The sequence below is a fragment of the Oncorhynchus kisutch genome, linkage group LG11 (assembly GCF_002021735.2).
Source record: "Oncorhynchus kisutch isolate 150728-3 linkage group LG11, Okis_V2, whole genome shotgun sequence".
In the NCBI taxonomy this organism is placed as follows: domain Eukaryota; kingdom Metazoa; phylum Chordata; class Actinopteri; order Salmoniformes; family Salmonidae; genus Oncorhynchus; species Oncorhynchus kisutch.
In genome coordinates this window covers 63,111,098-63,255,276 of record NC_034184.2, presented here as the reverse complement: position 1 = coordinate 63,255,276, position 144,179 = coordinate 63,111,098, and the positions used below count along the sequence as shown (strand labels likewise).

The 144,179-nt window shown below is 41.4% G+C and overlaps 1 protein-coding gene across 1 annotated transcript; it reads left to right on the top strand.

The window, feature by feature from the left end:
- Positions 1-29,461: 29,461 nt before the first annotated feature.
- Positions 29,462-139,127, top strand: LOC109899039 (cadherin-7). The gene is made up of 12 exons (XM_020494090.2): positions 29,462-29,695; positions 38,055-38,655; positions 74,105-74,399; positions 82,048-82,167; positions 94,081-94,248; positions 95,896-96,080; positions 96,735-96,988; positions 98,191-98,327; positions 104,881-105,002; positions 126,853-126,970; positions 132,721-132,972; positions 136,685-139,127. The coding sequence occupies exons 2-12, from the start codon at positions 38,410-38,412 to the stop codon at positions 137,197-137,199; spliced, it is 2,412 nt and encodes an 803-aa protein (XP_020349679.1). The 5' UTR covers positions 29,462-29,695; positions 38,055-38,409; the 3' UTR covers positions 137,200-139,127.
- Positions 139,128-144,179: the final 5,052 nt, after the last annotated feature.

The following is a 144,179-nucleotide window of genomic DNA, read 5'->3' as shown; positions in this document are numbered from 1 at the left end:
TAGTGGGACAAATATTTACGCCAGAGGAAGAACTAATAATGTCCTCATAATGTACATTGCTCACTTGACCCTGTCAATAGAGTATTTTCACCTCTGGTTCTTACATACAGAGTACCATATCCTTAATGGGTGGCTGGCAATTACAATGGACATAACATGATTGGCATAAAGGTCTTATTAGTTGATAATAAACCTGTTTAATGGGGATGTCACACCAATGATTAAGAAGAGTGGCTAAGTGAATACACTGAGGACAGGGGTAATGTCAGTATGCAAACCTTCACCGATCTTACCTCACCTGGGTGATGTCTTTGTAAATCTAAAGGGAAAGAGATGAATAATAGATGAATACTTTTTTTTTCAAAACATAGTAGGGAAACCTGATAAAGGGGATAGGGTGGGCTTAGTTTGGATACTAGCTCCGAAATGGGTCTGACTAGTTTGTGACAGGCTTTTGAAAATGTCACCTTTCACCTTGATATCATTCAACATACAGCTCAGGCACCGGGTCCGTTTGCTGATCTCGACTTGAGCATTAAGAGAGGGAGAACAGTTCATTACCAAGCTATAAGGCTGAAACCCATAGTGCAAAATAGTACAAAGGAACCCCAAACACACTTCTTTTGCCCGGCGACTCAGAGGTTGGGTAATTATGCATCCCTCCCAGTGACATATCGCAGCATAGAGAAACTGCTTAACTAATTCTCAGCCTCCCTCCACAGAAGAAACTGAACGTAAAGGGGACTATGGAAGAGATGTGTTAATTTACAAATGGCTTCAGGAAGACTTCATTAAGACGGCTGCAGGAGTGGAGAAAGTGCTGAGTCCTGGAGACACAAAATATTTATTCATCGGCACATTAATGTTTAATTCCTTTTTTCCTATTTTTAAATGGAGGGAGAATGGAGATAGCTTTGAAATTTGACCCTATATGTAAAAGTATAGGGTGACTATGGAGTGCCTCGGGGAAGTGTCATCATAGTCATAAAAAGTACATTAAGATCTGGCAGGGAAGAGGTGCACCTATGAATAGTTAGAATTATTCTAACCATATTCTCCTCGCCTCCCTATGCACTACTCTGTCTGTTGGAGAAGGCTCAATCTGTTTGCTAATTCAGAAAAACACAAGAACTACCCAGGGATGATGTGGGTATGCCTGTGTACTGTATTTGTCTGTGTGTTTGTGTGCGCGTGCGCGTGCATTGCACGTTTAGTATGTGTGTGTGCGTGTGTGTCCATGTGTGTGGTGATGTAGCTTTGCCATATCACAGATTACTAATGAGCACCAATAAACCTGAGCACCTGACACTGGCCATGAATCAATTCCTTTAATTACTCTTTGACAGTATGAACAGGTAATCACTCTACAACCTGTAGATGACTATTGATACATGGCGGATAGATGACGCTAATGTGGAACTTTTAATACGCAGCAATTCAAATGTATTGTCAGGTCACTATATCATCACTCTCATATGATCCTAGATATTCCTAGTATCTTAAAAAAAATTGAAAGAAAGCCTGCCTGCTTGCCTGCCTGCCTGATAAAAGACTTGGGTTCGTTGTTAGACAACATTGGTGTGTTTGGTAGAGCTCCAGTCTAATTACAGAGCAACAAATGAGTTGCCAATCATGAGAATGTATTGTCGGCTCTTATCTGAGGAACCCATCAAGTCCACCCAATTAAAAGCTGCGACAAGAGAGAGACAGCGGCAATGAACGGGCCTCTCATTCAGTTAATTCATGATTGCCAATTAAAACAGAATACAGCACAAAGTTGTAAAGCTGTCAGAAGGGGCGGGCTAAATTACCCTTTTCCACTTTGAATGATGGATGCTTTCATTTTTTCTCTCCCTTATCTTATTTATGCTCAAGGCAGAAGGGGGAGAACAAAAGTGGGAACAGTTTAAAGTGTGTGTCGCTAATGACGAAGGTGCCGTGTCTTCTTCGACAACACATGACAAAAAAGTGTGACTTGCGTCGCCATCGGTGAAGGTTTGTTTAGCTTGTTTTCTCTCTCAAAACAGTGTAGCTTGCTTAATTAATTCATAGATATCTGTGAGACTTAAACAGACAGAGGACAGGATGCCATAAATTACTTCACTGTTACTTTCACTAACACCATGTAAAAGAGCTAGCTCTGAAAGCCAAATACTGTAACTCATCATCGAGCTGTTGTTGGTATTCCAGACCAATGTATTACAATGTCCTAGAAGATCTGCTTATGACATAAACCATGATCGAATTGTCATATAACATTTCCCGTGTCAGTTTCCCAGACACCGATTAAGCTTACTTCTGGACTAAAAAGCACTTTACATGGAGATTTTCCATTTAATTGAACATGCTTTTATGTCCAGAACTAGGATTAATCTATGTCTGGGAAACCAGCCCTTTGTGTCTTTGTAAGAATCACAATATCAGAAGAATCAGCAAAAAATATCAGGATAGGTCTAACAATAAATCACTAGTATATTGTAATTTGTCAAAAGCATTCATCCAACAGGTTAGATCACATCTCTGGTGTGTGATGTTAGGCCGTAAGTGCCAGCATTAAATGTAATTGTGTGCACAACAGTAGAATAGAAGATGAAAGGGTACCTTATCCTGGCTGGGAGAAACGCCTTGGCGGTGTCTGCTGCACCATTAGCCACTGTTGCCATACTATTGATGGTTTAATTAAAACATGTCAGCCTAAAATATGTCACATTTTTTTAAAGGCTTAAATTGATAGCTAACATTAATATCCACTTTCTCAAAATGACTTTTAATTTCACAGGCCAAATTTGAGCTTGTGTCTACACTGGTTTGCCCTCCCTGTTCTTGCTCCTTAAACAATGTGTCAAACCTGGGTGACAATGACACTGATGCTCTGCACTGTGCCGCCGACTACGCCAAGTATGAACGACAAGTGTGCCTAAGAATATCAGTAAACACAACACCAACTTGTGTTCATTACTGAATAATCATCATATAACCATTAATGTACCGCACATAATAGAGAAGGGAAAAGTAACATGACGTTTAATTACAACCTCCAAACAAAGTGGCTCTAATGCACATCATATCCATTGAAGTACTCAGACTGACCATTACCTGCTAAAGATAATGTTGAGAGTGCAGCTGATGTCCTCTATGAAGTCTGTCTGCCCAGGTATACTCCATTGGGGCCTTTTGTTTCGCCCACTCTTCACTAATCAATATTCTTACGAATGTGATGTCCTGCCTGACCCGGTCTTACAAGGTGTTACCAGCCCCTTGGAGCACTCATGTCACATGACACTTCCCCAGTGGTGGAACAAATACCAATTAACATACTTAGGTAAAAGTAATGATACCTTAATAGAAAATGAATCAAGTACGTACTTTTAAACCTGCATTGCTTGCTGTTTGGGGTTATAGGCTGAGTTTCTGTACAGCACTTTGAGATATCAGCTGATATAAATACATTTGATTTGATATAATTTGTTAAGTTAAAGTAAAAGTCACCCAGTAAAATCCTACTTGAGCAAAAGTGTTGAAATATACTTAAGTATCAAAAGTAAGTGTAATTGCTAAAATATACTCATGTATCAAAAGTAAAAGTATAATTCATTTCAAATTCCTTATATTAAGCAAACCAGAGGCCACCATTCTTGTTTTTTATTTATTTACGGATAGCCAGGGGCACACTCCAACACTACAAACAAAGCATTTTTGTTTAGTGAGTCCGCCAGGTCAGAGGCAGTAGGGATGACCAGGGATGTTCTCTTGATAAGTGCATGAATTGGACCATTATCCTTTCCTGCTAAGCATTCAAAATATAATGAGAACTTTAGGTGCCAGGGAAAATATATGGAGTAAAAAGTACATTATTTTCTTTAGGAATGTAGTGAAGTAAAAGTAAAAGTAGTCAAAAAGACAAATAGTGAATTAAAGTACAGAAATCCCCCCAAAAAACAACTTATGTAGTACTTTAAAGTAGTTTTTACTTAAGTACTTTAAGTCACTGCTCCTCCCTCCATCAGTGTTAAGACACAGCACTGATGTATTTTCTCAAGCTATCAAAGATCTAGGGTGAAATACAATGATTCCCCCGTCACCCCAAATTTCTATAAGTCTACAACATATCCAGAAGATGAGAATAAACTACTCTCATGCATAGAAATCCATAGCCAAACATACAAATAACTGCCAAAATAAAGGAAACACTTGAGTGAATGAGGAATACAATGTTTATTGAAAGCAGGTGCTTTATTTTTTATATATTTTTTTCACCTTTATTTAACCAGGTAGGCTAGTTGAGAACAAGTTCTCATTTGCAACTGCGACCTGGCCAAGATAAAGCATAGAAGTGTGAACAGACAACACAGAGTTACACATGGAGTAAACAATTAACAAGTCAATAACACAGTAGAAAAAAAAGGGGAGTCTATATACATTGTGTGCAAAAGGCATGAGGTGGTACGCGAATAATTACAATTTTGCAGATTAATAACACTGGAGTGATAAATGATCAGATGGTAATGTACAGGTAGAGATATTGGTGTGCAAAAGAGCAGAAAAGTAAATCAATAAAAACAGTATGGGGATGAGGTAGGTAAAAATGGGTGGGCTATTTACCGATAGACTATGTACAGCTGCAGCGATCAGTTAACTGCTCAGATAGCAGATGTTTGAAGTTGGTGAGGGAGATAAAAGTCTCCAACTTCAGCGATTTTTGCAATTCGTTCCAGTCACAGGCAGCAGAGAACTGGAACGAAAGGCGGCCAAATGAGGTGTTGGCTTTAGGGATGATCAGTGAGATACACCTGCTGGAGCGCGTGCTACGGATGGGTGTTGCCATCGTGACCAGTGAACTGAGATAAGGCGGAGCTTTACCTAGCATGGACTTGTAGATGACCTGGAGCCAGTGGGTCTGGCGACGAATGTAGCGAGGGCCAGCCGACTAGAGCATACAAGTCGCAGTGGTGGGTGGTATAAGGTGCTTTAGTGACAAAACGGATGGCACTGTGATAAACTGCATCCAGTTTGCTGAGTAGAGTGTTGGAAGCAATTTTGTAGATGACATCGCCGAAGTCGAGGATCGTGTGGTTCCTCGAGGATCGTGTGGTTCCTGAGATAATTAGACAATCACATCATACTTACACGGAACCCAAACTGACTGTACGCGTGTGCCATTGTGCGCCACCGTGCGCCATTGTGCATTCATTTATTTTGTCACCCCACACCAAACGTGATCACGACACGCAGGTTAAAATATTAAAACAAACTCTGAACCATTAATTTGGGACAGGTTGAAAAGCATTAAACATTTATGGCAATTTAGCTAGCTGGCTTGCACTTCCTAGCTAATTTGTCCTATTTAGCTAGCTTGTTGTTGCTAGCTAATTTTTCCTGGGATATAAACATTGAGTTATTATTTTACCTGAAATGCACAAGGACCCCTACTCCAACAATTAATCTACACATAAAACGGTCAACCGAATCGTTTCTAGTCATCTCTCCTTCTTCCAGGCTTTTTCTTCTCTGGACTTTATATTGCGATTGGCAACTTTCATAAATTAGGTACATTACCACCACTGACCTTGTTCGTCTTTCAGTCACCCACGTGGATATAACCAATGAGGAGATGGCACATGGGTACCTGCTTCTATAACCCATTGAGGAAATGGGAGAGGCAGGACTTTCAGCGCGATCTGCATCAGAAATAGGAATTACTTCTATTTTAGTCATTGGCACATGCTCGTTGGCGCACGTGAGCAGTGTGGGTGCAATAATTGAACAATATAGATTTCTACATTTATTTTGCAACGCTCGCGCACGTGATGTTGTCAGGGTATTAGGGTCACGTATAAATATGCCCAGTCGCCCATTATTTTGGCTATCATGGCTAGAAGAGATCTTTGAAAGAGGGATCTCAAAGGAGCATACAGGTGTAGGATCTACATTTGGTAACTCTTTTGATGCTGAGAACATGTAGTGTATTTACTGTTTAAAAAGTCTTATAACATTTTTTATTTCCACTCTAAAATGTCAGACTTGATTTGCCCTTACAAAAAATGCATCAACCCCTACAAAAAATTTCCATTCATTTCAATCCACATAATAATTCACATTTTCTGTTGCTGCAGGATTATTTTCCTGCTGTAGCAAACTGGCTCAAATTAAGATCTTACATCTGTAAAGGGTTTAAAGTATGTGTGTGTGTGTGTGTGTGTGTGTGTGTGTGTGTGTGTGTGTGTGTGTGTGTGTGTGTGTGTGTGTGTGTGTGTGTGTGTGTGTGTGTGTGTGTGTGTGTGTGTGTGTGTGTGCGTGTGTGTGTGCGCATGTGTGTGTCAGTCACCAGTGGCGCAACTCCATATTAAGTTTTTGTATCCTTTATATACTTTATTCCAACTATTATGTTGGTGTTTCCTTTATTTTGACTGTTACCTGTAGCTTCCGAGGTAGCTTGTTCAAAGTCCTCTTATAGCTTCACCATTATTACCCCCAGAAGAGATTCTCATGGTGCGAATGCAAGAGATAAAGCTATCTTACCTAGACTCCATTGGTGAGATAGTGATTATTCCCATTGTAAGATGTGAAAATCCTTAGACAACGGAGTGAGGATTACCGTGACTGTGTTCTAGTGAAACAGCCAGGAAGGAGAATGGAGAAAACTATATTTTCAATTTCGGCTCCAGTGGCCAGCCATGTATGGATCCACAGGGGAGGAGCTCGGCAGGTCAAGCTCTTTGTAACAGATTAAAAGGGGGTCTCACTAATGTCACCTACCCTGGGAATCAATGATGTGGCCCAGGAAATGAAAGCGGTGACGGACCGACACTAGACAGCCACATCACATCAGGCCCCTGTCACTGTGTCTCACAGTGTCCACCCTGGGCCCTTCGTTTGATCCTGGAGGCTCGGCCAACCCCCAGGGGCCCCCTGTCAGTCTGAGTCAGTGTGGACCCCGTCTGCACACTCCAGAGGCGTGGGAGCCCCAGGGGCACTCTCAGACAGGCTTAGGGCCATATAACACCCGGTCCCTGGCTCAATCAACTCCTTCCAATCTGGACTGCACACTGCTGCACCCCTGGACAAATAAACCTCTCTGCTGTGGATAGAAAAAGAGAGAGCGAGAAGAAAGTGTTGTAAATGGACTTCTTCTTGAATGTAATCACACCTGTGACCTCTTGAGAAATGTAAAGACTTGCGTTTGAAATAGGAGAGAATAAACTGGGATAAAAATAATGGCTTAATACTGAGGGGTTACTCATAGTACTTCAAGTGGTTACTATGAAATATGAGACATGTTTGTCCTTGAGGGAGAATGCACTATTATTCACATTGACAAGCAGCAATGCTAATCTTTTCTGCAATCTTGTTTTTATGCTCTGATTGCCTCCATTCATCAAGGAATGTGCACTAATGATTTGTTGTCACGATCCTCCTTCAGAATATTCTTCAGAGTTGTAACTCTATGTAACTTTATGTAACTTTTTGGCACACACACACACACACACACAAACACATGCACACATACATACATACAAACACACAAACACGCTAACTAATGTGTGAATCTGATATCCAGTACATGAAGCACACGTTGTGTTTTTTTACTTCCCTGCAATACCATCATTCCGTTGGAACTCATTTGGTAGTGGAATGTATATATCAGTATTTTACCTCACCCATTCCATCATTGAACAAAATTGCATTTATTAAATGAATATGGCAAATGGTCCAAAGAGCAAAAGTAATTGAAAATAATAATATTTTTTCAACAATCTTTTCCCATCAAGATGAATACGTTGTTTAAATCCATTATATTGCCTCTGAACAATCATGAAATTACCAACGAGGCATAATTATAATATAAAGAAATCATCTAGATCATGAAAAATGTATCATATATAAACCTGGCCATTATTCCCATTTTGCCCATTTATCTAATCGCTTAGCTTTAATATCTAGGCAAATGATCAATCACTTTCAGGGCATTCTCTGTTGTCTTGCTGATTACTACTTTTGGAAATTGTGATCATATAACCCTTTAAGATGACTAGCTAACCTGGCTAAGTAAACAATAAAAAAAATACTGTATATTGGTAAGTTCTCTCTCTCTCTCTCTCTCTCTCTCTCTCTCTCTCTCTCTCTCTCTCTCTCGCTGATTGACTCAGCAAGCACACTCCCCATTCCAAGAAAAAAACATGTCGATGAAACCAGAAGACCTCAGAGTTAATCAACAGCCATGCTTCATTTGGACGGGCAGAGTGGGACCTAATCTAATGAGTGTGTGTATATGTGTGTATGTGTGTGTTAATTCCTGGTAATTCCTGAAGACCCTATGTTCTCATCCCCGTTTGTTCAAGTTTTGGAATTGGTTAATTGAGCCTATCAGAGTGATATCCCAAACACCTATTCACTTCCGTTCTCCTCTTATTTCAGGGGGTGCTGATTATATTATGACACCCTTCCATGGTGCTGGATCCACGGGTACCACAGGAGGGCATGACTCCTTTTTGACTGTGCCAAATCCCAATTCATACAGGGCTTTTGCAGGAACAACTCCAACTGCGTTGTTAGTAGATGTATTTGCTTTCCTCCTTGTCTCACAGGAAGAATGAGAGGCCTTGTTTCCCTGCTGCATGGTGGCCAGAAACACTCCAATTTGTTCAAGCAAACAGAGCACAGATGCTGGGGAAGCTTTGGGATGAGGAAGGAGGAGCGAGAGGAGAGAAGAGAGGTGGAGGTAAATGAGAGGATGAGGGGGGTAACATGCTCTTTGCCAAGGAGGCAACCACAAGGACCATCCCATGTGAGAGTGAATGCAACAGGCCTCAGCAGTGTTTTCAGCCTGATCACTGGAGCATGTGAACACACACAACTCTTCCCCGTGGTAGAAAAGTCTTTCATTTCAAAGCCAATGCTCCTCTCCAGGAACTGTCTCTCCTTCACTCTCTCTTTTTTTCTCGCTCTCATACGCACACACACACACACACACACACACACGTACACACGCACAGTAATACACAAACATGGAGACACTTTCTGTCTGGTTGACAATGGGAGAGAAAAACTCCTGGAGATGACACAGCCAAGAGGTGCTGTCACAATCTTTTGGAGCATCTGTTACCTTTCTAAGGAATCCTGATTGAGAACCCAATCGCTACATTGACAATGAAAGTCAGACAAAACACAATGGAAGAGAGAATAACACATGATTGTATACTGTTAAATGGAGTCCAACATGCTGATCCACACATTCATCCCAGGTTACACTTTTGTGCCTCAATGTGTACAATATCACAGATCAAAGGGGCTACTAAGCGTGCAGGCTTTTGCTGTGGCCCTCCTCTAACACACCTGATTCTACAAATCAGCTGCTCACCATGCAGGACTTTGATTAGCTGAATCACTTGTGTTAAACGATGGCTAGAGCAGAAGCCTGTACACCCAGTAGCCCTCCGGGAGGAGGGTTGGCCACCCCCATATTATGCTGCATACTCTCTCCCTCTGCAGACTTCATTTCCTTTTTCAAGACAATCACTGTAATTGAGGCAGCTGTGGAACATAGGCTAATACAATATTTGCCCTGGCCCTTATTTTTTCCCCCACTGTACTGTAACCGACATATCAAGTTACACAAGCTGTCATGGCACTTTCTCTCCCTCTGTGTGACACACAGGACAAAGACACTGGTGATCTGGGCTGTCATTAGGATTCGGGTCTCCCGACACAAACAGAGGTGAATGAACATGTCTGTCTTGTCTTTGTCTTTCTCTGGCTGGCAGCGCCCCGTCTGGAAGAAGGCAATTGTCGAGAATGACCCATGCGCCTGTCCACTATTTCAACACACTTGAATCTGAAAATGCCCGTTTATCAAGTATTACGTTCTGTCGGTCTTGTTTTTTGTTGTTGTAATTTCCATATGGAGAGAGAGGTGGTTACCACCAGTCACATGAGGGACTGACTCAGCCGTTTCTTCACAGTCATCTACAAGTCATGTCATCTAGCTGTATGTCCAACATTGATGATGTCACAGAGTAGCAATTCAGGTTGCACAACAATGGTCTTTGGGTGCATCCAGTCTGATGCAGCTCATCTAAAAAGTAGGTTTAATTTTAAGTTGGGGGAAATCAAGTATTCACAGTCGTCTCTATGACCAGCCAACCAGGGCTTACAAAAAATCTTAGCCCTAGGGAACAGGAGAGAGGGAGATTAAATTAGTGTAATCTGAATGAGGATTGCCTGAATATGGTGGTTCAGGGAGTGAGTGATTGTATCCGCCTGTAGCTACTGTCCACAGAAGGTTGGTGGCACCTTAATTGGGGAGAACGGGTTCGTGGTAATGGCTGGAGCAGAATCAGTGAAACTGTATCAAATACATCAAACACATGGTTTGATGCCATTCCATTCACTCCCTTCCTGCAATTATTATGAGTCGTCCTCCCCTCAGCAGCCTCCACTGCTATTGTCTGTGCTCCCATAGAAAATGAGTATATGACCATCCTAATCAATACCCTGAATCCACAGTGATTAGGTTGTTTCTAAGTTTGGGATAATGTAACGCAATTTAATTTCAATCAGTTTTCTGTCTATTTTTGTCACAGCGGCGCATATCTTCTAAAAGGGCGAAGAGTCGCTGGCCTCATCTCTAGAACATCAAGGCCCCGGTTCATTTATGCCTATGAGCTCTGTGCAATTAGAGACGCTAGCGCGCTCAGATAGAGTAACATGAAGTCACAGTGGGCAAGGCCCCTCTGCCGCCTTATTAGCCAGACACAAAGTCTCCTCTGATGTGGCTCTTTCTCAATAAGAAAACAATTAGGCTCATCTGTGCACTGGCCTCTGTGCAATTACAACAGAGAAGGAATTCTTAATGATAACCATGAGATGGCCTTGAGTTGGTGCAGTCAATCACTAGCATGGTGGATGGGAAATGTAATGTTCCCTTTCAGGCGGTACTCTTGGTACAACACAACTATGGGGTGTCGCAGTCTCGCTACTTCGACTGAAGAACTAAAATCAGGTCTGACAAGGCCAATGAAATCTGTGCCTCGCTGGAAGCCCCGCATTCGAACAGGCGATAAGACAAAGACTTGGATTAATTCCTTACATTCTTCCGACAAAGGTTAAGGTTAACAAGCCGGGTTCGAGGTCACAACCATACCAAAATTAATAAAAATGGTCTAGTTGTCTGGCTCCAATCAGTTTGTTTGCGGAACTGACACTGACACGGCTGACACTGTTTCTCTAGTCCACGGCACAGGTTCTCTTGACTGTCGTGTAGCATTCTTGAGTATGTTTTCGAAAGTGACTTCCTCTCCTCTCCCAGGTTCCATACCTCAGCTGAGTCTGAGTTGCAGTACGTGGTGATGAATTGAGTCTTTGGTAAGAGCTAACGTCTTGTCTGCCAGGGCTTGTTGTATGCTCTAGCTGCCTGTTTTCAACCCGGCTCCTTTGCGCTCTGTTGCCGGTAATGGAAGGCTACTCAAAGAGAGAAGTCTGCCAGGTTCGGTGGGTACCACCTGTTTCTCCTCGGTCAAGCACCGCTTGCCTCTCATCCCAGACTTGTCAGTGAAGGGTCTGGTCCCACCTCTGTGATCCAGTCCTACATAGAGTTTCGAGACCAGGCTAGCTAAACAAGCGCTGCATAGCGTGCTAGCCAGATTAGATAACACACCGAGACGAGTTAGCTACTACTAGCTATTCCTGCCTCCCCACAGTGGAGTTGCTTGGGTAGCTCTCTTGTTTAGTAAATGGTACATGTTGCGATCAAAGAGGCTAGCTAGCCTAACTTAGACTAAAAATCCTCCTGCTAATGTTGTCTAGCATGCTTAACTTCTTGGCGGAATGCCCTCGGCTTGACTGCCTCTGAGGAGATTAGCACAATACCGTTTGCGAACTGCAGCAGCTCCCCTAAACTATTTGTTCTCGAGTTTGAGTGTTTGTGTTTGTTTTGGTTCTACAAAGCTGTGTACCATCGATAACATTCGATAAATAAATTAATTGCATTAATTATTGCACCATGCGCTTAATTATGAGTTCTAAGCATATATTGTTCTTGGTCGACGTGTTCAAGCTATTGCATTTCATGCCTTAGAAAGCTATTAAGCATAAGTGCAATTTCATGTCATTTTTTAAAGAGGGGAGTTAGGCTACATGCGCCTATGTATATGTTGTCCACAAATAACATGATCGACATGTTCGTAAAAAATGTGTTGCCTGTTCTAACAGTATTGCAAACATGAACACGACACAGACAGGCAAGGAAGTCTAGCGATGTCATGTTTGTCATAGCTGATGAGTTACATGCAGCTATTTAGGCAGGGCAGATCAAATGCAAGCAAGACACAGACAAGCTGTCAAAATAGCGATTTAATGTTATTTTCTCGTCATCGTTGCAAACATTGGCTAAGCAGAGGCAGACAGGCAGTCAAAGTATCAGTGTTCTTTTTTCAGGAAATCTGGCTAGTGGCTACTACATGACAAAAACTACAATTAAAATGTTTTCAGCGGGGACTCCATTTTTTCAAACACAATTTCTGTGGACAAAATGTTTTTCTCCATACTTTCTCGTGTCACCATCCCAAATATAATGGCACAATCTTAAAGTCACTACATTACAATTTTTACATGAACAAATAACATTCAATATATTAGATTTTCATCTCTTATCAGCATGAAAAGAAATCAATAAATATATTTACTAAATTTTAAAATATATATTATTATCTTTCTCAAAAAAATGGTATGTTGTCGCATGCAATAATCTGTACTCTACATTTTTTGATCCAAAATCAAACAAAACATTTTGTTGAGTGCATTTCGGGTGGCTAGTTTGCATCATCTACCTTCAACATTTTGTTTAGAATCGCTATGTTCGGAATTGTCTGTCTTCAGGCTAGGGAAACAGTTACATTTTTCAGGCTTGACCCTCTTGCCCAAACTCGTGATTTGTTGGGAGAGTTATCGTTTCGGAAGAGGGACATTGACAGGAAAAAAATTGTTCCTCTGAAATGACCAAGACAGTCCGACATCCTCCCCAGACTGAGTGCTGTTGCTCTAGTCTGGGATTTCCGAGACTATTTTCCCAACAGGGAAAAACTACAACATACAACATGGCTCCTAGCCTCCCATGTATAGGCTACTTTCTGTCTCTTATACTAAAACTACAACATACAACATGGCTCCTAGCCTCCCATGTATAGGCTACTTTCTGTCTCTTATACTAAAACTACAACATACAACATGGCTCCTAGCCTCCCATGTATAGGCTACTTTCTGTCTCTTATACTAAAACTACAACATACAACATGGCTCCTAGCCTCCCATGTATAGGCTACTTTCTGTCTCTTATACTAAAACTACAACATACAACATGGCTCCTAGCCTCCCATGTATAGGCTACTTTCTGTCTCTTATACTAAAACTACAACATACAACATGGCTCCTAGCCTCCCATGTATAGGCTACTTTCTGTCTCTTATACTAAAACTACAACATACAACATGGCTCCTAGCCTCCCATGTATAGGCTACTTTCTGTCTCTTATACTAAAACTACAACATACAACATGGCTCCTAGCCTCCCATGTATAGGCTACTTTCTGTCTCTTATACTAAAACTACAACATACAACATGGCTCCTAGCCTCCCATGTATAGGCTACTTTCTGTCTCTTATACTAAAACTACAACATACAACATGGCTCCTAGCCTCCCATGTATAGGCTACTTTCTGTCTCTTATACTAAAACTACAACATACAACATGGCTCCTAGCCTCCCATGTATAGGCTACTTTCTGTCTCTTATACTAAAACTACAACATACAACATGGCTCCTAGCCTCCCATGTATAGGCTACTTTCTGTCTCTTATACTAAAACTACAACATACAACATGGCTCCTAGCCTCCCATGTATAGGCTACTTTCTGTCTCTTATACTAAAACTACATCATATAAAAAAAACTGAAGCTGAATAAAAACGAGTAAATCAAGTCGAAAAACTAATTGTCATGAAACCTTAACATAAACCCTGAAATGAGCTATCTGTCTCCAGCACAACACTTTTCATTCCTGAGAATTAGATTAAATTACAAATTGATTTTATCTGTTAACACAGAAGGGGTCGGTTTTTCAAAGCTGTATGTCCCATTCCCAGCTAGGTTTCAAGGTGTGCGGTCATCAGTACCTATGGACTGGTTGGTAGGGTAACCTACATAATACTATTTTTTTCCATGGGTCTTTTTTTAATGCATATGGTCCAGCTCTGGTTGCCAGCCAGTTACCGGAATGCATCTTACTGCCTAAACTGAGTGAGGCTCGTTGTGACAACAATACCCGCAAGTGACACTGCCAATCGGGGAACGTTACTGATCGCCGGAGCCCTTGTACCCAAAGTGGGCCAGGCTTTAGGCAAACCTTGGCACATGAACACAGTTTTTCAACCAAAGTTATACAGTGTTCATGGGTGTCAAAAGTGTTGTGTTTCCCACATGTGAGTTCAGTGAAAAGTGTCTCTTCTCCAAATTCAGACACACAGTTGTTAAGAGTGGTAGAAATGGAACCAGTCTCTCCCAGTCCACAAGGTGGCTTCTCGCCCCTTCAGATGGCACTTCACGGGAGGCTGGATTATGCGAACTGTGACATCAGGGTACAGTCTGCAATTTGTTGTGCGTCCCACGCGCCTCTGCGGTGTCATCACCTCAACTGTTCCCAAGGCAGTTGTTATGTATACATTGTTGTTTTAACTATAAGTGTAAGATGTATATATTGTGTGTTTTATTGTTCCTGGAGGCTGTTGCCATAGTGATAACCAAAAGATACCCGTGTTGCCTCACTCCCTTCTCCAAAAGCAGGCAATCCGAGTGATTCCTATGTCAGAGAACCAGGATGGCTGGTGCAGATGGCATTTCCTGGTTCCGAAAAGGGTCACGACTTCGAGTCCAATTCTAGACCTACAGTGCATGCCCTCAACAGGCACATCAGAATCTAAACATTCAGAATACTCACGAGCCACCGCTATTACAGTGGATTGGCTGGTGGCATCAGAGTCGAGGGAACAAGCAGTGTTATACACATCCATGCTATTGACCCGTATTCAGTCTCTAGGCTTCATAAGAAAACAGAAAAAGAGCTGTCTGACACCATCTTAGTGCCTTCCACTTCTCGGTCTTGAGCTAGACTCAAGCCTGTATCACACTTTTCTTTCCCTATAGAGGGTGTCTGGGCTCTGCTCAGCCAAATTTTTACTGGGTCTTACAATGCATTTTCGCCAGTGTCTGCGCTTACTGAATGTGATGGCTTCTGTGATAGAAGTCGTTCCCATGAGGCTATTATTGATGCAGCACTGAGGGCTAGCCACTCTGAATGTGTATCGCCTTAACCGGTCGCATCGGGTGTCCCTCTGCTATTGTCACGGGCTCCCATGGGCTGATTTGTATCCTGCAAGATGATCAGGACAGATGCATCCCCCTAGGGTGGACAGTGGTGTGGAGCGAACTGCCCTTTTGTCAGGGCAACTTGTGTTGGTCAGAACCGACAGTGTGTCAGTAGTAGCGTACATAACCCTGGCTCGCTCCCTATTCCTGGGAAGCAGTGCACACATACTCTCGCTTCGGGCCACGCATGTCCCCGGTTGCCTCAAATGGGCCTGGCCCACGAGAGGGCCAATCTGATGGTTACTTCTGAACATTATTGCTACTATTCAGTCCACAAGGGTGCCCTCCATAATAGGGCTGTATAAGTGGCAAGTGTTTGAGCTTTTGTGCCAAGATAAAGGACGTTTTCCTTTTCAGTGCTCTGTAAGGGACATCCTAATGTTCCTAATGGGGGGTTTCGAGCAGTTGGGCATTCACCACTATAAAAGTGTACATGGCCACTATTTCAGCATCTCATGTGGGAATTGACGGAGCCGTTGTGCGGTTCCTGAAAGGTGCGCACTGTCTCAGACCAGTCTTTACACCTATTGCGCCCAAGTGGGATTTGACTCTGGTTTTGGAGGTATTGCGTGCAGCCCCTTTTGAACCTCTGGGGACAGAAGATCTGAATATATTCTCCTAGTGTTCATGGCTTTGGCCTCGGCTAAACGTGTTTGGGAACTCCACGTGTTATCCGTACCTTCAGGGCGAAGGCCACTGTCCTACAGGTTCTGAGCTTTGGAGCTATTTCCCTTTGCCTCCTCCTTTTGCTTCTGAAGAGAAACAGAGCTTACATGCCTTGTGTCCAGTATGAACTTCACGCATGTACATTGAGCGGACCCAAAGTTATGTGACCAGATTTTTGTCTGTTTTACAAATTCAGCTCACAGCAGGGCGTCCTTTAAGCATCGTCTCTCCCACTGGGTTGTGCCATATGGCAGCAAGGTTCAAGGGTTACCTACTGGTGTATGTGTCCACTCCACCAGGGTTCTGGCACCATCTTGGGCAGAATTTAAAAGGTTTACTGTAGGGGATATTTGTGGTGCAGAAAGAAGAAAGATTTCTAAAGACTGGTGACATCCAGTGGAAGCGGTAGTAACTGCAAGCAAGTCCCTTAGAAATCTCGATTCCCAATGAAACCTCATTGAAAAGAGAGTGACCTCAACAATAAAAAAATCTGAATGGTTTGTCCTTGGGGTTTCTCCTGGTACATAAGTTATGTTAAACTGATTCAAACAGTTTTAGAAACTTCAGAGTGTTTTCCATGCAAATATACTAATACTATGCATATCTTATCTTCTGGGGATGAGTAGCAGGCAGTTGAATTTGGGCATGCTTTTCATCCAAAATTCCAAATGCTGCCCCCTATCCTAGAGAAGTTAAGCATCGTCTCTCCCACTGGGTTGTGCCATATGGCAGCAAGGTTCAAGGGTTACCTACTGGTGTATGTGTCCACTCCACCAGGGTTCTGGCACCATCTTGGGCAGAATTTAAAAGGTTTACTGTAGGGGATATTTGTGGTGCAGAAAGAAGGGCATCACACCACCACTTTTGTGAGGTTTTATCGCTTAGATGTCACTTCTCCCAGTGTGCAGTTAGCTTACAATGGGACAGGAGAGGGTCAGGAGAGGGTCATTAGGCAGCACTCAGTGTGCACAATACCCAGACTACCACATCTTGCCATGAGCCATTTCATTTGGTGTCCATTGGGGCCGACTTCGGGAGGGATATCAATTCCCCATATTTGTATTGTACAGAGAGTACCAAATAAAAGGGAACGTAACGTTATGACTACAGATACTTTTTCCAGAAGGAGGAAAATTAGGTACAATACCTGGGCTACGTTCAGTAAGTTTTTACGTTCTGGAACATTCAATTGACATCCGGGATTGTAACATACCCTGTTTCACTGAAACATAGCTCTCTGGGTACATGGTGTCGGAGTCAGTACAGCCACTGCGATTCTTTGTGCGTCGCACCGACAGGAATAAACATCTCTCAGGGAAGAAGAAGGGCGGGGGTGTATGTTTTATGACTAACGACTCATGGTGTAATTGTACCAACCTACAGGAACTCAAGTCCTTCTGTTCACTCAAGTCCTAGAATTCCTCACAATCAAATGCCGCCCACATTATCTCTCAAGAGAATTCTCTTCAGTTATTATCACTGTAGTGTATACCCCCCCCCCCCCCCCAAAGCCGACACCACGACGGCCCTCAAGGAACTCCACTGGACCTTATGCAAACTGGAAACCATATACAGTATCCGGAGGCTGCATTTATTGTAGCTGGGGAGTTGAACAAAGCAAATTTGAGAACAAGGCTACCTAAATTCTATCAGCATATCGATTGTAGTACCTGGGCTGGCAAAACACTGGATCACTGCTACTCTAACTTCTGCGATGCATACAAGACCCTCCCCCACCCTCCGTTCGGCAAATTCGATCACGACTCCATTTTGCTTCTCCCCTGCTATAGGCAGCAACTCAAACAGGATGTTCCCGTGACTAGGACCATTCAATGCTGGTCTGACCAATTGGAATCCACGCTTCAAGATTGTTTTGATCATGCAGACTGGGACATGTTCTGGGTAGCCTCAGATAATAACATAGATTTATACGCTGATTCAGTGAGTGAGTTTATAAAGAAGTGCATAGGAGATGTTGTTCCCACTGTGACTATTAAAACCTACCCTAACCAGAAACCGTGGATAGATGGCGGTATTCAAGCAAAACTGATATCGCGAACCACCGCATTTAACCATGGAAAGATGACCAGGAATATGGCCAAATATAAACAGTGTAGTTATTCCCTCTGTAAGGCAATCAAACAACGTCAGTATAAGGACAAAGTGGAGTCACAATTCAACGGATCAGACACAAGATGTTGTTTTGTCTACAGGCAATCACGGACTACAAAAAGAAAACCAGCAACATCATGGACACCGGCATCTTGCTTCCAAACAAACTAAAGCATTCTTTGCCCGCTTTGAGGATAATACAGTGTTACCGACGTAACAGACCAGCTGGCTGGTGTGTTTACGGACATATTCAATCTCTTCCTATTCCAGTCTACTGTCTCCACATGCTTCAAGTTGGCCACCATTGTTCCTATACCCAAGAAGGCAAAAGTAACTGAAATTAATGACTATCGCCCCGTAGTTCTGACTTCTGTCATCATGAGGTGCTTTAAGAGACAAGTCAAGGATCATATCCCCTCCACCTTACCTGTCACCCTAGACCCACTGCAATTTGCAACCCGCCCCGATAGGTCCACAGACGATGCAATCACCATCACAACACACACTGCCCTAACCTATCTGGACAAGAGGAATACTGTAAGAATGCTGTTCATTGACTACAGCTCAGCATTCAACACCATAGTACCCTCCTAGCTCATCATTAAGCTTGAGGCCCTGGGTCTCAACACCGCCATGTGCGATTGGGTCCTGGACTTCCTTACGGGCTGCCCCCAGGTGGTAAAGGTAGGAAACAACATCTCCACTTCGCTGATTCTCAACACTGGGGCCCCACAAGGCAGGAGAAGACATGGGCGGTTGGAGGCTGCAGGATCCAGGGGGAGCCAATCTGGATGGGAGTGCCGCATCGCCTCTGGTGCCTCCTGACCATTTCTGATTGATTAGGGAGAGCGGACTAGCAGAGCTCCCAATGTCACTCTCCAATTAAATAACTCTCACCACTGAACTGCTGCCGCCTCCTTTCCTGATCAATCTCTCGCGCTCTTCCTCTCTTTCCGACTTGGATTCTCTCTTACTATCAGTACATCCTCCCTCTCTTGCTCTAGCTAACACCTAATTTAACTTTTTAAACATCTGTCTATCCATAATATCTCCCTCAACTATTTCTCCCCATCCCTCTCTTCCACTCAACCTTATTTTCCTGCCTTCCCCTCCCTAATTTCTCTTTTTCCACCACTCGGACCCATACATCCACCCATCCTCTCTCATTTAAAGGTCAAAATCAGGTTTTTCATGAAATCGGATGATATTTGGATGAAACCAGATCCAAGTATGATGACTAAAGTATGAAAAATGACTGTTGTGTCTACATTGATAAAGCTTGATCATAAAGTTACTGGTCCCCTCCCCCATGTCAAACACTTGGATTCAGGAGCAGGATTATTAAAGGGTAGTTAGCCATGTGAGAAAAATACATTTTTCTTTGATTTTCAGCATTTCTATCCCCCCCAAAAATATTATTAGATGGGAATCAGAAAGACTGTTAGGGACATTTATGCTCTCTCACCTGCTTTTCCAGATCTGTCAGAAAGAGGCTGCTCTTTCTATTGGTTTGGGTAACTTCTTCAGCTCTGTGCACTATGGTACATCATAGAGGAGACAAGGATGGAGAGAATACCTAGATTCTACCATGACAATTAAAAAAGAAGCATGCTTGTCAAATAATGCAAGAGGTAAAGAACAGTAAGCACAAAACAAAAGACACAATAATATAATTATCTAAAATGTCCTCTTTCTCAGGTTTCTCTCTCTCAGGATTCTGTCTTCAACTGTTTTTTTTATTTCACCTTTATTTAACCAGGTAAGCTAGTGGAGAACAAGTTCTCATTTGCCACTGTGACCTGGCCAAGATAAAGCGTAGCAATTCGACAACACAGAGTTACACGTGGAATAAACAAAACATACAGTCAATAATACAGTAGAACAAAAGAAAACAAAAAGTCTATATACAGTGAGTGCAAATGAGGTAAGTTAAGGAAATAAATAGGCCATGGTGGCGAAGTAATTACAATCTAGCTATTAAACACTGGAATGGTAGCTCGGCAGAGGGGAACCATCTAGTTGTGCAAGTACATATAACTTTCCATATTCCTTATTAACTTCCTCTCAGTTACAGTATTAGTCTCTAGTTTGGCACTACCAATCCCTAACATGAACATGCTCAGTCCTCCCCTCCCTTAATTGGACATGGCATGTGCGCATATATACATTAGCTGCCCTCTCTGAGAAAGAACAATGTTCTGGTTTTACCCAGCTAATGACATTGTGATATGAAATAACCACCAACCCTGATACACAGACACCATCATGTTGGACTATTAGTCTACATCTGTGGCTTTGATAAGGGTGGTCTCCTATTGTGTGCAAATTGTGTTATTAAACATAGCTTTAATTAGAGTCACTGGGCTACGTCCCAAATGGCACATTGTTCCCTATATAGCACATTGCTTTGACCAGAGCTCTATATAAGGAACAGGGTGCCATTTGGGATGCAACCATATTGTAGCTAAAAAGCTGTGGAACAAATGGGTAATAGCATATTGGTTTGATCCCGAGATCTGTCAACATAGCATAGACAAGCAGCATGACTGTATTGGGTCAGTCTTTTACTACACTCTTTGTTGCCTAAGGAGCCCAGTTAGTGGCTAATTGGATGAAAAACCGAACTTTCTCTAGATGGGAACCGAAATATGTATAGGTTGTCGCGAAAAATGTGGAGGAACGGTAGAACTATCAATTTAAAAGATGTGGAACTTGCACTGCAGGCCAAATTGGAGCAGCAATTAAGGCAAATATTTAAATAATGTAAAAACATATTGCACTGTTATGATTTTTTGGGGCTTACACATTACTGGCAGACAATTCAATATTTCAAGACCATAATTAAAATTCTAATTGAATGGACTATTCTAAATATGATTCCCTTTCCAGTCCAATTATTTATTCATCTTCTGAAACAAACCGAAACCAAATGCTCAATAGCGGGTTCAAAGTGAACCACAAGACTTCTGAAAGCTCATTTAAAAAAAGCATAGACAGAAACATCTAAAAACATAGGCCTCAAAAAAGTACTGACAGACAATCAATGTGAATAGCTACTGTACTGAAGTTTATTAAAAGCTTAAAAGCTATTTGCAAGTTTAGGCCACCTGGATGGCTTGAAATGACATAAATTCCATGAGTCATCATAGCCCTATCTCCCTGTATGTATTTATTTTAAGTTAGCTCAGAGTCCGATCAAAACCACAAACATTTAAAACACTTTAGATGGTGCCATCTGCCGCCACTATAAAACTCAACGTCAACAAAACAAAGGAGATGATTGTGGACTTCAGGAAAAAGCAGAGGGAGCACCCCCCTAACCACATCGATGGGACAGTAGTGGAGAGGGTAGTAAGTTATAAGTTCCTCGGCGTACACATCACGGACAAACTGAATTGGTCCACCCTCACAGACAGCGCCGTGAAGAAGGCGCAGCAGCGCCTCTTCAACCTCAGGAGGCTTGAAGAAATTTGGCTTGTCACCAAAAGCACTCACAAACTTCTACAGATGCACAATCGAGAGCATCCTGTCGGGCTGCATCACCACCTGGTACGGCAACTGCTCCGCCCACAACCGTAAGGCTCTCCAGAGGGTAGTGAGGTCTGCACAACGCATCCCCGAGGGCAAACTACCTGCCCTCCAGGACACCTACACCACCCGATGTCACAGGAAGGTAAAGATCATCAAGGACAACAACCACCCGAGCCACTGCCTGTTCACCCCGCTATCATCCAGAAGGCGAGGTCAGTACAGGTGCATTAAAGCAGGGACCGAGAGACTGAAAAACAGCTTCTATCTCAAGGCCATCAGACTGTTAAACAGCCACCACTAACATTGAGTGGCTCAACTCCAGCCACTTTAATAATGAGAATTGATGGAAATGTATGTAAATATATCACTAGCCACTTTAAACAATATAATATAATGTTTACATACCCTACATTACTCATCTCATATATATATGTATATACTGTACTCTATATCATCTACTGCATCTTTATCTAATACATGTATCACTACCCACTTTAAACTATGCCACTTTTGTTTACATACCCTACATTACTCATCTCATATGCATATACTGTACTCGATACCATCTACTGCATCTTGCCTATGCCGTTTTGTACCATCACTCATTCATATATCTTTGTGTGCATATTCTTTATCCCTTTACACTTGTGTGTATAAGGTAGTAGTTTTGGAATTGTTAGGTTAGATTACTCGTTGGTTATTACTACATTGTCGGAACTAGAAGCACAAGCATTTCGCTACACTCGCATTAACATCTGCTAACCATGTGTATGTGATAAATACATTTGATTTGATTTTGATGGGGTTTACAGTGATCAGCACTGTAAGACTGTTCTGTAATTTCAACAGTAAAACACTGTAGAATGGACAGAGGTCAAGAACAATTCAAATCAGGTTTTTCATTAAATGAGATCATATTTGGAAGAAACCAAATCAAAGTATGATGACCAAAGTGTAACAAATGACTGTTGCATCTACATTGATAAAGTTTAAAGTTACTGGTCCTTTCCCCCATGTCAAACACTTACATTTAGTATGCAGCATTATTAAGCGGATATGATAACATCATCCTAACTCTCATTTTAATACACCAATGGTAACATGATATTCTCTTCCCTAATTTAAAAAAGTACCACCTTGTAACCAACAGTGATAGCCAACAAAGGCGTGCTTGCGGAGGGCCTACTCTACTAGTGCCACAGTTTGACAGTAGGGTTTCAGCAAATACAATTAAAAGTTTACACTTGTCGTGTCTTTGGCTATGCCCGGATTAAGTGATATGACATGCTATTCTATAAAATAATTTCTCCGTAATTAATATTACCCGATTGAACTAATCATGTAAATGTAATTAACTAGAGACTCGGGGCACCACGAAATAATATTTATAGAGCTGTTATCTTCCGAATAAACTCTTAAAGACCTGGTAAAATTTTACATCAATAGCAGTCAATATTAATCGTCACCTTAATTCAGTCTCATCTGAAAGTTGTAAATTCTTGGTTATCTTCACGAACCCTGGCTAACAAGTTGAATTAGCAATACAAAATTGAGTTTAATTATTTATTTACTAAATACCTAACTAATCACACAGAATTACACATACACATAATTAATCATAACTTGATTACAAATTACGTCATAAAGGAAAACGTCCCTAGCGAGCGGAACAGATATGACAAAGAAAAGGGGCTGGGTTTGAGTGAAAGAGCGGGAAGAATGAGTAACAAATGAAGAAGCTGTGCTATCGTAAATACAGTATCTTATGCATTCTAAATTACTGCCCATTTGGAAAAGGAAAATGCAATAAATATTTACTCTGAGCTGCGTTTCGATAGGCTGGTGGTAGATGGAAGGCCGTGTTGCCAAACCGAGTCCTTTGTCCTTTGAAGAATGTCTCTGGTGGTCAATTGAATATGTTGTAGTAACGTCGTTGTGTGATATAGACGGGATACTCTGTCTGTTCCTTCCGAACCCTCGTTTGCAGCTGCTGTTGCTAACTCAAGGGCTAGGAGGTATCACTTCTGTAGTGAATAAGAGGTCAAAGTTCATACCATTCGCAACCAAAGCTCACGCTGTTGTTGGCTTCGTACTGTAGTTATTATCTGAACCATTCTGACATCGGACCATCGTCCTCACATCCTCGGAACAGGAGGTTATATTGTCTTCAAGGCTTTATATAAGAAGGGAGAGGAGGGCGTGTTTGAAAAGTTTTATAACCCATGTCCCTTCACAGGGGCGGGCCACTGATTGAGCAGAGCCCTAACCTTATGAAAACCCAAATCTCACATTTTAGAAGCTAAAATCACATTTCGTCCCATCACAAATAATTTCATTTTCAAACATTTAAATTGAACAACAATTCCATGTGAATCCGATAACTCTGATGTGTAGACTTTCCACTGTAGAGTTTATGTCATCTTACCATTGATGAGAATGTCTCAGATGACAACCGAACTGACATCATATTCATTAAGTACCACCGCATATGTTCAATTGGTCGGCTTACCAGAATATAGTTTATTTCCCCCCACCTTCTGATGTTCCCAGATTCTCTATGTTAACCAAGGGGTTTGCAAATGTAACATCAGTAGGGTAGAGAGAGGAAAAAGGGGGGAAGAGGTATTTATGACTGTCATAAATCTACCCCCAGGCCAATGGCATGACACACTATATATCCAAGGCAAAGATACTCATATGTCTCCCCTTTCCTATGTCTGGTGTTAGCTAGTTACTGGTTAGCTAGGTGTTCAGCCAGCATGAAAGAAAACAGGGGTAATGGTCATTCAAAACTCTGAAGCAGCTGTCAATTCAACACATCTGTCAGTACTCCTGTCAACTGCATCACAAGAGAAATGCCAAATGAGAACTGCATTAAAAAACGGACACCACTAGCTAAGTTTCAATCCAATTTGTGATAGATTTTAACGTGAATATTCTAAAATCTGCATAAAACAACATGCACATTTTCCCACCGAAGATGTTTCCATCAAACAGACTTATTTTGGATAAAAGTCCAAAATACTGCATGAAAAATACAAATGAATGGGTTTCCATTGTATTTTCAATGATGCTGATGGTTTTGCCACAAAAACTGTTGCATTATATAGCACGTGTACCCACTCGGGTCTTGGCACCATAGCCAGAGGGATGTAGTTTGGGGGTGGGGATGGGGGTGCTCTAGCCAAAAGCTTATTGGCATTTCCCCAGTATCTACTTGTAAAGCCTCAACCGGTGTGGTTTTAAATGCACCATCACACATCCTGAGTGCCCACGCTTGCATCCTATCAAGGCGCAACAGCGATGTAAAAGCCGCAGAACCATTTACAAAACACCCATCATCTATGGACAATCTCATTAAAGTACAATAAATATTCAGTAAAGATTGACTATCTGCCCCCTAATCATGCCCAAATATTGTCCTCATAAGATTAAATACTTTCTTAAGTTTAGTGTCAACACATGTAATATTGCGTCTCCATATTTCATCAAACCATAGCCCCAAATACATACATTTTGTTATCCTTTCCATTTGTTCTCCATATAATTGATCACTGACATCTTCCTTAATCTTTTTGTTCGTGAACAACATGTGGCAAGATTTAGATACAGATAACTTGAAACACCATGATAAGAACCATTCCTCTACTGCTACAACAGCACCTTTCATTTTCTCTATTACATAAGGAATACTCCTTCCCCTTTTCCAAATGGCACCTTCATCTGGATTTAAGGCTACCTCTATACCCTTCTGATATCCCCAAAGATATCATCAACATGAATAGGATAGGACTAATAGTACTACCCTGTGGAGTTCCATTTTCCACCTCATTCGCTTGATAACTCCGTTCCCACCCTGACCTGGAAGTTTGGTCAAACAAGAAATCCACAATCAAGTTGTACATTCTCCCACTAATATCCATTCCATTCGTATCAATTCAATTACGTTTAATCAGTAGACCTTTCCTTCACATTCACATATATGCTTTATTGGCGTGTCGCTTGGTTCACAGCAGCACTGTTGAAATGATAACTTTGTCAGAGTTTTGAATGACTCTTCCCACCTTTTGGTTCCATGTTGGCTGAAGACCTACCCAACCAGTAACTAGCTAATACCAGATAGAGATGAAAAGGGAGACATATAAGTATCTTTGCCATAGATGAATAGTGTAAACTTTTAATAATATTTGCTGACACCCTACAGTCAACTTTTGGCACCAGTAGAATAACTATGTAATTATTCATGGATTGCATGTTTCCTCACAATATTGTTTTGAACATTTGTTTTGTACTGATGCCCAAATGAGCATTCTACTCAATGCATCGTCAATGAGCACTGATGAAGATTCAATCAAAAGTGCAGTACAGTGGCTTGGAAATACAATGACTTTCAAAGGGAGGTGGCCGGTAGTATAGTGGTTAGCGTTGGGCCACCAAAAGGTTGCTGGTTCGAATTCCCGAGCCAACTAGGTGAAAAATTGGTTGATGTTCCCTTGAGCAAAGCACGTAACCCCAATTGCTCTGGGAAAGAGCATCTGCAAAATATAAAAGGAGGAAAATAATTTGTTGGAAAACCTTTTGTCATCATTTTGATGTATCCAGATTGACTTTAGATGCAGTACAAAGTTAGCTAGTTAGCTAAGATTGAGGGCAGGTCACCTGATATTAGCTAGCTAACTTTAGCATTGCTAGCTATTTTTGATTAACTTTGCTAGCTAATTACAACATTGCCATCTGCCTAAAGTAAATTTGATGACATGATAATGCTGGCAAAGTTGATTCCTACTAAACATTTGACTGCTTTAGCAATGTCATTGTATCTCTAGGCACTATAGTATAATTTACACTAAACAGTCGTTAGCCTCTGTCCAGAATGACTGGGCTTATCATGACTTTAGGGTACCACTATTGCGCCACCGGTAGAGTGGGGCTTGAGAACGTTCATAACAATGACATGACACGACCGAGTGACGGAGGTGCAACCTATGAATATAAACCACACCCCTCCGTAAAACACATCTTCTCCGATGTTGGTTACAAGGTGGTAATTATTTAAATAAAGTAAGAGAATATCATGTTACCATTGGTGTATTCAAATGATTGTTAGGGTGATGTCACCCTAGCCCCTTAAATGACCCAACACTATGTTTAACAGCAGAGAAAAACCCCAAATTATATTTTTTTAACTTGAAATTTGATGACTTTTCCTAGAGTGACAACATTAGAAAAAGTGAAACATCACCTTTGTTCATATTTGCATGAAAACTGTACACCACCAGGGTACAAAGATTGCCGTAGGGTCATTTTTGACCTGGAAGTTATAAAATAATTTACACACCACACAAAGACACACGCATGCACGTGCACGCACGCACACACACACACACACACACACACACACACACACACACACACACACACACACACACACACACACACACACACACACACACACACACACACACAGACACACACACAGACACACACACACACACACACAATGAGAAATTGAGATTATGTGTGCTACTGATTAAACTCAGCCAGTAGCACCTGAAGAGGAAGATCACCATGGTTGGCACAGTCAGAAAGAACAAGCCTGAGCTCCCCCCTGCACTCCTCACAAAAGGGGGAGAGAGGCCTTCTCATCAAAGTTTGCCTTCACCCCCACCACCACTCTAGTTTGTTACCTTCCAAAGAGGAACAGGAATGTGGTCGTCCTGAACACACTGCACAAAACGGCTGAGGTAAGTGATCGTGAGGAGAGAAAGCCAGCCATCATCCTAGACTATAATCACAACAAAGGAGGCATGAACAACCTGAACAAGGTGATTGGAACTTACAGCTGCAGGAGGATGACTGCCCGCTGGCCCCTGGTCATCTTCCATAACATCATTGATGTGTCCTCATACAATGCCTTTGTGATATGGAACAAGATCAAGATCATTTTAGGGGTTTAGTGAAGGCGGGTCATTTTTTACCCTTAGGACAAGGGGAGTATACAGAATGTTAAGACTACACAAGGGTTAATAATCCCACATCTTGAATCCAAGTGTTTGACTTGGGAGAGGGGACCAGTAACTTTATGATCAAACTGTATCAATGTAGAAGCAATCATAATTTGATCTGGTTTCATCCAAATATCATCAAATTGAATGAAAAACCAGATTTCGACTGTTCATGACCTTTAACTGATATGTGGTAGTGGTTCCCTAACAATGTAATTTATATAGAGTGCAGATCAGAGTGGCAGCAAGTCCCAAACCTTTATTGTCTTTTTTCCCCCTGGAGTCACTGTCAGTTTAGAAGCCTTTGTTAAGGCCTAAAATGGAAGTGATATAAACACCAAATATCAGTTAGTATACTGTAATGTATAATGACATATTCACTATTTGCAATTGCTGACTTGTTTTTTCCCCCATTACAATTCAACAATGAGGTACTCTTTTGCTGCATATTCACTGCAGCATACTGCAAATTGTAGAAATTGTGGTATCACTGGCTCATAAACATTTACAAATGAAATGTATATAGGAAACATCTCAGATTGGTAGCAGGTCTTAAACCTTTAATTGTTGAATATTTAACCATGTCCATTTAATCTGATTTCTCCTGTAATCACGGACAGTTTGGAAGCTTTTGTTTAGGCCTCTAGAAGTACAAGTGATATAAAATACCTAGTATTCATTAATAATCTGTTATGTACACATGCCTAGCAGCCAATCCCTTGTAAAAACAAACTATTACTGCTTAATAGTCACTTTTACAGTCTTGTACTGTGCTTCATTGCATTTAAATGATTGTAATTTATCGGAAGCTGTCATCAAAATACTGGGGATATCTCAGTAAGGTACTGGCATTATCCAGAGATAGTCAGAGAAACAGTATACCATAAGATATCTTGTTGTAATTAGAATTGTTTTGAAGACCAGTGTATGCTTAACTACAACAACATGTTCAGCAGGCTAATGGGTACAGAAACGTTTTACTTGCTATGGCTGTTTTTTTTATCAACCTTGGTTGAATGCATCAACTAGTAAGTTGCACCCTCTAAATTACACAAATGTAGGCCTAAATGTAAATATCAAAATTAAAACTTGCAAAGAACACTAAGTAATATGTCACTGGATAATTAAAGTAAAATGCTGTAATTGTAATTGGTACAGTAAATTAGGTTACACTAACTGACTTGGTACTGTATATAAGACCACAGTAACAGTTTGGTACCATGACATGATTACAGTCGCTGTACTGTAAATCATTTTGTTTGGTCTGGTAGTCTTGCCCCAGTTCACGCCTGGCATTGTACCTTGCGCCTGTTTGTGGGAGTACCCAAAACCCTACGCAGCTGGCTGGGGAATCTCCAACTGAGCCAGCTCTGGTGCAGCCAGAGAGAAGGAGAGGACCATCTGAAGTGTGTGTGTGTGTGTGTGTGTGTGTGTGTGTGTGTGTGTGTGTGTGTGTGTGTGTGTGTGTGTGTGTGTGTGTGTGTGTGTGTGTGTGTGTGTGTGTGTGTGTGTGTGTGTGTGTGAGAGAGAGAGAGAGAGAGAGAGAGAGAGAGAGAGAGAGAGAGGAGAGAGAGAGAGAGAGAGAGGGGAGAGGAGAGGAGAGGGGAAGAGAGAGAGAGGGAGGGAGAGCAGAGGGAAAGAGAGAGAGAGAGGGAGGGAGAGGAGAGGGAAAGAGAGAGAGGGAGGGAGAGGAGAGGGAAAGAGAGAGAGAGGGAGGGAGAGGAGAGGGAAAGAGAGAGGGAGATGGAGATGGAAAGGGAGGGGATTCGGGGATCGGAGTTCCTGCGCTGCATCTCTTCTACGGTTCACGAATGCGCGTTGTGGTAGAGTTATTCTATTCACCTGTGCACGATCAGGAATACGTTTGTAATTACAAACTTTTCATATATTTTTTGTCATCATCACCTCTAGTGGTAGCCAACACGGAAAGAGCTAAACTTTTATAACTTACGACCTAACCAATACGAGGTAAGTTTTATCGAATAATTTAAGTGAGTAAATTCAAACCTATGTTACGTGCATTTCCACCAGAGTTGTTGCTTGCAGCAGTTGAGAACGATTCCACTGGGACACGAAGTTGGCGTATGGTTAATTCATGACATTAAATTATATTTCGCTAATTCTGTCATCAGTATGCAGTGGACATAGCTTTCCTGCAGCGGCTGTTCACTGATATGTTTGTTGACCAAGGGTTTTGTGGTGAATGGTGCGTCATGGACATTTTAATGCCAAACATTTTTAACATTCGATTGAGATATCTCGCTTCCCCCGTTGCTGTCTCATTTCTCTCAACACAGTTGGAGGTGAGCGCTATAAGTGTCAGACCTATTTATGATATGCTATGGGATGTTCTTAGTCTCTAGCCTTCAGTTCAATGTGGCTTAATGTAGCTATGAATGATGCGACGCTCCATTTTGGCACCGATTTTGGAACATGCATGCGCGTTGTTGTTTCAAAATAACTTTATTTGTGTAGACTATTGTATGTGCACATTTAGCAGATTCATGTTCGGATTTGTTTTGTGAACGTATTGTCTTTGAATATGAATAGCATGCCAGGAACTACGGTATGTATACCGTGGTCACTTATGGGGTATTTGACGGAATGTACATTATAATAGAAAAGGTAATACCAAAGTTCTAACAATTAAAGCTATCAACCTGCTTTTCTTGGCAGTGTCTGGAATGAGAAATAAACACGTGATGCATTAAAACTTATCAAGCATGAAATGCATCCTACTAATTCATCAAATTAAAAGTTATGATTGGCATGCATACCATGATGACAACAACGTATTGGTCGTTTGTCACTGCACAGTCGATACACCGACGTATGGTACTTTATAAAATGGTAGATGGGATACGCAGAGCAAACTGCATAACGCACGGACGATTCTGCCAGACTTCTCCTAGACCTTGCTAAGGTGGGGACTGATTGGGGTTATTTTTATGGTGTGTGTTCCACATGATATTCATACTTTAGATGTCATATTCATCTATATTCTTTTCAGGTTCTCCACACTGTAATTTAGGAAATTCTCATTCAATACAGGAGCGAATTAATAAGCAATGCTTTCATCATTTGAAAATGAATTTCAATTATTAATGTTGCTTGAGATTGGATTTGTTTTATTGCTATGAATCAGCCATTTTCTTGCACAACACAAATCAATCAGCTAATTTTAATTGGAGTGATGCAATTAATCAATTTGCTCTCTAATCAAATTGACTTTTGAAAAGTTTGTCTGCTGTTGCAGGTTGATACATTTTGCTATTCAGAAGACTGATTCATTCATTCCAGCCTCTAATTAGGTCTGCGGAGATAGTTTTCACAAAACAAGCCTATGCTTTCTTAGGTTTGTGGCCCCTCCCCATCTCAGACAGTAATACTAATTTGGACTCCTTACAGTGTGTCTACCCCACTATGGAGAAGTACTCTTACACTCTCCTTCTGTGATAGTACATATTACAAACCTATAACCCACCCCATTAGATGGATTGCTTTGGCTATACTAAGGCTAAGAGGTGTGGAGCGAAGCAATTGGAGGCTGATGCTTCGTAAAACCCATAGAGATTTGAAAGGCTATCTGCTCTCAGCCACTGGCAGGCTTACATCAATGAAAAGTCCTTACATTTCCTAGAAAAACACTTTTATGTGACCAAGTCACTGAATAACCTACATACAGTATCACGATTGTCCCATATGAGACCTATATTATGGGTATTTTTTAGGTACAGCCTCCTTTTCTAATAATGTTGACAACTATCCTGTATTAAATCAAAGATAGTTGGGAACAGATTTTCAATGTTTCAATACCATGGCATTGGGTTTATGAAATGATATACAAAACAACAATTGATGCATCAAATCATTCTTTACAATTTAAGCTATTATATGAAATTCTCGCTACAAAAATAGTGCTCAGTGTTTGGGGTATTGAACAGTCAGACCGGTGCAGACTCTGCCACGAGGAAACAGAATCATTAGAGGATCTCTTTTGGTACTGTCCATTAGTGGATTGTTTTTGGAGTCAAGTCCAGGAATGGTTGTTATGCTATAATATCAGGGTGTGGTTGGACCTGCAAACAGTATTGCTGGGGGATTTGAAGGACCACAGTCATTCAATAGTAAATATCATTGTACTCTTGGGTTAACATTTTATTTTCCAGGCAATTTCGGCAGAAATGTTGCAGATGGGGAGGTTCAAGTCCTTAGTGAGACACCATGGGAGAATGGAAGGATGTATTGTGAGAGGAAATTGTAGAATGATTATTTACTGGGAAGATGGAAGATCTGTGGCTGTCTGAAGTAAATATATACACAAACGTACAGTATAAATGTTTGAGGTCCTCCAATCAAGGGTGAGGGTGGGGATGGGATTATTGTATGTTTTGCGTTTCGCTATTCATACTGACCAAAATATAAAAGCAACATGCAACAATTTCAAAGATTTTACTGAGTTACAGGTCATATGAGGAAATCAGTAAATTGAAAAAAATAATTACGCCTTAATCTATGTATTTCACATGACTGGGAATACAGATATGCATCTTTTTGTCACAGATACCTTAAATATAATGAGCCTCACAATGGGCCTCAGGATCTTGTCACGGTATTTTTGTGCATTCAAATTACTATCGATAAAATGCAGTTGTGTTCGTTGTCCGTAGCTGATGCCTGCCCATACCGCAATCCCACCGCCACCATGGGGTATTCTGTTTACAACGGTGACATCAACAAACCGCTCACCCACAAGACGCCAGGCACATGGTCTGCTGTTGCGAGGCCGGTTGGATGTTCTGTCAAATTCTCTAAAACCCCATTGGAGGCAGCTTATGGTAGAGAAATTAACATTGAATTGACAGGAAACAGCTCTGGTGGATATTCTTGCAGTCAACATGCCAATTGCACGCTCCCTCAAAACCTTTCACATCTGTGGCATTGTGTTATGTGACAGAACTGCACATTTTAGAGTGGCCTTTTATTGTCCCCAGCGCAAGGTGTACCTGTGTAATGATCATGCTGTTGAATCAGCTTCTTGATATGCCACACCTGTTAGGTGGATGGATTATCTTGGCAAAGGACAAATGCTTACTAATAGGGATGTAAACAAATTTGTACACTAAATGTAAGAGAAATAAGCTTTACATGTTGTGTTTATATTTGTGTTCAGTGTATGTTTTGGTTTCATGCTGTGAGCAGGGTGTGTGCTGGACCTGGTAGTTATGGGTGAGCTCGCTTCCATAGGGGCTTGGTTCTTCCCGCCCTTGGAAAATCCCTTTGGCCCAGGGCATTGCCAGCGTCTCGGGGCCTGTAATCAAACCCACAAATGCTGATGCTCCAGGTACTCAAATAGTCGAAAGAAAGACAGTTTTATTGCTTCTTTAATCAGAACACAGTTTTCAGCTGTGCTAACATAATTGCAAAAGAGTTTTCTAATGATCAATTAGCCTTATAAAATGATAAACTTGAATTAGCTAACACAACGTGCCAATGGAACACAGCAGTGATGGTTGCTGATAATGGGCCTCTGTACGCCTATGTAGCTATTCCATAAAAAATCTGCCGTTTCCAGCTACAATAGTCATTTACAACATTAACAATGTCTACACTGTATTTTTGATAAATTTTATGTTATTTTGATGGACAAAAAATTAGCTTTTCTTTCATAAACAAGGACATTTCTAAGTGGTCCCAAACTTTTGAACGGTAGTGTATATAGATGGTCCAAATGGTCCTCCACACTGAACCCTTTCTTTGGGTTGTCCCACTTGGTTACACTCTTAGAAAAAAAGATTAATTGAGGAGGGGTAGGATTCTACCAATAACCTATAGATGGGTCTGTTATGCAGTGTTTATCACTAGACCCTTACAGTCCATTCTATGGTAATACGTGATTGTGATTTGCCATTGGGTGATCGGAGTGCTGCAGTGTCACTTGTTCCCTCAGAATTCACAGTGACTTGGTTGAATATTGCTCCAAATCAGCTATAGAAAAACAAGTATCTCTACTGTACTCCTTAGGGCTCTTGCGTTTTCAGTAAAAGATCAGGATTATAAGATTCTGTTATTCCGTGAATAGGGAGTTGTCTCAGTGGTTTCTTTGAACCCCCTCTCTCTGTTTGCATATCAGAAAGCCAGTGCCCATACTAACCTTACTGAGCTTATACGAGCCCATAGCAATCAGACAAGGGGTCCAAGACGGAGTAGTGAAATGCAAGTGTTTACAGATTAGAACTAACACAGACAACTGGCCAGTATTGACTTTTCAGTGTTACATTTCTAGTGTTGATTCAGGAGTTAATTTCACTGTAAGAGTGAAATTAACACTTAGTGGTGTAAAAGAAGCCTGTGTTGGTGTTAATGAGCATAGTTATTGTTTTACACTGTGGTGAGTAAAACAGTCCCATCAAAACCACGAGCATCACTATCATGTTTCCCAGAATGCTCTACTAATAGGTTATTATTTTTATTTTTCTAAACTAATCCAATCAGTTAGTTCGATTTATTGCACCTGTTACCGAAATTGTTGTTCCAGATTAAGTGGTTTAGGTAGTCTCCATTTTCAATTTCCATTGTCCTGACAGTCATTCTGAATGCAGATGAGTAAAAATGCAAACTGTTGGCAATCCTAAATCTGTCTGATTCCAATCGGAATTATGCATTCATTTGCAAGTTAGCATAATGTGACATTCAGGTCAGATGTGGTCTATAAACCAGGACATTCCTGACACCGCTGTGTTAAGGGACACCAAAATAAGACCTTGTAATATGTAACGTATATTGTCATAGTTTTAAAAAAGTATAACATTTGCCTAAGGACTCGCTTGGTGAAGTACAGTCATGGTTGGTAACTCTATTATGGTCAGTGCAATCCAGATCCTTGGGGCGTCCCTACTCTTAACCCCAACCTTAACTCCTACCCTTACCCTTAAAGTTACCTTAACCATAACCTTAACCATTTTACATTTTAACTTCAATGGGGTAGGGAAGTCCCAAGGATTCCGGATAGCACGGACCACTCTAAAAGTCACAAACATTTTTAAAGGACCCTGGGAAATATGCAAATGAGGCTTTACACTATACACCATTTCATTATATTTCACTCCATTGTAGATAGAAATTGTGTGATTTTTTTACCCCAGAGTAGAGCAAGTGCTTTTTATATTTAATTCCAGATCAGAGTAAAATACTAATTAGTTCACTCCAGTGCATGGTGAAATGCCTATTGCTTTACTCCAGTTTATAGTGAAATCCTTAATATTTCACTCCTGTGTATTGTGAATTTCACACAGCCAGTGTACATTTTCTACTCAGTATAGGGTTACAGAAACACTGTCTAAATGTTAACATTTTAACACTTTTGAAAGTGTTAAATTCACTCTGTTAAGAGTGGATGCATACTGCATACACACAGCAAAAGTGTTAGAATTAACACTACAGGGAGTAAGTTTAACACTTCCAATTTTGCTGTGTATTTGTTGTGCCCCGGTAGACACTGTGAAATCTACAAGCTATACGAAAGGGTGGAAATTAGTGATTGGTTACTAAGCACTCTTAATCCCATTGTGAGGCGGGCAAATGGGATTAGAGACCTCAGAGAGAGAGAGAAAGAGAGAGAGAGAGAGAGAGACCGAGACCCTTGGTACATCATGCAGATGAATATTTACTTCTCACTGTATAAACTCTAATTTCTCCCTTTTACTACTGGTATTTTAAAGCAGCTAAACACCTTCCAAGTCAGCGATGTGTAAGGTGATGCTTTTTATTATATCCTTTTGTTATATCCTCAAGTGCAAATGGTGGAAGGACAACTTCATTCTTCAAGCAAAACAAAACAGATATTTCTCCTGTACACTGAAGGTTGTAAACATCTGCTCTTCCTCTCTCCATCCCTCTCTCTCTTGCTCCTTCTGTTTCTTATTGATGCATATAGCATCAGCGAGCTCTTGACTCTCACTACAATTCATTCCCAGTTCCGTTCTGTGGGGCTCTGGGTTAAGCACAATAAGAAGCATTAATTTGTCTGCTCGCCTCAGCCTGACCCTGCACTGGGCAGATCCTCTCCAACACAATACCACAGTCTCAACCTGCCTGCCTCTGCCTCTACGGCTCTCTTGGTTCTCTCTGCCCTCCAGCCAGATCTGTTCCACTTTCTACCACTACCTGCCATTAAATCGGATGCAGGAACTTTGCATTTACTTTCTCCCTGTGTGTGTGTGTGTGTGTGTGCGTGTGCGTGTGCGTGTGCGTGTGCGTGTGTATTCCATTCCGTACATCATTAGGCTTTTCACATTCAGGACACAAACAGGTCACCTTGAGATGTTTGTCTGTTGGCGGGTCAAGTGGGACCCAGGGGATCCTGAGTGGTGCGGCAGTCTAAGGCACTGCATCGCAGTGCTAGAGGTGTCACAACAGACCTGGGTTCAATCCCAGGCTGTATCACGACCAGCTGTGACCAGGAGTCCCATAGGGCAGTACACAATTGGCCCAGTGTTGTCTGGGGTAGGCTGTCATTGTAAATAAGAATTTGTACTTAACTTACTTAAAAAAGGGGTTCTTGGGAGTTTCTTAGAAGTGAGCAATGGTTCTATTGAGCACCATTTCTACTCAAAGATTCCTTTCTCTTGGAAAGGGTTCTTTGCAGTCTGAATGGTTGCAAAGAACCTTCTTGCTAGAGGATCTCTCCACTGAAACAACCATTAATGTCGCTAAATATGAGTTGGCAGCAATTTCATCTAATTCATCTTCTCCTTCTATTCTTTATCTCAGTTTATACCAGTTTTGCGCAGGACTAGCATAACCGTGTGAAGGTGGAAACAGGCTGATTTAAATTCTGTGAAGTGTAACTGCTCTTTTTGCCTCCTGAAATAAAGCCGCAGCTATGTAATGAAAACACTTCTGAAGCAGTGCATGATACCATCATTTATCTCTATGTGTTAATTACCAGCACTTGATAATGACTTCGTTAAGGCACGAGTGGAGCGGAGCAAATGACTTCCAACAGGATGTGGTGTTAGCTGTTTTTATTTAGCTCCCGGGGAGGAAGAGGAGAAAACACAATGAGTGCTAGAGACTGTGTGGGAAGAGAGAGGACATTGCATGCCAAGGTAATTATCTCCATTGGCCAAGACATCTGCCTATAGTCTATAGGAGGAGAGAAAAAGACAGGTCAGAGAGGAAACAGATGTATGCATGGTCAAGAGTCTCGGTTTCTGTTTCTTAAGAGCTCGCTTTCAGTTTCAGTAGTCCTCTTGGGAGTTTTCTTCTGGCTGACTTGAATCGGTAAGTCAAGTGATATTTGGTCATGTACCTAGTGAATGGATTGACTTTTGAGTGTTTTCACACTGTCATTACATTATTTTATGGCTAAGCCTGCTCAGCTCTCAACTAGATAACAAGTCACAGTATACTGCTCAGGTAATTTTCCAATGGTGGTGTCGCTGGGATGTGGTGTGATATATGCTTAGACAACAGTCGATCATAATAAGCCTATTTCACTACTTCCACTAGTTCCTAATGGCACGTCGTTGGTAGTCAATCCCATGCAGCAGCATGGTGGTGGCTGAGTGACTGAGGCAGAGATCGCATTGCATGCTCATATGGCGCTCCGTAGTCCTCACACACACAAACTGCTGGGAGTAGAGGTCAGAACACGAACCGGTCCGTCATGTTGCTGACAGCTCAGATTTATTTTTAATCTTGTGGATGAGGGCTTGCCAAACAGATCAGGTGCCTTGTTAGTGTTGTGTGGAGAGCCATAGCGGTATTACTTTGTGCCCTTCTACAAAGAAAATGTGACAAAATAACGACCTTGGGAAAAGGTAAATCTGCAGTAATGTGAATTCAGCACGAAAGAAGGCTGAACGACACTTAATTGTTATTCCTACCGCCCACAATTTTTATCCCTGTATGTGGAAATCACTTTTCTTGTGTACATAGATAAGCCAGGTCATTTTGCTCCAATATTCTTGTTAACATTTGACCTCTCACAATCTGGGTTTAGTTGGGAATGGGAATACACAGGGTAGGTTAGTACGTAGAACTTTATGGGCCCTTGAAGGATACTATGTTAATTGTATTTACCATATTTACTGTCTATTCATTTTTGTTCGATTTCTTTATCAGTGGTTGAAAAATGTAATTATCATTGCATCAGCAAGCACATTACTTAGTGTCTAAAGTGACTGCGGTCACTGAGGCAATTTCGCTGATGGCAGTTTCTCTCTCTCTCTCTCTCTCTCTCTCTCTCTCTCTCTCTCTCTCTCTCTCTCTCTCTCTCTCTCTCTCTCTCTCTCTCGCTCTCCTCATCCCTTTGTTCTGATAGGTGCCAATTACTCCACCCCTGTGGTGAAGAAGCAAGCTTCCCCGTCGCCATTGACCCTCAATCTACCCCCAATGTCAACCCTCTATCTCCAAAGTGGAGGGAATTACCACAGCTTTTGTCTACAATCAAGACCAATGAACAGCAGCACCACTCCAATACCCAGAGCTTGACTTTTTCCTTTTTCTTCAATCCAAGTACTCTCTTCTTCAGGGTTGTATCCACGGTCTTCTTCTTTTTCTTTTTGGCAAAACATTGGGTCAGGAGGACAGTGGGATTAGGCCCTGAGGGTTTTATCATTTCTCTGCTGTGTGATTTTTCTCTCTCCTGGGCTTGTTGCTTGTTGGAGGGGTCCTAAATGAGGTGGTGTGGCTCAGGAAGTGTGTGGAGAGCAGGTGCTCTCCTGGCTCTGCTGCTTCCCCTCTGGGAGCTGGGCTGCTGGGGGTTGATCTCCGCCTCTGGGGCCTCTGGGACACAGAACCGGGCCCAGCACACTGCTGGAGGCCCATGGGAGCTGCTTCGCAGGCACAAACGCAGCTGGGTATGGAACCAATTCTTTGTCCTGGAGGAGTACACAGGTGAAGAACCGCTGTATGTTGGCAAGGTAAGTGTTTGCAGTTCATGTGTATTTATATAGCAGTTTGAATGAGAAACAAACAATAGATATTGTTTAGCTGCACCATCTTTTTAGAGAATAAGAATTTACAAGATTTCATCACTCTGATCACTAGGAAAACATGTATAGTACGTCAAAATAAGTCACTCTAATTGCTTATATGTTTTGTTAAACACATCCATATCTATCTATTGTCATTTTAAGCTCATGTTTCAGTCATGTGTTGCTTGTCTCAAGTTTATTTAATTCCACACAGGTTGAAAAAAATAAACATCATTTTTTCAATAATTAGAGTAAGTGATCATTTGAACCATTAATCACACAGTGCTGTTTTTTAAACGTTTTAATTATATATTGACTCTCTCTTTTAAACTGTATTAGAGTATCAGCAACTCACAACAGTTGCCAGTAACCACAGCTCATTTCAGCACCACATTTAAGCAGACAGCTCCCTCTCAGTGAGGGCCTGAGCTCAAATTGGGCAGATGGGCCTCATTTGCATTTCCTCGATTTCTGTTTTCTTGAGGAATTTCGTGGTCTTATAATCAAATCAGGTTTCAGCTTTCCGCTCATCTGCAGGATAATTGCTCAGGTCTGCATGTGTTTGCAGGCTCTGCACTCACAAACACACTTCCTGACAGTCTCTGAACTAGATAAGTGGTTCCAGCAGCAGGAATTAGGATAGTTGTGACTCTCCCATTATCTCCCATTGAGTGCTGGAGTAATGCTATGGATAGGAAGCCAAATTACAATGTGTATCCTTAGTGTCAGTGAAACCTTTATGTAGTATACTGCGTATACTGGCCTCAGTGATTATGTGTATTTACTATGGTTGTGGTATGCATTTTATTGTTCTTTATTTGTAGTCTTTGTTAGTCATTTTATTGGTTTCTTTGTACAATGTTGACCTTTTAAAGGTGGAATGAGAGCGGTGCGGAGGTCAATCTGGGCCACTGAGTTGAACCTGAGATTTGTGTACGTGAAGTCAAAGTTCCTTCTCTGACTCGTACAACTCCAGTACGATAAAGTTAAGTGGATAAAAGCACCTTTTTCATTGCCCTCCAAGCACTCGGTCAGGCTTGTAGACTGTAGAAATAGTAGCATCAAAACACAAAAAACTGTCACTCATACAATCAAGTGGTTAAGAAATACAAATGGTTTTTAGCCTAAATAATGATTGAGGATAAGGGCCTATGGAGAATATTTTTTTGTGGAATTACACTTTATGCTTTGTTTAGACAGAAACAGAAACAGGAGGAGACAGAGGAGTCAAAGTGGGACAGGCAGAAGCGGGAATTGAACCCCTGACTTCCGGGGCAGTAAAATGGTATATTTCATTGTAGTCTCATTGGAATATTACCCACTCAACCTTTAACCTTTAATTAACTAGTCAAGTCAGTTAAGGAGAAGTTATTATTTACAATGATGGCCTACGCCGGCCAAACCCGGACGACGCTGGGCCAATTGTGCGCCCCCCTATGGGACTCCCAATTACGGCCTACTGTGATACAGCCTGGAATCGAACCAGTGTGTATGTAGTGATGCCTCTAGCACTGAGATGTAGTGCCTTAGACCTCTGCACCACTCAGGAGCACAACAAACTGTTAATTTAATTCCTTTTCCGTTAATGCTCCCAGTTCCTGGTAAGGTGTTACACACTTAAGTATTGTTACAACACACCATGTAATGTTTCAAATCATCTCAGGATGATGTGTTTCAGTACTCCAGCAAGAAGGTTTTGTCTCCTTCGCAATGGTGGCAGTTCAGTTGCTACCAGTTTTGGTTTTACGAAACACTTCATTTTAACACTACAGTGTCAACGGAGACAAGGTCCACAGCTTTTAATAGGAAGCTTTTGTAGGTATTTAAGAAGAATGGGCAATTATTCATCCATTTTAGTCATCTTTCAGGATACAAGAGGATCTGAGATTTTTGCCTTATGCCTGGTAGCCTCCCAAACCTTAACTTCTCACCCCCTCGCATGGCAGACCAATCAGATCTGTTGATTCCTAGAGGTGATGCATGTTGCCCAGGAGCAAAAGGGACTGTCACGTTAGGTGTCATGACACTGTTTCTGACATGACAGGAAGTTCTAACCTCGTGGCTGAGGTCATTTGTTTTTTAGTTTTATGGACTTCAAGTGAGAACCTAAGTGAATTATCATAAAACATGTATATATTTAATGCAATATCATAGGTATTTCATAAGGCCTTAGTTTGAGTGCCTAGTTTTCCCCTAATATAGGGGCCTGAAACCCATACACGTCACTTTGAACCAAAACCAAGCCTGTCATTATCATATTTCTGCAGGTTGATTTCTATCTTTTTTTAATGTGTTTTTGCTTGTACATTGATTGATACATCTTATGCTAAACAAGATAAATAACATACATTTTTCTAAACTAATCCAATCTGTTAGTTAGATATTTTTTTGATCCGTTACTGAAATGGTTGTTCCAGTTTGAATGGTTTATGTAGCATCCTCACAAAGTTCATAACTCTGGCAGGCATTCTGAATTCAAGTTGTAGGTGAAGAAGAGCTTCAACTGTTTGAGAGCCAACTCTGGGTGGATTCCAATAGGATTTACACATCACTTTGCAAGCCAGCAAAATATGACTTGCAGGTAGGGTTGCAAAATTCTGGGACCTTTCCTGAAATTCCCAGGTTTCCCAGAACTCCCAGGTGGAAGATATCTTGAGTCCTTCAACCAGGATATCTGGGTATTTTGGATAAGTTACTGGAATTTTGCAAACTTTACTTGATGTGGCCTGTAAATAATCAGTGTGAGATATTGTCATACATTTAATTTTAACCTCTTGAGTGTAGGGGGCAGTATTTTGATGTTTGGATGAAAAACGTACCCAAATGAAACGGCCTATTTCTCAGGCCCAGAATCTAGAATATGCATATAATCAGATTAGGATAGAAAACACTCTAAAGTTTCCAAAACTGTCAAAATATTGTCTGTGAGTATAACAGAACTGATATTGCAGGCGAAACCCTGAGGAAAATTCAACCCGGAAGTGTTGTTTTTCCTGAAATCTCTCTGTTCCATAGCCTGCCTTCACTCCATTTAAAGGGATATAAAAAATTATCTTTATGGAACAAAAGGAACATTTATTGTGTAACTGGGAGTCTCGTGAGTGCAAACATCCGAAGATCATCAAAGGTAAGCGATAAATTTTATTGCTATTCTGACTTTCGTGACCAATCTACTTGGCTGCTAGCTGTTTGTAATATTTTGTCTACTGAGAGAGATGTCCTTACATAAACGCTTGGTATGCTTTCGCCGAAAAGCTTTATTGAAATCTGGATTAACAACAAGCTAAACTGTGTTTTGCTATATTTCACTTGTGATTTCATGAAAATTAAATATTTTTTGTCATTTAATTTGAATTTGGCGCTCTGCAATTCAGCGGATGTTGACGAAAATGATCCCACTAACGGGATGGGTGCATCAAGAAGTAACATTCACAAAGAAACTCACTTTTTGAAGGCCACAGGATTGGAAAGGAATGAATTCAGCAACCATGTATCTGTCACAAAAATTATAGTTATGGTTGGTAACTCTAGAATTCACTCAAAAAGCAAGGCACTGTGGGAAATATTTGAATAGGTTTTACACTAAGTAGTGTATTAAGTTAACACTGGTTCCAGTGTGTATATGGTCCCACTCTTTCAGTATTGATTCAGCACTCTGTGTTAATTTAATTTAAGACTGGTTCCAGTGTGTATATTGACCACTCTTTCAGTGTTGATTTAACACTCTCAGTGTTCATTTAATACTGGAGAATTTGCTGTGATAGTCCTCCTATTTATGTTATGAAGAAGAACTTACTGTGTCTCCATAATGATATGTATGCTCGCACTCAAAGAAACAAAGTGGCCACTACTAGATGCAACATATTTTGATTGATTGGTGGAATTGCATTTTATAAGTCTTTATGTGAATTTCCAAAATGAATAACAGTGATAATCCCCAAATAATGTAGTGTGATTTCTTGTACATAATCATCTTAATAATCATCATTTTGGACATTTCTGTACATGCAATACTTGAGTCAGAATATCTCAACACTGGTCGGCTGTTGGTTATTACACAGTATGTCCCTCTCAATAATGATGTATACTGAGTCAATAGTGCCACTGTGCCAGCCATGGATAGCCATAATTTGGCATCTGTGTGCAAACAATCCGACAGACCCCCCTAGTTGGATCTGGTCATTTGTCTAAGCAGAAGCAGGGGGATATATGATATAATGTGGGGGAAATGGGAAGTCATCACTTTGGCCTGGCTGATCCCGCCGCTGCTGCATCTGCAGCCCTGCTTGGCTTTAATGGATTCTGTCAGATTGTGAAATTCAGAACCAAATGTCTCATTATGCCTTGGCACTGTGCCTGGGGTAAGTGCACTGGCCTAGAATCAGCTGCAGTCACAGCAAGCCGGCGAAAACATACATTAAAGACTCAAAACTACACAGTGTCGACTGAAAATTGGTGACGCATATTTAAGCAAGTGGGAATGGCGTTGTCGGAGTAGTGCTTACACTTAACAGATGCTCGGCGGTAAACATGACATAATTGCAGTGATTATGTGCGGTGATTATCGTTTTGTGCACAGGGTGTTCGAGTTACTAAATATTTGCAAGTACCAGTGTGGAGTCTGGGCTGAATTAGTGATCTAAGTAGGCATGCAATTCGGTATCACTTTTATTCCTAATTAGTTGAGTCAACTTTTATCTCTAAGCTTTCATTTTGTGTCTTGTCTGTGTTCACCAGAACGTGTACAGAAATCACAGTTTCTGAGCAATTTTACAAACTTCTGAAAAACATTATACTGACTTTGTTGATGAGCTCCTACCATGGTAGTGTCCTCCTTTCCCATAGGTCTGTTCACGTTTCAGTGGCTACAGTGCTTTGCCCATCAACCCTCAGGGCAAGCAGAGCGCCCGTTCACGTCAAAGGGACCATCGTAGGGCACAACAGACAGGACCCTTGTGCTGCGTCTAGCTTATTTTTAGAGCCTGTTTCCAGAAACTGAAAGCCTGAATAACCGTCCAATTAATGGATGGACTTATTTCCCTTTTCTTCCTTTAATGGCTGCTTTCAGGGCAGTATTATGAAGCCTTTTCCCTGCCAAACACACAACTATGGGCCTTTGTCCATGTGAATGGAGAAGCCCCAGGATAGGCAGGAGATCGGTAAACATCTGTGGATGAGCAGCTGGAAATTTGAGCTAAAGCAGACTTGTACTGAGTTCATGAAGTACAAAGTACACATGCTCTATCAACATGTAGTCTGTAACTTGAAAACAAGTGTATCTGCAACTTGGGTTTTACTGATCACCACCAATTGCGATGTGAGATGTTTTCCCCTCTTTAGTTCTTGGCTGAATCATTCCTACTCTGGTGGCAAATAAACTTCAATAACTAAGCCTATAGCGAAAGTCATTACATTTTTTAAGAAAACACGCACGCACGCACGCACACACACACGCACACACACACAGGATGATACCCATGCTAGCTCCCTCATTAGCATTCTGTTAGAGGTTCCCTTTCAAATGGATTAGTGTCATAGAGCCCGGCGTGCTATGCCATGCCTCCACTGAGGGGTCAGTCCCAATCTTATCTAATCACTATCTCCACTCATTTACCACAAACAGGGAGGCAAAGCTGGCTAGTGGAAGGGGCCGCATGCGCTAGCTAAAGAGGCGGGAAGATGAGAGAATTTGAGCTGACGGGGGGGGGGGTCATCATATCCTAGGAACTACCCCAGGGAGAGGGTATGGGAGTGGGGGAGCTCTTCATGGAGCCTGGGGCTTCTGGGAATGTTGTGGTAGTGGGGGTTTGGAAGCAACACTATGCTATGATCCAGGGAATGAAAATAGATGATGATAGTGGTGTACCTTCTAAAGGACTAGTTGTGGCAGAAAAATAATATTCTGTTAGTACAGATAGTCTTTTCTCCATAATACAGTATAAAATGCAGACACTTTCACTTCACCCTTTATTTGTGACTGATGTGTCAGTGTACACACTATAAGAAACTATTTAACTTCTCTTTGTCTTGAGAGATGGGGCAGAAGACATCGGGGCTTTAGGGGGCTGAGGCAGGTATGTCCCATGGGGCCTGAAAGTGCAAGGTATAGAGCAGAGGATCACTGTTGACCTATCACCTTGCCATGAGAAGCATCCTTTGGGCTTGATTTTCCCACTTTATGGTACCCAGCTGGTAGGGTTGCTAAGAAACAGAGGTAGAGAGAAGAGCTAAATCATTGCTGACTAGTTCCATTCTAGTTTGTTTGATGCCCCCTAGTAAAACTGTATCTTGCTCATATGAAGGGAGCCCAAGAGGGGTGGATGGTGTGTCTTGGGAATTGTTTGTTTATCATAGGTTATATTATGGTTTGAGGTAGGGGATTGAGTTGTTGAAATTGTTGAAGTTCTATATTGACTTTTAGGGATCCAAACTAGTAAGACCTTGAATTTTTGATAAGGTGTCCTCAGCCTTTTGTTGAAAGTATTATACACACACACACACACACACACACACACACACACACACACACACACACACACACACACACACACACACACACACACACACACACGCACACACACACACACACACGCACACACATACTGTGCCTTGTACATGGTCTTGCCTGTTATCTTCCGAAAAAATGACAATGTTGTCTCGGGGGAGACTTTGGATCAATCATCTTATAATTTTTTCCATAGCTGTTGGGCCTCAAGAAAATAAGTTATTTGAATTATTAAAATACACAAAATTGTGACAGACAGGCTTGATTTGGTCTTATGTAGCAACATTTTAAATTGTGTTTTTTTACTTTCGATAAAACTAGAGCTAGGAAATGGTATATCATACACTATAGAACAATGAGAAAGTAATTCTGATTTGAAAGTTGATAAACTTGTAACCCCATTTTGAGAAAATGTCCCTTGAATGTTTTAATACACCTACTGGAGAGCTCTTCTTTGTTTACACCCAACCAATCTCTGTAAGGATTCACATGTGAGGCCATGTGCTAAACAGAGTGAGTACGGTAGTGTACTAAACAACCAAAGATATCAAGACTAAAGGCTGGTTTATACTAGGTCTATTGACATGTTTGTATACAGAAGTCACAGTGACATCATGAACATTCTATAGTCATCCGACATCAAACTTGTCGTTGTCGTTTAAGAAAAATATAAACACAAAAACAACAAATCAAATCAAAAGTATTTATATAGCCCTTCTTACAGCAGCTGATATATCAAAGTGGCTGCATGACATCAGCAGCCTGGTGGTCCAAAATAGCATAACTGGTGTATTTTAACACCAGTAAACCATCTGTTTAAAAATGTATGTAGTATTTGTAAATCTAGCAAACCAGGCAACTAAAAGCCACTTTCTAAACAATGTGTTGGTTAGTTTCTAGCTTATTAGGTAGCTAGCTAGCTAACGTTAAATTAGCTGACTAGCCAGTTCAAATAATGACCATGTCATATAGCTGACAACGTCTTAACATGAGCTAATTTGTATTCATTATTACAGGAAAATAAACTCAAAACAAGATAATTATTTACAGTTTAATGGCAAGCTAATTACAGAAAATAGCTTACGGTTGTGAGTGTGACGAAATAAAAGCAGGGTTGGTCTAACGGGGCGGCAGGGTAGCCTAGTGGTTATAGCGTTCAAACCCCCTAGCTGACAAGGTACAAATCTGTTGTTCTGCCCCTGAACAGGCAGTTAACCCACTGTTCCCAGCCCGTCATTGAAAATAAGAATGTGTTCTTAACTGACTTGCCTGGTTAAATAAAGGTTAAAAAAATTATTATAAAAAATAAAAAAACGTTATATCCTTATTTGACTATGGTGCAGGCCATGTTGTTCTTCACATTAACATCTCTAGTGAACACACACTATATCAAATAAAATCTACATTTATTTGTCACATTCACAGGATACAGAAGGTGTAGGCAGTACAGTGAAATGTTTACTTGCATAGTGGAATCTTTTGTTTAGACATTTAGCTAGCTAAACAATGAACCATAATCCTAACTCATAATGTTACTACCCTGCATGAATCTACAGGTAGCTAAAGCTAACCAACTAGGTTCAATGTTAGCTAGCTAGCTAACATTAGGCTATTACTAGCAATGCAAATGGCTCTGAGATATGAATAATATTACTACGCAAATCATACATGTAATGTTAGCTAGCGAACCAGCCCGCTAACATTAGCTAGCTAACTTGCAATGATAATTACTTTCTGACAAAATGAGAAAAGTATGATATTTGAAAATGTAGCTAGCGAGACTCTCTTACGCGTGTATAGGGATGAACACTTCTCCCTCCTTGTCATGGATACCTTGGTTGCCCTTAGTTTGAAGATGTAATCTGGAGACAGGTGTTTTATACAACAGCCTTCTGTGTGTTCTCTTTTCGATTCTCTCCACATATTTACAATCAAACGCCTGAATTTTCTCCACCTCCTTAGCTATCATACTCTGCTTCCACTGGTCATTCCACTGATTTCAGTGGTCCTCCAGAAAGTGGAGAGCATTAGCAACACTTTTGCAGTTATTTGTAATATTGTTCAAAAAAGCTGCATTGGAAAGGATTACCTACACATATTGAGCAGCTCATGTCATAGACAGAAGCATGCTACATGGCAGACCAATCCGAACTCATCTCTCGGTCATGCCCAGCCCATCCATTATCTCAGCCATGGCTAGCGGGAAAGTTCCTCACCTTTTCTGTGGCAATTGTATTTGTATTTACAAATTGCATACGTTTGTTATTAAAGCACATGTAAGTTCACATGTTACAGAAGGCATTTCTGCCCCCCAAAAAACGTTTTTAATTTTAAAACAAAACGTTTACGTTCAAATGCCTCTCCTGTGAAGTAGTGACGCTCGACATAAGCCTCGTTTCCTGAAACGAGTCCCAATTACACTATAGCTTGAGATGGATAGGAGTCAATTTGCCCTGTCATTAGCTTTTTTCCCTCTAAATAGAATTAGACAATGAATGCGAGGCGTCATTTTTCATGGAATGACTAATCAGATTACGGTATCAACATTAATTTTCAGACAAGTGTCTGTTTGTAATTAAACAAGTTTAAACTGGGTGTATCAAATACCGGACCAGGAAGCCATGTTGTATAATGCACTATTAAATAGAAACCATTTTGGAAATTGATCCACATCGTCAGTGAGTCTTTCAGGTATATGCTGGCAGCCTGTTACATAATATATGATCTCTTTAAAAATCACAAGTTGTGAATACTTTGCTATGGTATCGACAGTTCAGTGTTGTCTTGCTTTGATATTGCGTTGATATAAGGTCAGACTATTTCTTTCATTTCACTGTCAATACTGTAGGTGTTATTCTTGCCTCTTCAGCTTGAATTAAGTTGTGTCTTGAAGTGGTTTGTTGGAAAGAGTTTGTGTGAAGTCATCCTATTCTTGGAATGAGGCCCATTCATTTTCAGTGGGGGAGATGAGTCCATTGTCTGGCAGCGGTAAATTGTGCCCTTGGCTGCAGGAAGCTATGCAAAGCAAAGACTTTGGGATGATTCAGAAATGGATTGGGCTATGATCTAAGGTTCCTGTTGAGTTCTGTGTGACTGTTCCTGATATCCCACAGAAGGAATGTTTAAGTCGATAGAATGATTTACTGGGTTTCTTCGGCAGGGGATAAATGCATTCACTTCTGCAGGGAATGTGTGTACACATCAAATGTGTTCCCTCCCAAAGGCCAAGGCTGTCTCATGTTGAGGTTTTAAAGGTATCGTATTGTTTGAAGTGGTACTGCTTGTTTGAGTTGGTTATTATCCCCTTGGATTGTAGTGGTATGGAAGACTATGTAAATGAGAATTAAATTATTCTCCCCTATGTTCTCTTTCAGTCACAGGTATCACGTTTCCCTCACACATTTATTTTGTAACATTGAGAGTGAGTCACAGAAGTCATATTCACTTTAATGCCTGAGCTATCCACATCCACAGACAATATTACTCAGGTCTTTTGTGTTTGCTGAATGAGTCCTTGAGCCCTATTCAATTGAAACAGGTAACTGAGATAAAAAAAAAATACCATTCTTCCAACAGCGAGAAGCAAGTTTGAATTTAAATGCATTCTACTTGTTTCACTCTGCCATTCTTCTGTTGAGGACATTATTCCAAACATGCACTCTTGAACCCCAAGAAATATAGTGTTTTTGACATATGCTTGCGTTCAGTATATGGGGATAGATTTCTGCCATGTGTACATTATGTTTTGGCAAGTATCTACCTCCATACAGCTTGATTAAATAAGGACCATTGTTTTCATTATTTCTTATCTTATTATTTTTTAAATGTACATTGTACATTGCTCACAGTTATTCACATAGTGTTTACTCCCTGGGTTAACCCTATGGGTAATGTATTGGCTTCTCTGTGACACTTCAGTATATCCAGCCACACCGACAAATCAATAAGTTATTTAATTTTCTATTTCATCAATTAGCAGACAAATTAATCTAATCATATACTGAAGCTAAAATTAGAAGATACTTCAAGAGCATACAATCTAAGAAGGAACTAGTACCACGGGAGATGCGGCGACATTTACGATTTTTACTAAAGGCCACATTCAACAATGTCAGCCACCAAACGTTGGCAAACGGGTTGAGCGCTGATCAAATTTCAGTGGGTGATATACATATTAAAGGGAAATTTCACCCTGGCTCTGCCATGGCATATAGTAAATTCTACATAAAAAAAACAGTTTTTTTTCACCATAAACAATTATCTAAACCACAAGCTAGAAATAGCACATTTTAATTTCACTGGTAGAATCAGGATGTTTCGACTCCCTGTGTATTTGTGAACCACAAAGTGAACCACAAAGTCCCGTATTCATAGCGAATGCTGATAGCGCCAGCTAGGTAGAGGTAATGTGCCCACAAACTTAAATAATGGCATTGTTAACTTCGAACGACCAACACACAGGTATTTCAGGATTTTTCTAGGCAATATTTTTTGTTTGTTTTACACTGGTTAACATCATGCCCGTGTGATTCAGCCAGTGGTTTGCGGCTATTAAGAATGATGCGGTCACCAAAGATTATCAGAGGGATTTTCAGGCTGAACTGATGAGGAATACATTTCAAAGACAGCTGAGAAGTGATGCGATACCATCGTGTTCATCTTCCTTCACAACAAAATGGAAGAATATCAATTAGAGGTAACCTAACATTAGCTACCTTGATAGCCTAGCTGGGTAATTTAGCTAGCTAGCGTTACGGTCCTGTACTGAACTCTGAAAGCCATCAGCTAAGTCATATAGCTAGCTATCTTTTGGGATACACACAGTCAATCAATTTCGACCATGCCATGGTAGTCACTGCATGACTGGTCACTGCCTTTAGCAGAGTTAACATGTTTGTTTGTTTGTTCGTTCTATCTTTGACTGACGTTAGCTAATGTAAGCTGGCTAATGTTACCAAATAAGAGTATCTACATTTAGTAGCCATCTATTCCACCCTTGTCTGGAAAACAATCTGTTAGTAAAAATAGAATTGTCGATATAGCAAACTCACTCTCTGTTTGTGTGTTGGTAGCAATGATGAATGTGTATAAATCGTCTGGTTGGTTAGTTGGTTCTCAGCCAGTCCCAACTGGCTAGCGATCTTGCTTCCAATTTAGACACTAGTTAACAGCAAGCTGACAATATTGAAATGTCCATGTTAGGTATGCTTAACTAGCCCGTCTAATAGAGATCAAAACAATTAATTGAGTGGTTAAATTGTGTATTGTTGTATATTTTGTTGTATGTGGTATAGAATCTGATTCCACCAACATGCGCTCCCAACACCTAGCTCTGCACAAGCTGAATGTAAGTTGGCCAAAATATTTTAAGCTGACGGCTAAGATAGCTCAATTTCCATTAAGCATGGTATAAACATGAATTGGATACTGTTTGTATGGTTTGGGTTTGTGTTATGGGGTTACAGGTGGTTTGAGGTAGCCTGAGGACCACAGAGTATCTTCCAGACGATGTCATCAATTTAGTCTACCCCTCTTCTCATTTGACCTTTTTTTTGTAAAACTCAGGTTATCTGGAGTGATTCCACAGTGCCTTGCTGAAAAATAGTCCAAAGCGGGGGCATTTCGGGTAAACAAGCATAAGGGAGCGGACACACCTTGTGGTTATGGAACACACCAAGATGGTGAGACAGAAACCAGGAAGGGACACTGACAGTAATGATACAACCACCTCATTCTTCTCTGCAGATTTTTAAAACACAATGCAAAGACATGTCTACAAAATTCCCCTGCAAAGGGCTACTATTGACAAGAATGATCTGTCAAAGTCAATGGGCTGGAGGAGGTTTACAGATAGTACATTGAGTTGAGGAGTTGTACAGGGTTGTGCTTAGACAGTAAATGTATTGTGTATGAGTGCGATTGAGGTGCCTTTTCTCCTCATGGCACCTCATGGTCCCTTCCACCAAAAGAGTAAAATGCTAACACCACAACCATGCCTTTCCAGGAGACATGCAGTACCCACAAATCTTCTGCACGAGAACTGAACAGTTGGTGGTTAAGAAGCCCTACACCACTTTCGGCAGTCTTATCCAGTTGGCCGTTTTCCGCAGACAGGTCAAGCCCATCACCATAAGCACAAAGAATCTCACCTTCCCCAGCCCACCATTGCCAGTGTACCGAAGTCTGATAAAGGAGTATGGCTGCGTTTACACAGGCAGCCTAATTCTGATATTTTTTTCACTAATCAGATCAGTTCTGAAAAAGACCTGAAGTGATTAAGACCAGTTAGTGGAAAAAAGGTAAGAATTGGGCTGCCTGTGTAAACACAGCCAGTATGGCTCAGCATAAGACCATGTAGAACAGGGGCCTCTAACCCTGTTGCTGTGGAGCTTCCCTCCTGTAGGTTTTCACTCCAAACCCAATTGCAACTAACCTGGTTCAGCTTATCAACTAGCTGATAATTAGAATCAGGTGTGCTAGATTAGGGTTGGAGTGAAAACCTGCAGGATGGTAGCTCTCCAGCAGCAGGGTTGGAGAGCCCAAAATAAATACCCTAAATAAATATGGATAATTTCGATCAATTTTCAAAATGTGTCTGCCCTTATGTATTCACAGAAGATATGTATATAAGCTGTATAGGGCTCTGTAGCATCAAACAGATGCTAGACATTCAGATATTCAAAGAATGCTTGTTTATTTATAAAAATCTAAAATACCAGAGAGTGTAAACAATTTAATGCTAACTCAAGAGTACTGGGTATTCAACAACAATGTTATATGTTAAAAGTAATTTTTTGGGTATGAACAGTGTAGTACAGTTCCGTGTGTCCAAATGTGTCTCAGCTTTAGAGACACACAACTGCAAAGAACTGTAGTTACAGATTGTTACACCAGATAATGTGATTTACCCAAAGATTTTTGCTGAAATCTTGTCTATTTCAAGTTCTCTCATTGATTGAGACAGATGGGTGTCCATCCCAAAGTGCTGCATGCCATGATGACAGAGATTTGACTCGATCAGACAGTGAGAAGACACTAGACAAGATGGCAGTGCATATATTGTTGGATTACTTTATGGAGAAAAGAAGTATAACAGAGCATTTTCTAAATTCAAACTGACCCCCTGCAACTGGACACTGACATTTTATGAGACTCCTGTTTCCCCTAATCAAAGACAGCATCGCTAAGGTTGGTCGAAAATTCTCTGTGCTACACCAAACAGTTCCTATCCTGTAACTCCCAGTCATGGATACCAAAAATATTTGGTTAAATCACATTATCTGGTGTAACAATCTGTAGCTAAGAGAACTGGTTATCAGCAGATGATGAGATAGGTGGTCATGATGAAATTGCCATTCCGAAGAAACATGCAGTAAGTATGTAAGTGTTGTCATGATCAAACTGCCATCTGCTTGAAATCCAGCATAATGTCTAATCCCTTGAGAGGGATACAGTTCACAGGATACAGTTCTGCTACAATGAAACACGGAGGCGAAGGAAGTCTCTTTCTGTACCTAGAATCCAGGTACAGAAAGAAGAAGCCCAGGCACCACATGATATTGTCTGTAAGGCGAAAACAAAAAGACTATACAGTTTGAACAACAGTTGAACCGAGACAGCATAACAGCAAGATTAGGGCAGACTAGTTGAACATGCATACATATGCACAAGTACAGATATTACATGTAAAACAATATCTAGCCAAATAGAAATAAATATGGCATAACCCTCAGCTTTTGCACACTGACCAGACTGCACAAATGAGCCTAGGTAGGTAGACAGTATCTACCTTCAGCCATGTCTATCAGGTATGCTTAGGCACATTTTTTAAATAGTAAAAGCAGCTTCAGTTTTAGAGATTTACAACAGTAAATTGTTGTATTATTGTTTCTCCTCACTGTTTTCTAGTAGTCTAAAACTTTGCACATACACTGATGCCATTTAGTGGCCAAGATCTAAATTGCACCTGGGCTGGAATAATACATTATGGCCTTTCTCTTGCATTTCAAAAATGATGGTACAAAAAAATACAAAATAATGATTTTTTTTTCTTTGTATTATCTTTTGCCAGATCTATTGTGTTATATTCTACTACATTCCTTTCACATTTCCATAAACTTCAAAGTGTTCCCTGTCAAATGGTACCAATAATATGCATATCCTTGCTTCAGGGCCTGAGCTACAGGCAGTTAGACTTGGGTATGTCATTTTAGGTGAAAATAAAAAAAAAGGGGCTAATCATTAAGAGTTTAACAAGAGTTCTGTCCGTGGTGCTGAATGAACAGTGTACTTTTCCCTCTGTGTTGTTCATTGCATGTTTAATAATGAAAATACCTACCAAAAGGAGAACATGGATATGGTTTATTCTGTGCATGTTAAAAAAGTAACATAAGTAGCATATCTGGATGTGATTTACAATAGATATATCTGTCAACACCCATGTATAATCCTGTAATATGATTCTGGCCCACAGTGGCAAAAATATATTCTAATGTGGCCCTCCATTGAAAATAATTACCCAGGCCTGCAATAGCCCATAATGACAAAGCAGAAACAGATTTTTAGACATTTTTGCAAATGTATGAAAAAATAAAAAACTGAAATATTACATTTACATATATGTATTCAGACACTTTACTCAGTACTTTGTTGAAGCACCTTTGGCAGTGACTACAGCCTTGAGTCTTCTTGGGCTCCCTGGTGGCGCAGTGGTCTAAGGCACTTTATCTCAGTGCTAGAGGCGTCACTACAGACCCTGGTTTAATTACAGGCTGTATCACAACCGGCCGTGATTGGGAGTCCCATGGGACGGTGCACAATTGACCCAATGTCGTCCAGGTTAGGGTTTGGCTGGCGTAGTCCGTCATTGAAAATAAGAATTTATTCTTAACTGACTTGCCTAGTTAAATCAAAATTAAATAAATTACGCTACAACCTCGGCACACCTTTATTTGGGGAGTTTCTCCCATTCTTTTCTGCAGATCCTCTCAAGCTCTGTCAGGTTGGATGGGTAGCATTGCTACACAGCTAATTTCAGGTCTCTCCAAAGATGTTCGATCGGGTTCAAGTCCGGGCTCTGGCTGGGCCACTCAAGGACATTCAGTGAGGGATGGGGGCCAGAGCACGAAGCACCACCCAACACAAGTTGTAGTCTTTCAAAGGCTGGAAGACGTCCATCGCTGTCATCCATCGCTGTTGTCCATCGCTGTCGTCCATCGCTGAAAGACGTCCAATGGCACTACACTAACATGTATAGTGCGATCAGTATAAGATAGTCTTCGGAAAATTCCACAAAGCAGGACTACATGTATTTTTAGATCTCGCTCCCCCCATCAATACAACGTAAGTCATCATAGGGTGTATCATTCAGAGCCCAAAGTCTTGACCTGCCTTCCTCCTGGGCAATTATATGTGAAACACATCTCACTGTCCTAGAAATGCCTCAGACATGATGAAAGCAAGCCCAGATTCCCCCAGGGTGAAATTCCCCTTTAAGGTTACCGTTCCTCTAGAATTACCAAATGGGCTGATTTGGAAGGTGTTTCAAACAAACAGAGTGTATCCCCAATGACCCCATATGTTTATTCACTAGTTTGTTGTAGTTGAGATTTCTGTCTTGGGTTGTGCGATCATTTCTGCCCAGCAAGTGTGTGATAATGTGTGTACTGCGTAGATCTGACTTCATGATGAATTCCAGTATGATCAATCAATTATGATATTGCTGTGTTGTAGTCTGAACTTTGAGACTCCATGTCAGTGACTGAATGGGTATGTTTTGTCACTACCTACCTCAACTCAACTGAGGCTGTCTTAATATGGACACCGTACAGATGGCCTGTTTACCTACCTTGTGATAAGTCACAGTGCTTATTTTCCATCCTTTGACTGGAATGCATCAGGCTTTATGGCAGCTGCAGTCACATCACTGGGGATCCTCTAGTCATAGCCTTCTCAACTAAACAAATAGAGAGACTTAGCTCCACACACTTCTGCACTGTTAGCATAGTCTTATAGGTTTCCGTTGTGGTGGGCTCTTGGCGGTGGTGGAGTGTGTGTGGATTTACATGTGGACAGTAGAACTGTATCATAATTCAAGACTGTCTGTTGTAAGAGGTTATTTGTCTCTTTCAATCTCTGACTCAGGTTGTGTCCCAAATGGCACCTTATTCCAGGGCTGGCTCTAGGCTTTTGGGGGCCCTAAGCGATAGCTGAGTGAGCGTGACAAACAAAATCAATGGAGGTCAGGGCCCCTGGGCACGTGCCTTGCGTGCCTGATTCGGCCATGATTACAATGAGTTTAGATACCTGGCTAGACTAACTTACAAATCTAAAAATGTTTAGCTGGCATGGCTAATTGAGTGACTGACGTAACGAGCGAAAAACTGCTGATGCACAACCAAACTTCGAAGTTGCACCCTGTGTATTCTACTATTCTAACTCTCAACAGTAAGTTGAGACCCCAACTGAGTTCCAAAAAATGAAAAAAATGTAATGTTGCAGTTTTAACTTTGACACGTACCAACAAGGGGGTGTGATCATTCTACAGTTGTCCCTGGAGCATACGCTCAAACCAGTGTGATTCGAACGCTTATTTAGAACGTCCGGTTTCGATTGACGCAACAGTCAGCGTTTGAGCTTGCCACACTGTTTTTTTTCCCAGAAACAGTTTGCACAAACAAAGTACTTACAAAGTTATGTCCTGATTGTGACCAGTTTATTTTTGGATGCAATGTTCAGACATTCACAGAAGTAGCGACAGCATAACACAATCATCCAAACCGGAAAATATAGGCTACATTAGTCCTAGAGCTAACTGAGGAAAGATTGACGTACACATACGGTCATATTTAGCTAACTCTGACAGAAAACACAATGTGAATTAGCTAATAGCAATTACTATTTACAATTCATCACATCACAGGTGAACTCACCATTGATCGAAATAATTGAGTAAAACACTTTCTAAAAATAAAAGTAATCCAACGATGGGTAGTTTGTGGGCACCACAATGTTTGTCTTTTCGCGTCAACCAAAGATAAGAAGAGGAGACAAGATGAGATAGGTATGTTTGTACTGTAGCATGCATGTTAAAGGCGTGAGTTGTCTATGATCGTTCACTTCCGGAAGTTTACTTGAAAGATGAGTGAACCATTCCTTCACCTCATTATAACCTATTTGGTCTGACAGATGTTTATGTGACACCCAGAATGCATTGTATAATGTCAAAAAACATGGCGCCACACATATCTGGCAAATTGCTTAGCATTAGCTCGTCATGACCAGTACAACCTTCAAGAAAGTATTGTAGGTGTCCATTACAATCTACGCAATAATCAGAATGCAGTATTTGTCACCAGTACTTGAAAACATGTGAATAAAACTGTAAATACATTATGCTCCATATATACATACATACATACATACATACATACATACATACATACATACATACATACATACATACATACATACATACATACATACATACATACATACATACATACATACATACAGTTGAAGTCGGAAGTTTACATACACTTAGGTTGGAGTCATTAAAACTCATGTTTCTACCACTCCTCAAATGTCTTGTTAACAAACTATAGTTTTGGCAAGTCGGTTAGGATATCTACTTTGTGCATGACACAAGTCATTTTTCCAACAATTGTTTACAGACAGATTATTTAACTTGTTATGGCTGCAATCCCGATATCGGGATAAGTGTCATCAACAACCGCTGAATAGCATAGCGCTACATACAATAAATATTACTATAAATATTTATATTCATGACATCACAAGTGCAATATAGGAAAACTCAGTTTAGCCTTTTGTTAATCCACCTGTCGTTTCAGATTTTAGAATTATGCTTTACAGCGAAAGCAATCCAAGCGTTTGTGTAAGTTTATCGATCGCACGATAAAACATTAAGTACACTTAGCATCAGGTAGCTCGGTCACGAAAATCAGAAAAGCAATCAAATTAATTGTTTACCTTTGATGACCTTTGGATGTTTTCACTCACGAGACTCCCAGTTACACAACAAATGTTCCTTTTGTTCCATAAAGATTATTTTTACATCCAAAATACCTCTGTTTGTCTGTCGCGTTATGTTCAGAAATCCACAGGAAAGAGCGGTCACGACAACGCAGAAAAATTCCAAATAGTTTCCATAATGTCCACAGAAACATGTCAAATGTTTTTTATAATCAATCCTCAGGTTGTTTTTAAAATATATAATCGATAATATATCAACTGCAAATGTCTTTCACAGTAGGAGAGGGAAAAGCAATACCTATCCAAACTTTGTTGTGCGAGCAAAACTCATGTGACCACTTGACACAATGTTATCGTTCTGGCTAATTTTTCGAAATAAAAGCCTGAAACTATGTCTGAAGACTGTTGACACCTTGAGGAAGCGATAGGAAAAGGAATCTGGTTCATATCCCTTTAAATGGAGTAAAGGGAGGCTATGGAACATGGAGTTTTCCAAATAGAAGCCACTTCCTGCTTTGATTTTCCTCAGGGTTTCGCCTGCTATATCAGTTCTGTTATACTCACAGACAATATTTTGACAGTTTTGGAAACTTTAGAGTGTTTTCTATCTAATACTAATAATACTATGCATATATTAGCAACTGAGACTGAGGAGCTGGCCGTTTACAATGGGCACCTTTTCATCCAAGCTACTCAATACTGCCCCTGCAGCCATAAAAAGTTAACTTATAATTCACTGTATCACAATTCCAGTGGGTCAGAACGCGTCTTACTTACTTGTGTCATGCACAAACTCGATGTCCTAACCAACTTGCCAAAACTATAGTTTGTTAACAAGAACTTTTTGGAGTGGTTGAAAAAAAGTTTTAATGACTCCAACCTAAGTGTATGTAAACTTCCGACTTCAACTGTACGTTTTCTGCAGTTCTGCACATTTTTGCCATGGGGTGGAGAAAAAAGGTTATATTTGTATAACAAATTTCCTTAAATTCTACCCATTTTTGCGATTGGGTGATCAGGACCCTCTGTAATTTGGAGGTCAGGGCCCTGCGTGACTGGTCGGTATTCGGCTATAATTACTACAAGTTTAGCTAGCTGGCTAGACTAATATACCAATTAAAAAAGTGGTAACTGACATGGCTAATTGAGTGATGTCAGTGACTGACATAACAAAATAAAAATTGCAGATGCACAACCAAATTTCGAACTTGCACCTTGTGTATTCTACTATTCTAATTCTCACAACATTAAGTTGAAACCCCAACTGAGTTCCTTTTGGAATGTGGGGCCCTATGTGACAGCTTATGTCGCTCATGTCTGCAGCCGGCCTTGCCCTATTCCCTATGTATATGGTTCCTGGTCAAACATAATGCACTATATAGGAAAAAGGGTGCCAGTTAGGATGGTGACCCAGTTTTCTGCTGACCTCTCTCACCAGGACCTCTTTGACAGTCTCCATCCATGTATATGTAGTGAATACGGCCTAAGACCTATTGATATCATCTTTGTGGAGTGGCCACATGAAAGTGCTTGAAGTGATAAGCACCCTTAAACCAACAGCTTTTTAATCAAAATAATGTGTGTCAAGCTCTACTATTTAAACACTTTAGTTTTCGAGAGGGCTCGAGTGTGTTTGTGACAACAAGTGTAAACAAACTTGAGCAATAATATTTTTCCAGTTTAACCCCTAGTAGACCCGTGGGATGTATATTCATATCACATTTATTTATGACAATAACATATTTATTTAAATCACAATGACTTTAGAACAGATTCATCAACAATCAATAATGACAATCAATAATCAACAATCAATAATCAATAATATACACACAATATTTAGAGAGCTTGGGGTGGCAGGGTAGCCTAGTGGTTAGAGCATTTGACTAGTAACCGGAAGGTTGCAAGTTCAAACTCCTGAGCTGACAAGGTACAAATCTGTTGTTCTTTCCCTGAACAGGCACTTAACCCACTGTTCCTAGGCCATCATTGGAAATAAGAATTTGTTCTTAATTAACTGACTTGCTTAGTTAAATAAAGGTAAAATAAAAATAGTTATTTGTTCTCTACCTATATAGTACTCTAAGTACCCCAATTCATGTGGTTAAGTTCAAAAGAATACTTGTTTGTGTGTACCTAGTGCAGTCCCCTCTATATTGCTCGTCCAACAACCTTCAAATACAGAAATTACATTTAATCAAATTGCTCATGTTATTCACTTTGGCATCATCAGGCTCTCTTTGGAGTCGCCCTTGACATGTGTTTGTTAATTAAAGACATGCAGGAGTACCTCCCAGGCCTTTTAATCTAGTGCCCCCCCGTTTTGTCAGTCTTGCCACCGTGGCAATTTGTCATCGACTCAGATGAAAGTCATCAAGCTGGTAATCAGGACAGCCTTTTCGCTTTTCTCTTTTATCCCCCCCCACCACCACCACCCCCCCCCACCCGACCCAACCCAGAGATGCATAGCACACAGAATGGTAGCATGAATAGGCATCCCCCTTTCAAAGAATTATGGGGGAGGGAATCAAAGCTCTTTTCCCCACTAACAGGCTCCTTAGATACAATCTCTGGGTGACCTTTTTTTCCTCTGGGAAGTAATACAGCCCACCACTGACAGCTCACAGCTCACTGACAGTCACTTTGTACTAAAAGAAACCCTCCAATGACATGCATTTTCCATGAGTCGGAAATACAATACAAGAAGACAGAATTTGCATTCATGTAATTTCCTTACATTGACTAGCCTCCATGCTAGCCCCAACAGCAGCAGTGTGGTGTCATAGAGTTGAAGTGCATTAGGTAGAACTGAGTTGAGCCAAACAGTGAGCTTGACACATACATCACCAGAAATCCAACCAACCATTCATACTAATGAGATTAACAGCTAGACCTGGTGACATATGGCTAATTCAAAACCCTGGGCTTTGTTTTTATGCAGTAATTTCTGTCGCAAAATATTTGGCTGATTCATATGGTGTTGTTGGCTAATCCTCTGGCCTTTGGGTAAGTGGGCAACTCTTCTCATATACTACCGATGCTTTTAATCATGCTAATGTTAATGGGTTGGTAGAGTAAGATGCCGGCGCTCTAATTAAGGTGGAGAATATTCTAGTTGTTCCCATCCAATTTTCTTCCACTGTGGTAATTGGGATTGCTTTCTGAGGCATTAGGATGACTTGGCGGGCAGGTGCAGATATGAAGTCTCCCTGACGTTGAAGAAAGGCAGAATTCCGAAACTCATTTCTGACTTTGATAGAAAGATGATTCGCTCATGTGCGCAGCCAGAGAGCAGTGAGGCTTGCTTTATCCTCGCCGAGTCTGTCTCTGTGTAATTTTTTAAATTGGGCTGAATCTAAAAAGGGAAACATTATCTCCTATACACCCTTACAACCAAGCAAGAGACACTCTCCTAGATCCTTTACAAAGCTTTCAATATTTCTCTCCTCACACTAAGTCATTTGATTTGAGAGTCAAATCAGTATTTGCCACCGTTCAGTCATGATAGGGGAAACAGACAGATTAGCTGGAAATTAGTTGGAAATTAAACCACCTGCTCATATCCTGTAGTGTTTCGGCGGCAGACATGGCTTCAAATACTGTTTCACATTTTTGGTTCAGTTGCGCCAGGCAAGCTCAATCAAGCCCAGATACAGTATTTGAAATGGTTTCAAATATTATTTGAACCCCCTATTTAGTTAGTGACCGCCTCAAAGAGCTCAAGACAAACGACACGTCTCTGAAACAGCGACCTAATAGCACTTTCGTTCATTTGCTTTATATATCACAGGGCAATGTGTTCCCCATGATAACCTTGATGTTACCACAGTGATGGATATGGCCAGCACCTGGCCGCACCATTCTGGCACATTGTGACATCTCCTATAACCTTACCTGATTGTCTCCTATGACATGTCACTTTATTATGGTATTAAGCTAATTTACCATGAGATTCTATAGGATGATCAGTCAACATTAGAGAGAAAGCCCACGTTGCTCACTGTCACCCAGATATTGATGTGTAAATACCAGGGGGGAACGACTGCCCCCTCTCATCGAAAACAGGATGATGGCGTGCAGTGGCTCTTGACCAATTCTGCTATTTTGTGTTAGTTTTTTTACACAGATCTTAAAATGTTTTGTACATAATGTCTCCGCCATCATTTCCTATATCTAACTAACCTTGATCTGTACGAAAATGTCCTCTTCATCGAGTCGGCAGCTCTGGAAGTTCTGCTTACTCTGGACTAGGCCCTAATCTCCTGGTTTCAAAAGAGGAAGTGACGGCAAAATAGAGGCAGGTGAGGCGGCCTCCTGACGAGACTACGTCGATAAGCAAATAGACCGCCATTGCCCTCTGTTCTATTGGCGAACCTGCAATAGCTGGAGAAAAAACTGAATGAGCTATCCTATCAACGGGACCTGAAAAACTGTAATATCCTATGTTTCTCAGAGTTGTGGCTGAACGATGACATGGATATACTGTACATCTCGCTGATATTTATATGCATCTTCAAGACAAAGGGGAGGGTTGTGTCTCTTTGTTAACAACAGCTGGTGCGCGATCTCTAATGTTAAGGAATTGTATGAAGTTTCTGCTTGCCTGAGTTAGAATAACTCATGATAAGCTGCAGACAATCCTATTTATCATCTACATTTTTCATAGCTATCTATTTACCTCAGACAATCTGCACCTGCAGGATTGTCTGAGACCAGCCACCCGGACAGCTGATGAAACTGTGGGTTCGCACAACCAAAGAATTTCGGCACAAACTGTCAGAAACCATTTCAGGGAAGCTCATCAACTGTAGATGCTCGCTGTCCTTACCAGGGTCTTGACCTGACTGCAGTTTGGCGTCGTAACCGACTTCAGTGGGAAAATGCTCACCTTCGATGGCCACTAGCATGCTGGAGAAGAGTTCTCTTCACAGATGAATCCTGGTTTCAACTATACAGGGTAGATGGCGCCGTGTGGGCTGGCGGTTTGCTGATGTCAAAGTTGAGAACAGAGTGCACCATGGTTGCGGTGGGGTTATGGTATGGGCAGGCATAAGCTACAGACAACGGCAATGGCAATTTGAATGCACAGAGATATAATGATGAGATCCACCGCCATGTTTCAGGATGATAATACATAGCCCCATGTCGCCATGATCTGTACACAACTCCTAAAAGCTGAAAATGTCCTCCTTTTTTCCATGGCCTGCATACTCACCAGACATGTCGCCCATTGAGCATGTTTGGGATGCTCTGGATAGACGTGTAGGACAGCGTGTTCCAGTTCCCGCCAATATCCAGTAACTTCACAAAGCCATTAAAGGGGAGTTGGACAACATTCCACAGGCCACAGTCAACACTGATCAACTCTATGTGAAGGAGATGTGTCACGATACATGAGGAAATTAGTGCTCACACCAGATACTAACTGTTTTTTTGATCCCCGCCCATACCCTTCTTTTAAGGTATTTGTGACCAACGGATGCATATCTGTGATGTGATATCATGTGATATAATTTAGTCTGACTGATTCCCTTATCTGAACTATAACTCTGTAAAACGTTGAAATTGTTGCATTTTGCGTTTATATTTTTGTTCAGTGTATTATGATCACTCTATGGTAAGGGGAGACTCTCTCGAACACAATGGTGTTCTCCGTTTTGCTCTACGACCTCCACAAATATGTCAAGAGACTCCTCTGAAGTCGGTACTGTCGATGTGTCAACTTCTGTTTGGTAGCGTCTAAACCATTTGGGCTGCAAACATTTGGAAAGTATGAAAGTAGATTTGTGCCCACTCAAAAAAAGAGGTAAATATGTGAAAAAAATATACATTTTTTTATATCTCCTTGATTTAGGACAGACACTTCAAAACCTTGTTTCTTATGATATATTTTTTGACTGTCCTTTTTGCCATTTATGAATGAGTTATTGAATGTGTTTCTATGGGCTTTAGTAGTAAAGGCCAAATATATATATATATATATATATATATTTTTTTTTTTTTTTTGTATACCTAAAGGTGTTCTAAATTTTTTATCAAATAGCTAAATGATCCATAGTATGACCATACAATGGATCATCAATATGATCTAAAAACCTTCTACAGTATGCTTACTTCGAGGCAAGCAACACTGAACCATATATGAGAGCACCTGCTGTTCCAGACTCTGTGTAATCTGTCTTCCAGTAGCCAATGTGAGTAATATCTTTAATTAAACAGGTTAACATTCGCAACAGAAGGAATACCAGGATGCTTACTCAGGGCATGCCTTGACCAGTTGGCAAGTGTCTTCTTTGACATTTTCAACCTATCCCTGACCCGGTCTGTAATACAAACTTGTTTCAAGCAAACCACTATAGTCCCCGTGCCCAAGAACTCCAAAATAACCTGCCTAAATGACTATCGCCCTGTAACTGTAACATCTATAACCATGAAATACTTTGAAAGGCTGGTCATGGCTCACATCAACACAGACTCCCTGGATCTACTTCAATTCACAAACCGCCCCAACAGAATCACAGATGATGCAATCTCTATTGCACTCCACACTGCCCTCACCCACCTGGACAAAAGGAATACCTATGTAATAATGATGTTCATTGACTACAGATCAGCATTCAACACCATAGTCCCATCCAAGCTCATCACCAAGCTCGGGACTGAACACCTCCCTCTGCAACTGTATCCTGGATTTCCTGGACTTCTTGATGAGACGCCCCCAAGCCATGAGGGTAGGCAACAACACATCCGCCCACACTGACCATCAACACGGAGGCCTCTCAGTGGTGTGTGCTTAGTCCTCTCCTCTACTCCTTGTTCACCCACGACTGAATGACTGCGCATGACTCCAACACCATCAAGTTTGTTGACGACACAATGGTGGTAGGACTGATCACTGATAACAATGAGACAGCCTATAGGGAAGAGTTCAGAGACCTGGCAGTGTGGTGCCAGTACAACAACCTCAACATCAGCAAGATAAAGGAGCTGATCGTGGACTACGGGAGACAGAGGGGCGAGCACACCCCCCTCTACATCGTTGGGGCCATAGTGGAGTGGGTCGAGAGCTTTATGTTCCTCTGAGTCCACATCAATAAGGAATTAACATGGTCCACACATGCCCACACAGTTGTGAAGAGGGCATGACAGCTCCTCTTCCCCATAAGGAGGCTGAAAACATTTGGCATGGGCCCTCAGATCCTGAAAAGGTTCTACAGCTGCACAATTGAGAGCATCTTGACTGGCTTCATCACTTCTTGATACAGCAATTGCAAGGCACCCGGCCGCCATCAAGGACCTCTATACCAGGCGGTGTCAAAGGAAGGCAAACATTTTTTGTCAAAGACTCCAGTCACCCAAGCCATTGACTGTTCTCTCTGCTACCGCATGGCAAGCTGTACCAGTGCACCAGTTCTGGAACCAACAGGACCCTGAACATCTTCTACCCCCAAGCCATAACACTGCTAAACAAGACTGCTAAATAGCTAAAAAAATGGCTACCCAGACTACCTGCATTGACCTTACTTTTGCACTAACTATCTTGCGCTTGCTCCATGCACACACACTGGACTCTACTCACACACACATACTTACACTGGCACCCCAACACGCACATACACACTCACACACACACCACACGCTGCTGCTACAGTCTATTATCTAACCTGTTGCCTAGTCACCACTATACCTACAGTATATGTACACTACCGGTCAAAGTTTTAGAACACCTACACATTTTGTCTTTATTTATACGATTTTTTACATTGCAGAATAATAGTGAAGACGTCAAAACTATGAAATAACACAGACTGTATGGAATCATGTAGTAACCAAAAAAGTGTTAAACAAATCAAAATGTATTTTATATTGAGATTCTTCAAAGAGCCACCCTTTGCCTTGATGACAGATTTACACACTCTTGGCATTCTCTCAACCAGCTTCATGAGGTAGTAACCTGTAATGCATTTCAATTAACAGGTGTGCCTTGTTAAAAGTTCATTTGCGGAATTTATTTCCTTCTTAATGCGTTTGAGCATTTCAAGAACTTGAACATTTCATCAAGTGCAGTCGCAAAAACCAACAAGCGCTATGATGAAACTGGCTCCCATGAGGACCGCCACAGGAATGGAAGACCCAGACTCTGCTGCAGAGGATAAGTTAATTGGAGTTACCAGCCTCAGAAATTGCAGCCCAAATAGATGCTTCACAGAGTTCAAGTAACAGACAACATCAACTGTTCAGAGGAGACTGTGTGAATCAGGCCTTCATGGTCAAATTGCTGCAAAGAAACCACTACTAAATGACACCAATAAGAAGAAGAGACTTGCTTGGGCCAAGACACGAGCAATGGACATTAGACTGGTCGAAATCTATCCTTTGGTCTGGAGTCCAAATTGGAGATTTTTGGTTCCAACCGCCGTGTCTTTGTGAGACGGGTGAACAGATGATCTCTGCATGTGTGGTTCCCACCATAAAGCATGGAGGAGGAGGTTTTATGGTGTGGGCGTGCTTTGCTGCTGACACTGTAAGTGATTAATTTAGAATTCAAGGCACACTTAATCAGCATGGCTACCACAGTATTCTGCAGCGATATGCCATCCCATCTGGTTTGCGCTTAGTGGGACTATCATTTGTTTTTCAACAGGACAATAACCCAACACACCTGCATTTTTACCAAGAAGGAGAGGGATGGAGTGCTGCATCAGATGACCTGGTCTTCTCAATCCGTCGACCTCAACCAACTTGAGATGTTTTTTGATGAGTCGGACCACAGAGTGAAGGAAAAGCAGTCAACAAGTGCTCAGCATATGTGTGAACTCCTTCAAGACTGTTGGAAAAGCATTCCAGGTGATGCTGGTTGAGAGAATGCCAAGAGTGTGCAAAGCTGTTGTTTTTGACCGGTAGTGTACATCTACCTTAATTACCTCTTACCCCTGCACAATGACTCAATACTGGTACTCCCTGTATATACAGTGCCTTCAGAAAGTATTCATACCCATTGACTTATTCCTCATTTTGTTTTGTTACAAACTGTATTGAAAATGGATCAAACTTTTTTTATCACCCATCTACACACAATACCTCAAAATGACAAGGTAAAAACATGTTTTTAAAAATGGCAACACATTTACAGAAATACACTACATATACGAAAGTATGTGGAAACCCCTTCTAATTAGTGGATTCCTCTATTTCAGCCACATCCGTTGCTGACAGGTGTATACAATTGAGTACACAGCCCTGCAATCTCCATTGACAAACATTATTGGCAGTATAATAGCTTTACTGAAGAACTCAGTGACTTTCAATGTGACACCGTCATAGGATACCACCTTTTCAACAAGTCAGTTCGTAAAATGTATGCCCCGTTAGCGCTGCCCCGGTCAACTGCAAGGGATGTTATTGTGAAGTTGAAATGTCTAGGAGCAACAATGGGTCAGCCGCGAAGTGGTAGGCCACACAAGCTCACAATGCAACCTCCAAGTGCTGAAGCACTCTGCGAGTAAAAATTGCATTCTCTGGAGTGATGAATCATGCTTCACCATCTGCCATTCCGACGGACAAATCTGGTTTTGGAGGATGCCTGGAAAATGATACCATCCCTAATGCATAGTGCCAACTGTAAAGTTTGGTGGTGGAGGAATAATGGTCTGGGGCTGTTTTTCATGGTTCAGGCTCGGCACCTTAGTTCCAGTGAAGGGAAAGATTAATGCTACATTATACAATGACATTCCAGATGATTCTGTGCTTCCATCTTTGTGGGAACAATTTTGGGAATTCCCTTTCCTGTTTCAGCATGACAATGCCCCTTGTGCACAAAGCGAGGTCCATACAGAAATGGTTTGTTGCGATCGGTGTGGAAGAACTTGACTGGCCAGCACAGAGCCCTGATCTCAACCCCATCAAACACCTTTGGGAGGAATTGGAACGACGACTGCGAGCCAGGCCTAATCAAACAACATCAGTACCTGACCTCACTAATGCACTTGTGGCTGAATAGAAGCAAGTCACCACCGCAATGTTCCAACATCTAGTGCAAAGCCTTCCCAGAAGAGTGGAGACTGTTATAGCAGCAAAGGGGTGACCAACTCCATATTAATGCCTATGATTTTAGAATAAGATGTTTGATGAGCAGGTGTCCATATACTTTTGGTCATGTAGTGTATCTCATTTACAGTTGAAGTCGGAAGATTACATACACTTAGATTGGAGTTATTAAAACTTGTTTTTCAACCACTCCACAAATGTACAAACAATAGTATGCAAGTATAAACACCATGGGATCGCGCTGCCATCATACCGCTCAGGAAGGAGACACCTTCTCTCTCCTAGAGATGAACGTGCTTGGGTGCGAAAAGTGCAAATCAATCCCAACACAACAGCAAAGGACCTCGTGAAGATGCTGGAGGAAACAGGTACACAAGTATCTATATCCAGAGTAAAACGAGTCCTATATCGACATAACCTGAAAGGCCGCTCAGCAAGGCAGAAGCCACTGCTCCAAAACCGCCATAAAAAAGCCAGACTACGGTTTGCAACTGCATGTGGGGACAAAAATCGTACTTTTTGGAGAAATATCCCCTGGTCTGATGAAACAAAAATAGAACTGTTTGGCCATAATGACCATTGTTATGTTTGGAGGAAAAATGGGGAGGCTTGCAAGCCGAAGAACACCATCCCAACCTGAAGCACGGGGGTGGCAGCATCATGTTGTGGGGGTGGCAGCATCATGTTGTGGGGGTGCTTTGCTGCAGGAAGGACTGGTGCACTTCACAAAATAGATGGCATCATGAGGACGGAAAATTATGTGGATATATTGAAGCAGCATCTCAAGACATCCGTCAGGAAGTTAAAGCTTGGTTGCAAATAGGTCTTCCAAATGGACAATGACCCCAAGCATACTTCCAAAGTTGTGGAAAAATGGCTTAAGAACAACAAAGTCAAGATATTGGAGTGGCCGTCACAAAGCCCTGACCTCAATCCTATAGAACATTTGTGGGCAGAACTGAAAAAGCTTGTGCGAGCAAGGTGCCCTGCAAACCTGACTCAGTTACACCAGCACATTCAGGAGGAATGGGCCAAAATTCACCCAACTTATTGTGGGAAGCTTGTGGAAGAACCCGAAACGTTTGACCCAAGTTAAACAATTTATAGGCAATGCTACCAAATACTAATTGAGTGTATGTAACTTCTGACCTGCTGGGAATGTGATGAAATATATAAAAGATTGGATAAATCAATCTCTTTACTTTTATTCTGACATTTCACATTCTTAAAATAAAGTGACCTAAGGCAGGGAATGTGGATTAAATGTCAGGAATTGTGAAAACCTGAGTTTAAATGTATTTGGCTAGGTGTATGTAAACTTGTATGTAAGCTTCAACCGTACATAATTATTCACACCCCTGAGTCAATAGTTTGTAGCAGTACCTTTGGCAGCGACCACAGCTGTCAGTCTTTCTGGGTAATTCTCTAAGAGCTTTCCACACCTGGATTGTGCAACATTTGCCTGTTATTCTTTTCAAAATTCTTCAAGCTTTATCAAGTTGATTATTACTAGAAAACATTTTCAGGTCTTGCCATAGATTTTCAAATAGATTTAAGTCAAACTGTAACCAACCACTCAGGAACATTCACTATCTTCTTGGTAAACAACTTCAGTGTCGATTTGGCCTTGTGTTTTATGTTATTGTCTTGCTGAAAGGTAAATTAATCTCCCAGTTTCTGGTGGAAAGCAGACTGCAGCAGGTTTTCCTATGGGCTTTGCCTGTGCTTAGCTCCAGTCCTTAACGATTACAAGCATACCACCACAATGCTTGAAAATATGGAAAGTGGTACTCAATAATGTGTTCTTTTGTATTTGTCCCAAACATAACACTTTCTATTCAGGACAAAAAGTGAATTGCTTTCCACATTTTTTGCAGAATTACTTTAGTGCCATGTTGAAAACATGATGCATGTTTTGGAATGTGTTAATTCTGTACAGGCTTCCTTCTTTTTAATCTTTCAATTAGGTTAGTATTGTGAAGTACCTACAATGTGGTTGATCCATCTTCAGTTTTCTCGTATCACAGCCATTAAACTCAGTAACTGTTTTAATTTCACCATTGGCCTCATGGTGAATTCCCTGGCTGAATTTCCTTCCTCTCCGGCAACTGAGTTAGGAAGGACCCCTGTCACTTTATTGTGACTGTGTGTTGATACACCATCCAAAGTGTAATTAATAACAACACCATGCTTGAAGGGATATTCAATGTCTGCTTTTACATTTTTTACCCACCTACCAATAGGTGCCCTTCTTTGCGAGGCATTGGAAAACCTCCCTGGTCTTCGATGTTGAATCTGTGTCTGAAATTCACTTCTGCGAGTGAGGGACTTTACAGATAATTGTACGTCTGGGGTACAGAGATGAGGTAGTCATTCACAAATCAATCATGTTAACCATTATTATTGCACAGATAGTGAGTCCACCAATTATGTGAGTTGGTATGCAAATTTTAACTCCTGAACTTATTTCGGCTTGCCATAGCGAAGGGGTTGAATACTTATTGGCTCAAGACATTTCAGCATATCATTTAAAAAAACTGAATTTCATTTTGACATTATGGGGTATTGTATATAGCCCAGTGACAAAAACATCTCAATTTACTTGATTTTAAATTCAGGCTGTAACACAACCAAATGTGGAAAAAGTCAAGGAGTGTGAATACCTTCTGAAGGCACTGTAGCATGGTATGTTTTACTTGTTATTGTAATTCGTTACTGTATATTTATTCCTCTTGTTACTTTTTAAATATTTAATTACATTTATTTTTCTTTAACCCTGCATTGTTGGAAAATGACCTATAAGTAGGCATTTCACTGTTAGTCTACACCTGATGTTTACGAAGGAAGTTGATTTGATTTGAATTTGATTTGAATGATGCCACGGAAGTTCAAGGCCGACCGTCGTACTGCAGGCATTGTTAGCAGAAAACAGGATCCCCATTATAGTGAATGGAAAAATGGCAATCTTCAGGGTCAATCTTCGTGTAAACGGAACATTTTTGAAGTCAATTAATTATTGCTTCTAATACACCAGATATATGCCCTTGAACCAATTATTTTTAAATTGCACACAGAACAAGTTCTAAGAATAATTGAGTTGCCAATGGCAGCCTACAGTAGCCTGGTCTGCCTTCAACTTGAATGACTCAATGAGAGGGGGAAGCACTGAGAGCTTACAGCGTCACTTCCTGGAGTAGCTCAAACTGCGCATGTTATGTCTCCATGAGACGCCAACTTACCCGAATCCATTTGGCTTCAATGTACTGTTGAGTCTTCACATAGGAATGAATGGTGTCACATGATAGATGGCTTGATCCAAGGCTTTGTCCATTCATACAGTATATACAGTCATTGATACATACAGTCGCACAAACACCTTGGTATGCTCCATGCTGTTTAGTTACAATTTACACGAGCTTGCTGTTGTTCGAAGATGCTGTAGCAACCTTTTACCCCTGGTAGATTGCTTTCTTTTTCTAGGGTTTTTGGGTGGTTGATAGTTGCTTTTCATATTATTATTTTTTTTAAACATGGTTCAACCTAATCGGAGACACAAATGAACAAACAATGCAATGAGTGCCTATAAATGAATTCCAATTACATCTAAGATTTTGGCACTTACAGAGTAAATAGGAAATTATAATGAAACACTAATTCCAGTATCAGCTCCCCTTTTCCCAGAGCTTATTGGTGCTCCCAGTGCTCCTTCATTACACATACAAGTCTAAGGACCCAGAATGGTACCTAAATGAATGCACCGTCTAGCTTTTACATGACATGTTTCTGGTAATTACCGTCCATATACCAGTTCTTCACTGGCTGTTTCCTTTATGTGTATCTACTTACTGTATATACAGGTACATTGCTAATGAAGCAGATGTTGGCTGTGAAATGATTGTAATGAGATTGTTCATGCAGTAATGATCTGTTTTTCAACATGTATGTGATTTTTCTTTTTTACAGGTGTACGTGTGGCGCGAGTGTGTGCTTTTCTAAGCAGAGGCATGGTAACTACATAGCTACTCCCGAACAAAGGCAAAGGGAACTAGAGAGGATCATGGTCTCTAATGCTCCCCCCCCCCCCCCCCTGATTTGAGGGGAGGTAGGGCGGGGGGTGAACACACTGAGGCCTTCTCAGAGCAGAGGCAGGGATCACCATGGCTACTCACCAGAACCAGGGGTGAAGTGAATAAATGAAAAGCTCAGCACAGCAAGAGCTGGAGTGTGCATTGACGCTCTCTCGCCTGCATTTTTAGCTCCTTTTGTGGTGCAAAGGGACCTCTCTCCCTTTCCTTTACACTTCACAGTTTTTCTTCACCCTGAGTATTGTGTTTGGTAGTATAACATGTTGTACTTCACAATCAAACCCCTGTTGGGCTTCATATATTGTTTTAGGCATTGCACCGGCAGAAGCAGTTGCATTATTGTTGCAATAAATGCATTGACAAAATAAGCATAGACCATAGTACTGCACTCAATAACATCTTCCTTGTACTGTACATTCCTACCAATGTAAGAAAACAATGTTGTAAGGACTGTCCCCTGATAATTATACACTTTTGATACATTTCAGTACCTAGTTTGATTTGGTAGCCTACAACTAAGGCAGCATTTTTTTTTTTTACAGCGTAAACTTCCTTCTTTACTTCCTCACAACATAACGAAGTGTTTTACAGTAGCCCACAAGCATAAAACACAGCCAGATCAACCAATGTTGTTTCTTTACAGGTTTTATTTTGGTCTATTTGTGAACCATGATACTGCCCTCGTGGAAACCCCATTAAACTCAACCGTTCAAACCGAGGCGCTCCTTAGCAGCAGCAGTAGCCAATAGGCTGTTTCGGTGTACCAGAGCCAGTGTTGCTTCTGGGTATGTATTTGCGCCTGACTCAGAACTGTGTGTACACAGTCCGTTAAATAGAATAAAACTCTCTCTCTCTCTCCTCCTGAGAGAGAGAGGGGGAAATACAAAGCTTGAAACATGTATCTGGGATTTCATTTATTTATTTATAAAAAATAAAAAAAAACGTATTTTATTCTTCCAAGGCTTCCAGTCGTCTTTGTCGTTTTCTACAAAGTACGCCAGTCAAACAGGGAGGAAGAAAAGAGACATGGCCAGTGCAATAATAACAGTGCTAACACACTGTGACTGAACAATACAGCAAAGATTAAAACCCCATTAAGCAGCACCAGAACCATTCAAAACCAAACAGCCTCTTAGCGATTGTGATGGAAATGTGCCATACATCGTAATGTGTATAATAACAGGTGAGATATGGCCATGGGGACACAGTTTTTTTCTAAAAGTTTGGCCAATTGCAGTCTTTTTAACGCTCCAAGGTAAACAAGTAAACACAAAGCAAACGTGATTGCCCCAGGAGGACTGTCTGCATACAAAGTGGCGATAAGTGTCAGCATTGATTTCACTGGAGTTTTTCTGCTCTGTTCCACTCACCCTATCGTACTCTTGCTGTGTCGCTGCCGGCGGTGTGTTTTTAAGTTACACTGCTGTACTGGGCTGTGGAGCATACTGGGTTCTGTTCATCCCAAGGGAGGTAAAGATAGGATGTTTATGTACATTTTTGCAAGAGAAGCAACTATGGTGCTCGATTTAAAGTTCTACATAATAACAGTAGAAGTTTGAAATAGCACCTGAAAATGAGCAAAGACAGTTAAAAAACAGGTTAGATTAAAGGAAGGAAGTGGTATTCTACAGGGATACACTTTTTAATAGGACCTACTGTGGCATACATATTTTATGTAATATACTCATTCTGAATAGATTCAAAGTGGAACACTTGAAGCCCATTGCAAAAAAAAGCCAAGCGTAGAGCTAACAACCCAGTTTTGAGAGCGACTACATGCCGCAGTCAGTTGACCCCTGACCTTCAGTTACATGCTTTGTGGGCTGTCAGCTTTGTCCTCCCTGTCTGTGGTATTTTCCCGGAACACACTGCCATCGACGGCTTGCTCAAGATTAAATGTTGACTCTCCACTGCAGTTGACAATTTACCTCAAGTTTGCTCCTGACAGCAGGGGATGGTGAATAAACAAACGGCTTCCCTATTGGAGTGTCAAGAGGCGCATGCTGAGGCATGCCCATGCAACCAATACCATCATTATGCCCCAGACATGCCATTCATCAACAGCCTGATGGAATCCATTAATAAAATACATTTGGTGTCCGTCTGAGGCTCTATTGGATATATAAAACATACATTAAGCCTGCAGCGATATCCAGGCAATCATTTGATACACCTATTGACTTGGAAACAAAAATGATACTGCCAGACGCCCGCTGGGATACAACATGGATCTGTAAAACCTTTGTTGCATCCCAAATGACACCCTATTCCCTACATTGTCCACTACTTTTGACCAGAACCCTATGGGTCCTGGTCAAATGAAGTTGTTGTTGTTGTTTTCTTGAAGTGAAGTGCTTGGGAAATAACCCTGTTTCAAATGTAACTACACTGTAATCCCTGGGAAGGTCTGGGCTTCTTATCCTACAGAATTGTGCTAACACTATGCAACACTCTCCATATTCCCACCAGACTGCTTATTAGAATGCATTTATATTGCATACAGCCATACTCACAGAGCTTTGAGACTTCTGGTATCCTGTTTTATAAACAATGTGCACTTTGTTCACTTATTTTTTTTGTTGGTGTGTGTTTATTCAGCACAATGTTTCTGCCCAGGAAAAACGTTGAACCTATTTGAAATTACACACATGTACATAATGGATCGATCATAATGGCATATCATTGGATTTGTTTTTACAAGTCACCAATCCTTTTGAACATCTCCTTTCTACTGACTGACATTATCTCTGGTCTCCAATTACAGCTCCACTCGGATGTAGACAAAGGGGATGGCAAAGTGAAGTACGTGCTCTCCGGGGAGGGCTCCACCTCCATCTTCACCATCGACGAGAACACGGGGGACATCCACGCCACTAAGCGTCTGGACCGGGAGGAGCAGGCCTATTACACCCTGCAGGCCCAGGCCGTGGACCGGCTCACTAACATCCCTGTGGAGCCCAGGTCAGAGTTTGTTGTCAAGGTCCAGGACATCAATGACAATGAGCCCAAGTTTCTGGACGGACCCTACATGGCAGGGGTACCAGAGATGTCAGCACTGGGTAAGCCTCTTTCTCAGCCTCTCTCTCTCTCTGTTTGTTTGTCCCCAGTCCTCTGTCCTCGTCTCTGTCTGTCTATCTGTCAGTCTGTATGTGATTTTGATATTGATGTCTGTATGTCTGCCTGTAATCTGCCTCTGATTCTCTCTCTCTCTACCTCTTTCTCGCTCTCTCTCTCTATTTCTGTCTGTCTCTGTCTCTCTGTCTCTCCCTCTATCACATTTACCCACCACTATCTGCAATATCCTACATTTATCTCTCTCTGTCTCTCATCTCTCTTGCTTCATCTATGTTAATAAACACAGTCTACGCTTTATTATAAACATGGAACTGAATCTGTGGCATTCATTTGTCTGTCAAACTGTGCATGATTGTCATAGCCACAACTGAAGAGGGTCCTTTTCCACACACACAGAGGTTTTCTTTCTAGTGTTTTCATTAACTGTTGCAGTTTCAAAACACTGTGGTTTTAAAAGCTCCAAAATCTAATCTGACCCTTTACAAAGTGATTACTACAACTGGCTGGTTCCTTTAAGTGGCTCCCATTGTTCCACATTGTACATGGTTTAGATGCGGTTTTATACCTAAAATAGTGAACAACCTCATGAGGCCCCCCAAAAAGATCATTGCTAGTTTGAACGATGAAAGCGGTGAAATATCTGCTTATACAAACAGACCCCGATGTTGAGCAATGAATCTAGCGAGTTCAGAGATGGCAGATTATTCAAATCCAACAGGACATGTAACGGAACACCTCGCGAGGTGCTTCGCCACGGAAACAAAAGCTTACCGCACAGTGCCTGGGGACACCGTGAGCCAATCCTGTCGGAATGGGAAATGTGGATTAAGCCTCCATTTAAAATTCATGTGACAATCTGCCAGGGAGAGGAATAAGAGGCTCCACACGCCAAGTGGCAGACAATGTCTCCCAATCTTCAGGGTTAAGTGATATGACAGGCACAAACACACCAACCTCAATATTCTTATCATGTAGACCCAGAGACAGCAGAACATTGCATCTACGTGTTGTATCTTCCTCAGGCTGATAGGCAGAGATGCCAACAAGTGGATACATGGAGAGACTGTTTGGTGTAAAGTCAAAATGGAGCCTATGCTAGGCATTTACTGGCAGTGATAGGAGTATTTTCCAGGCCAATGCAGTGCTTTGCTCATAACATTTATGTCATAGGCACTGAGATCTTATAAGGATTAAGCAGCCCAGAGTCAACGGGGGGGTAAAGGTGGGGTCTGGCTTAAGGAACTAGAGGATTCCACTACAAGGGCTAGGTGGCTCGTGTCCAACGGGAGATAAGAGAGGTAGAGCAACTGAGCACTTCATCTGCAGTAAAGGAAGCACTCCGAACACCAATAGGCCGGGTCACACTCTCTGGCTTATTTACATCGCCATGGTCTTCATCTGAAGTTGTTAGAACAGCATGTGAATTATACATCCCGCTCTTTGTAAATATCTGCTCAGGGCAATTTATAGTACAGGAGTGGGCCAGGCACCTCTTGTCCTCCATAACTCCTTCATAGATGTGTTTAAATCATTAATGGGTGTAGACCGGCTACCTGTAATGAATTGGTTCAATTTAGAGGAAATCATGAATTTAATTAATTAAAGCAATTAGATGGTAGTTGCTTGTCTCATACACATGGTAGCCCTTATGGCCCGGGGATCTAGGAATACTTTGTCTTAATCACGCCTCGGGATGTCAAATGATAGACAAGAGGGGCTTGAAGACATTTGGCTGTGTGACAACCTCTGAGCAGCCAAGGCACAGGTCTCAGGTCTACACGTCAGACAGACGAGCTGATGGAGGGCTTAGGGAATGTAATATCAGGCCAAGGCCACCGCCTCATAGAAATGTACCACCCACCACTCCTTTATCCACCTGTCATTGTTCTTGTCTAATTCATGGATGGAATAGTCAGTTAATTCTAGAATAGAAAACGAAAGGGGTGCTTCGGTTTCAGGTGACATGGATAAAAACTCGGAAGACAGTTCATTTCAAATGATTATTTCCCTGTGATTTGAGATTTGGGGAAAGCCAAAGGAAATGTAAGATGGCATTATGGAGCCCATTGATTACAGTACCAGTGTGACTAAGTGAGATTGTAAGGATCAGAGCATTGGCACCCACCTATAGGCATATCCTGGGCACAGCAGGACCATTACGGGTTTGTCTTTCTTCGGATTTTGTCATTCATTTTCACACGCCAATTACAAATAAAGTTGAACTAGTCTCCGTGCAACAATCCCTGCTTATCTCAAGCGGACGGGAGCAGGTGTGAACGTGCAGGAATATAATCAACTTAATCATGGGCACCAATGTTGAATACTCATCAAGGAGCTGCAAAGTTGGTGAGCTTAAACTGCAGGTTTTGAATACTGCTTTTGTAATATCTAATCATCAGTCACACCCACACTCAAATCCGTTTTGTACTAGAGAGGAACAGAGTTGCTACTAACATTTCTTACCTCTCTCACCCTTTGCTGATGATGTGACCTTTGTCAGCATGTTGCACTAATGTACAGTACGCTTACCTTTTGAACTTCTTAAGCCTTGCTGGTGAAAGTTTGACTCTAATGGTAATTCTTTAGTATATGTTACGTTAAGTAGAAGAGAAGTCAATTCTTATCTTCTGTCTCATACACATTTTGTTCAACTAAGTATAAAAAGCCATAACGATGCAAAACATATAGCTTACAGTTTTGGATACTTGGATCATGTTTACTTGGAGATGAGTATTTATGGTGGCAGTTGGATCCAGTCTTGTGTCTGTAAAGCTTTGATGAATACCTGTCGGCCATTCAAATTAGACATGCTGGTACATTTATTTTCATTACTGTCAGCTGACAATCGCTCACCCTGAGATGCAGACTTGATTAGGAACCCCTGTTTTGTCCCGATTCACTGGGGAAAAAATGAAAATATGAGAAATTTATCAATCACACAAATGAAGACAGACAAAAAGTGAAGTGACACAGACAGGCACATGACAGCTGCATCGAGAGGAACCGTGTAATATATTCTGATGTGAGGATGTTTATCCGTTTTGGACAACCACTCTTGAAGGCTGGCTATTCTTATTCGTGACCTTGACTGCTATAAATATTACAGTGTTTCACAACCAATTTCCTCTAGCCTGGGTATCAGTACAGATACACCACAGAAAACACAAAATAGACATCTGAAAGAACCACATCAGAACCATTATTGAGGGATAACCTAAATTAGTTTTAGCTTACTGCAACTGTGTAGTGATAAGAATTGTGAATACCATAGCACAGCTCTCTAACATAGTGGCATTGATTGACCTTGTTTAAAAAAAAAAATGTTGTAATATAACCTGCCACGACTAAGACGTGATGATATAATCTTGGGAGTCCACATAAAACTAGCTTGATGATAACTTCTCGGTGTCCACCCAGACATTTTTGTATTATATTGCTCAAATTCAGGACCAGCGCCTGTTAATTCTGGTTTATGACTGGAAATACACCGACCTAATCTTCCATTTTCAAAATCACGTCATTCTGTAAGAGTACGTAAAATATGGCTCATGCAAGAAAGTGTTTTTTATACAAGGGTGTTTGATGCAAAATAAAATATAACCTACTTTGTAAGACAGGCCCATACTGTAACGCATAAAGGAAAGTGCCTAAGACACCAGCAGAGATGCATGGCTATTAAAGTGAAATATACAAACATAAAGCAGCCTATTCATCTGACCATGCTCAACAGAAAATGGCACACTTGTGGGAAACATTGTTTTTATTCCAAGGTTACGTCTCCTATGTCAATGGTTGATAATTGCATCTTTGTCAAATCAGAAATGGGCCTCAGCTTCAAAATCACCAATAACGCAAATTCTGAGACTTACTTTCCTTGATGGACTAGTACATCCTCACACAATTTTTGTTTTAATGTAACATCCCAGCAAATATAATAGTCTTTTGTGATAAATTCACCCTAGAATGGCACTGGCTCTCCTAGTAGCTCTCTATTGAGGTCCAGTTGTTTTGCATGGCAGATTACTGGCTCAGTACACTTGGTTCTGTTATGTTACAGATAAAATGCTGGTCTCCGTCAGGGGCCAGACCATAGTTCACAACAGAACAATAGATGTAAATTGTCTGATTAGCGGTGATTACTGGACCTTTGTGCATTCGGTCCCTTGACCAAAGCAGTCCTTCCAACAAGCTTGTTAATCCATGTTTCTGAAATGTCAAATTTCAATGTTGTTCCAAACGTCTGATTTCAAAACGCTTAAGGTTAAGTTTAGGCATTAACTCCACATTTTTTAAGGTTTGGGATAGGCTTAAAACAAAACATAAAAAATTACTCTCTATCACTGGATTCAAACATGCCACATTTACCACCAGGGGCAGATGCTTATGCCCATCCCTCATCCCCATCCCCATCCACCATCCCCCACACCCTAGCTAAACCGAAACCTACTTGAAGGTAACAGCGCTCACCATTGGCCCTAGTGTCCTGTTTCCACGTCGTCTCCCGACGTGCTCAGAGATGGCTAAGGTCCAGCTGTGTAGAGGCAAACTGCTTTAGGAAATATGGAATCTCAACATGCTAAAAGTGTCATTAACCATCACTTTAAAATCAAATTAAATTGTGTTAGTTCTAAGAACGGTTATACATTTTTCAACCTCTATTGCAAGTTTCCAAACAACTGGGGGAAATCACAGTACCTAGCATTATTCATAGTCACCACAGTACATTTTCAGTAATAGCCATGCGTTTTAATTCACGGTAACAGCTCTGCTGTTTCTAACCAATACCGTACACAGGTTTCTACAGACCAAAGTTGCACCTTAATTATAATCAACTAAACTGATTACAATTAGCAACCATAATATGATGTAGAATGGTAACAGTGTATGGTATCCATAGGTGAGAGTGTTCATTGTGCAGCAGTGTCTGTGTGTTCTAAGCTGACATATGGAATTGTTTTAAGAAGGTCATAACATGGCTCATTTAGCTATTTGATTTTGGATTTTAGGACCCCTTTAGGTATACAAAAAACAGTACCTGTCAAAAGTTTGGACACTCCTACTCATTCAAGGGTTTTTCTTTAGTTGTAGTATTTTCTACATTGTAGAATAATAGTGAAGACATTAAAACGATGAAATAATACATATGGAATCATGTAATAACTAGGGCCGCCACACCGCCGGTCACGAGTCATGAAGGCAGTCAAATTCCACATTCCACATTCCACATTAGGCTTTTCCAAGCTCTGCTGCTGCTGCTGCTGGTCATTATTAGCCTACCAAATTTGCTAACTGCCTGGTACTCAGCAGTCTATTTTCCTTCTAATCACTTTGACATCAATGCAAATGTAATCGAAAATCGAATCAAACACTTCATGACAGCCTAGGAGCTCATGATGTGTAACATTTCTATAGGCTATGCAATTGCGGGTGAAAACAGTGTAATGGCCGCTAATGAAAAGAGGAGGATCCCATGAGCTTTCTATAGGCTCGGTCTAAAATATTTATTTCTCAACTTTCTTAATATTAAGCATATTGCTTATATTTACAATGGGAGTATAGCCTACCTGGCTGGCATGAAAATAAACCACAGGGAAAAGCATTCTCCATTCGCTATTGAAGTACATACACTACCTGTCTAAAGTTTTAGAACACCTACTCATTCAAGGGATTTTCATATTTTTTTTACTATTTTCTACATTATAGAATAATGGTGAAGACACCAAACTATGAAATAACACATATGGAATCATATAGTAACCAAACAAGTGTTAAACAAATCTAAATATATTTTATATTTGAGTTTCTTCAAATAGCCACCCTTTGCCTTGATGACAGCTTTGCACACTCTTGGCATTCTCTCAACCAGCTTCACCTGGAATGCTTTTCCAACAGTCTTGAAGGAGTTCCCACATATGCTGAGCACTTGTTGGTGACTTTTCCTTCACTCTGCTGTCCAACCCATCCCAAACCATCTCAGTTGGGTTGAGATCGGGTGATTGTGGAGGTCAGATCATCTGGTGCACCACCCCATCACTCTCCTTCTTGATCATATAGCCCTTCCACAGCCTGTATTGGGTTATTGTCCTGTTGAAAAACAAATTATAGTCTCACAGACAGTGTCACCAGCAAAGCACCATCACACCTTCTCCTCCATGCTTCACGGTGGGAACCACACATGCGGAGATCATCCGTTCACCTACTCTGCGTCTCACAAAGGCAAGATGATTGGAACCAAAAATTGCAAAGTTGGACTCATCAGACCAAAGGACAGATTTTCACCGGTCTAATGTCCATTGCTCGTGTTTCTTGGCCAAAGCAAGTCTCTTCTTCTTATTGGTGTCCTTTAGTAGTGATTTCTTTGCAGCAATTTGACCATGAAGGCCTGATTCACACAGTCTCTTCTGAACAGTTGATGTTGAGATGTGTCTGTTACTTGAACTCTGTGAAGAAATAATTTGGGCTACAAATTCTGAGGCTGGTAACTCCAATAAACATACCTTCTTCAGCAGAGGTAACTCTAGGTCTTCTTTTCCTGTAGCGTTACTCATAAGAGCCAGTTTCATCATAGCGCTTGATGGTTTTTGCGACTGCACTTGAAGAAACTTTAAAAGTTATGTACATTTTCCGTATTGACTGACCTTCATGTCTTAAAGTAAGGATGGACTGTCGTTTCTCTTAGCTTATTTGAACTGTTCTTGCCATAATACGGATTGGTCTTTTACCAAATAGGGCTGTCTTCTGTATACCACCCTTACCTTGTCACAATACAAATGATTGGCTCAAACGCCAATCAAGAAGGAAATACATTCCACAAATGAACTTTTAACAAGGCACACCTGTTAATTGAAATGCATTTCAGGGGACTACCTCATGAAGCTGGTTGAGAGAATGCCAAGAGTGTGCAAAGCTGTCATCAAAGCAAAGAGTGGCTACTTTGAAGAATCTCAAATAAAAAATATATATGTTTAACACTATTTTGGTTACTACAGGATTCCATACGTGGAATAAGATTTTGAAGGGTCTTTCCTTTATCTTGGAGATATAAGAAAGCTCAGGAAATATATATATATATACATTTTTACACATATTTACAGTATTTTTTTGGTTAGGCACAAAACTTCCTCCATACTTCCAGATTCTTTTTAATCTGGTACTGATTACCTTCAGAGGAGTCCGGTGACACTTGTGGGGGTCGTAGAGCAAAACGGAGAAGACCATCATGTTCGTGAGAGTCCATAGAGAGGGCGAAACCATTCAGACGCGACAGACATTTTTCTTGAGAAGACCGATTTTTGGGATTTCCCATGGTCTGACCGCTTTAGCGATGTTTGTCAGCTTAAACTGACAGATTTTGATGGGGATTTCAAAAATTGTTTTTACTTAGACTGATGCACCAGTGATTAAAATGTTATTGTACACCAGGGAAGTAGTAGCAAGTAGTATGTTTACCCTGCACTACAGTACATTCCTGATTGTAGCCTATGTAGAATAAGGTGTGATTTATACTGAATATATAACATTAGATATTTGTAAGCTTGTAGAAATGCTGTCACACATGCTGTTGATGTGAGAGCTGTGTATCTACAGTTGGCTGATGTTGTCTTAATACCTAATTGGATGCTGTCTGTGCAGGAACAACGGTGGTCCAAGTGGCGGCCACAGATGCAGATGACCCCACATATGGGAACAGTGCCAGGGTGGTCTACAGCATCATCAGCGGACAGCCTTACTTCTCAGTCGACCCAAAAACAGGTAGGCGGGCTGACTGTTGGGAATAAGAGTTGGCCGTGCATTCTGGACCCTAGACATACTGTATCACTAAATGTTATTCATTGAATTGTTGAAGATATTTGTTCAAGATAGCATCAAACTGTAGCGGTTTCCATACTTTGCCAAAGTTACGTAGTTCACATTGTAGCAGGTACAACATGAACTAAACTAGCCACCCAACTCTTCATATTTTGGTGCAACTGTAGACAAAAGAAACCGTATGCTATCATACATTTTCTCTAAACACAATAATAGTTTTTTGAGCATTCAACAAATATAAAGCAAAGGATCTGCCAAACAATGTTGGGATGTGAGGTGGTTGTTCTTGCTCATTAGCCACTGCCCCGCTGTGGGGAACGCTGGCCTCATGCAAAGCACTGGGAAGAAAAAAGACAATTGCAGGTAGTTCCATCATGTTTGGCTTAACACCATCTTTTTCTCCCAGTAACACATCCAGGGGATATCTGCTTACATGCTGAGGTTTTATAAGTTTGTCTTTGAGTAAACTCACTGACTTGTTAAAATCAATGGAAACTTTTTCCTATACAATCTCAGGCGTAAAGGTGCCTGGAATAAACTTTTGGGTTGCCACGACGGTGGAACCTTTCCAGTGAAAAAAAGTTCCTTGAGGAACCCCTATGTAAAGGTTCAAGCCGGAACCTTTTTAATAACATATTGTAGAGGTTTGACCACCCATTAGCGTAAATATTTATGCATATTCTAATATAATATCAATACTATTAACATTGCTGTCTACATATTGTAATAAAGTGGTAACTTTTCCCACTTTGGTATTTGCATAAGCACTTAAGGAACTCAGACACCTGTGATCAACATTAACATGTAATGTAATGACACTACAACAGATGAACAGGAATGACATTTACTCTAACAGGTGGCCCCCACAAAAACGTCTTAAAGCCACGCCCCTGCTGAGCCACACCTCTACTCCAGGCTTCCTCCAGGAACCTGTTAATACATTGAACCATTAAAGGTTCAACCAAGAACTCCTCAACTAAGTGAAGGTGCAAATATGAACCCTTGACTAGCAATGGTTCCTTGAGGAACTCCAGGGGTTCTTTGGGGAACTCCAGGGGTTCCTTGAGGATCTTCAGGGTTCCTTGAGTCACAACTAATTTGAAACGTGCACTTTGGATAAAATTGACTTAAATGTCTTGAATAACAGAGTCCATGACACTGGGTGGGCAAATAGCAACCAGCCAGTCCTCTGATTCAAAACGATATGTGTTTCAGGAAGTGCTTTCAAACTAGTAGACATTTGCAGCATTGTCAAGTCAAGCCATGCTGTGAAGCCTGGCACATTAGCCTGTGTGGGGAACAAGATTGATAGAGATTTGATTACTTGAATACGTCCTCACAATGATCTTTAACAAAGTTAACGAAACCACTTCAACTCAGCATTAAGTCTCAAGTCGGAATTCGTGACATCAATACCAATCAGAGCGAGAGCCGACATTTGCTTAAGTAATGTTTAAGCAGCACGTCTGCCCATTACTCCGTCTGCATAGTTATTTCATAAGACTCCTCCAGTTCAAAGAATGGAGCCCACATGCTAATAGCAGCAAACTATAATGCGTGTTTCATTAGCTAAGTAGGCTCTTTAAATCTTTAAATGTGATCTTTCATATTGTTTTAAAGAGGTTCTGATTACTGAAGAGGTCACTGAAAGAAAAGTACTATTCAGGAGGTCCAATGGTGCTCTTACTTCCTGGAAAGCCAGATGCACTATGTGAAGGTCTTATGAAGAAAAACTTCCAAAAGGACTAATTCGAGGCAGAAAGGAGTTGGAGCATTCAACAAAAAAGGTAGAGAATTATTTATGTTAGCATTAATCCATTGTTAATCCATTTCGACGTCAAGCTGAAGTTTTCCTCAGAGTTGATTTTTGTTGTTGTTCCTTTGTTTGCTGAAGCGCGAAGGCCCACCTGAATGCCAGACAAATCAAATCAAATCAAACTGTATTTGCCACATGCGCCGAATACAACAAGTGTAGACTTTACCGTGAAATGTTTACTTACAAGCCCTTAACCAACAGTGCAGTTCAAGAAGATATAAATATTTACCAAGTAGTCAAAAATAAAAAGTAATAATAAAATGCAACACAATAAGAATTACAATAACAAGGCTATATACAGGAGGAACCAGCACTATCAGTGTACAGGGGTACAGGCTAGTTGAGGTGAACAGCGAGTAGCAGCAGTGTAGAAGAGGACCATCCAGGACCTATTGTACAGGTCCTGGATGGCAGGAAGTTTGGCCCCAGTGATGTACTGGGCCGTTCGCACTACCCTCTGTAAGCACCTTACGGTCAGATGCCGAGCAGTTGCTGTCAGGATGCTCTCGATGGTGCAGCTGTAGAACCTTTTGAGGATCTGGGGACCCATGCCAAATCTTTTCAGTCTCCTGAGGGGAAAAGGTTTTGAGGCGGACTATGTGTCATCTTTTTGCATGATTTTGCGGTGAAGTTTTCTGTGAGAGAACTCCACAGGAGCATTCTCTTTCTTGGAAATATTCATAAACCAAGTTGTTTACCAGGCTGGTCAATACTGTTATCAGTAATTGTAAGAAGTTTTGAAATGGTACATTCTGTATAGCTTGGTGGTGCAGTCTCTTGCAATCAGTGTAGTGATATCACAAATGTCTTTTGAGGGACACCTTAACGTTAGCATATTTTAACCGAATTTGTATGCACTTTACATTTGCAGACACGACATGGAGGAATACATACGGCAAAGCTGAATCATACACATTGTGTCTGGCGCAGGGGAAAATAAAATGGGCTTACATGCCAGGTTAAGAAAGAACATATGGAATAACTGGACATGTTCTTAGTTTGACAAGAATATGAATCCATTTAAATGCAGCTACCTGTGACAAAAAAAGGCCAAAGGTGAATCCTGTTTCTATGTCTCTGTAAACCACTAATCACACTCATTTGTTGAAAAAGACTGTGCCTTAGTGAAAGGGTGACTTTGACAAAGTGCTTGAGCTGAAAGGCACTCATTAATCTCTAGCTACACAGCAACACTGCACCACCAGCGATTAAGGGGCTGAGGGGTAGTGGGCAGGGAGGTGGACAACGTCACGTGTGACCTGGACTTGGAGGGTTTGCATCCTGGCTCACTTTTGTCCAGCAAGTCCCTTTACTTGGCATCTTAATCCCAAATTGAATCCTCAAGGTGCCCTTGGGGGAAAAAAAGTGGTTAACCCTGAATAGCTCCAATAACTTCCAAGCTGTAAATGTAATGTATAATGTGGGCAAAATACATACTTTGCTGTGGGTGAGGGTGGCTTATTAAACATCAATTTTGTAATGTAGCTCAGGAAATAGCACACTTGAGTTTGAAGGTGAAAATCGAAAGGCGGGGCACTGCAATGCGTTAAGGGTGAGTGTTAATTGATGAAAGACTCAATGAATAAATGTAGCTATGAATGAGTGTCTGGTCTGTCTACTGTTTGTTATGATACTCATTATGCATTTTTGAATGGCATTAGTAGAAATGGACCATGACTAACAACGATTAATAATGCACTCCTCCCTGCACAACACTCACACGCAAGTACACACACTCACACACACACACACACACACACACACATACACACACACACACACACACACACACACACACACACACACACACACACACACACACACACACACACACACACACACACACACACACACACACACACACACACACACACACATAGTTGCATACACCTTAGAGGCAGATATGGGCACTCGAGCACATCAGCGATGCCAGCCATGTCTGCTTGCTTCAGACCTCCGTGTCCTCACTACGGGAGAGAGCGGAAAGGCCAGGCGTCTACGCGAGGATTAATTATGTTTAAAGGGGATATTTAAGACGGGCCTGCGTGCATTTCAATTTGACGTAGGCGCTACTTCTGCGATGACAGCGTTTAGAGCTTCACCGTCATCTCTTTCAGCTCCTCCGGTCATGAGGAAGGAGATAATTTCATTAAATGTAAAATGCTCAAATAAAGAAAAAGGCCAATGCCAGTCTAGCTGCTCTCCACCTGTTCTTTCATCTCATTCTATGTCAGGGCTAAGATACCAGATACTGAGCCTGAGAGATGGTTCCGAAACCCGGTAATCCTGTTCTGATTAAGATATTGGCCTGGCCTTTTGGGAGCTTTCTACTGTGGGTGTTCTCTAATCTGTTCGAATCATGACACCCACACACGCACACGCAGACACACACACATACAGAATTGTGCATCACCTCAGGGAGATTGTTGTACTATCCACTCCAGTGACTGGAGGACATTACAGCTCAGCGTAGATATAAATCTGGCCTCCCACCATTCTGCCAGGTAATGTACAATACAACCTGGCTCTATCTTTGGTATAATACTCAGAAAGAGATACCCTTGGCAAAAATCCTTTATCTCACCCCTGCACAGCAAAATTCGATTGGTAAATTGAACACTGTGGGTTTTCAATTTAACACTTTTGAAGTGTGTATATGACAACCAGCAAAAAGTGTTGAATTGACACTTTTCAAAGTGTTGCCCTTTTAACACAGATACTTTCCAACACCAGTGGCATTAAAATGTTACACAAACTCTGTGTTAAAGGTAATGGTGTTCACTGATACCTTGTATTTAACACTTGTATTGCATTTTTACACTAGGTCAGTGTTAAAGGTGCGCTGGTATGGTGTTCACTGATACCTTCTCCAGTGTTAAAGCAACACTGAGATTGTTCAATTTAACACTGGTCAAATGTCTATATGGATCCACACTTTCAGTGTTAAATGAACACATTGCTTAGTGTACAGCGTTATTTGCATATTTAAAATCAAAATCAAATCAAGCTTTATTTTTACAGCACATTTCAGACATGGAATGCAACACAATGTGCTTCACAGGAAAAACTAAGAAAATTAAGAGAATAAAAACGTAAATATTTACTACACAACAAACATAAGAGGATAAAAAACAAAAGAATAACAATAAAACTGAACGACTAAAAAAGGAGTCTCTTATAAATATGTCCACAGTTTCGGCCCCCCTCAGGTTCAGTGGCAGGCTATATCAGAGGCATAGTAACAATGGCTGCCTCTCCATACCTCTTGTTTCTAGGCTTTGGGATGGTTAAAAGGCCAGTTCCAGAAGACCTGAGGGACCTACTGGGTACATAACTTAAAAGCATGTCTGACATGTATTGGGGAGCACAATCGTGGATTGATTTAAAAACCAATAGAAGAATCTTAAAATGTATTCTAAAACTCACAGGCAGCCAGTGCAGAGACATTAAAACCGGTGTAATATGTGCTCTCCTTCTGGTCTTGGTCAGTACCCATGCTGCAGCATTCTGTATGTTTTGCAGTAGACCAGTGGCTTTCTTGTGTAGACGAGACAGGAGAGCATTACAGTAGTCAAGCCTAATTATAATAAAAGCATGGATGAGTCTCTCTGTATCAGCCTGAGAGAGAAATGGCCACACCTTGGTAATGTTCCTCAGCTGGTAAAAAGATATATTGGTCACATTCCTAATGTGTGATTCGAAATGGAGTTCAGAATCTAAAATAACACCTAGGTTTTTTACCTGGTGTTTTATCTTTATTGCCGTGAATTAAAATGTGAGGCCAGATTCTCTTTCTGTGTTTTGACTCCAACAATAAATACCTCGGTCTTGCCTTGATTTAGCTGGAGGAAGTTGCAAGCCATCCAAGTTTTTAAATCAATAATACAATAATACAGTAAACTAATAATTTATCCGTGGAGCTTAAATCCTCTGGTGACACAGAGATGTAAAGATGTGTATTGGCTGCGTAGCAGTGAAAATCATTGCTGTGCTTTCCCATAATGCCTTTGGAGTAAATTGTAGAGTCACAACCCATTACCCTATTTGTTAGTGACAGAGACTTGGTTGTTGTATTCATAAATGTTCAGTCCTGTGGCCTTCATAAAGTGAGCTCCGAAGCAAATATGTTATAAAAAAAGTATAATATAACACAAAATATAAAGCCTTAGTATGAGAGCCTAGTTTTAACATAATTCAGTGGACTGAAGCGCGTAGTTTACAAGCAAAATCAGGCTTTCAATTTATTTTACATTTAACTAGGCAAGTCAGTTAAGAACACATTTTTATCTACAATAACAGCCTACACAGGCCAAACCCGGATGACGCTGGGCCAATTGTGCTCTGCCCTTCAGGACTCCCAATCACAGCTGGATACAGCCTGGATTTGAACCAGTTACGCCTCTTGCACTGAGATGCAGTGCCTTAAACCGCTGCGCTGAGATGCAGTGCCTTAGACTGCTGAACCACTCAGAAGTCCAAAGTCACATAATTATTTCAAGTCACATTATGCTGGCTTACAAAGTGATGTGAAAATATGCAGGGAAATATGATATTGAGGGGCTTGGTTTTGATATAACACTGGTTATTAACACCAACAATGGGGTTATTTTACACCATTGAGTGTTAATTTAAAACTTACAGAGTTAGTTTAGCACCTGAATCAACACTAGAAATGTTGCACTGAAACACTAGGTGAAACTGGCAACACTAGCTGCCATTCACTCCATTCATAAAGTAACACCACAACAAACACCAAAACTGCTTACACCAGGATATGAACACTGGCGATTTTGCTGTGTGAGATGTCTGGAGCATTTGACATGTATGACATTTCTCATATACAGTAGCACCCCCCCCCCCCCCCAAAAAAAAGATTTTATATATATATATATATATATATATATATATATATTTTTTTTTTTTTACAATGTAACAGTAATATTACTGAAGATGAGTCACAGTTATCTACATCTCGTAATGTTACATAATTGTTTAATGTTATACCACACAGACCACCAAGATATGGGAAATTTACAGTATCACGTATAGTCAAGGTGGAGAATGATGCCCAGGAAACCTCAGCCGATAGCAGTTCAATCTGTGTATCTTTCACAGTTTGAGTGAGATAAATTGTTATTGAAATACGTATCTGTGCTCTGGATTGGAATCTTTCAAAAGATAAGTTGGATGTAGAGAATATTTGTAAGGTGGCTTTTCATGAACAAACTAAAAGGCAACAACCTCTCTATGAGGTTGTGCTATTCCCAGTGTATATGGTCTTTTTCCCCTCTTGCATCTTACATGGATCAATTGGGTGTAGGTGGACCCCCGGAGGTTGAGGAAATCACACCACTCTTATTTAAGTTTCCATCGCCTTCATCATTACCTTTCATAGCCACACGGATGGTAGGCCAGAGGGTTTCCTATCCTAGCAAAGTGCTCCAGTCCCCACACTTTTATTTCCTCCTCCCAAGACGAATGTCAAGGATCCCTGTCTTTTTGCAGGGAGAGTGGCCTACCCCTCTGCCTCCAGCACTGGGGAGAGGGAGACAGCGAGATAAATGTGCGGCGGCTACAATGCGTCTGCTTCGGCAGCACCGGAGGCGGAGGGAGTCACGGTGCGATGCCGATGTGGGGCCATGCCGCGATAGCGACAGAAGGATTTTAATCATCGCCTCTCCCCAGGAATGACACGGGTGCAGCACAACAGAGATATAGAGCGAGGGGGGCTGGCACCCAGCAGACAAACAACAGCCTGGCGACATAGCCGTGCGGATTAGCACTGTCGCTCTGTGAGAAATATGTGTGCTGCTGGCCAGGCGGGCGGCAGGCGTCGGGAGGAGAAAACACATTGCAATTTTTTTTTACCCCCACATGCTGGAATAAGGATTCATGGCATCATTAACCACAGCCTATATCTCTTGGGCACCAATGCACAGAGCTGATATTAAATAAGTATATCAATTGTATGTGAAGCCTATCTTTGTTTAGTGAGATTATTCACTTGGTTTACCGCTGGCTGCACACACTTAACATATTTTCTTACGGGCTACATTTCAAGTTTTTGGGGTAAGCCATTGTTGTTGTTGTAGCTGTTGTTGTTGTTTGAATGTAGCCATTAGCCAACTTTTTCGAACAGACAACTTCTTCTTTTCCAGAATTCTTTAAGACGGTTTTGTTCTTTCAAGTTAGAACTTTATTGTTTTCTGTCTCTGTGGTGGTAGTGATAGAGTTGAGAGAACAGGGAAAGTTTTGTTTGTTTTGTACCTAGCCTGGTTTGAGGGACCTCTGTTGGATTGAAGGCTTGAAGCAAGCTCTCTGATGCATGTCAGCAAACAGGGTTCACAGGTGTCACAACAGCTGACACTGGGGCACTGTTGATGCTCTTTAATTGGCTACAAGGTTACACAGTGGGGGAAACTAGCAGCAAACCCGATGAATCTATGAATAGATGGATGGATGAATGGATGGAGGAAAGGGGGATACAGCTAGGAACAGGAGAAGATGGATGTATCCAATCCACACATCCACACATACAGTAGCTCCATAGACAGATGCTTTGACAAACATGAAGGCATCAGGCGTTAAAAATAAACCAGCTTCTCGACTGACATGTTCTGACTCCTCATCTTAAACTGGGAACCAAAGCATTGACTAAGAGGCAGCTGTGGTTTTCTCCCAGTAGGAAAACTTCACCCACTATTCATTAGTTTGTGCTACTACTTGACTTTATTGACCGTCATTATGTTGTGGCGAGAGCATGGCAGAGGCCTCAGATAAAGAGGTGGACGGCGTCGTAAAATGTTGCTAATTGAGTCACTTACTTCGACTGGGCCAATAACAGACTATCTGATTTGTAAGTATAACAAATGTTCAGGCAGTTGGTTTAAATACCTTGAAACACTGTTTTTCCTCGGCGAACCCAGGCTTCATTTGTGAGATGTATGCATCTTTTTGTCAAGTCTTCAGGCTGCGTTCACTATGTTGCTGTGAGAGTGTGTATGATTGTGGGTGGTCATCAGGTGTAGGGGTGGATACACAGGTACATTCCAAAGACAATAGCAATAACGTCCTATTCTTTACAATAGAGTCCAATGGACCTCTCTATGCAATATCTGGATTTTTAGGAAAGCGTCTTCAAACCAATGCATATGTAATTACTCGACTTAACCTGAATTTGGAGGGAAAGATAGAGAAAGTTTCGTTTCCCACTACAAATTTATTTGCACGATTTAACCAAATCAATGCATGTGAAATGCATGTGAAAAAGGTAATTCAAATAACCAAATTCAACCTAGCTAATTTCCGATTTATACGAAATTGTATGACTACAGAGGTAGCAAAACTGTACTTCAAATCTATGATACTCCCCCACTTAACATACTGCTTGACTAGTTGGGCACAAGCTTGCTGTACAACATAAAGACCTATTCAGTCTGTCTACAAACAGGCTCTCAAAGTGCTTGATAGGAAGCCCAATAGCCATCATCACTGTTACATCCTCAGAAAGCATGAGCTCCTGAGTTGGGATAATCTTGTGCAATACACCGATGCATGTCTTGTATTCAAGATCCTAAATGGCCTGCCCCCCCCACTCAGTATTTTGTTAAACAGAAAACCCCAACATATGGCAGCAGATTCACAAGGTCTGCCATGAGAGGTGACTGTATAGTTCCCTTAAGGAAAAGCACCTTTAGTAAATCCGTTTTCTCTGTGAAAGCTTCCCATGTCTGGAATACACTGCCATCAGACACACATAATTGCACCACATATCACACTTTCACAAAATGCTTGAAGACATGGCTAAAGGTCAATCAGATTTGTGAACATGGTCCCTAGCTGTGTGTTGTCGCTTTCCATGTTATCTGTTGTCTGTAGCTTGTGAGGTGTGGAAACACTTTGTTGCATTTATGAATTTTGTCTTGCTGCTTTTTGTCCTATGTTGCTCTGTCTGTATGCTATGTCTTGCTTGTCATATGTTGCTATTGTGTATATTGTAATTGTTTTTAACAACCTGCCTAGAGACTGCGGTTGAAAATTGGCCGGCTGGCTAAAACCGGCACTTTTACTGAAATGTTGATTAATGTGCACTGTCCCTGTAAAAATAAAATAAACTCAAACTCAAACTCGATGTTTGGATCATACATGGCAAGAATATGTGCCTAGTTCTTGAGTAGTTATGATCAAATTTTGTCCAGAACACACAGATACCGTTTTTTCAACATTGTCATCCTCTGGTCTTCTATTTTATTAAGGTCTCTTAAGGTCAAGTCCCCTGAGATGTGCTTGTGTGAATTATAAATGTCTCGCATATCCCATTGATATCAATGTTTGATTAAGTGGGAGTTTGATTCAGCCCCATAACCACTCTGTTTGATTATTTAATATTCACCATAGTCTAATTAAAAACTCATATTTCGGGAATGAAAACTGAAGAGGGGTTGAAAAGGCTACCCAGTTTTTCTTATTTTTTGTAAGAGTCACAGTGTATCACACTTACATGACAAATGCAATGTATCTTGACTTAACAGATTGCAATAAACCAAACTTAACTCAGACTGACTTCATCCCCAAGATTATTTGATTAGTTAATTCTGTATCAAGCTCAAAGAGAGAGACTTAGGGGCTATTCTCATTGACAAACATTTAAGGAGACGCAGCGTGACGATATTTCAATTGACATACAGTATGTACATACACTTTTCAATTTACATTACATACTTGCCTTACTGTACCTTTCGTTGTGGATGGAAATGTGACATTCTTGCTCTGCAGCTCCAAATTTACTGTAAATATCAGCATCACAGTAGCCAATGACTAGTCAGTAAGCTTGAAAAATTCAAATGAAACCTTTCCACTAAAACATATTAGCTAGATGTTAGGTTTATGTTCTCGATCATACACGCATTAAGTGTAGCTTGCATGACAAAAACACAGCTAGCTAGCTATGCCAGCTAATAACACGAGCATATCAAACATGAAAGTTTACCCCTCTCATAGAAAGTTTACCCCTCTCAAGACGTGACAAATACGTATGTTTACATTACAGTAATATCTCTCAAGAATCGATACCTCTCGAGAATTAATACCTCTCGAGAATCTCTCAAAATTCTCCTTAATTCTCATTAATGAAAAAAAAACTTAGAGAGAGCAAGCAAACCTACGTGATCCAAACTGTTTTTCTCGGCTTCCTGAGCTAGCTACTTAATGAGTAATCTTCCATGTTCCGTAGGAATCCCCAATAAGTGCCTTTTAATTTTTTATTCTGAGCTGTAAGTCATTAACCATGAATGCAACAGTAATTGCCTTATAATGATTAGGACTTTTTGCCATTAAAGATTTGTGGTAATTTTGTGGGATTATTACGATTTTCATCTTTAGAGTCAGGAGATAAAATGCTGATTTCCATTTCATAAGTTGGTGTATTCTTTCAAAAGCAATTACCATTAAGCAACTGCATAGGGCCACAGGCCTTTGCTATAGATAACATTTTTCTCAGCACCTACAGAGAGATAGTGTATAAAGTTGACCATAGAAGTGTTTTCACTTTAGTGTTCGGATTGGACACAAAAGGTTAAGATTGTTTGACACTTTAAGTCCATGTTTCTTCTCACAAAAGGGAACCATCAACAGGTGCAGCAGTGCCAATAACCCAGATAAACAAGTGCATAACAACTTATTTTCAAGCAAGAGTTAGGCATCTTTGGAGGCATTTGCTTTTTTTCTCTGCTCCTGTCATCCCTCTCTCCCTCTCCTCACCTGTCATCTCTCTCTCTCTCTCTCTCTCTCTCTCTCTCTCTCTCTCTCTCTCTCTCTCATCAAGCTTTCTTTCTCGATTACTCTCTACTCCTGTTATCCCTCAATCTCCTCTCATGTCCCGCCTCTCTATCCACTCTTGTCATCCCTTGCAATCTATCTATCTCTCTCTCTCCTCTCCCATCATCCCCTCTCCCTTTTCACTCTTATCTTCTACTCTTATCATCCCTTTCTCTTCTTTCCTGTCATCCCTTTCTCTCTCTCTCCCTCTTTCTCATCTCCAGGCGTCGTCCGGACGGCACTGCCCAACATGGACCGAGAGGTGAAGGACCAGTACGTGTTAGTCATCCAGGCTAAAGACATGGTGGGCCAGATGGGCGGCCTCTCCGGCACCACCTCTGTCACGGTCACCCTCACTGATGTCAATGACAACCCGCCACGCTTCTCTCGTAGTAAGAGTCCTATATGCTTTGTTCGTCACTAAATCTGACGACATGCCCTCTATCTATTTCCCTCAGACAAAGCCCTAAACCCCTCCATTCACTGTCATTGCAGTCTCACTATGGTGGAGGTTTGACATAAATCTCTGCAATCACTCTCGTTCACAATGGCAGACGCGTACAGTAGGGGAGAAAGCTTTGGGTGAAAATGTAGTCTATGCTTGATATTGCAGATTCATTCAACTACAGTACCCCTTTCAAGCGTATGCGTGATTTTGCTGTTCGTCGTGGGTTCACTGCCCCTTTCTGACTAATGGTCAAAGGCTTCAAATGCAGTTTGCCCTAGAAGGTATACACCTTTCTCCCGCTCCCCTCACTCCACATCAGAGTTGAGGGATTTCTGCAAACATGGATACCAGGATCAATCAGGCTCCATTTTTTGTTGTCATCAGCCTATTTCACGGCGCGCTAATGGGTTCCTGGCCAGGCGTTGGGATTCAAAGGCATGAGGTGCTTCTCATGATAATCTGTGGCCCTGGCAATTGCTTTATCGCTGATAGTCCCTCCGACCACCGCTGCCTAGGCTGTTACACTCACTGCTGGACTGCCATGAAGTCAAGTCAATTTGCTGGAACCCGGAGGGGTGGGGGGCAGGTTCAAGTTTGCACAACAAATCGGCAATGCCGCTTTAACCCAGCACTGTTTTGCTGCGTGTGCTGGGAAGAAAGATGCTTTGGGACCAGGTTGGGTGTGAAGTCACCCCCCACCCCCACCCCATCTGTATCCCCCCCACCTCCCACCCAAGGTCATGGGTCAGAATCAATAGAGTATGACAGAGCACCACAGCTGATAGTCTAGAAGCACTAGCCCTTGGAGGAGAGAAGAGGAGGGAAGTGAAGGCTGGAGGCACAAGGACAGAGAGGAGGGGCGGTTACCAGGGGGCAAAGAGGGGCATACACAGTACGAAGGGAGGGGAAGAAATGCATTTTTGGGGGTCTTCCACAGCGAATTAAAAAGCCATTACAAAGATTACACAGCGGCAAACAATGTCAAGCAGATTAGCATTTGGAGCGCGATGTCGGGAACCACTGGGGTGAGAAACACGGAAAGATCTGGTAATGAGCTCCGTCATGGTGATTGGGGAGATTATGATTATTTATATGATTCCCTCCTTTTTTTCTTATGAGAGTGCTTTATGTCAGGGAGGTGCAGACAAAGACACCGGGAGCACAATGGAAGAGTTTGCTTGTAATAGAATCTTCCAGTGAACATTTCATCCCACCGAAGCATATTCCGCAGGTTCTCCCATTCACTTTGGTCAAGAGATATTCTGTTTCATGTAGAGTAGAGTGGTCAGAATACGTAATACGTTTTCATATGAATACAAACAACTCCATTGTTATAAAAATGTTAAGGTTCAATAAAAAATATATTTGCCCTCTCCACCATAAATGTCTTGAATGTAAAACTAGTAATTTAATATTATTGTCACTATTTCCTCATATATTTGGATAAAACTCATCCTGGACCATTACTTTGTAGTGTGACCACTCATTGTGAGAGAGGGAACTCAAAGGCAGCTGTAGTGCACTATGAATCTGAGCGGCTAAGGAGTAAGAAAACCACCTCATCTCTAACTACTACTTCTCTTTCCTCCAGAGAACTATCAGTACATGGTGCTGGAGTCCTTGCCCGTGGCGTCCGTGGTGGCCAGGGTCAAGGCTCTGGACAATGACATAGGCCCCAATGCAGAGATGGAGTATAGGATCATGGAGGACGGACCTGGGGTGTTCAACATCACTACAGACGAGGACACGCAAGAGGGCATCATCATCCTTCAAAAGGTACACATGCTGTTTCCTTATAGGCTGTGGCCTCAAGCCAGGTTTGTCACAGGGTCCAATCTGATCTTTTGTTTGTTTTCGCCGTCACCGATCATAGACGAGTGCCACAGAGTGGAAAGTCATGCAGACAATAAACACAGACAATAAATGTGTCACATCAATGGCCCTCCTATATTATAGGGCTACAACTGTGCGCCCAATAAGCCAAACAGATGACAACATATCTTCCAAACACTATTATTTAGAAATGCCTTTCACTGTGATGTGTTGTGTGCCTTTTCTCACAATCAATAGTTTGCTTTCACACTACACAGTAAGTCAATATAAAACGTCTGGATGAAAAATATATTTGTGATAGAGAGTCTGATTATGTGCAAGATTGCATAGGGTCGTTGGACTCTAGCGCCAGCATTTCTTCAATCTACTGGTGTAGCGCAAGGCCATGTTGCCATGAGCGATGCACATACAAATATCTTTATGGCTTTGCCCTCACCATTTACAGCAAATGTGGCCAGTGCAGTGTGCTTAGAATCCAGCCAATTAGGATGGGCTCCACCTTGACCGGAAGGTTACTGTCAATTTCATTTTGAAGAAATGTGAAATAGCTTTTAATTTCAATTTTTGTTTTGTCTGTTTACTTTATGTTTGTCTCAGCCTTTAGACTTTGAGACCAAGAACAGCTTTAACCTGCGAATCGAAGCCACCAATCGGAATATCGACCCTGCGTTTGTGCACCTGGGTTCGTTCAGCGACACCACGTCGGTCAAGGTGACGGTGGAAGACGTGAACGAGCCGCCTGTGTTCCCCACACAGCTTAACAAGATGGTGGTCTCCGAGGACGCCAGAGTGGGCATCTCCATCGGGAGGGTCTCCGCTCACGACCCTGACTCCTCCAACAGTGCCATCAGGTAGAACCCAGCTCTCCAGTTATTATATGCCATTACAGGCAGTTCCTCTGTTGTCCCAGCCATTTTCTCAAGTGGCCCCTTTTTCTTAAAATAACTTCGCCCCCATGCAACAGAGTGGCGAATTCAAGCCATATAACCCATTTCTTTCAGCATGTTGCCACAGCAGGTTGACAGGAGGACCAAACACCTTTTGATCAGTACTGTAAATACACGTTCACGTTCCAGTGCCTCAATAGCACCTCACTGACAGAGTTCTAAACTCCCTCTGTGACTGTGCGACATGCACTGAAGCCAGATGTCGTGCGTTCGAGGGACTGCAACATTTGTAAAAGTGAAATGCCATCTAAAAATGAGCAAAGGGCATTCCCCCAGGAGGGTCAACAGTTTGTACCAGCTCCATTGCATTTATAACACAACACAACCACTCAGAAAGGCAATCTGCCCCATGTCACTCATGAGACTCCCTCTCATTACGCATTAATTGAAAATAAAAGTGTTGTGTGGTAGTATTCATGCTCGGGGCGTTAGGATTGTTAGTAATCTTAATCAGAAAATCTAATTACACCGCCATTGTGGGTGTAAATTGCCTCTTTTTGCTGCTGTGGAGGCTTTCAGCGCCTGCAATAATATGGCCCTACCTCTGTTGAAATTAGAATTATTGTGGAACTAATGCAGCCACAAGAGTCAAATTACATTGAATAATACCCTTTGGATACCAGCTAATTGAAGTTGTCTTTTTTTCCAGAAATATAAGCTGCTGTATAGAAATTGATAGTGTTTGTTCTGTGTTCAGCATTAATGTATTGCTGTCCAATTTCACATTTCTACCTTAAAAACTTTGATTGAGAGCAGTTCTCGTCAAAATCTAAAGGTTGCAGAAACCTCTCATTCATAGTTCAACATCATGATCATTTAATCTAGCGTTAAAAATTGATAAGAAAATGGCAAAATTGCACTTGTTGACACTCAATAATGTTCTATGCCAATGTACTGAAACCAGAAGCACTTTAAAATAGTTAATTTGACAACGTTGGAAGGTGGAAAGTTCTTATTCCTTCAGAAATGTTTAAAGACAGAAATGATTACATGTAAAATCCTTAGAACTTTCTTCAAAAGGAAAATACCTCATCATAGCTACGTGTCTGACTGTGTGTCTGTCATTCTGCCTGTCTGCCTGCCTGCCTCTGTCTGTCTGTCTCCAGGTACTCCATAGACAGAAACACAGACCTGGAGCGTTTCTTCAACGTGGATGCTCTGAGTGGGGTCATAAGCACAGCCAAACCCCTGGATCGAGAGGTCAACTCTGTCCACAACCTCACTATCCTTGCCATGGAAAGCCGTAAGTACATGTGCGCGCACACACACACACACACGTCTGCCAGTCTGACTAGTTCGTTTTATGAAGGCCCTGCATAAAGTATTGTTGTCCTTTCTATCTTGTCATGTAGCCAACCCTCCCCCATATTCAACACCCCACAATGCCACTGCTTCGTCATGACTGCATTAACGTGACGAAGCGTGTGGGACGCGGCGGGGTTGTCAGGGGAATCTTAATTCTGACGTAAGGTGGGAGCTTTCGACCTCTGGGTCTCCGTGAGTCGCGGCGTGTGAGTGGCAAGCTGCTAACTAAGGGCAGGCGCAGGTGAATTATGCTCATGTGATGTGGGGGAGAAGAGGAGAGAAAAGAGAGGTGCCGGAGTGCCTTTGAGACGTCCTTCCATGGCTTTAAGGACAAAGAGGCCCTCGCATTCCCCCCCTTACGTGTCTTTTTGTTGAGCAAAACTTTTTGTGGAAGGTACTACGCAGCGCACAGACTCCATCGGGCGCTCAATGTCGTCAAGATACTGTACGTCGAGTTTCCTGGTAGGCCTATTTGGTGGGGAAACTGTGAAGCCAGCTCTTTAGCCTATTGCCTGTTTCTGTTTGAGACTTTTATTAATGCCCCAGGGTAGTGATTGGGGACACTGCCCTGTGTAGGGTGCCGTCTTTCGGATGGGACGTTAAACGGGTGTCCTGACTCTCTAAGGTCATTAAAGATCCCATGGCACTTATCGTAAGAGTAGGGGTGTTAACCCCGGTGTCCTGGCTAAATTCCCAGTTTGGCCCTCAAATTCCCAGTCTGGCCCTCAAACCATCATGGTCACCTAATAATCCCCAGTTTACAATTGGCTCATTCATCCCCCTCCTCTCCCCTGTAACTATTACCCAGGTCGTTGCTGTAAATGAGAACGTGTTCTCAGTCAATTTACCTGGTAAAATAACGGATAAATTCAATTAAATTAAAGAGTGTGAAACAATGTTGAATCTGTTTGCTGCTTTTCATTAATTTATGCATAGTTGTTCTTTATATGCCCTTAAAAAACTGTTTTCCTATGGCCAGAATATTATCTATAAGCAATTGCATATTGAATTTTTATCAGTTATAAAAATAGATCTAAATGGATCTGGTAAAATACAGACATTTGGACGTTTCAATTAAACAAATACTTTTTCACCTGATTATAGAAACTGAAACATTGTGATTTTAGAGACACAAAGTAACAGCCTATGATTAAAGGGTTAGTATATACTGGGCTCTCACCATCATCATCATTATTCACATCATTCCAGTTCAATCATGTCACAATTATCAGATTTGGTATTGACATGAGTGAGCAGGCTTTCCGAGTGAGTAGACACATGGGCAGGCCTACCAACGGAAAACGTCTGAAAACAAAAATGATTATGATATTTGGACCACAGAAATCCCATGTTGATATAAAGTGTCTGCCTTTTTTGCCTACATTTATATAGAACAACATCACAAAATCCATTTGGCCTACGTCTTTTTTATTTTTGTCTCAATATGTTGCAGAAAATGTTGGTTATTTCAAATTTCAATATTTTGAATTGACTGTTTATAGGCTATTATAGTACAGATCTATCCAAGGTTCAACTTTAAGACAAGGGCATCTTGAAAACAATCTGTATTTGTCCATTTCTCCCATAGTTCCTATTTTCAATGAAGCAATTGTATACAGTGTATTCATGACAGATTCACAAGACTATAATATTTAAATCATACATGGCCTTAAGTACATTTAAATCATTTTCACCTCTTTTTTTTCTTTTTTCTTTTTATATATATTTTTTAATTTGACCCCTTTTTCTCCCCAATTTCATGGTTTCTCCCCAATAGCTACTATCTTGTCTCATCGCTACAACTCCCGTACAGGCTCGGGAGAGATGAAGGTTGAAAGTCATGCGTCCTCCAATACACAACCCAACCAAGCCGCACTGCTTCTTAACACAGTGCGCATCCAACCCAGAAGCCAGCCGCACCAATGTGTCGGAGGAAACACCGTGCACCTGGCAACCTTGGTTAGCGCACACTGCACCCGGCCAACCACAGGAGTCGCTGGTGCGCGATGAGACAAGGACATCCCTACTGCCCCTCCCTAACCCGGACGACGCTAGGCCAATTGTGCGTCGCCCCACGGACCTCCCGGTTGCGGCTGGTTACGACAGAGTCTGGGCGCGAACCCAGAGTCTCTGATGGCACAGCTGGCACTGCAGTACAGCGCCCTTAAACAATGCGCCACCCGGGAGGCCCCCATTTTCAACATTGGAATGTGATAACATTGGAATGTGGTAAAGTGCTGCCCTACCTAGCTGGTGAGGACACTCAGGTGAAGCCATTGAATAAAATAAATTACAATGAAATAAAGCTTTTTAGCTTTTGAACCTGTTTTAAAAATAAAAATGTATAATCGCCACTATCCTTTTTTTAATGTATGTGTCACGCCCTGGCCATAGAGAGGTTTTTATTCTCTATTTTGGTTAGGCCAGGGTAAGACTAGGGTGGGCATTCTAGTTTCTTTATTTCTATGTTTTGGCCGGGTATGGTTCTCAATCAGGGACAGCTGTCGATCGTTGTCTCTGATTGGGAATCATACTTAGGCAGCCTTTTTCCCACCTGTGTTTTGTGGGTAGTTGTTTTCTGTATAGTTTATGCACCTTACAGAACTGTTTCGGGTTTTCCACTTTGTTATTTTGTTCAAGTGTTTTGACTAATAAAGAATCATGAACACTTACCACGCTGCGTTTTGGTCCGATCCTCATTACGGCGAGAGCCGTGACAGTATGAGACATCAAAACATTCCAGATAAACCTCTCCTGCTATCAGAACAGCTGTTCACTTTACTGTCATTTGGAAAATAATTTGAAAAATCAGCTGATGATTGTTGAAACAGGGTTCAAGTTCAATGTCAGTTCCCACTTGCTTCAAGATGTTAACAATTGTTCCTGTACACCAGAAAACGTAACTAACTGAACTAAACTAAACTATCGCATCGTATCACTCACTTCTGTCATCAGGAAGAAGTTTGAGAGGCTAATAAAGGATCATATCACCTCCATCTTACCTGAAACCCTAGATCCACTACAATTGGAATACCGCCCCATCAGATCCACGGATGACGCAATCGCCATCGCACCGCACACTGTCCTATCCCATCTGGACAAGAAGAATACCCATGTAAGAATGCTGTTCATTGACTATAGCTCAGCCTTCAACACCATACTGCCCTCCAAGCTCATTACTAAGTTTGGGGCCCTGGGTCTGAACCCCATCCTGTGCAACTGGATCCTGGACTTCCTGACTGGCTGACCCCAAGTGGTAAAGCCCTCTACTGTACTCCCTGATCACAGATGACTGTGTGGCCACGCATGTCTCCAACTCAATATTCAAGTTTACAAACAATACAACATTACCATCAACATGAGACAGCCTACGTGGAGGAGGTGAGGGCCCTGGCAGTGTGGTTCCAGGAAAATAACCTCTCCCTCAAAGTCCACAAAATTAAGGTGCTGATAGTGGACTTCAGGAGACAGCAGGAGGAAGCATGCATCCATGCACATCGACGGGACCGCAGTGTAGAAGGTGAAAAGCTTCAAGTTTCTCGGCGTGCACATCACTGACAACCTGAAATGGTCCACAAAGACTATTCAACCTCAGAAGGTTGAAGAAATTCAGCTTGATCCCTAAGACCTCCAAGACCTCCCAAGTGGTGCAGCGGTCTAAGGCACTGCAACTCCATGCTAGAGGCGTCACTAGAGACCCTGGTTAGATTCCAGGCTGTATCACAACCGGCCATGATTGGGAGCCCCATAGGATGATCCAGCGTCATCCAAGTTAGTGTTTTCCTGGCGTAGGCCATCATTGTAAATAAGAATGTGTTCTTAACTGGCTTGCCTAGTTAAATCAAGGTTAAATAAATAAAAATAAAAGACCCTCACAATCTTCTACCGTTGCACCATTGAGAGCATCCTACTGGGCTGTATCACCGCCTGGTTCAGGAACTGCACTGGTCGAAACCGCAGGGCTCTCCAGAGGATAGTGTGGTCAGTCCAACGCATCACTGGGGGCACACCGCCTGCCCTGCAGGACATCTACAGCACCCAGTGTCACAGGAAGGACAAGAAGATCATCAAGGACTTCAGCAACCCGAACCACGGCCTGTTCACCCCGCTACCATCTAGAAGGCGGAGACAGTTCAGGTGCATCAAATTTGGGACCGAAAAACAGCTCCAAGCCATCAGACTGTTAAATAGTCACCACTAGCTGGCCTCTGCCCAGTGCCCTGCCCTCAACTTTAGTCGTTGTTACTAGCCGGCACACTGTACTCAACCCTGCACCTTAGAGAGTCATTGAACACTGGTCACTTTAATAATGTTTACATACTGCTTTACCCACTTCATATGTATTTACTGAATTCTAGTCAAGGCTCATCCTATACTTTATAACTACTGCTGTTCACACGTTGTATATTCATATACTGTCCATAATGTCTATTAACACCATCATTTACAGTTGAAGTCGGAAGTTTACATACACCTTTGTCAAATACATTTAAACTCAGTTTTTCACACTTCCTGACATATAATCCTAGTAAAGATTCCCTGTTTTAGGTCAGTTAGGATCACCACTTTATTTTAAGAATGTGAAATGTTCAAAACTATGGTTTGTTCACAAGAAATGTGTGGAGTGGTTGAAAAGTCAAAAGTTTGGACACCCATACTCATTCAAGGGTTTTCCTTTATTTGTACTATTTTCTACATTGTACATTAATACTGAAGACATCACAACTATGAAATAACACATATGGAATCATGTAGTAACCAAAAACGTGAGGATCTGGGGCCCATGCCAAATCTTTTCAGCCTCTTAAGGGGGAAGAGGTGTTGTCTTGCCCTCTTCACAACTGTGTTGGTGTGTGTGGATCATGATAGATCCTTAGTGATGTGGACACAGAAAACTTGAAGCTCTCGACCCGCTCAACTACCGCTCTGTCGATGTGAATGGATGTGTACCCTCCATTTCCTGTAGTCCACGATTTGCTCCTTTGTCTTGCTGACATTGAGGGAGAGATTGTTCTGGCACCCCACTGACAGGTCTCTCTGACCTCCTCCCTATAGGCTGTCTCATCGTTGTCGGTGATCAGGCCTACTACCGTCACCAATGATGGTGTTGAAGTCGCTTGCAACCATGCAGTGGTGGGTGAACAGAGAGTACAGGGGGGGGAGTAAGCACGCACCCCTGAGGGGCTTTCTTGTTGATGGTCAATTTGGCAGATGTGTTGTTACTTACCCTCGTCACCTATGTTGAACGCTGAGCTGTAGTCATTGAACAGCAATCTCACATGGGTGATCCTTTTTTCCAGAGGGGAAAGGGCAGTATGGAGTGCAATAGAGATTGCACCATCAGTGGGTCTGCTGGGGCGATATGCGAATCAGTCTTCTCCTCGATGCACAAATAGTCACGAAACCAAACATGGTAATCACCATCCCTCAAGTAAATGCCTTGTTATTCAACCATAAATATAGGCGTAAGACGAATGTTCAAATAATACTTCTTCCTCTTGTCTCGATATAGTAACACATAGGGAGTAAACATCTTTAATAATAACTGTACTAAATGTCATAACAGCCCTTCACTGAGGAGTCGTTGGCCTCTGACACAGTCAGACTTCTATTCTCTTCACAGCGGAAAGTGGCAGCTGTAGAATCAGGCGTCCAAACAGTCTCTCTCAGAGCCCAGGACGCCTTTTTACACTATTTATAGTAAATGGGCTTTTTGTGACAAAAGTTGGCAGAGGAGCACTACTTCTAGCTAAGGGATCTTGTTCATTTGAGACGTGGTCGGTCAGCGCTCACATTTCATCCGCACTCTGACTCTGCTCCGAACATGCCAATGACAACAAATCTGTGCCCGGGGGTACCACACGTCCTATTCACTACTGTCAAATCAGCCGCTCCCGAATGTCAGCCAGCGCGCCATCTCTCCTGTCAGCGTGGCTGCTGACGCCAGGCTAAATCATCGTCCATCCAGGCTCTCAGGAGCCAGCCGTTTATATTCAGTGCCACATTGGTGTCAGAGAGGGGAGCCAGTGGTGGAGCCTGTGGTGCCGGATGCTCTGTACTACAACTACACAGTCACCTGCATCTGAAATGGCATCCTATTCGCTATATACTGCAGTGCTTTCAGCAGAGCTGGGTTCTATATAGTGCACTATATAGGGTATAGGATGCCATTTATTTAGCATCCCTAGCCTTTACCACCACAGCTTTAGCTCCACTCCAATCATAATCAGCTGCTTGATCATGTTGGCTGATCCCCATCAGAGCAACTAAGGATGCCAGTTCACAGAGAAAGCCTTGTATATTATATTAGAACGGGCACTTTTGGCCACAATTTGCTAATTTTGCTCGACCTTTGTGATTCATTAAAAAGACATGCGAAAGCTCGATAGTAGGGAAAGTGGAGGAGGGTGACAAAGTTAAGACAGGGTAAAGTATTGAAAGTTATAGCTGGAGTCAAACTGTGATATAAACTCTTTCTCTCTGTCTTTCAGATGATCCAACCCAGGTTGGAAAAGGTTTTGCTGTCATTACGGTGCTGGACATCAATGACAACCCTCCGGTATTTGCCATTGAGTATGAGACCCTCTTGTGTGAGAATGCCGCACCTGGACAGGTGAGAAACTGAAGATAATGTACGTTTTCTGATGGGGAAGGAAATGATATACATTGCTTATATACTTTTAAAATGTCAGATATTTAATAATTTAGTGTGTTCCTCACACACTGTTTGATTACCATTGGTTGGCATCATGCGGCCTTTGGAAACCAATGTTCCCAATAGAACTTGAATCGGTCCCAGACTGCATGGATCATCCCCTTTCAAAGCTTGAGGTAATTTCAGGGAGACACTTTTAGATCAAATTGCAGGTATTGTTGGTGTTTGTATCCTTAATTAGCAATGTTACAGTCATTTCTGCTGCTGCTGCCAGCTGAATTAATGACAGTGTTTGAATTTCCCGTGGCTCTACAATGATATCATAGAGTAACATGATATTTCATGCTGGGGTGGAGTGGGTGTTGCCCGGGTCTGATTCCTCATTCGGAGTGTGTGTGTGCGTGCGTGTGCATGTGTGTGTGTATAATTAGAGGATCAGTGTGGCGGGCACTGGAGCGGAAAATGCATCACAACATTATGCAAATGAAACAGGGGAAGGCTGGAATTTAGTTTCAGAAAGGCGTGTCAGGCGCTTTAGCCGTGCAATACATTCTCTCTGTGTTTAGCATTTGGCCTCATTGTCGCCAAATGACTGCTGCAATGGCAATTCGTCTACTCTTGGCATTTGGAAAACACAATCAGAGGGGGGAAAAGGCAAGCATGTAGAACTGAATAAGTACGATTGATCAAAATGATGCATTGATTTGGGAATGGCTATTAGTAGGCCTGTTTAAATATGTTATTTACATTCCCCTTGATCACAGTGGGGTGTACAAGAATAACAAAATGATTTGATTTGGAAAATGAAAGCAGTTTTACGTAGCCTACACATTCGTCTTGTAGCCACAGTATGATATAAATCCGTTCTGCCATGGGAGCCAGTTAAACTCTTTGGTTTGGGGACAATTTGCCTTCAAGTCTGTAGGATCGTTAAAAGGCTATTGGTAGTTTGGTAGTCCATTTGACGCAAAACTGAATGAACAGCTTAACCTCTGTTGCCCGCCTATCCCATCAAGTAGATTGTTTGGTCGATTAAGAGTTTCAATGTGTTGACATTTCTTGTTCTCACATATTTAATGGTCTCACTCCACAAATGAGTCATTACCTTGGAGTGAAATTATAATTTTCTTGATTGAGGTGTTTGAAAATATTACATCATTGTGTTGAAATGTTGGACCATATTGTGTAGCATGCCATCTCCTGTCCATGCCCTTTGAATAGCATTATTTTTAGGACTTTGCTTTTTCTCTTTCAATAAAAAGCTCTCTGCTGCACTTTAAGCTAGCCTATACATCACATGCATTTGTCCTTGTCACACCATGATACATGAGGAAATTGCTTTACCTTTACGTGCCATCACCTTCCTTACCTTGTTCTCATACACTACAGTTGTGTGTCAGAGGCAGCCCAGGGTTTGACTCAGAGTAGGAGTGCTGATCTAGGATCGTGTCTCCCCTGTCTGTGTAATCTTATTCAAACTGATCCTAGAGGAGCAGTGCTTGAATTGTTTTCTTTCAAATCCTTGATTGAGCTTGCCTGGCAAAATCAGACTAATTGAATACTCCCAAATCTTCAAACCACCAGTCTCTCTGGCTCTCCAGGCTGGATCAATCAAACACTTAAAATATTTAAAAGTAAACACTATTTGAACACAGGTCTGGTCAACGCACTGGTCTAATTATTCTTTTATTTTTTTTTATTTTTTTATTTCACCTTTATTTAACCAGGTAGGCAAGTTGAGAACAAGTTCTCATTTACAATTGCGACCTGGCCAAGATAAAGCAAAGCAGTTCGACAGATAAAACGACACAGAGTTACACATGGAGTAAAAACAAACATACAGTCAATAATGCAGTATAAACAAGTCTATATACAATGTGAGCAAATGAGGTGAGAAGGGAGGTAAAGGCAAAAAAGGCCATGATGGCAAAGTAAATACAATATAGCAAGTAAAATACTGGAATGGTAGTTTTGCAATGGAAGAATGTGCAAAGTAGAAATAAAAATAATGGGGTGCAAAGGAGCAAAATAAATAAATAAATAAAAATTAAATACAGTTGGGAAAGAGGTAGTTGTTTGGGCTAAATTATAGGTGGGCTATGTACAGGTGCAGTAATCTGTGAGCTGCTCTGACAGTTGGTGCTTAAAGCTAGTGAGGGAGATAAGTGTTTCCAGTTTCAGAGATTTTTGTAGTTCGTTCCAGTCATTGGCAGCAGAGAACTGGAAGGAGAGGCGGCCAAAGAAAGAATTGGTTTTGGGGGTGACTAGAGAGATATACCTGCTGGAGCGTGTGCTACAGGTGGGAGATGCTATGGTGACCAGCGAGCTGAGATAAGGGGGGACTTTACCTAGCAGGGTCTTGTAGATGACATGGAGCCAGTGGGTTTGGCGACGAGTATGAAGCGAGGGCCAGCCAACGAGAGCGTACAGGTCACAATGGTGGGTAGTATATGGGGCTTTGGTGATAAAACGGATTGCACTGTGATAGACTGCATCCAATTTGTTGAGTAGGGTATTGGAGGCTATTTTGTAAATGACATCGCCAAAGTCGAGGATTGGTAGGATGGTCAGTTTTACAAGGGTATGTTTGGCAGCATGAGTGAAGGATGCTTTGTTGCGAAATAGGAAGCCAATTCTAGATTTAACTTTGGATTGGAGATGTTTGATATGGGTCTGGAAGGAGAGTTTACAGTCTAACCAGACACCTAAGTATTTGTAGTTGTCCACGTATTCTAAGTCAGAGCCGTCCAGAGTAGTGATGTTGGACAGGCGGGTAGGTGCAGGTAGCGATCGGTTGAAGAGCATGCATTTAGTTTTACTTGTATTTAAGAGCAATTGGAGGCCACGGAAGGAGAGTTGTATGGCATTGAAGCTTGCCTGGAGGGTTGTTAACACAGTGTCCAAAGAAGGGCCGGAAGTATACAGAATTATTGCTTCCCTCATACCTGTAAAAGTGCCAGGCCAATGTGTCATGGTTGACCTGTTTAACCATATGTACCACACATGCATTTAGTTTTAAGAGCATGCATTTAGTTTTACTTGTATTTAAGAGCAATTGGAGGCCACGGAAGGAGAGTTGTATGGCATTGAAGCTTGCCTGGAGGGTTGTTAACACAGTGTCCAAAGAAGGGCCGGAAGTATACAGAATTATTGCTTCCCTCATACCTGTAAAAGTGCCAGGCCAATGTGTAATGGTTGACCTGTTTAACCATATGTACCACACATGTTTTCTTTAGACAGAACTCGTTCAACAGCACCACTTTTCCCCCTTTTTTTGAAGAGAATGGTGCTGCAGGCGATGGCTGCCGTTTTACGTGCTCCAACTGTGCTATTTTGTTAATTTTTTCAGGTTGTTTGTAACTTGTTTTTTAAAACTTATTTTGTACATAATGTTGCTGCTACCATCACTTATGGTATCACTCACTTCTGGACATCAGAACAGGGATAATTCACCTCGAACTGTACAGAGATTTTTCTTTAATGAGTCTGACGTGATGGATGTACTGCTTTCTTGGAAACGGGCCCTAATCCCCGTAATATGCACAAAGAAAAGACGGAGAAAAAGGGGGCGGAGGTCGGGCTGCCTTCCTAGAATTCATAGTCGAGTGTGTAAACCCCCTTTACCATCAGTCCTATTAGCCAACGTGCAATCATTGGATAACAAAATGGATGAGCTCCAATCAAGGATATCCTACCAACGGGACATTAAAAACTGCAATATCTTATGTTTCACTGAGTTGTGGCTAAACGACAGCAGGCAGGGTTTTCGACGCATCTTCAAGATAGAACAGCTGCCTCCGGTCATACAAGGGGTGGCAGTCTGAGTCTATTTATAAATAACAGCTGGTGCACAAAGTCTCTACATTTTGCTCACCTGAGGTAGAGTATCTCATGATAAGCTGTAGACCACACTAGTTACCAATAAAGTTTTCATCTATAATTTTTGTAGCTGTCTATTTATCACCACAAACCGATGCTGGCACTTAGACAGGACTCATCAAGCTGTATCGGGTCATAAGCAAACAGGAAAATGCTCATCCAGAGGCGGCGCTGCTAGTGGCTGGGGACTTTCATGCAGGGATACTTAAATCCATTTACCTAATTTCTACCAGCATGTTATATGTACAACCAGAGGAGAAAAAAACACTAGACCGCCTTTACTCCACACACAGAGACATGTACAAAGTTCTTCCTCGCCCTCCATTTGGCAAATCTGACCATAACTCTATCCTCCTGATTCCTGCTTACAAGCGAAAACTAAAGCAGAAAGTACCAGTGACTTGCTCAATACAGAAGTGATCAGAGGACGCAAATGCTAAGCTACAGGACTGTTTTGCTAGCACCTATTTGAGAATGCTATTAATTGACTACAGCTTGGCATTCAACACCATAGTGCCCTCATAGCTCATCACTAAGGGAAGGACCCTGGGACTAAACACCTCCGACTGCAACTGGATCCAGGACTTCCTGACTGGCTGCCCCCAGGAGGTAAGGGTAGGTAACAACACATCTGCCACACTGATCCTCAGCACAGGGGCCCCTCAGGGGTGTATGCTCAGTCCCCTCCTGTACTCTGCATGGCCAAGCACGACTCCAACGCCATCACTAAGTTTGCCGATGACACAACAGTGGTAGGCCTGATCACCAACAACAGTGAGACAGCCTATAGGGAGGAGGTCAGAGACATGGCAGTGTGGTGGCAGGATAACAATCTCTCCTTCAACGTGATCAAGACAAAGGAGATTATTGTGGACTACAGAATATGATTGTGGACTGAGCACACGCCCATTCTCATGGATTGGGATGTGTGGAGCAGGTTGAGTGTCCACATCACCAACAGACTATCATGGTCCAAACAAACCAAGACAGTCGTGAAGAGGGCAAGATTTGACATGGATCCTCAGATCCTCAAAAAGTTATTCAGCTGCATCATCGAGACTGGTTGCATCACTGCCTGGTATGGCAACTGCTCGGCCTACGGCCACAAGGCACTACAGAGGGTAGTGCGTACAGCCCAGTACATCATTGGGGCCAATCTTCCTGCCATCCAGGACCTCTATACCAGTCGGTGTCAGAGGAAGGCACTAAAGATTGCCAAGGACTGCAGCCACCCTAGTCATAGACTGTTCACTCTAAGGTCTACCTACACCTGTTGTATTCGGTGCATGTGACAAATCAAATTTGATTTGATTTTTTAATTTCTACACTGAAAAATTATGAGGTTAAAAAGAACCCAGCGCTGGTTAAATAGTGGACAGGACACACACATTGGGTTTCACTTAGCCTCGTCACAAACCAGGCTTCTCTAAAACGGGAAACCTGGGGAAGTTCCATAGCAGAAATTAGCTAAAGAGGGGTCGGAAACCTGGTGTAAATCAGTGACGCCTAGCAACACGACAAATCTTGCTTGGGGGGAGCTCCAAAGATGCTCACCAGATTAGTGCAGTAGGAGCATCTGTCAACAAAACAAGCATGGGTGACAAAACATTTTAGAATGTTTGCAGCATGCAGCATTTCTCTTTTATTTCGAGGTGAGCTAAAGTTCCAGGAAGAGGGTAGAAATGGTCTACAATGCTGGCCAAATCAATATTTTTAATTCTGATGTTTCTAATGTGATAATTGTCTGTAAAGGCTAGCATGAGGGGAAAGAAGTAGCTAGCCACAATGAGGTTAATTTTTACCTTGTCAGCTACCTACTGTAGGTATAACTAACTAGCTAGCTACTTGCTAGTTAAATATCTCTCAAGATTATAAAGCCAATAAAATGTTAAGAAAAACTGCATATTAGTGACCTAAAAGGTTAGCAGCTTATCTAAGGTCAGTGATACATACAGCAACCATGCACTGTCTATGGGACCAACTGCAATCATGTTGCAAGCAACATTGATAAAATGAACTAAATAAAATCAAATGAACCTCATACAATGTTACCTGTAATGCTCATCTTCTGTAACCTAATAGTCATCTCCTTATTTTCATACAGTACTGAACCCCCTCCCCTCTTTATTGCAGGATTGTGATGGATGATTAATCTACATTGACACTAGTTCATTTTAAACAATAGTTTACCAATTAAAATAAGTTTAAAAACTTCACTTCAAAGAATCAACAATTCATCACTTCAAAATGTACAAATAACTAATATGGAAAGATTAGACATCTTAATCTAAACAACAGTAGATAATTGAGTAGTAACAAGTAGGCTAATATTGCTAAAGCATGATTTCAGGTGAGAAGAAAGAAACGACATACCAGTGGTGGCGAACATTGCTCCACTGATCCCTGATCTACTGGGTGAGCAGACTTATTTTATTCCTGCTTTGCAATAGCACACTTGATTATCAACTCATTAGATTTGCTAAGTTGAGTCAGGAGTGTTATTTCTGGGCTGAAACAGAACCCTGCACACTCAGCAAATCTCCAGTAGGGTTGGCCTGCTCCAAATGTAGTAGGTTTATACATTGTGTGTGACCTTTAACTGTATTTTTGTTTACTTTTGATAACATAGGTCATAACATACTGTATAACCCATGTCATATAGGATATACCCTTAGTCTCTTGGGACATGCAAACAGGCTTTCACAGTTTAACATATCTGAGGACAAAAAAACATCACAAACAAACAGGCTTCATTATACTCAAATTTGACAGCACTGAAAAATATGTTGCTATTATCTCTCTGTCCTCAAACTCCTCCCCTCTAGGGACTTGAACTGGATAATCTTTTCATAATGCCCTCCCACGAAATGACCTGCCCTATTAGTAGCCTACACTGTCCCTTTACTGACAGCTGGAACGGAAATGTCAACCTATTCAATGGCTGTTATCTACAAATGTATTTGAAGACTGAGTTTTAATTTACAATGATTTGATTAAGATAGCTGGCTAATAGAACGTTAGCTAGCTGATGACGTTTAATTGACTTTGCTAAACAGTATGTAAAGTTAGCTAGCTAGCAGCTCTGTTTGCCTACAAAGTGGCCTACTGTAGCCAGCTAGCTAGCTAGCTAATAATACTGTTATGCTCGTCGTCGGATGATAAATGACCGGACCAAGGTGCAGCGTGGTAGGTGTACATTCTCTCTTTATTTGATAACGTAACACCGTGATTTTTAAAAAACACAAACCGAACGTAAAGCTAGTCGTGCATAAAGCAACAAACAAAGACAAGATCCCACAAAATCCAAAATAGACAGAAAAGCTGCCTCCGATTGGGAAACAAACACACCAACATAGAAATAGAAAACCTAGAATGCCCACCCTAATCACACCCTGACCTAACCAAATAGAGAAATAAAAAGGCTCTCTAAGGTCAGGGCGTGACAAATACATGGTTTTTTACCATTAAAAAAATGATTTACTTAAATCAATAAGTTCTCCCACTGCCTGTTTTTGGGGTCCTTACAGAAACAAAGTAATGGGCATTTTTCATGATATTTTAGGTGGGGTGGTAGAAAAGCTCAGCCAGCAGCCATGTGGACGAATAGACACACGTAATAAAGTCTGTCAACAGAGCAGTTAAGAACATGTTGACTTTACCAGCGTAATCCATTTCCAATTTCAATAAATATAACTTGATTACTTGAAAACTAGCACTTGAAACTAGCATAGGCAACAACTACCCGGATTGACAACTGTGTCACACATAACACACAGCACCCCTTCTACGGCTGTGTTGGGGGATGGTTCTTGAAATGTAACATACTGTAGTATAGTATTCTACAATATATTAAAACATTTTATAGTAAGCACAACAGGATCGAGGGATACTACAGTGTATAGTATAATATTCTATGGTATAAGTTTACTACATAATTCTATTGTAAGTACTGTAGTATTCTGTAGTAAACTGTAGTATTTTTTCATGTGGGTATGCCCCTACTAAGCCACGCCTCCAGTCTTACCATCTGACCTGGTGGACCCTAGCTCAATAACTCAGCATCAACAACCCAACTTAAAGAAAACAATGGGTTGTTTGTGACCCAACTGGCTAGGTCAAAATAACCCAATGTGTGTTATGTCCAATATTGACCAAAATTGGGTTGTTTTTAACACATCATTTTATAGAATGCACTGCCTGTGGCATTATGCAAATATAAAAAAATATAGAGATATAATAAAAAAATATATAAAAAGAAGGGGGAAAAGTTTACATTTGAGCTGGATAAAAACCCTATTTGAATAACAAGGAGCCATCAAGCTGTCTGTTTTATATCAGGATGGGTGGACTTGTTAGCCTTGCAGCTGTACAATGCAAAGCAGAGCCTCCCTATCTTTTTAATTAACATGTATCTCTCTATACGTCCACCCTCGGGAATGGAACAGCAGAGAGCACACAAACAAACTCCTATAGACTCTATCTGCACATGGGCAGCCGCCTTCCCACTTCCCAACAAGCTTAGTTAAAACCTACAGCTGCCCACTGGAGAACTTCTCCCCCATTGGCCTGTAAGATTAAAACATAATGTTTGCCGTTCGGCTCAGGCTGTGTGGCTCTGTAGCACAGATTAGCCGGGAGCGCGGTGGTTGGAATAACCTGCCATCATTCAGGCCTAATTAGGGGCCGTCTCGTGGCACTGGCTCTCTCCAGAGACGCTACTTGTTACGGATCATCGGTGTGTCTGTCTTCTGCCATAATATTAATTTATATTACAACGGAGAGGAGGGGGGGAAGAGGGAGAGAGCAGAGGTCACACGCTTACAATCATTTCCATCAGTGTAGCTATTACATAAATGAGTGGGCTTTCTTGGCATTCTGCTGCCCCAATCTGCCACCCTGTGCCCCACCCCACCCCTCCCCTCTTACCCAACACACAGCCCCCGATAGACCTTGTCCCATCAAGTGCCCCCTTACTTTGTTTTGTTTGTTTTTGTTTTCCATTGGGCTCCTCTATTGATTGAAGAAGGAAAACTAACAGAAGTTAATCATAGCTACCAAAGTGAGGTTGATATATTTTCTTCATTATTTAAATCTGTTGTAAATATTTGTTCTATTAAAATAATATGTGTTTTTTCACATATTGTACTTCTTCTTCCTGTTCCAATTAAGATTCATTATAGGTGTTTCTTGAAGATGATAGTCAGAAACAAAACATTTCATTGAAGGGGGGAGTTGGAAAAACAACGTCATGGCACATGTGTCAGGAGAGAGAAAAAGAGGGACAGTTCAGTTGAATCTGTAAAAAGGGTGTAACACGATTCAAAATAGTGTATATGGTGACCCTCAACAGCATCTTAGCTCAGGTATTCAGTGTTCTCAGACAGACAGGTAGCTTCAGGTACACAGAGTCTCTCTCTTTTGAAAAACACTTTCCTATAACCTCTCACAGAGACCCGGGTCTCTTTTTCAAATGATCCCCGCAATATACAGTACCAGTCAACAGCTTGGATACCTCTACTCATTCAAGGGTTTTTCTTTATTTTAACTATTTGCTACATTGTAAAATAATAGTGAAGACATCAAAACTATGAAAAAATGGTAACCAAAAAAGTGTTCAAAAATGCTAATATATTTTATATTTAATATTCTTCAAAGTAACCACCCTTTGCTGTGCCGGTCCTCATGAGAGCCAGTTTCATCATAGCGCTTGATGGCTGTTGCGACTGCACTTGAAGAAATGTCAAAGTTCTTGAAATGTTTCGGATTGACTCACCTTCATGTCTTGAAGTAATGATGAACTGTCGTTTCTCTTTGCTTATTTGAGCTGTTCTGGCCATAATATGGACTTGGTATTTTACCAAAAATACCACGACTGGAAAGACGTACTCTCATGGGTTGCCAAAAATAACTATCTAAAAGCAACGCCACTACTAAGCCACGCCTCCAGTCTTCTCATCTGATCTGGTGGATCATAGCTCAATAACCCAGCATCAATAACCCAATTTAAAGCAAACTATGGGTTGTTTGTGACCCAACTGGCTGGGTTCAAATAACATGTGTTCTGTCCAATATTTACCCAAATTGGGTTGTTTTTAACCCAGCATTTTTTTGTGTATCCACATACATCCAGTATACTATGGTATAAATACTATAGTATTCACCGTAGTGTTTTTGCAGACTAAAATCTGCAAAAACACTATGGTGAATACTGCAGTATTTACTATAGTGTTCTACAGTATATTACAACATGTTATAGTAAGTAATACACGATCAAGGGATACTACAGTGTGTAGTATAATATTCTATGGTATACTAAAGTTTACTACATAATTCTATAGTAAGTACTGTGGGTACACTGGAGTTCAATCCATATCTGCTTTGTCTATGTCTCTTGGCTGGACGAGACTATTTTGACACACAACAGTCCTGAGTTGAGCTGGCTGACTTATATAAATGAACAGAGATTGAAACAATGGTGTTTGTTGACCATTGTGAGTATTGATTACAATCAAACTCCAGAGTATGTCAGAATTAGGGCCTCAGTGGGGGTATTAGCGGTGGGTGAATGTTTAGGAAGCGTGGGGGGCGTGAGGTCTTGTTGATTTGGGGGAAATTATGTTATGTTTGATGCTGCGTGTGTCGAAATCGCTAAGCAGTTTACTTCGAAGCAGTGTCCCGATGCTTGTATCACTTTATCAGAAGAACATGATCAATGACGTCCGAAGATTTTGTTTCATCGAAAAACCACCTGATTGGTTTGATAGAAGACAAAAAAGGCTTTTCATCACAATTGGCAAAATACAACAACTCTATGCTACAGGAGGCTTCAATCCCCATCACTAATTCGGGGCAAGCTGTATGTCACTGTGTGTCACTGATGTGGGTGTTGTTTTCGGTGTTGATGCCGCGGTGGGGGCAGGAGTGAAACTGCGAGAAGCAAGGGGTGTGAAAACCATGGACCCTGCCCCCTCCCAGTGTCAACACCACCCCATGATGACATCCAGCCATCTACCCACCCCCCATCTCCCGTAGCCATGGTAACAGTCCGTGTATATTTGAACTCTGGATTCAACTTTCAATACCACCCGTTATCTTGTGTGGAAAAAGATCCTCATCATCTGTATATGGACAGCCTGACTGATGTAAATGATAAACTTGGGCCAATCAAATTAATGAGCCGGATTGTCTGTCCATGCTGACGTGTTGAGTGCTGCAAACGTGTAATTTCACCTATGCATGATGAAACCTTTGACAGTGTTCGTTATGCCAGCTCTAGAGACAAGTGATGATAATTCAATCACGACTAGAGTTAGGTGTCAAGTTGCTGTACGGCCGTTATAAAGAGAGGCAGCAATCACGGTTGTTGTCGCAGTCAAAAAACAAATGGTAAGATATAAAATCGAGATCTCGTTCTACAGCCCTGTCTAAACCCAGACACTTTGAAAGTGATCATTTGTAAGGTTTTCTTTTGCCTTATCTTGATTTAGCTCAGACAAGTTAGGAGGCCACCTAACTTTATAGAGGGGCAATTTATCTGTAATTTATCTCTAATCCGGTTGTGGAGCAGTAGGATCGGGCAAGGACGGAGGTGTGTGTGTGCACGTTACTTTGAATGAGCAAACATTCCCTGCCTTCCTCTGTGTTTATCCGGTGCCGACGTAAAGGCACAAATGAAGACATGGTGGCCCTTTTATGTCTATTTGATCTGAGACCCAGCCGTGAGTAAACTCAAAATCCCTCTACTTCTGTGATTTATTTGACTCCTCAGTCTTGCCTTTGACAGGCACCGTTCAACTGTTAATGTCTCTCTGTGTGAATTTATGTCTACATCCGTGTCTTTTCCCTTCCGTGTCCTACTCGAACCATTAGAGGATTGGCCGCCGAAGAGCTTACGAAATGGTTTGCATCACCGCCTTGCTAATGAAAGGCATTAGACGTGTACCTTCCCTCTCACTGCAAGTCATGAATTAAATTGATACCTTCCTCAAGATGAGTTTATTGCAATATTCATAGAACATCAAATAGGTCCCATATCCTTCATTATTAGGGGTTAAGTCATGCCACATATGTAGAGGGATGTCTGTATTTGTATTGAAATGTGTATTTCACTGCACATGCATGTCATATGAAATAATAAATATATATTGTACCATGTGAAGAAATGATGTATTTCATGTTGCGCAGATGTGCATACAGTGCTTCCATGTTCAGGCTATAATGTCATGTATTGTAGCAGTTGCTCACTGTATCTACCATGATACACACGTCTAAACCAATGAGTGAATTTGAGATTTCTGGCAATAGATCACTTTTTTTTTGTCTAAATTTAATCTCAGCACCAGGGAGTAGTGCACATGCAATATTCATGAAATCACACATGATGATAAAATCTCCCTGGGTCTGTCTGTCCTAATTGGCAGGGTGTCTTTCTCCACCTCCTCTAGTTTCTAATACCTGACAGCTTGTAGCTACAAGCATTTAATCAAAGATGACAACTGATAATCCATGTCTCAGCCATGGGGATCGTTGGCTGCCTTTGTGTTACATTGTGTTTCTGTCTGAGGTTACTTTAAATGTATTCCTCAATATGGTGGGTAGTAAGTGATAATTTAGCATGAAGTGTTTTTAACCTTTTACAGAAGTGGGCTAAATCAGCGTCACACAGAGTGTGTTTGGTAGTCTTAAACTACCAATGACAGTTTACAATCTAGTGTTGCTCCAAGCAGTTTAGTCATCTCAACTTTCTCAATTTCCACATTATTTAGTACAATATTTAGTTGAGGTTTAGGGTTTAGTGAGTGTTTTGTTCCAAATACAATGCTTTTAGTTTTAGAAATAATTAGGGATAACTTATTCCTTGCCACCAGCTCTGAAACTAACTGCAGCACTTTGTTGAGTGTTGCAGTCATTTCAGTCGCTGTAGTAACAGACATGTATAGCGTTGAGTCATCCACGTACATAGAAACTCTGGCTTTACTCAAAGTCAGTGGCATGTCGTTAGTAAAAATTGAAAAAAGCAAGGGGCCTACCCTGGGGAATTCCTAATTCTAACTGGATTATATTTGATAGGCTTCCATTAAAGAACACCCTCTGTGTTCTGTTAAACAAGTAACTCTTCTTTTTTTTTACCCCTTTTTCAGGTTTTCCAATTGTTGTAGTAGCTACTATCTTGTCTCATCGCTACAACTCCCGCACGGGCTCTGGAGAGACGAAGGTTGAAAGTCATGCGTCCTCCGATACACAACCAAACCTAGCCGCACTGCTTCTTAACACAGCGCGCATCCAACCCGGAAGCCAGCCGCACCAATGTGTCGGAGGAAACACCGTGCACCTGGCAACCTTGGTTAGCGAGCACTGCGCCGGTCCACCACAGGAGTCGCTGGTGCGCGATGAGACAAGGACATCCCTACCGACCAAGCCCTCCCTAACCCGGGCGACGCTAGGCCAATTGTGCCTCGCCCCATGGACCTCCCGGTTGTGGCCGGTTACGACAGAGCCTGGGCACGAACCCAGAGTCTCTGATGGCACAGCGCCCTTAACCACTGCGACACCCGGGAGGCCTAACAAGTAACTCTTTATCCACATTATAGCAGGTGGTGTAAAGCCATAACAGATACTTTTTTCCAGCAGCAGACTATGATCAATAATGTCAAAAGCTGCACTGGAGTCTAACAAGACAGCCCCCAAAATCATTTTATCATCAATTTCTCTCAGCCAATCATCAGTCATTTGTGTATGTGCTGTGCTTGTTGAGTGTCCTTCCCTATAAGCATGCTGAAATTCTGCTGTAAATTTGTTTACTGTAAATTAGCATTGTATCTGGTCAGAAGTTTACTAAGGGTTGGTAACAGGCTGGTTGGTCAGCTATTTGAGAAGGAAAAGGGGGCTTTACTCTTCTTAAGTAGCGGAATGACTTTAGCTTCCCTCCAGGCCCGAGGGCACACGCTCTCTAGTAGGTTTAAATTGAAGATGTGGCAAATAGGAGTGGCAATATCGTCTGCTATTATCCTCAGTAATTTTCCATCTAGATTGTCAGACCCTGGTGTCTTGTCATTATTGACAGACAACAATATTTTTTTTCACCTCTTCCGTATATTATATTTGTCTGCATAGGTTCTAAGCATACCTCTACCTGTTCAAATGTAATTTTAATGAGGGTGTCATTCTGACTGTTGTAAATCACACATCTCAATATACTGCACTACATTCAAATTACAACACAGTCAGGGTCATAGCTACATATGAGGGCACAGAGGTCCGGACCTCGGTCATTTTTTTGCAATCAAAAAAATCTACAAAAACTCAGGAACTCAGTCAGGAACTCAACTAACTGTTGAGATTTAGAATAGTAGAATACATAAGGTGTAATTTCAAAACTTGGTTGTGCATCAGCAGTTTTCCTCTTGTTATGTGTCTCACTGACAGTCACTCACTTAGCAGTCAATTAACATTTTAGATTGGTAAATTAATCTACTTAGTCTAGCCAGCTATCTAAACTTTTAGTAATCATGGCTGAATTACCGACCAGCCACGCAGGGCAAGTGCTCAGGGGCCCTGTCCTCCAGGGAGGGGGGGGGGGGGCATTGATTTAGTTAATCACTATTCTTTTTTTCAAATAAAGTATTTTTTATTATCTTTTTTAATACAATTACACATACAAAACATTTTTAAAAAGGGAATGGGTATCAGTGATTTGTGGAAACAAGTAAGTGTTTCCACAAATCATAAGCGACCAACTGTACAAAAACGAATAGAAAATGAACAAAAGAGAGAATTACAGACTAGGACAAAGACAGTTTTAGTCCTGTTAATAACCCCCCCAATGTTCTTTTTATCAAGATTTTTTTTTATAACGTTTTTTTTTTAAAGATAATTCCTTAGCTCTTAATACCAAGTAGTAGATCTTGTCCAATATACAAATTAATTTAACCAAAAGGTTAGAGTTGATTTCAGGTTAATTGCTATACATTTTCTTGTTAGTCACTCTCACTCAGATATCATATTAACATGGCATAAGTCATGGCAAATTGTGTAGAAATGCAGAAAATTTGCTTTTAAAACTGCAAAAAATCTCTCCCCATACCATGGCATAATGTGTAGAATTTCAGGAAAGTAGCTATAAAACACAGTACATGGGATTCTAACACATATCATAAATACAGGCACATTTCATGGCATCATAATTAATAAAAACAACATGATATTATCCTAAGGTGCCAGATTACATTTAAACTAGTGATGCACCGATATGACATTTTTGGTCGATACCGATAACCAATATTGAAAATTTTAGCGGCCTTTTAAGCATTCTAGTACAGTTAAATAGTTAACACACACACATGAATGCAGCGGTCTAAGGCACGGCATCTCAGTGCAAGATGCGTCACTACAGCCCCGTTTGAATCCAGGCTGTATCACATCCGGCTGTGATTGGGAGCTCCATACAGTGGTGCAGAATTGGCCCAGCGTCATCCAGGTTTGACCGGGGTATGCCGTCATTGTAAATAAGAATTTGTTCTTAACTGACTTGCCTAGTTAACTAAAGGTTACACACATACACACACCACACTGATCAAAAAGTTATTTTGTTGGCATTTACATATGTCCCCATTATCAGTCAAATATAATCAAAACCTGTTTTTTTCACTTACTTGCTGTGCTGTTTCGTTGTTTATTTGTTCAGTCGTTTTATTCTCAACCAGTATTTCTATGGAATGCCGTTTGAGTCTTTGCTATGGAACACCGTTTAGATCTTTGCTATGGAACACCGTTTGGGTCTTTGGGTGTCAAAAAAGAAAACAAGGAACAGTAGATATATGACTGCACGTCACATAATAATTTAACGCGTTCATAATTTTTTAAATGTAGTTATTACACATTGATTACACTATCACTTGCATTACATGTCACAACGATTCATCAATACATATGCTATGATGCTGGTAAAGTTCTCTCGCACACCTACAGTGCTGGTCGTTTGTTTGGATGCAAACAATGTTCTTCCCCAAAAACATAGCAAAACAACATAATCTGTTTCAGTAGCTATATAGTTAGCTAGCTAACTATATAGCTAGGTGTTATCATCTAAAATAACCCTCAAATTTATTAGACAGTTTTTATTTGATTCATGGTGGGCGGACTCATCTATGTGAAGCTAGCCACAATAAGGATTAGCCACAATAGTGGATTTTGGGGTTAGCTTTCAAAATAAAAGTACCGCACAATTATACTATTTGTATTGATTTGCATCAATGTCAATTATAAACTTTTATTTTGAAGGCAAATTCCACTATTGTGCCTAATCCTTATTGTGGCTGGCTTCACAACACATAACCATGCTTCTACACTTGCATTGCTTGCTGTTTGGGGTTTTAGGCTGGGTTTCTGTACAGCACTTTGTGACATTAGCTGATGTAAGAAGGGCTTTATAAATACATTTGATTGATTTGATTGATAACTAAGCCCAGTCGAGCCTCACTAGCCAGATGAAGCTATTTGGCTGCTCATAATATTAGCTTTGGGCAACAGGGTTAAGTAGCTGGCTAGCTATTTATTTTCATGAACTGAAGTTCAATTTCAATAGGCGAACAACAAGTGTCAACCTAGCTAATACTTACTCACAAGGATTGCTAAGAATAATGAAATTGACTGCAGTTTCTACTGGTAATTGTTTTCAGGCTGGTTGTATTGGTGCTAGCTAGGTACCAAGCTAAAGCTAGCAACCCCAGAAGTTGCGGTTGAACAAATGATGCTTTATTACCAATGCGGTATTGTAAACACATTGTTCTTGGCCGGTGTTTGTTTGTTTGCAGACTTTTTTTTGTACAGCTTTGATGGTGCTACTGTATCTTTTTTTACATGCAAGACCCAAACGGTGTTCCATAGTATTTATGTCCGTAGGAAAACATCTGAAAAATAGAGCACTTGGTAGTATATACTGGTGCTCGACCTGTCGGTGAAAGCCAACATCACCCACCACAGAGAACTGTTGATTGTCAAGGGCAATGCATTCCACTATCTTGGCTTAAATGGATTTCACCTTTTGAGTTGTCTCGCTGAAATTTTCTTACTCTTTCAATTGACTGCTCGACTTGCTGACTGCTCGATCCACACAGCAGACATTGTGGGCTAGGTTATGAATGCTTTGTTGCATGTGTAGTGCAACATTTTACATGGCGTCATTACGGCATGTACCTAGGTGATATAAGTATGCATGTCAGCTTTGACATCGGTTTTGCACATCGGCGTTGAACTAGACATTGGTCGATACCGATGTTGGCATTTTTAGCTAATATCGACTTATTCCGAAATGTTCACCGATATATTGTGCAGCCCTAATTTAAACCAAGTATTGTTCTGCATATCTAAGCATAACTCTTGAGCTGTCTGTTTCCTCCTGATGGGTGGTTCTTTTTTTAAAGAAACAAAATATGCTTCTCTGCATCTCTGCTAAAATCTGGGTAAAAGACTGAAAGGAATGTATCTTATTCAGTACATTTAGTAATTGCTTGCAGTAATTAATTGCAGGCATAACAGCTAAGATAGTTAGACAAGCTACTCTAACTTGATTGATAGACTGAAATGGCTTGGTAAACTCTTAGAAAAAAGGGCTCCAAAAAGGTTCTCTGCGGAGAGATAGGATTCTACCAAGAACTGTTTTGATCAGAAGAACCCCTTTTGGATAACAAGGGTTCTTTGTAAGGTGAGGGGTTCTACCTAGAACCTATACATTCCTAAGAAATGTTTTTGGAAGAAATTTGGAAGAAATATCATTTTTGGAAGAAAAGTATTTGATGATTCTTTGGAAGGCAATAAGAATGATTTGGAATCCAAGAAGGGTTCTACATAGAAGCGTATATAAAATTTCCCAGCGTGCTCTATTTCAGGGAGATTTTCAAAAGTGTTTGTTTTACTGTAATAATTAAAACTATGTTTTTGCATGTACATTGCTTATTTGATAAATTTTATGCTACACAAAGATAAATAACATACAGTTGTCTAAACAAATTATATCTGTTAATAATTAGATTTATTGTACCGATTACTAAGATGGTTTTTCCAGTTTAGATGATTGAGGTAGTCTCTGTATTCAGTCTTCCTTACCATGGAAGTCATTCTGAATGTAGGTGATAAAAAATATTGTAACTCTGGTTGGACTCTAATAGGAATTACACATCAATTTGCAAGCAAGCATAATTTGACTTACAGGCCTGATGTAGCCTGTAAACCAGGTGAATTCTAACACCACTGTGTTAGGGCATAATTAAGCTCTCAAATAAAGGCCTTATGGTATATGTCATTGTCATTGTCATTTAATTTTAAAGGCTGATAAGGCTGATTGAGCTGTTCATAGAGGGTTCTTGGAAGAACCCTCCAAAGATAAAAGGGTTATTGGTAGAACTCTTCACAGATCATTATAGGAACGTTGAAAGTCACTGAGCTCTTCAGTAAGGCCATTCTACTGCCAATGTTTGTCAATGGAGATTGCATGGCTATGTGCTCAATTTTATACACCTGTTTACAAAACATACTTCCTGCCATTCCTGCTTATTACCGGCAGCTAAAATCAAATCAAATGCTGTCTGTCACTACACTCTCTCTCTCCTCCTCCACTGATGATACTGTCTGCATGCACTAGACTAGAGCATCTAGTGTCTTGCCTCGTATTCCTTTGCTCTGTGGTGCACCTTTGAAGGAACCACTTACTAGCGAGAATAAAGGGGGGGGGGGGGGGTACTCCTTGCCTGGTCCAGTCAGTGTGCCGTCTCCGCAAAATGGAGCTGACAGATCTTTTATAAATAATGAGCAAATAAAATGTTATTTGTCACATGCTTTGGAAACAATAGGTGTGGAATAATGGTGAAATGCTTCGATTCTTCTCAGCAATACAGAGAGAAAGATAATAGAGAAATAATAGAAAAGTAAAACACGTAATAATAAAAGTAATAATAGATACACAATGAGTAACTGTAACAGTAGCAGCAGCGTGTGTGATGGGTCAAAAAAACAGTTTGTGGAAAAAGTGTCTATGCAGATAGTCCGAGTAGCTATTTGATTAACTATTTACCTAACTACTGTATTTAGCAGACTTAAGGCTTGGGGATAGAAACTGTTCAGGGTCCTGTTGGTTCCAGACTTGGTGTATAGGTACCGCTTGCCATGTGATAGCAGAGAGAACAGCCTATGACTTGGGTGGCTGGAGTCTTTGACAATTTTTAGGGCCTTCCTCTGACACTGCCTGGTATAGATGGCAGGGACCTCGGTCCCAGTGATGTGCTGGGCCGTCCTCACTACCCTCTGTAGCGCCTTGCAGTCGGATGTCAAGCAGTTGCCATAACAAGCGGTGATGCAGCCAGTCAAGATGCTCTCAATGGTGCAGCTGTATAACCTTTTGAAGATCTGAGGACCCATGCCAAATCTTTTCAGTTTCCATTTTCATGGCCTCTTTACAACTGTGTTGGTGTGTTTGAACCATGACAGATCCTTAGTGCTGTGGATACCGAGGAACTTGAAGCTCTCGACCCGTTTCACTACAGCCCCGTCGATGTGAATAGGGGCATGCTTGGCCCTCTATTTCTTGTAGTTTACGATCAGCTCCGTTGTCTTGCTGACTTTGAGGTTGTTGTCCTGGCACCACACTGCCAGGTCTCGGACCTCCTCCCTACAGGTTGCCTCATCATTGTTGGTGATCAGGCCTACCATTGTTTGTCTCATCAGCAAACTTAATGATAGTGTTGGAGTTGTGCATGGCCAGGCAGTTGTGGGTGAACAGGGAGTACAGTAGGGTACTAAGCACGCACCTCTGAGGGGCTCCCGTGTTAAGGATCAGCGTGGCAGATGTGTTGCTGCACCCGGAGTGGCCAGTCAGGAAATCCAGGATAAAGTTGCAGAGGGAGGTGTTCATTCCCAGGGTCCTTAGCTTCATGATAAGCTTGTTGAACTCTAAGCTTTAGTGAATGAACATCATTCTCACATAGGTATTCCTTTTGTCCCGGTGGGAAATGGTAGCGTGGAGTGCAATAGAGATTGCATCGTCTGTGGCTCTTTTGGGGCAAAATGTGAATTGGAGTGGGTCCAGGGTGTCTGGGATGATGGTGTTAATGAGAGCCATGACCAGCCTTTCAAAGCATTTCATGGCTACAGATGTGATAGTCATTCAGACAGTTTATCTTTGTATTCTTGGGCACAGGGACTTTGGTGGTCTGCTTGAAACATGTAGGTATTACAGACTGGGTGAGGGATAGGCTGAACATGTCAGTGAAGACAAGATGATAAACGTTGGCTTAAAAAGTTTAGTAATTAATGTAACATGTGAAGAAAAAAACAGTACAAATCTGAGGGGGCATGAAGCCTCAGACTATATTGGGAATAGGGTGCCGTTTGGATGTATCCTAGCTCTCACAGAGCAGTTGGATCTCCTACTGCAACTGGACATGGGGATGTGTCCACTTAGAGAAGCACCACACATAGACTGCTACATAATGCTGGTGTTGACACAAGTCTGTGTCGAGTTTGTTAAGCTAAATGTTAGTTCATTGTACTTAGATATAAGCACAGCCACTTGAAGCAGGGGTGCTGCAACACCCCCTGAAAAATCTAAATAAACAAATAAACTAAAAACATTTATTTAAAAATAATAATAATTCACAAAAGTAGTGCACTGGGCCTTTACTAGTCCTGTATTAGCGGACCGATATAGCCGTCTGCACCCTCACCCCCAACAGCACCCCCACCCCAATTCTTCACACGACTATGGATATAAGCAGACATTTTACATGTTAAATGTTGGTTTATGAGGAGTTATGCTAGTGGATATAGGTTTAAGTGGCAATGTGTTTTTCTTTATTGACATTATTTTTTTTATTTTTCCTTTATTTAACTAGGCAAGTCAGTTAAGAACACATTCTTATTTTCAATGACGGCCTGGGAACAGTGGGTTAACTGCCTGTTCAGGGGCAGAACGACAGATTTGTACCTTGTCAGCTCGGGGGTTTTTGAACTCGCAACTTCCGGTTACTAGTCCAACGCTCTAACCACTAGGCTACGCTGCCGCCCCGAGTTCAGTATCTGGTACAACAGATAATAACACATTTTTCCTCCATCCTCTTTAGCTAAAGCTGTTTTTATTCACAATGAAAAAGAGGAGGGTAAAAGATTTAATTTTTGTGTAATGAGTTTGTTTTCCGCCAAAATGTATTTTCTTCCAAAAATGTAACATATATATCAAACATCCAGCCCGTAAGGATGTCCAATCTGGCACGCAAGTGTTTTGAGTAAAACAGTTGAATAATATAATAATATATATTATATTATTCAGCTGTTTTACTCAAAACACCTGCGTACCAGATTGGTCCTCCTCACGGGCTGAATGTTTGATACGCCTGGCATTGGCATTGCGAAGTTGTCCCTACATTGTAACCTAAGAAGAAAACAGACTATGTTTTGCTGAGAAAATCGATTCCGGAGCTTTTTTCTCATCCCTAAAAAGCTGCATTAGGCTCCTCTTGCCAAATAAGCACTTACTGCAAGTGATAAGTGATGTAAAACCATAGCCAACATCATAAAATAAACATTTCATAAATCAAAATCAAGTTTATTTGTACCAATTTACTCACTCTATTGCCTTGGCCTTGTGTTAAAAGAAATGTATGTATGCTAGTTTGTAAATTAATCAAAACATGTGAAGGCATAGCAGTTCACCATGTTCAACCAGCACTGTTAATTTTTACCGATATTCCTGAATAAAACAAAGAAACTGTGGCTATGGACTAATGACCCATTAGCCCAAACCAATTAATACTTTTCATTAATCAATCAATCAATCAGCTTCACAATTTGGGGTTGTCATTAGGGGTCCAACCAATCAGAGTGGTTGTGTGTTCCATGTGTTCCGAGTACCATACAGTCAGAGTGGTTATGTGTTGCACAGGTCATCCAGACTATCAGCGCTGTGGACAAGGATGAGCCTCCCAGTGGTCATCGCTTTTACTTTGCCCTGCCTCCATCTGTGGCCAGCAACTCCAACTTCACTCTCCGAGACAACAAAGGTAGGTGTTTTCTCCTCGTCAAAGTACATCAATTAACAGTCCATTACTGACAACAGAGAAGAATGTGAGGAAAACGTTAAATCAAAAGGGATTAGAGTTTGTAAGGACTATAAATCCAGGGTCAACTATGGCCATAACAGTCCTGCAAGTATGGATTGAGAAGTCTTTCTTGTCCATGTTTGATTTTTCAAACATGAGATATTTCAAGACCTTTTTGATTGATAGTAGTTGCTGAAACAAACTTTCTGAGGATGATTCTGACGGCTTATTCATGTCTGCTTCACCTTTAAATCAATTTTATGGATAGGAATATCCACGAATGTTAATTGCAGGTTTAGATGTGTGGAGGCAAAAACAGGTTTTGAAATGTAATGACTAAATTTGAAAGTATAATTTAATCTCTAATGGTATCATGCCCATTTGCTCAAAATATTTTCCTCCTCTGTAAATATTGTCTGGTCTTCTATTCCTCACTTGTTATGATTCATATGTCACTGCTGGTCAAGTACATTTGGAAATCAAACCAACAATGTAATTTCTCAACGGGTGGCATAGTAGAGAATGGAGTATCTCTGATATCTTACATTATATGAATTATTGGCTCCATTTGTTGATTTTCTTGTATTCTCTTTGTTATTGAAAAGAGAACATAATGGCACGTACAACAAACTCCAAAGCTAGTCGCTGGTGCTGTACCATATGTATTCCTGCAAATGACCAATAGACTACGTGATCTGTGAGATACAGCATTTCATATATACTGAACAGAAAATATAAACACAACATGCAACAATTTCAAAGATTTTACTGAGTTACCGTTCACAGGAGGAAATCAGTCAATTGAAATAAATAAATTAGGCCCTAATCTATGGATGTCATATGACTGGGCAGGGGCGCAGCCATGGGTGGATCTGGGAGGGCATAGGCCCACCCACTCTGTAGCCAGGTCCCACGATCCTGCAGGTTAAGAAGCTGGATGTGGTGGTTCTGGGCTTGCATGGTTAAACGTGGTCTGCGGTTGTGAGGCCGGCTGGACATAGGGCTGTTATGGTGAATGTATTACTGCCACACCGGTTGTCATGAGTCATGACAGCAGTCAAATTCCACGTGAGTGTTTAGTCAAGGTAGTTGATGCTGCTGATGGTCATTAGTAGCCTACCAAACATGATAACTGCCTGGTACTCAGCACTCTATTGTCTATCTAATCTCTCTGACATCAATGCAAATGTATTTGAACATCTAATCAAACACTTCATGAGAGTCCATGAGCTCAAGTTGTGCAACATTTCTATAGGCTAACAATTGCATGAGAAAACAGAGTGGTGGCCTCTATTAAAAAGAGGAGGATCCCATCAGCTTTCTATAGACTACTACCTACTATATTTATATTTCATCTTTCCTAATATTAAGCACATTGCTTCTCTTTACAACAGGAGTATAGTCTACCTGTCTGGCATGGAAATGAATCACCTGTTTCGAGACAGGTGCACAGTAATGGTCCATTCTAAATCAAAACAAATTTGAAACATATATTATTTAGTCTATGTAATGACAAGATTAAATCAAGAATCGTGTGATAGGTGACAATATTAGCCTATCACTTGTGAATGATGTATTATCACTTGTGAATGATGTATTATCACTTGTGAATGATGTATTATCACTTGTGAATGATTTATTATCACTTGTGAATGATATATTATCACTTGTGAATGACATATTATCACTTGTGACTGATATATTATCACTTGTGTACGATCCCCAGCTGTTACGCATGCTTTTTTTTGGTGACTTTTTCAAATCATAGTCGCACACCTCATATAGCCTAGCCCATAGGCCTATATGTTTTGATAAGGTTTGTATCACAACTAAAGTAGCCAAAAAACGCCTTAAAATTACGCACATTAATCCACTTTACAACTGGTGTAGAGCCTACATGGCATACATACACAGCGAATGAGTTTCAAGTTTGGGGAAGATAATTTTCACCATAAAAATACACATTTATAATAAAACCATTACATGCATAATCGCATTTGTTGTCACTTTTGAGTATGGTGTTTTCCTGCTAATCAAACATTTGTGCGTATAGCCTACTGTCGTGTGTGCATTGCTGCCTTTACAATGTGAAGAAACAGCGTAATAGTTTATCAACATTTTAGGCGAAACGTTCTCATCTGTAGCGTCAGGCTCATTGCTTAAAACAGGTTTTTTGATGCAAGTGGTTGTATTAATTTGAGATCTATCACATCCCACAACTATCCCTGACTATGTTTATAATATTTATGTCTCGCACAGAATAGAATAGGTCAACTTTTGTGCTATGGGGGATAGTAGATTTACATAGGCTAGTGCTTTTGCTGTTCGTTAGACCTAATCATCTTGTTGGCTGACGAAAAGTAAATGTGAACAGTTTTTCCAATATCTTCAATATGTGCAGTTGCGAGGAGTGCAGTTGCGTCTCCGATGTGTCTGTCTTCAGTTGTAGCCTGTGTGCGAAAGACCGATCACATGACAGAGAGCCATGTTAGTTAGAGGTGCATCAGCAGGCAGCTGGGAGAAGGGAATAATAATCATTATATTCAGCCAAAGGGCACAACGACCACTGGCCGCAAAAGGCATGGATTTTTAGGGGTCATTACGGCCACACAAATGAGATGCATTCGGGAAATTCGTGGCATTATCAAGTGCTTGTCAAGTTGTAAATGAGAGACTGACGAAGTACTTTAAAAAAACTAAACATGCAACTTTTTTTTCAAATCCTTGTATTCCAGTCGCATCATGCAGCCTTAGAATGTATTAAAAAATCTAAACATATATTTGTATATTTGTATCACAACTATGTAGTCAGCTATGTTCAATTGTATTCTTAAAACTATAAAATAACATAAAATAATGCCACGGAATTCGAGGCAAATCTTGTCTGCTAAATCAACTAGTGTAGCCCACAGCAACATGGCATAGACAGATCAGGGCCTAACATAAGGACAACTCAGACTATGCTATCCTGTTCTTCTGAAATAGACTACATTAGACTACAAATTAGACTACATACTTCATATCATGTTTCTTTAGACCAGATCAAATCATGGATTTATTGTGAAGGTTAATGCTATATTACATGGATTTATTAGACTTTTCAAATGTAGATGTTCCAAAGGTCTTCATTAGTTTCTTGTAGGCTATGCGTGAAAGCCAGGAGATGCTAAATGTGTTTATCTTAATTAATGGTTAATTACCATGAGACCGGCAGTTATTTGCTTGACAATCACCTGCTGATAAAATGTTATGACTGCCAAATTCTCTAAAACGTCATTGGAGGTGGCTAATGTTAGTGAAATGTACATTCAATTCTCTGGAAACAGCTCTGTTGGACATTCCTGCAGTCAGCAAGCAAATTCCTCACTCCCTCAACTTGAGACATCTGTGGCATTGTGTTGTGTGACAAAACTGCACATTTTAGTGGCCTTTTATTGTCCCCAGCACACGGTGCACCTGTGTAATGATCATGCTGTTTAATCAGCTTCTTGGTATGCTACACCTGTCAGGTGGATGGATTATCTTGGCAAGGGAGAAATGCTCCCTAACAGGGATGTTGTAAAGCTTGTCGTTGGTGGAAGAAGGTGAGGACCAATGCGCAGCGTGGTAAAAGTTCATATTCTTTAATGAAACAACTGAACACAGAAAAAATAACAAAACGACAAGCAAACAGTCCTGTACGGTGAAGAAAAACACAGAACAGAAAATAATAAACCATACTAAAACAAAGACATAACAAAAAGAACTAAGGTCAGAACGTGACAGTAACCCCCGCCCCCAAAGGTGTGGACTCCGGCAGCAAAACCTGAACCTATAGGGGAGGGTCTGGGTGGGCGTCTGTCCGCGGTGGTGGCTCTGGCGCGGGACGTGGACCCCACTCCACCATAGTCTTTGCCCGCTTCTTTCCCCGCCTCAGTGGCGCCTTTATAGCGTCGACCCTCGCCGCCGACCTCAGACTGGGGACCCTAGCAGCGGGCCCCGAATGGACGGGAGATTCCGTCAGCACCGGACAAGTGGGAGACTCCGGCAGCGCCGGAGTGAAGGGCGATTCCGGTAGCGCCGGAGTGAAGGGCGATTCCGGTAGCGCCGGAGTGAAGGGCTATTCCGGCAGCGCCGGAGTGAAGGGTGGCTCCGGCAGCTCCTGACTGGCGGGCGGCTCCGGCAGCTCCTGACTGACGGGCGGCTCTGGCAGCTCAGGACAGACGGGCGGCTCTGGCAGCTCAGGACAGACAGGCGACTCTGGCAGCTCAGGACAGACGGGCGACTCTGGCAGCTCAGGACAGACAGGCGACTCTGGCAGCTCAGGACAGACGGGCGACTCTGGCAGCTCAGGACAGGAGGGAGCACCTGGAGGAAGGAGACGGAAAGACAGCCTGGTGCGTGTGGCTGCCACCTGATGCCTGGTGCGTGGAGGAGGCATCGGATATACCGGACCGTGGATGCGCACTGGAGGTCTCAAGCACCAAGCCTGCACAACCCTACCTGGCTGGATACTCCCCGTGTACAGGCCAGTGCGGCAAGGTGGAGACTGCACTGGGCTGTGCTGGCGAACCGGGGACACCGTGCGTAGGGCATACCCCGGCCCAAGAAGACACACGGGAGACCAGATGCGCTGAGCCGGCTTCATGGCACCTGGCTCGATGCCCACTCTAGCCCGGCCGATATGAGGTGCTGCGATGTAACGCACCGGGCTATGCCTGCGCAATGGGGACACCGTGCGCCTCACGGCATAACACGGTGCCTGCCCGGTCCACCTTTCTCCACGGTAAGCACGGGGAGTTGGCTCAGGTCTCCTACCTGACTTAGCCACACTCCCCGTGTGCCTCCCCCCCAAGACATTTTTGGGGCTGCCTCTTGTCCCAACCTCGCTGCCATGCTGCCTCCTCATACCACCGCCGCTCAGCTTTCGCTGCCTCCAGCTCTGCCTTGGGGCGGCGATATTCCCCAGCCTGTGCCCAGGGTCTTTCTCCGTCCAGAATCTCCTCCCATGTCCATGAGTCCAGAGATTTCTGCTGCTGCCCGATACCACGCTGCTTGGTCCTTTTTTGGTGGGTGATTCTGTAACGCTCGTCGTGGGTGGAAGAAGGTAAGGACCAATGTGCAGCGTCGTAAGTGTTCATATTCTTTAATGAAACAACTGAACACTGAACAAAAAAAATTCAAACGACAAACGAACAGTCCTGTACGGTGAAGAAAAACAGAAAATAATCACCCACAAAACACAGGTGGGAAAAGGCTACCTAAGTATGATTCTCAATCGGAGACAACGAATGACACCTGCCTCTGATTGAGAACCATACCAGGCCAAACACAAAACCACAACATAGAAAAAATAACATAGACTACCCACCCAACTCACGCCCTGACCATACTAAAACAATATACCACGGCTAGGGGCTGTATCCAGGCACTCCGCTTTGCGTCATGAATAAGAACAGCTCTTAGCCATGGTATATTGGCCATATACCACCCCCCCCCTGCCTTATTGCTTAATTATACCACAATTAAATAAATACTGTATGTGTTTTCTATCCACTGTGTTTACTGTCCACTGTTTTTACTGTGTTCACTGTGTTTACACAGTGCTGTCCTAATATAGACCATGTACTGTTTCAGCTTGTATCAGGACTGTGCAGGGTTTGATCTCTAAATACTCTTCCCCTTCTTCCTTCTTCCTGACTGATCTGGTTCTTCATTTTCCTCCCTTCCAGACAACACGGCGTCCATCGTAACGAAACGTGGAGGATTCCGAAGACGGGAGCAGGTGCTGTACCGACTGCCCGTGTTGATCGTAGACAGTGGAAGCCCCGCGCTCAGTAGCACCAACACCCTATCAGTGAGCGTGTGTGACTGTGACTCGGACGGCGTAGCCCAATCATGTGGGGCGGTGGCGTACACACTTCCTGCTGGCCTCAGTACAGGGGCCCTTGTCGCCATTCTGGGCTGCATCATTACACTCCTGGGTAAGAACAACCGTGATGTCAACTACTGGAGACAGTGTGCATGTTTGAGATACACAGATTCTTCACAGGTCTACATAGGTCAACAGATCTTCATCATGCCTGGAGCAATGTTTAACCTATCAAATTTGCTATGCAAACCTGCACATAATTCACATTCTTATGTTGTCTTCAGTTCTTGAATAATCTTTATTTTCTATGTAAGAGCTTACTAATGTGATGTGTGTGGGTATGGTAATGTCTTTGTGGGTATAGGGGCAGGGTATGGGTATAGGATTCTACATTTTGGGCCGGTTTTGACTGTACCTGGGTTTATGACGTGTGTCTCTCGCGATGCTAACACTAGTCCCATTTGCTCTGAGCTTTTGTTATTAATGATTGCACTTAGATTGAATCAACTAAGCAGCAAACGATTGCCCATGAAATCCAGAGACAAGGTCTTTATACCACAGCACAGTCAGAAGAATAGTTTAATGCACTGGTGAACTTTATTGAACACTGAGATGGAGTCTAAATAGGATATACAATAACAAACATTTTGTTTTTTTGATAGGGCCAGCCAAGACTCGCTTAATTTCTATTGCTAAGGAGAATACTTTTTGTAATGATTGAGATATTGAATGAGGAACACGGTAAAGACGTAGTGGCAGGGCTCTGAACCCAGCATTGCTAATGTGTGTGTGTTTGTCTGTTTGTGTCTGTGTCTGTGTCTGTGTCTGCGTGCGTACACTGTCCGTGGGCGCACGTGTCCTTGTCTGCCTCCATCGGTCTGTGCTGCTTAACTTTGTCTCCTTTTCCCCCATTCTCTCTATCATCCCATTCCCCTTCTCCCTGTTTGACCCTCCCTGCCACCCCCTCTTGCATTAACACCCTGTGCACAACCCTTCCCGTCCTGGCTCCCAAATCTTGCGTGCCTCCATCAAGGCCTATTTCAATCTGCGCTCCTGTAATTGGGGATGTGATTGCGTGTGATTGCATTGTTTTGGTTGAGAGGAGAGCTCAGAAAAAGACCAGAGGTGCTGCTGCCGTCGTCCTCAGGTGCTGTCAGTCCAGGTGTCCTCCAGCCGTAGTAGAATAGAACAGACCTCACAATCTCTCGCTCTCTCGCTCTCGCTCTTCTCTGTCTCATCAAAGAAAAGCAGGGCCTCCATCCCCACACCAACAACTTCTATTCATCTTTCATCACTGAGTAGAGTAGCTATAATGACGGGTGGCTAAGATGGCAGGTGAAAATTGAACAGCAACTCCTTGAGATGTACCAACCTGTTTTCTTTGTTGATTGATAAGAGCCCACTTCACAATGTCCATGAGTTTCAACCACTCACCAGCTCACTTACCTATCATATAGTTGTGTGACTATTGTGTTTGTGTGTGTATGTGTGTGTGTGTGTGTGTGTGTGTGTGTGTGTGTGTGTGTGTGTGTGTGTGTGTGTGTGTGTGTGTGTGTGTGTGTGTGTGTGTGTGTGTGTGTGTGTGTGTGTGTGTGTGTGTGCGTGCGTGCGTACATGGTTGGCTATGTAGTTTTTCTATCAAACTGGACGGTCATTAGTTTTAGGTCCACATGACATTAAGTAACACATCTACTGTTATCATTTAGAAGACATGTCCTCTGTCTTCCACTAAATTGTACACCCTCAAAATATAATATTTTTTCCGAGATTTTTAGCTGTCATCTAAATCCTCTTTGGAGATGAATATCCCCATGGTCATAGTGACATTGAAACTGCAAAAGAAAGTTGGCAAGTCATTATTTGAAACGATTTAGAACCTTTTTATTTTTTGAGGTCCGGTCAGGTGATGCGTCAGACACGACCAATTAGGGCTTTTAAGTAGCACCCCCTCAGCGCCAGACGTCTGTTGCCATGACTATTGTCACTCAAACCAAATGATTTTCTCACTACCCTGGCCACTCTAATTCTGAATTTGCCTGACTATGAAAAAGTGGAGGACCACAGTCCCAACTACTCGTATATGACTTATTGAGTGATTAGTGATGCTTAACACAACTACTGGGAAAGCAAGAGATAATTATGCTTATATAATAGTACATAGCAGTAGACCGTAGTGTATTCTCCCCCTACACAAGTAGTTTGTTTATCTGTGATCTAAATTAGTTGAGTAGAGGCAATACACCAAATGTATCATTTTATTGACAAACATTATTGTCTCCATGAGACATATTGTCCTCATAATGATGTGTCCATTAGTCCTTTTTCCATCAGAATGTAGTTGTCTTTTACAATTATGCAGCAATATGGGAGGTGTGTGGTTTGTGACTGACACAGCCAGTGAATAATCAGCCTGAGGTTTAGACAGAGCTAAGCAAGCAGAGTGGCGATGATGAGGAGGGGTCTTTTTTCTTCAGTTCATTATAATGATGTACACTAGCAAGGAGAGCAATGGCAGCACAGAAAACTCTGCTTGCACAGTATTGATTGTTCTTGATGGATCTTTTAAACAATTCAATTACAGCAAATCCAGGATAACATCAAATAGATTTTTTTGTTTTTTTTGTTTGTTTACCATCTGCATCTATGCAGTGTTGATCCACTCTAAAGAGGGTATTTATTCATATGAAGGCTTGCTGAATCATGTCTTGTGTGGTGGTCATTGTATTGAAGCCGCCTGATGACTGTCACAGTGGGTTCTTTTGTATGCTTGGCCATCTTCCTGCAGCCACTCGTAAGGCATGATTGGCTCCTGGCCAACACCCAGTATGTGATGATGAGGCACAGCATAGCGCCTTCTAGGTATTCAACCCTAAAAAGCTTTGCTGGAAAGCAATGAAGATATTCTCTTTCATTGTGCCACCATATCATGATTCATCTGGAAAAGCATTACCGAACTGAATGGAATCTGGAGAGCTCTTAAGCTCCTATACAATCAGAGGTGAACCAATGTACTATTCTCCTCATTGATTCCAAGGGATGTGTCATCTTTCAAAATAGCATTTCACTAAAGCTATACAATTACACACATAGAAAATTATATCAACATTCCAAATAATGGCAGTAGTGGTAGTAGCAGTAGTGAGGGAAACAGACCAGTGGTATTGACAGATTAAACCATGGTTGAGTAGTACCACGGGTGGAGTAGTAACACACTGTAGCTATTAGAGCCATGCATTCAGAAGCCAGTCACCAAACAGCAGTCAAAAGGCTCTCCATTCATCAGTGTCTCCCCGAGCGTTTTATGTAACACCCCCACCCCTTCCAGCTTCTCCATTTGCTCTCTTATTACGAGGTGTGAAGCGGTGTTTGCCTTCGTTTTCCCAGGCCCTTCTCTCTAGCCCACGGAAGCCAGACGCAGCAAAGGGAAGAAATATGGTCCCACAATGCGATATTTCACTGGCACCAGTGCGACGTTGATGGATGAAGGATCATTAGACATTTGCCAGTTTGCTTCGGTGTGGAGAGTTATTTTCAGCAATAATATATGGGACCAGGGATTGGAGAGGGGTGCCTAGAAGTTCAGAAATTCCGGTTTCAGGAAGTTTTCTGTCCGTTTGGAAGTGGTGCACAAAATGGAGGATGGAGGAGAGAAATGTATTGATGCAAAGACACTATTTCAATGTTTTATTTTCACATTCATCAAATATGGGCTATTATTTTCTGTAGACTTATCATCCAAATGTACTGTGCCTTTATATTGAATAAGTATCCTAATGCTGATGGTTAATAAACATTGACTCAGACTCTTCTCTTTCCTTGTTCAGTGATGGTGCTGCTGATTGTGTCGATGCGTCGGAGGAAGAAGGAGCCCTTGATCCTGGAGGAGGAGAGGGACGTGAGGGAGAACATCGTCCGCTACGACGATGAAGGTGGAGGAGAGGAGGACACTGAGGCCTTCGACATGGTGGCCCTCCGCAACCTCAATGTCATCAGAGACCCCAAGGTCCGGCGAGACGTCACCCCTGACACCCCCACCTTCTTCCCCTACCCGAGATCCTCCTCCTCGCTTCCCGTCTACAAGACCCTGCCGGACAACGTGGTGTTCCGAGAGTTCATTTGGGACCGGCTGAAGGACGCAGATGTTGATCCATCAGCTCCGCCGTATGACTCTTTGCAGACGTACGCCTTTGAGGGGAATGGTTCGGTAGCTGAGTCGTTAAGCTCCCTGGAGTCACTAAGTACAGACTCAGAGCAGAACTACGACTATCTCAGCAACTGGGGGCCGCGCTTCAAAAAGCTAGCCGACCTCTACGGCGACGGCAAAAGCGTGTTCTCATAGCCGACATTTTCCCGAACTTATACAGAAATCAACAATGGTAATGTATTGTAATAAAAAAAATATAATTAACAACTAGTCTGCCAAAGTGCAGGGTGCAAAAGTCTGAGAACAAAAGTAAGAAACAAAAAAAATCTTGACTTGAAAGGTTTGGTTTGTTTACTTGCCTTGGATTTTGGATTTTCTAAAAGGGTGACTTGGCAAGTTTTGACATGTAACTTCAAAAGGGACTTGGCTGAAAAGGAAACCTTGTGAGCAAAGACATTAAAAGGTTTCAAAGTTGGGCTGGGGTCCAGCAATCGACTGTGTACGTGGTAGGCTACAGTATATTTATGTGGAGGCACCTGTTCTCTCATTCCTGTGATGGGCACAGACCCAGCAGTCTTGTTTTGATGCATTCCCTTGCTCTTTTTGTTTAAAAAAAAAACACTTTCTCCTAAAGTGCTCGGTCCCCGGCGGCTAATCAGTAGAGTAGTCACTCAACTATTCATTTGAAAGTCGTCAAGAGTGTCAATGTTTTGTTTTTGTTTGGTGTTTTTCAGATTACGAAGGAAAAACTCTTCTTAAGTCACAGACTCGCGGAGAAAAAACAAACAAAGAGAAATCAGTCAGTCATATCTTTCAGTGCTATTTGTGACAAGTAGTCAAGTGTACAGATCGGTTGAAGAGGAACCACTACTGTTAAATTCTTGAGAGTTTTGAAATCTGACCTCGTGTCTACAAGAAATTGTGTGTACTGTGGTCTGAGAAAAATAATGCAACTGATCTGTGTGTATCCTTCGATAGGTGCAGGAAAGTGTTTACTTTCTCCTCTCCTCTCCTTCTCCTAGCATTTTACAGATGTTACTATGTGGTGTTTGCCTTTGAGTCTATTTTCCTTAGGCCTGACTCTTTCTATTTGCCAAGTCCAATTTTATGTAATACTGATGTAATAACAATGATGTAACATTATGGTTGAGATGGAAAATCCATATCCGGATTGAACCTTCAAATAAAGTATTTTTCATTATTTGCAAAGGAATTTGGAATTCACGGGCCAACATTTACTCTTGCCCAAGGAATTCAGTTGACGTTGTGTTGGACCGTGGAAGATACTTGCAAAGTGAAGGCTTGTTTGAATGGATTGTTGTGCTGGGCTGAGATGGGTCACGTACATAGCTGCAGGAAGATGTTTAGGGGTGCTGCGATTTATTTAGGGGGGGGGGGGGCATAATTGTTTTGTGCACGCTATAGACGGCTATATCAGTCCACTAATACAGGACTAGTAAAGACCCAGTGCATTTATTACTTTCGTGAGAGACTTTAAAAAATATATATTTGTATTAATATATTATTTTTTAGTCCGATGTTTTTTTATTTGATTTTTTAAAATGCTGCAGCACCCTCAGCATCCTACTTCCAGCGGCTATGGTTACATAACAACAACAACAACAGCAACAACAACAACAAGCATTTCCTGTTGCTCACAGTAACTGCAGTAAATCAGCTTGTCCCAAAAATATTCTGCAGAATGAAATCATGTCCGCCCATGGTGCACATTTTGTTCATTGATTATGAAGGACACTGTATGGCGAGAATACGGGAGGCAAAGGGAGCATTTTATTTCAAACAAAATGCCTTTTGAACTGTTCCCATTGGAAGTCAACATGTTCATCAAAAAAGTATTCTTATTTATTTTGAAGAAGCAGAATTATATGATGTTGGCAGATGTTTTTATCCTTTTTGCTGACAATAAAAAGGACATTCTGTTCCTCAAAAGACTGAGGGGACTTCTTTCAGTTCTTTTGAACATTAAAACATCTAGGATATGTCAGTGTTTAATTACATTATCAAGGTGTACCACATGCTTTGAGAGAAATAAATGATGGGTTGTTTGAGGAGATGGAGATGCAGAGCTGCCTTTTTGCCTGGCATGAATATCAGCAGGCATAACACACACACACACACACACACGCACATTTTCTTTGCCTTTGCACAACTCTGGGATCCAGATGGGAGGGGGGGTACAGAGGGAGGAGGAGAGAGAGTTTTCTATTTGTTTCACGTCTCCTCTCGATGAGGCTTTGTACTTGAAAGGCCCGTTGGAGACAAAGCTGCAGACTTGACGCTCTGTAGAGCCGTGTGTGATGAATGGCTTGCACACTGTCGACCCTCTTAAAGAGCCTTTTGCAAATTAGCCAGGCGCTCCTCCTGTGGTGGGATCAGCCTCTTATCTGTGTGTGCAAATAGTTCTGGTCAGATCATGTGAACAGTCGCCTTCACACACATTTTTGCACTCCCTATGGTTTGTGTGCTTGTGTCTGTGTGTTGAGCGAGAAAGAGAGAGACCAGGGGGTTGTATATTGCTCAGTCATTAGTTTACCTATAGTGCTTACCACAATTTCCCTTTTAAAGTAATTATTATTTATCAAACCATAAAGATATAGATTTGGCCTAATCAGCAATGCAAATGCTTTATTACCGTATAAGGAGGAATTCATCCAATTTACTTGCAGTGAAGATAATGGAGATTTTACAGGATTTTCTGATCGTAAACTACTGAATATGAGATGTCATATCTGGTTGATTGATTGGTTGAATGTTATCTTCAACTCCAGTGTCAACCTTACCTTGGCCTCTGGAACCTTCGCTTTAATCAACTAAATATGGAACAGAGAGCTTTATAAACCAGCTCTACAGTGAGAAATAGCTGCACTCAATTGCCCAGTGCCCCAAACACATCTATTTACAATGAATAGTTCATCAGACCAGAACCCTAATATAAAGTCTTAGGGCTCTATTCAATGCGTATTGCAGAAGTTCAGCTTTATAGCGCGACTGACAATTAAAGGCAATGTCCCTGTGGTCGCGGAGACTGCATTCACGGAAAACGCCGTACGTGTGGGCTCAATCTGACATGTCCTTTATATTTCTAGCACACAATCTATAATGCTTCAGCCCTTAATAAGATGTTGTTGTTGTTTTTAATCATTGTCATTACCGAATTCCGGTAATTGAAGATGATTTGACACAGGAAGAATTTTGCATATGGATAGCTCACTGCATGGTTTCCTCTGTATTGATAAAGTTTTGTGATGCAATATGGAGAAGAGGTAGCTTCTCGGGCTCTTTCTCGACAGTTCGCCGAGGTGCCTGAATACAATTGACAGTACCGTAATTCACTGTGATGCAACAGAATGCAATGAGGTTGTTATGCATCTTCACTTGGGCTGGTAAATATGCTCCCTCTCCTTACAGGTATTGATATAGTTTCTGAAGCTTTGAAGAAAAGCAAAGGGAGAACATCTGAGGAATATGAACCACGGGCCATGAAAAGCAAAGATAAGCATGTTCATTTTGGTCCTGCTACTTACAATACTTTGTCGTATTGGCCACTCAAGAGTTGTAATGCGAAGAGCCAACGATTGGTTAACTTTTTTCACAATCTAATGAACTAATTTAGAAAGATTTGTCAAAGACTGTTTGAGTTATAAGCAGTCAAATCTGCCCTTGAATCCCAGCTAAATTAGTTATATAAATGTTAAATAAAATATATTAATAAATGTGTTGTACGGCACCATACCAATTGACAGACAACAAATCCTTTCAGAAATGTCTAATTCACATCAAAGTGCTACTCCATCATATTCTTGTTGACCTAAACATTATATTTGGATTTTTATTACTCGATGCTTGAACTCACTGACTGAGGCAGACTCGTAGTCTATTCCAAACACTCACCACATACCACACACCACAGACACACAGTACCATCCTGACACCTAGCCCGTTTGCATGTGGAAACAGGGATGATTAATTGTCATGTCACATACATTCATAATCAGGCCGAGTGTCTTTCGTCTTCCTCAAACTCCCCTCTCATAGTCTCACAATGAAAAATGAATTCTATTTGAGTGTCATACTGTACTGTAGATCAGTCATTTGGTGATCCATCCGCACCCAGTACATTTCTCATAATTCTACCATTGCAATAAAACCTTACTCTTGGACATACATACTTACTAATGACACTAGTATTCTTATGTTTTTTGACAGAGATGGTATTGACTTTCTACAGTAGTTTCAAATAGCAGCCTTTAATATGGTGTTGATGGTTGATAATGACCAGACTGCACCTGTCAATCAAAATCAGGAAAGAGTGTCTCCAGAGACCAGAGCCTGGGGGCACTGAAGAGCATTCAGGAACATGATGGTATCAGGGGCTCAATCTGTACCGCGGCAGATTACACCATGCTGGCCCCTGAGGCTTGGTGGTTTGGGGGGGGGGGGATATTTTCAGGCCCTTGACATTCCATGTTATCATAACCCTTTATCACCAACAAATTGCTCTGATGAGGAGTGGGCAATATTTAGAGACAAGGGAGCGTAGAGGGACATCTTCTTCCTCAGACGATTTCCATTGGAACACTGCTCAATTGGAACACTGATAATGGAGTCTGACCTATTGGCTGCCTGCAGTTACAATCATTTTCTGTAACAGTAAACAGGTTTCTCAATGTAACATTCACTGTCAATTTGTTTTGCTGTTTCTGGCTGACTCTAGAACTCTTTTTTGCTGTTTCTGGCTATTCTGGCTGGTAAGATGGTTTGGCAGAAGGAAGGAAGGAGTTGGATATTCCTTGGTTTCACTCTTGGTATGTTTTAATTTATTAATGTGCTGGAAAGAAAATCATAGAACAAACATACAATCAACAAAATGCCATAATGCATAAATTAAATTATCATAAAGATATTTTCACATGATTCAATAATGGCAAATACAAAAATCTGAATTAATCTACGGAATTTCAACATGACTCAATTTATCTTAAAGGGGCAGTGCAGTTAAAACTTCAATTTCCTGTTTGTTTTATGACATCTCCACACTGTGAGGTCGAAAATTATGATAATGCCCTTTTGGTGTAAGAGCTCTTTGAAAAAAATGCCTTGGATTGCATCCTATTCAAGTGGGATGGATCTTTTGGCCCACATCATGACATCACAATGTGATCTGATTATATTCTAGACCAATGACTGTTCATCTGGGAAAGGGGGTGGGCTATAGACCATCCTATCAGCCAATCAGGGCTGTGCATGTAAATATATTCCAATTTGTTTCCTAATGCCCACACGATCAGACTGAGCATTTCAAAGGCCAAAGGAGGCTCAGGGAAATAAATAATAAAAAATATATTTCGGGGAGTTAAAAAGACTTCAGGGGGGCTTTAAGTAATTTTATAACTCAGACCAGCAATATCTAGCATTAATTAACATCATTCGTCAAATATTATTACAACCAAATTTACCGCCAAAAGAATAAAGGGCATTGCACTCCGGGAGCCACATATAAGTTTACAAACAATCATGAGATAACTCAAAACAATCGCCTGCATTAGGGAAAACTGTTAAATAAAAATAAACACCTATTTACCAACATTTGCTACTTTGACACACACAAATCAAAGAAAATGGTGAACTGTTGCTGGAAAAGTTGGCATGTGAGAAGTTGAAGAGTTTTTAGGGTCATGTCTAGAAGGGATAGAGCTTTCTTTTGCATTTTAGCTAACCCTCACCCCTTTCCTAACATTAACCTAAATATCCTAACCTGCTACGTTAATTCCAGATACCTGCTGGGAAAGTTCTCCTAACCTGTTATGAAAGGTCAAATCTGACAAAAACTATATACCATCGAGTCAAACCCAGTTTTTAATGTCAACAAAGGTTGTCTATTATATTGACAAGAAATTTGAGAGACTGTTCTAACAATGGAAATACATGTCCTCAAGATAGAAGGCAGGCAGGAGGATGTGAGAACAATTGGGACCATTATAGTCAATGAAGGGCATATACACATGTGAACAACATGCCATTAAGATAGATAGAGGACTCATCTGTGCCATTATCAAGTCTGAGAAAGTATGGGCACTACCATTGAGTCTATCTCCATTTTAAAGTAATCCATTTTCTTCTTCTTCATTGGCTGATTGATCCTAAATCATAGGAAGAAGCAATATGCCCGGGATAGCATATGGACTGCCTTTTGAAGCCTGTTGTTAATCATATTGTGATTGTCCAGTATATATTATGGATTGGTTTATATATTAAGAGTATGTGAGACAAGGGAGATGTACCTGTCCACAGTTGTTTATTAGGAAAGGGAATTGTACTAATTATCTCTTGTTTTGAATAAAACAACAATTTTGTCTGTCATGTCTGTTGTCACTACCATTGCTACCTAATTTTGCTGCATTCCCCATTCCCTCTTCAAAAGGACCACAATGGAAATAAGTTTTTATGCTTTATTGTGTTATCCTTGATGGTTTTCTTAAATTGTATGTGGAGGCGTTACTGGCTGGAGCGCCCTTATGGTTTATATATGTTTTTAATTGTCTAATAAATTCAATCAATCAATCAACCAATCAATCAATGTAAACCAGTGAATATTGATTTCCAAGTTTACCCAGCTGCCACGTCCTGACCTTAGTTCCTTTTTATGTCTCTATTTTAGTTTGGTCAGGGCGTGAGTTAGGATGGGAATTCAATGTTTTTGTTCTATGTTTTGTATTTCTGGTTTTGGCTTGGTATGGTTCCCAATCAGAGGCAGCTGTCAATCGTTGTCTCTGATTGAGACCCATACTTAGGCAGCCTGTTTTCCCACTATGATTTGTGGGTAGTTGTTTTCTGTCTTTGTACTAGTTACCAGACGGAACTGTTTCTGTTGTTCTTTTTGTTTACTTTGTGTTGTTCAGTTTAATAAAAATGACGAACACTTACCACGCTGCATATTGGTCCGATCCTTCCTACTCCTCGTCAGAAGAGGAGGAAAACCGTTACACCAGCGTGAAACAAAACTTCATAACTGAAGTCTTCTATTTTTTTCCCTTTTTCACAGACAAAACTTCCCACCTAGACCTCTGGCCATCCATCCCAGGGTGCTCTGTGTTAGCAGGGAGACATCCTCCGCCTCGACACTGACTTTTCTCCCCTCGCTGCTGGTCCTTTGA

Bases quoted from the DNA above. Each gene is read 5' to 3' on its own strand.
- LOC109899039 (XM_020494090.2), top strand. From the start codon at position 38,410: ATGAGGTGGTGTGGCTCAGGAAGTGTGTGGAGAGCAGGTGCTCTCCTG. The intron at 98,328-104,880 runs GTAAGTACATGT...TCTGTCTTTCAG, and splicing joins TATCCTTGCCATGGAAAGCC to ATGATCCAACCCAGGTTGGA. The intron at 126,971-132,720 runs GTAGGTGTTTTC...CCTCCCTTCCAG, and splicing joins CACTCTCCGAGACAACAAAG to ACAACACGGCGTCCATCGTA.